Source organism: Musca vetustissima, unplaced genomic scaffold (assembly GCF_032173495.1).
Source record: "Musca vetustissima isolate MV318-11 ecotype Yass unplaced genomic scaffold, APGP_CSIRO_Mvet_v1 utg23053, whole genome shotgun sequence".
Lineage (NCBI taxonomy): Eukaryota > Metazoa > Arthropoda > Insecta > Diptera > Muscidae > Musca > Musca vetustissima.
Window position 1 is genome coordinate 40,065 of NW_026878053.1, and position 144,179 is coordinate 184,243.

The following is a 144,179-nucleotide window of genomic DNA, read 5'->3' on the forward strand; positions in this document are numbered from 1 at the left end:
TGGTCCGATATTTATTGATGACAGGCCAAAAGCGAATCAAACGGATGCTACTGTCGCTGCCACTGATGACGCTTTGGCAAGGACCTTTAATGATATTTAATCCTTAATTAAAAACCGGTTGTTAATGGTTATGTTGCTCTTTTTTCCTGTTATTGTTAACAGAGTCAATTGCATTCAATTGATTGGAGGGTTTTATGAAAGGCAAAAAACACGAATGAATGAAAGAACATGAGAATAAATGAGGGACTATTTTTGTTGTTCGACAAATGAATGAGGGAATATTTCCTTTTAATAATTATTTTTATAATACATCAATAACAACAACAAAGTAGAGGTGATTATTTAAAAAAAATCAGCACTGAATAATGGAAGGAGTACAGAGAGAAATAAAGCTATTGGGAAGAGATCAATTTTATATTTTTTTTTTTAATTTTTGTTTATAGAATATTTGTCTGAGGGCCATAAGAGACGTGGATCTGTAAAGAATATTTTTCCTAGGGCCATATGAGGCGTGGATTTTTAAAAGAATATTTTTTCCGAGGGTCATATGAAACGTGGATTTTTTTAAAGAATATTTTTCCAGGGTCATCTCTTAGGCGTGGATTTGTAAAGAATATTTTTTCCCGGACCATATGAGGCTTGGATTTTTCAAAAAATATTTTTTTCCCGGACCATATGAGGCGTGGATTTTTAAAAAATATTTTTTCCCGGACCATATGAGGCGAGGATTTGTAAAAAATATTTTTTCCCGGACCATATGAGGCATGGATTTTTAAAAAATATTTTTTCCCGGACCATATGAGGCTTGGATTTTTCAAAAATAGTTTTTTCCCGGACCATATGAGGCATGGATTTGTAAGGGCCATCTTCAAATGAGCAATATTGAAATACCCTTACAATTGTTCCAAAAAATTCAATAATCTTTGTTTTACAACCATCTGATCTGAATGGCACTTAAATCCAATTGTCATCAATGCTATCCAAAGAGTTTAACAACTTTTGTAAAATTTGTCCCCATCATTCGAATGCTCCAACTCACAAAAAATTTACAGAACAAAATATTCATAACTTTCTATACAAGCTCTTGGGTTATTACCAGCCAGTAAGTGAACGAACATTTGTTGCAAATAATGTCATAAGCGCCACTTCAAATGAAATTATCGTTCGGAGGAAAGTTTTCTATTTCAGCAGCAACTTTTTATGCGGAAGGGGAAAATATGCAAAAGCGAAAAAGAATGGTTAAAAACATAATGTTGGCAATTTTGTAAAAGAATGAAAAAAAAACAACGAATTTCAAAAATAACATGTAAAACTTTTCTAAAGTGGTTTTCAATGAGATTTAGAAACATAATTTTCTATATTCGCTGCTAATGAGATTTCTTTTTTCATTTCGTTGGTTGGTTAAATCGAAACTGCGTCGTTTAGGGATTTAATTTTTGTTTAAAGAAAGTGCCAAGAAGTAATCTTGACAAATTATATATTTTCTTAATTTAATTTTAGCTTTAATTTTTTATTTTGGGTTTTTTTGTTTCATTAGCCAAAATCTTCTTTGCTAATGGATATTCTTTAATGATAAGTGAACGAGCTTGAGGGAATTTCTGATCTCGTTTTTACGGTAGCCAACCTGCAACACAAAATTTCACCAGCGCCAATTTCAGCGCCAATAGCATTATTTACGAAGGGTAAAAAAAATTACATTGGCGTTCGAAGAAAAACATTTAAAGAACCATATGATGTCTGGATTTTTATAAGGAATATTTTTTCAGGGACCTATTCAGGCGTGTATTTATTAAAGAATATTTTTCAAGGGCCAACTGAGGCGTGGATTTATTAATGAATATTTTTTCAGGGACCAATTCAGGCGTGGATTTATTAAAAAATATTTTTTCAGGGACCAATTCTTTTCTTTCATTTTCTTTTCTTTAGCTGGCTTGTTACAGAACGATTGTTCCATAAGCCGAGCTTAAAAAAGATTTCCAAGCGCGTCTGTCTTGTGCGCAAGTCCTTCAATTTGGAAGACCACGTTCCAAGATGTTGTTTTCTACTTGGTCTTTCCATCTAATTCGTGGCCTTCCCCTTCTACGGGAACCATCAGTAGGCTCATTTTTATATGCCTTTTGAGCTGGGGCATTTTCATTCATCCGCACAACATGGCCTAGCCAACGTAGTCGCTGCAGCTCAATACGACTGCCTATGTCGATGTCCGCGTATAAATTGTAAAGCTCGTGGTTCATTCGACGCCGATATTCACCGTCGACGCAGATCGGCCCGTAGATCTTTCGGAGAATTTTTCTCTCAAACACCCCAAGAGCTGCCTCATCTGCTTGCGCAATTACCCATGCTTTGAATCCATATAATAGCACGGGTAGTATCAGCGTCTTGTAAATTGTGAGTTTGGTCTGGCGGGACGTGGCCTTGTTTCTAAACTGCTTACTTAGACCATAGTAGCATCTGTTGGCCATCACAATCCATCTCCGAATTTCAAAACTGATGTCATTCGTTTTATTTATGGCGGTACCAAGGTATATAAAGTCTTTAACTACCTCGAAGCTGTAGTTCTCAAGTTTCACAGTTGGTCCGAGTCTACTGGACGTCTTGCGCGTTGATACCATCAGCTTGGTATTCTCGCCGTTTACTGCCAGACCCACTTTGGCAGACTCCTTTTCAATTTGTTCAAAGGTGGCTGTTAACGCTTGCAATGTTTGACCCATTATATCGATGTCATCGGCGCAGGCGAGTAACATGTGTTGTTTGGTGTACAGAGTGCCATTTCTGTTCACCTTTGCGTCTCGCATGACCTTTTCCAGCAGGATGTTAAAAAGATCACACGACAAACTGTCACCTTGTCTGAATCCTCGTTCGGTTTTGAAGGGCTCCGACAGGTCCTTTCCTACTTTAACTGCTGACCTTGTGCCACTTAAACTTATCCTGCATAGCCATATTAATTTTGCAGGAATGCCGAACGTAGACATGGCTTTAAATGCGGCTTTATAGTCGACAAATGGGTGGTATGTGTCGATGTGTTTTTCGTGGGTCTTTTCCAGGATTTGGCGCAGAGTGAAAATATGGTCAATGGTGGATTTGCCAGGTCTGTAGCCGCATTGCTATGGTCCAATGATGTCATTGACCATTGGCTTCAGTCTTTCACACAGCACGCTGGATAGGACTTTATATGCGATGGGAAGATGACTTATTCCTCTATAGTTGGCACATATCGTCTTGCCTCCTTTTTGTGCACTGGACACAGGCTGCTGAGGTTCCAATCATCGTACCAATCAGCTGGTGCATGCTTCTGACCAGCATCTGGCCACCAGCCTTGAATAATTCGGCTGGTAACCCATCGGCTCCTGCTGCTTTATTGTTCTTGAGCCGATTAATTGCTTTTAATACCTCATCTTGGCTTAGTGGTATACATTATATACCATCATCTCTTATTGGTTCTGGGGTATCTTCTTCAACGCCACTGTTTGATATCAGAAGCTTTTCAAAGTGCTCCTTCCAGATCCTCAACCTGGTTACAGATACAGACTGCGTATCTGTCACCAGGTTTCCTTTTTCATCTATACAGGAGGATGTGCCTGCACCAAAGCCTTCGGTTTGGTGTTTTACTGTTGGTAAAATTTCCGGACTTCATTCTGACTCCTGTACATCTCGATTTGCTCACGCTGACGTTTTTCTTTTTCTTTCTTCTTTTTTCTGAAAACACGTTTCTCCTCTCTCATGTTTGAATCTGGTGCTGCTAACTACCATGTTTTTTGCTGCCGCGAAGTCAATCGGGAGAGATCCAGGTGGCCTTGTGTATATCGAGATGTTTGAAGTGCTGAATGTTTTTTTCCGAAGTCAATCAACCTCATGCCGTTGTGGGCCAATTTTCAAAGATATTTTCCCTTCCGATTTTTGCATTAAAATCTCCTAGCAGAATTTTAATGTCATGGCCAGGGCAACGGTCATATGCTGTTTCTAGGCGCTCGTAAAATATGTTTTTGGTCTGTTCATCTTTATCTTCGGTCGGATCATGGGCGCAAATGAGACTGATGTAGAATAACTTCGCTTTTATACGGATTATAGCAATTCGCTCATCTACTGGAGTGAATCTGGAGACAAGGTATTTTATTCTCCTGTTAACCATAAATCCGCAGCCAATTTCATATCTCTTTTCATGGCAGCTATGAGACAGGGCGTAATCGTCTGATTTACTTACGCCTGTCCCTTTTCATCGCATTTCATGTAAGGCAATAATATCGGCTTTGTACTTCTTGAGTACATCCGCCAAAGCGAACACTGCGCCTGTTTTGTACAACGTGCGCCCATTCCAAGTGCAGATTCGCAGATCGTGGTCCTTTATATGTTTGCGGGGATCTTCAATATTAGGAGGGTTTGGTTTTCATTTTCTTTGCTTTTTCATAGTAGGGGTTTTCTGAGAGTGGGCAACTAACCCAACGCCTTAACCCATTTTTATATAGTTCTTATGGGTGAACTCGCGGCACATATTAGCTCACTATTTCATCGGGTGATGAAAATAGCTCCCCAGGTGGCACCGCGGGGAGGTCAGTGTCCACAATTGAGATGAAAGAGGGACCAAGATAAACCGGGACTTCGCCGTATCTATCATCCCCTACGCCACCAATTTACAGTTTTCCTACATATAATTTTTTTCTGTAACTACATACCAAAAATTAGATTAATTATGTGTACATAAATATTTATTTGACTAATATTATTGGAGTTTTTATTTATTTTAAAATAATTAACTTTAAATAGTGAACAAAATATTAATTACACAAATCAATTAGTCAAAAATACAAATAAAAATAATTAACACTAACTGAATCTAAATATTAAGTAAATAAAATTACAAAAAGCAATTGATTATTTGCCATTCAATTCCACAAGGCCTAACAAATTATTTTAAAGTAAATAGACAAAATTGTTAATGGATATACAATTATCCTGCACCATTTCCCTATTACTTCAATTCACACGCGCACACACACATAACGACACGCAATTTCAAAACGCCTACACCCACTTCCTTCCTTCCGTTGCGTAGTTTTGTCAGAGATTGCTGGTTTTTTGGGAAAATTGAAAACAAAGCAAGCTCATTTGAAATTTCAATTTCCGTTTTTGGGTGAACCAATAAACATTCGAATTGACTTGAGTGTTTGTCTGTCACGACACAAAAGTGCCAACTACCGCCGCATCTAATAAATTAAGCTCTCACTCAAGCTCTCCTCCCCCTGCCCCGCGAGCTCTCTCTTCCAGTGAAATAAATAATTGCAAGCAATTTACATTTTATTTCCGTTTTACAGCTGTCATTACCTTAGTCCTTGTCGAAACAGCAGAAGCTTTATGGTTTTCTTTAGTTTTGTTGTTTTTATTTTTTCATCTTCTTGCTATTTGTATTAAGACAATCAGCTTGTTTGTTATACATCATTCTATTGTTTTGTTGAGAGGCGTTAAAGTGAAGCGAAAATTTCGTCGGCTTAAATTGTTTTGAGGCTATGGCTTCTTCTGTTTCTTCTTAGCAAAAATGTAATTACGCCTGTTGAGAGGTTCGTAGGCCGGAGGTTCAGTGTTTTTGAAGTGCTCACAATAAAATTTTTCAATTTTGTTTTTTAATAGGAAATGAAAATGGAAATTTCTTTATTTTGCAGCATCTTTACAAGTGTGGCTATTTTGCTAAGAGGATTTTTCTTTGTGTTGCACTACAATAAAATTTGAAAATTTAATAGATTACTTTATTTTTTGTAATATGCGATTTGAAGTATTTAAAAATTAAATAAAGAATGGTGGCTCTTCAAGATCTAGTTATATAAAAATATTAATCCAGGCCTCAGATGGCCCTGAAAAAATATTCTTTAATAAATGCCCGGCTGAATTGGTCCCTGAAAAAATATTCTTTAAAAAATCCCCGTCTGAATTGGTCCCTGAAAAAATATTCTTTAATAATTCCACGCCTTCGTAGAGCCTTGAAAAAATGTTCTTTAATAAATCCACGCCTTCATAGAGCCATGAAAAAATTTTCTTTAATAATTCCACGCCTGAATTGATCCCTGAAAAAATATTTTTTAATAATTCCACGCCTGAATTGATCCCTGAAAAAATATTTTTTAATAAATCCACGGCTGAATTGATCCCTGAAAAAATATTTTTTAATAAATCCACGCCTGAATTGATCCCTGAAAAAATATAATAAATCCACGCCTGAATTGATCCCTGAAAAAAATATTTTTTTAATAAATCCACGCCTGAATTGATCCCTGAAAAAATATTTTTTAATAAATCCACGCCTCAGTTGGCCCTTGAAAAATATTCTTTAATAAATCCACGCCTCAGTTGGCCCTTGAAAAATTATTCTTTAATAAATCCACGCATCAGTTGGCCCTTGAAAATTATTCTTTAATAAATCCACGCCTTGATTAGGTCCTTGAAAAAATATTCTTTAATAAATCCACGCCTTGATTAGGTCCTTGAAAAAATATTCTTTAATAAATCCACGCCTGAATTGGTCCTTGAAAAAAGTATTCTTTAATAAATCCACGCCTTCATAGAGCCTTGAAAAATTATTCTTTAATAAATCCACACCTTGTTTGGTCCTTTTCAAAAATATTCGATAATAAATCCACGCCTGAATGGGTCCTGAAAAAATATTCTTTAAAAAATCCCCGTCTGAATTGGTCCCTGAAAAAATATTCTTCAAAAACTTTACGCCTATTGGTATTCCTTGAAAAATATTCGTCAAAATATCCACGCCTGAGTTGATGGGTCTTTGAAAAAATGTTCTTTAACGCATCCCCGATTTGTTTGGTCCTTGAAAAAATATTTTTAACAACACTAACACTCCTGTGTTAGTCCTCGTCCTCACGTTTTGTTGTCACCATTCCTCATATATATAATTACCACAAAAATAAGCAATTAAATGAAATAGCCAGCCACACTCAATGACCAAACATAAATAATCAATTGGTCTTTATCGTTCTAAAGAGGCATTAAGTGGAACTACCAGAGTATCTCCTATAAGTAATTTATTGTGTAACAACAAAACCAAAATTGTCATAAAAACATTTTTCAAAAAGTTTCGCCAGAGTTTTGTGTCAATTCCGCAAAAACCGCCCATAACTAGAAATGGAAGACCCGCAGATAGAAAAAAAGCGAAATAAATAAAACGAATGAACGAAGCAATTCCATTGTTATGATGTTTATATTTACTTAGAGGAATCGGAATTGTAGCGGAGAGACAACTAAAACTACTAACACACAGACACAATGACATGGTGACAACAACACTGAACACGACATGGGAACTATATTTACACTTCCAACGCTTAGCTAAACTAAACGGAAGCGGAAATGGTTGCTGGTGACAACCAACCACCACCATCGGCAAATGTAGTCACATGTGAGAGGAGCCCTAGTCGCAGAACAATGATTGTGATGATTTTCTATTGGCTTTGTTTTTTATTGCTCGCTCAGCAAAAAAACTGAAACCAAATTGTTACAGTAAACTGGAATTTGTTTAGTTCGAAGCGCTTAACACTACTCAAAGTATTGTGATAAAAATGACACAGTTTGGTTTTTTGTCGCTCGTCAGGATTATCTTCAATCTCTAGCTGTAACGAACTGGGTCTGAAAAAGGGATGAAGCTGCTGCAATTGATGTTATAAATTTGTGGCTTTACTTTTATTTGCTTCGTTAGCAGCCGTTGTCAGATGTTCTTTGCAATATATAAGTAATGGCATAAACGATTATTATAACCATTGTTCGAAAAACTAAAATCAGAACAGATAGAGAGTCGGAACGAATGGAACTAATCTTAGATTAGGCAAATAAATTGTTAGCGTAAAAAAACTAAAGGCAATAAATATTGCTGAATATTAAAAATGGACCACAGAAGAGAGATATACGAAACGAGATAATACCGAACCCAATCCGAATCTAAAAAGTAGAAGAAACCATATGGAAAGTTTTTTTCTTAAAGAAAAAAACCAACGGAGGCTTGGATTTTTTAAAGAATATTTTTTCAAGGCCTAACACAAGGCGTGGATTTTTTAAAGAATATTTTTTCAAGGCCTAACACAAGGCGTGGATTTTTTAAAGAATATTTTTTCAAGGCCTAACACAAGGCGTGGATTTTTTAAAGAATATTTTTTCAAGGCCTAACACAAGGCGTGGATTTTTTAAAGAATATTTTTTCAAGGCCTAACACAAGGCGTGGATTTTTTAAAGAATATTTTTTCAAGGCCTAACACAAGGCGTGGATTTTTTAAAGAATATTTTTTCAAGGCCTAACACAAGGCGTGGATTTTTTAAAGAATATTTTTTCAAGGCCTAACACAAGGCGTGGATTTTTTAAAGAATATTTTTTCAAGGCCTAACACAAGGCGTGGATTTTTTAAAGAATATTTTTTCAAGGCCTAACACAAGGCGTGGATTTTTTAAAGAATATTTTTTCAAGGCCTAACACAAGGCGTGGATTTTTTAAAGAATATTTTTTCAAGGCCTAACACAAGGCGTGGATTTTTTAAAGAATATTTTTTCAAGGCCTAACACAAGGCGTGGATTTTTTAAAGAATATTTTTTCAAGGCCTAACACAAGGCGTGGATTTTTTAAAGAATATTTTTTCAAGGCCTAACACAAGGCGTGGATTTTTTAAAGAATATTTTTTCAAGGCCTAACACAAGGCGTGGATTTTTTAAAGAATATTTTTTCAAGGCCTAACACAAGGCGTGGATTTTTTAAAGAATATTTTTTCAAGGCCTAACACAAGGCGTGGATTTTTTAAAGAATAATTGTTCCAGAATTTCATAGACTTCATAATATTCAAACCCTCTCTTATGCCCCAAAACTCAAATCGGCCTTGTTAAAAATTCTGCTCCTGTTCGGCCTCATTTCATTTCATTCCTTCACTCACTCACACACCTACACTCATTCACTCACTCAGTTATTCATTCATTTTGCATGAAACTTGCCCCTAAAAGTTTTCCTGTACATTTCGTTTTGCTATGAGTTTTCCCAAAAAATTACAATATTCCGCCCAAAGTGGAGCATAGTTTCAACCGGAGGTCCTGCTACTGCTGTTGTTGTTGGCAAAATGCAAATAACACCTTTTTGTGCCGTTTGTCATCGTTTACGGGAGACAAACTTCAATAACATCATTAGCGTTCATTTACTTAACGTTTTATGAAATGTTTCGTTCCGTCCTCTATCATCATCTCTCCGGTTGCCTGGAGTGCCAACGAGTGAGTGCCCATTTACATTTTAAGCCTCGTCGTCGTTGTCGTCCTCATCATCGTCATAATGATATTTTGCCAACCAGAAATAATGTAAATTTTTCGGGCTTGAATAGGAAAATGTAATAATGCTGGGAGACAACAAATTTTTGTGGTAGTGTGTGGACCGGGTGGAGTCGACAATGACATCTCCTAGATGATGGGACTTTTAGAGGGTATTTTTTGGCATGGTAAGATAATACGCTTTTTAAGAGCCTAGAGCTTAGATTTTTCGGAAGTAGTTTTCAAGGACCTGCTGACCTGACCAATAAGCGTGATTTTCTAAGGAATATTATTTCAAGGACCTGACCAATAAGCGTGAATTTCTAAGGAATATTTTTTCAAAGAGCTGCTGACCAATAAGCCTGGATTTTTAAGGAATATTTTTTCAAGGACCTGCTGACCACTAAGCGTGGATTGTTAAGGGATATTTTTCAAGGAACTGCTGACGACTAAGCTTGGATTTTTAAGAAATATTTTTTCAAGGACCTGCTGACCACTAAGCATGGATTTTTAAGGAATATTTTTCAAGGTCCTGCTGACCACTAAGCGTGGATTTCTAAATAATATTTTTTCAGGGACCTGCAGGCTAAACAAGCGTGGATTTCTAAAAAATATTTTTTCCAGGACCTAAAGGCTAAACAATTTTGAATTTTCAGGAATATTTTTTTAAGGACCTACAGACTTAACAATTTTGAATTTTTAAGAATATTTTTCAAGGACCTACAAATAAACGTGAATTTCTAGGGAATATTTTTTCAAGAACCTGTTGACCAATAAGCGTGGATTTCTATAAAATATTTTTCCAAGGACCTGCGGAACAATAAGCGTGGATTTCTATAAAATATTTTTTCAAGGACCTGCTGACCACTAAGCGTGGATCATTAAGGAATATTTTTTCAATGACCTCCGGACCACTAAGCGTGGATTTTTAGGGAATATTTTTTCAAGGACCACTAAGCGTGGATTTTTAAGGAATATTTTTTCAAGGACCACTAAGCGTGGATTTGTAAGGAATATTCTTTCAAGGACCAGCTGACCACTAAGCGTGGATTTTTAAGGAATATTTTTTCAAGGACCTGCTGACCACTAAGCGTGGATTTTTAAGGAATATTTTTTCAAGGACCTGCTGACCACTAAGCGTGGATTTTTAAGGAATATTTTTTCAAGGACCTGCTGACCACTAAGCGTGGATTTTTAAGGAATTTTTGTTCAAGGCCCTGCTGACCAATGACCACAGACCAACAAGCCTGGATTTCTAAATAATATTTTTTCAAGGACCTGTTGACCAATAAGCGTGGATTTACAAATAATATTCTTTCAAGGGCCTCCAGGCCAAACCAGTACGAATTTCTAAATAGTATTTGTTCAAGGACCTGTAGACCAATAAAAATGTATTTTTAAGGAATATTTTCCGATGACTTGCGGGCGAAAATGCGTGGATGTGTAAGCATTATTTTTTCAATTACTTGCTGTCTATTTTTACCTTTGAAGGAACCTTTTCTCAAGGACCTGCAGACCAATAAACTTAGGTCTTTTATTAAGATATTTTCCAGAGACCTGTTGAGCAATTAGCGTGGATTGTTTCTTCTGAAGGAAAAACAAATTCTGTTTTACCAACTAATCACACCTCCTCCATAAACTGTAGGGTATCAGCCCTCCTGCTTTTCCGAAACATAAATATTTGTTAGCTTCATTTTGAAGTCATCTAAAAAATTAGATTTCTCGTTCATATTTATTATGTCCAAAATGAAATCACCAAAGTGTACTTATTTTGAATAATAGCTTCTTGGGGACGACATTACTAGAATAGACGCGAACAAGGGGTTTTCCTAGAATACTTCATTCATTGGACACCTGAAGTTCCTACACCTTCAGAATTACCTCCCACCAAAAATAAGAGAGGATGTCACACTAATAAATAAAGTTTGCCATATTGGTGTTGTTGTTGCTGCTGCTGTTTATAATACAAATTGAAGCTAGCTAGAAATGAATAGATGGATAGATGAATAACTGGAGGAGATACCTGAATGTCTGTCTGTCTTTCTGTCTATTTAGCTTCATTTAAATGTCATCAGCAAAGTTTGTGACACTGTTGAAAAAAAAGATTTTTTCATTTAGAATTCTTTGTGAAGGAGGTGTTACACCTTCCACAAGGTGCTTGTTCTTCTTCGTTGTTGATTAGGATTTTTAGCTTTAAGAGAAGTTGCTGTTGTTGTTGCTTTTATCGTTGGTTCATTATTCTAATATTGTGTGGCAGGAGTGGCACTTGCCACATCATCATCAGCACTCATTTGCTGCCTTGACATTATTGTCTCTGACATAGTGTGGCAGCTTTGAAGGTAATTCAACTTTCTTGAACTTGCCTGGAAGTTTATTAAAATAATCGGAGTGGAAGGAAGTGGGCGGTGATCCAGTTTTATGTTGAAAGGATACATTCTTAAAAATGAAAAAAAAAATATTCTTTAAACATCCTCACATCTATGGTGTTTGAAAAAATGTTCTTTAAACATCCCCGCCTTTGGTAGAGCCTTGAGAAAATATTCTTTTAAAATCCACGCCTTTGGTAGAGCCTTGAGAAAATATTCTTTTAAAATCCACGCCTTGAAAAAAATAATCTTTAGAAATCCACGCCTTGAAAAAATATTCTTTAGAAATCCACGCCTTGAAAAAATATTCCTTAAATATCCACGCCTAGGTGGCGTAGAGGATGATAGATACCAAGCAACGGCTCTGATTGGCTTTAACATGCCGAAGCCCATGCTTATCTTGGTCCCTCTTTCATCTCAATTGTGGACACAGACCTCCCCGCGGTGCCACCTGGGGAGCTATTTTCATCACCCGATGAAATAGTGAGCTAATATGTGCCGCGAGTTCACCCATAAGAACTATAAAAAATGGGTTGAGGCGTCGGGTTAGTTGCCCACTCTCGGAAAATCCAACCTACTATGAAAAGGCAAAGAAAACGAAAATCAAACCCGCCTAATGTTGACGACCCCCGCAAACGTATAAAGGACCACGATGTGCGAATCTGCACTTGGAATGTCCGGATGTACTCAAGAAGTACAAAGCCGATATTATTGCCGTACAGGAAATGCGATGGAAAGGGACGTGCGTAAATCAGAAGATTACGCCCTGTATTATAGCTGCCATGAAACGAGACATGAATTTGGCTGCAGATTTATGGTTAACAGGAGAATAAAAGACCTCGTCTCCAGATTCACTCCAGTAGATGAGCGAATTGCTATAATCCGTATAAAAGCGAAGTTCTGATGTACTGTACTGACGGAGTATCATTTTAGACGTCCGATCGATCTGGGGAGCGAATATCGATTCGGACCACCACCTTGTGGCAGGCAAGTTACGCAGCAAAGGGGCGATCTAATGTAACACGGAAATTTGACGTCGAAAAGCTGCAAACACAAAAGATAGCAAACATTGCGAACAGTAACAGCCACCTTTGAACAAATTGTCTGGCAGTAAACGTCAAGAAAGCCAAGCTGATGGTATCAACGCGCAAGACGTCCAGTAAACTCGGACCAACTGTGGAACTTGAGAACTGCAGCTTCGAGGTAGTCAAAGACTTTATATACCTTGGTACCGCCATAAACAAAACGAATGACATCAATTTTGAAATTCGGAGAAGGATAGTGATGGCCAACAGATGCTACTGTGGTCTGAGTAAGCAACTCAAAAGCAAGGCCACCTCTCGCCAGACCAAACTCACACTCTACAAGACGCTGATACTACCCGCGCTGTTATACGGATCTGAAGCATGGGTACTTATGCAAGCAGATGAGGCAGCTCTTGGAGTGTTTGAGAGAAAAATTCTCCAAAAGATCTATGGATCTGCGTCGAATGAACCATGAGTTGTACCAGCTATTCTCGGACATCGACATTGTTAGACGTATTGAGCTGCAGCGACTACGTTGCTTATGTCATGTTGTGAGAATGGATAAAGATGCCCCAGCCCAGAAGGCATATAAAAGCGAATCAGCTGATGGTTCACGCAGAAGGGGAAGGCCAATAATACGTTGGAAAGATCAAGTCGAAGACAACATCGCCATTAGGAATATTTTTCAAGACCTATAGAAGGCGTGAATTTTTTTATGAATATTTTTTCAAATTGGAAAAACTGCGAAAAGACCGACGCGCCTGGAAATCTTTTCTAGCCTTGAAAAAATATTCTTTAAAAATCCACGCCTTTTGTAGAGCCTTGAACATTTTTTCTTTAATAAACCCACGCTTCAGATGGCCCTTGAAAAAATCTTCTTTAATAAATCCACATTTATTGTCCTAAAATACATTGTGTCACAAAGTTTGCCTATCCTTGCAATCCTCCTAAACATGCCATCTCCTATTAATGACAAACTCACTCACTTTGATTAATTCTGTGACAAACTTAGAATAGGAGCCACCTTCCTCGTCCTGATTCTGCCTGCCATTAGTCATTTAAAATATTTCGAATTTTTAAGACTTAAAACTTTTAGGGGATTTGAAGAAATATTTACTTTTGCAACTTTGTGTGTGTGTGTGCGAGCGCCATAAAAATCTCTATTTGAAACGTTCCTGAATTGACATATATGTCACGTCTAGAATATAGCTACCATTCGTTGAGCACCATCATCATCCCTCCCGAGAGTCACAACTATAAACTCTGTCATTTCACTACTTTCTATTCCAAGAGAAAAATGCCGTTCTTGAAATAAAATTTGTCGTCGGGACAATTAAAAATTGTCATGAAATGAATTGAAGAACGAACGAACGAATGTACGAACCTGGCAAAATATAATTTAATGACTCTAAGAGCTCCTCAGTGAGAGGAGCGGTAGTAAGTGAGCTACTTAGTTTGGCAATAAAATTCTTGTTTTGCTACCAATTCCAAATGAGTGTTGTTGCGATGTTGTTGCTGCTGTTACTGAAATGAATTAAATTGTAAATTGAGTCGTATAGTTTCTGTGGAGCAACAGTGTCTGGCTGGCTGCCTGTCTGTCACACATTGAGAATGAGGTTCAATAAATTTATCACTGTCACTGCTGCAAATGCTGCTCACACACAGATATTGTTGTTACTCGAATTGCTTTCATTTGTGTTAAAAGTTCCTAATTTTATTTTTACAACAACAGCAACGATACTATCATTTATAGTTTTATTTTCATTAAATGTCACTTAAGGAACTTTTCTTCGGATGCATTCGCCTTCTCACTGCACTTTAGTGCCTGCCATCCTGCTCCGAGCATTTCAAACTCCAACCACACAGAACAATTCTTATTCCTTGTGTGTGTTTGTGTACCACACAACAATACTTTAGTAGTTTACTTGTGGGTTGTAATTGGTTGTCTGTGTGTGTCATGTGTTCTCTTTACCACTCTCTCATCATGTTTATGTTTTACAGTTTTGTTAAGTTTTACACTTGAAATAAATTAATTAATGTAATTACTTACCTCATGGCTGTTGTTGTTATTTCAAAGTTCTTCGTTTGTTTATTTTGACGTTTTGTTGTAAAAACGCTTAAATAGCATTTTGTATTGACATTGTCATGTCATGGAGATGTGGTATGAATTCATTGCATACTTTTAGGCGTTTAATTAAATAAGACCACAATGGAAAGAGGGAAATTTTTGCAATAATTGTACTAAAAACTATTAACAATGGGATATTTTATTGATAATTAAAAAAACTATTTAAAGTACAATACACATTGTTTAACATGTATGGTAGCAAAATAAAATATAAAAATAGTTAAAAAAATTGGCGGCTAAAATATATAATAATAATATTAGAAATTCATTATTTTTTCGTCAGATGGCTGTACTGATTTCTCGTAAAGTATCGATTAAACAATTTCCGATTTATGCTCGTTGGAAGGGTGACATTTCGTAGTAAAAAAAACTATTTTGCTGTTTTTTGTTTGGTAATTTCAGTTGTGAAAGTGAAAAAGAGAAAATTAGGTAAATTTTACATTTTTTCTTTGACAAAGGCGAAAATGCCAGCCAAGTAGCTAACATTGTGAATGGTTCCGATACTGTAACAGTAAATTATGTGCTAGGTCACACACATCTACAGTGACTCGCCGGAAACGTCGGGAGCTTGGTTGGTACTTAACACCAAGCGATCATCATATTTTTCTTGCATTGCAAAATTTCTTTAAAGGGGGACCCCCCATTCCCGGGGTCAAAAATTTTTTTGATTTAATTCGAATTTACACTAATTCAAAAATGTCCCTTCAAGTGAAAATCTCAAGAACTCTTGAAGATATATCCGATTTATTTGGTCAGCATCAAGTGACTGCTGAAGGGGTTCCCTTAATAATAAAAATTGGTATCTAGGGAGGATTGAAAAAAATCGACTACTAGACTTCTATGAGAGAGGCATTTTGAAGTTACCTTTAAAATTGAAACAAATGAAAAGGCGTTAAGTTCGGCCGGGCGGAGCTTTGGATACCCTCCACCATAGTTATACTGACAGATACATGCAATGAAAATATAGGGAACATAGCAAAAAGTGGGCATATACCGATAATTCTACAAACCGATTTATGTAAACCATTATGTACACCAAATACAAACTTCAGCCATTTTTAATGGGGATTTTTTCTAAAATCTGTAAGATCCAAAAAGTGGACTGATACTGATAACGCATGGTAGAGTATAAAATCCTCAAACTACTGTAATTTAGATTACAAAGTTATATAAGGCTATGCCTAAAGGGGGACCAATATTGATTACATAGTGTAGGAAATATTGAATATTTGGGGATATCATTATAATTAATGACCGGTATATACCAATTTTGAACCCAATATTTTAATTGTTTATCTCAATTCTTTCCTTCAGTAGGTATCACTATATTGAGGAGATGCCTAAAAGTCTACCGACATATTTCATTATCATCATATTTGAGTTTTTTTTATAAAAAAAAAAATTAATATACCGTCCATACTATGGTGGAGGGTATAAAAATCATATAACAAAACGGTGCATATTTGGCCCAAATCGGACATACCGAACCATGTTAAATAAAGTCCTATATTTCATACAAAAACAATGGATTTCTTTTTCTCAAACATAAAGCGAATAATGAAACACATGTGTAATTCCGAAGGCCGACGTAAACCATTGGCTGAAGCGGGCTTGCCGGAAAAATGTGTATGTAAAAAGAAGAAAAACACCTCTAAGTTCGGACGGGACGAAATTTTTATGGCATCCACCAATAGGTAGACATTAAAAATAAATAAAATCGATAGGAGAAAACGAAATAACAAACACTCTGGTTGGGCTAAGATCTTGAGCATATCAAAAATACTGATTACTTTTGGTGGGAAAATTTAACGACTAATGACCACTACTCGGGGAAGTTATCATTCTATCAGTCTGGTTCCAATACCGAACCTTGGAAGTTCTATTTTGAACCTTTTAAAGCTACACTTTCTAGCGGACGTTGACGGCTCAAGGACACACATACCATCACAAATCGCCTTTTTCCATTGCATTTTCGTCAACAGAAAAAAAATTGATGGAAAAACAATTGGTGGAAAGAAGAACAATTTGTTAGTTGGTGTTGTCGTCAGATATATACCCTCACCGTATGATTTCGGAGGTCTTCGGAATTATACACCGGTATTATTATTCACTTTATATAATTTATATGTTTTTTATCAAAGAGGTTTCGGATTTACTGTTCATGTTATTCAATTCGCTTCAAATTAAATTTAAAAGGTTATCAAATATTGACCATTTGTAGGAGATGTTTCAGAAGGAGTGCACCAGCTTCGGACATGATCTAGGCTTTGCAAAGACAATAGGTTGTAAAATCCGATAATCCGTTCGCATGATATTATTTATACCCCGTCTTCGAACTTCAACTAAGTTTGGAAGATATATAATGAAATGCAAAGTTTGGTGTAAATCGATTACTCTATACGAGAATTATCGTGCGCACCAGCCGGCTAGGCAGATAGACGGACGGACATTCGTAAATCGACACCAAATTGTCAGAAACGGATTTGGTACAAAGAAACGTGGGGTCTAAAACCAATATTTCGGAGCACATTATATACCCTCATTAGCCACAAGCATGAAGGTATCCCACATTAAAAAACCATATCTACCCCAAAGGTACTTTCTATAGTTTCTTTTTAATTTTCTTCTATCTATTTATACACCCTTCAATTTTGAAAATTTTATACAAATTTTACGAAATTGAATGGAAACATTACAAAGACAAATGTAAAAAAAAAACACTGCAACTAAAAAGGTTATTAGCTAGAGATTTCGACCTTTGCGGCAGTTATTTATTCCGATATTTCTCATTGTGCATCACCAGAGCTTCATATCGAAAACATTATTGTCTAAGGTATCGCAATGCTAGCGTTGTCTGTGCAATTGCAAAGCTCTATGTTATATATAGGATATCCGACGATTATCTCGGGACAAGGCAAATTTTATATACACTCATTCGTATGGTGGAGGGTATAAAATATCATGCATACCATTTATATTTATAGTCAATATTTAAAAGATCTTTCAAGGACTGGGAAAATTTTCAGGCTTATCCAATATGGATTTTAAATCTATAGAAATTTTGTCTCTAAATAACTTTCTTGATTAACTGAAAACTTCCTAAGATATCATTGGAAATACTACTAAAATTGTTTATAAAATACTGCTGCTAAACTTCTATAATAACTTCCATGTTATATTTTTTCTTGCAGATTAACCAGTGGAACCCTACAAACCGGGATGGATATATTTTCAATGCAAAATTAACTCCAAATGCCAGAAAAATAGGTTGGTGTGGTGACTACACCATTATTAGAAATAATCGGCAGGTAAGTCGTACGAAATGTTGAAAATAAATTAAAAAATAACACTGTGCGACAAATTGAATGAGTTTTCAATTACTTCTGGAAAAGGGGACCTGGAAGACCCCTTCAGTGAGTCGGTTGAGGGTAAAAGTTTTATACCAATATATTCTTCGATATTTTATCAGTAATATTGCCGAAGACACTATATACCTAAAATACAAAAATTTTAAGAAATCATAATTCGAAAATTATCAAAATTCTTGAAAAGGCGGAATATTGTCCCTCCTTTTTTAGGTTATCCCCGATGTAAACTTTCAAAGCGCCGATACACGTGTATTCTTTTTTTATCCCATTTTTCATAATCTGTTGGCATTTCCAGGTAATTATTTTTTGTGTTGATCAATGTGATCAAATTAATACTAATTTTATTCATCATGTCGGTCTAGCGTATTTTTATACCTATGGGACCTCTATGGTATCTTATCTTAAAATAAAATTCACTGTCATACTCCAGGTTAGCTTAGAATATTCGGATAAGACCTTCAATATATCAAACAAGGGAAAATTAATATTGAAACATCACTATACTTAATTTTAGGGCGATGTCAAGACTTACACCTAATTATAATTGGAACATGATATATAGGGATTAAGAAGTTGTTGGCCACATGACACCGAAAATTTCAAATTTCATCCACTACGATTGGAAAAAGAGCAAAATAGAATTTCTAAAATAGGGCGAATTCATATATTGTGTTTATGGCAAAACCTTGAAGAACCAGGCATATCAAATTACAGCTCGTTTTGTTGGAAAATGTGGCTAAAACAAATCAAACCAGTAAGGAAAGTAGTAAAGTCGGACTAGGCCGACTATATCATACCCTTCACCACTTTGGGTATATTCTATATATGTATCCGAAAAGACGTCGCCTTTTTGAAGGAATTTTGACATGAAATTGAACGAACTTAAATATGTGATTTGTATGTCTTTCTGGAACCTATGTTAAATTTCATTTCATTTGGGCAAGTTTAGAGTCGTTTGGGCACTGTGTAAATCGATTTAAGGGGACCCCCCCATTCTCGGGGTCAAAACTTTTGTTGATATAATTCGAATCTACACTGATTAAAGAATGTCTCTACAAAATTTCAAGTGAAAATCTCAAGAACTCTTGAAGATATAGCTGATTTATTGTGTCGGCATCAAGTGACGGCTGAAGGACTTTTCAAACTTTAAACGCGTTTTTCTCTAAACATTTTTTTTGCGTATGGCGGGCACGATAACTCAAAAACTAATAATCCAATCGGTTCCAAATTTTGCAACGTTTCTCTGGGAGTGTATAGCTATCGTATGAACTAGGATAAAGCCAATCGGTAAAGATCTTCTTTATTTTTTAACTTGGTTTTTGGTAAAAAATCGGCGATTTTCTAAAAATATTTTTTCAAAGGCCCATCATTTTGTTAATTTTAGAGCGAAGTCAATAATCCTAGTTCATACGAGAGACAGACATGTACTCTTTCTAACACCGTTGGAATTTTCGGATTCCGATGTTCCAGTGAGGAGTTATCATGCCCGCCATCAAAAATAAGGACTTTTCTTTAATTACAAAAAACAACAACAAAACAATAACAAAATTTTTTTGTAAATTATTTTTCTTCTCTTTTAAATCTTCAATTATATATGTTCAAAGTTACAAACCTTAACAGGCATTGGTATTGTTTTACCAGCCCATTGAAAATATTGAAAAATTGAAATCGAGAATGGGTGGGGTTCCTTTAAATCAAACTTGGCACACGCTGTTCGGTATGTTGCACTGTTTAAAATTTAATTTCAATCAGACACCTATTGATTATTTGGTGTACAATTAACATATATAAGTCGAATTTATATATATGGAAGCTACGATATATCTATATCTGAACCGATTTGAAGCAAACTTGCCAGAGATTAATTTATATTAACTATGAAACTATGTAAGGAAGCCATAACTAAATCTGAACCGATTTTCACGAAACTTAGCACACATCATTCTAGACTTAATTTAGTACGCTATGCCAAAATTCATGCCAATCAAAAGATTACCAGGAACTGTGGTGCACCATTTACCTAAAATCGGGTGAAAATATATATATGAAAGCTATTTGTAAATCTAAACCGATTTTCACGAAACTTAGCACACATAATTATAGACCTAATTCAATAGGCTATACCAAATAAAATCGGGCGAAACTATATATGGGAGCTATATCTAAATCTTAACCGATTTTCACGAAACTTAGCACACATCATTCTAGACCGAATTCAGTAAGCTATACCAATTTTCGTGCAACTCGAAAGATATATAGGGACTTTGGTACACTATTTCCCTTAAATCGGGCGAAACTATATACGGGAGCTATATCTAAATCTAAACCGATTTTCCCGAAATTTAACATACGTCATTCTAGACATAATTCAATACGCTATGCAAAAATTCGTGCACATCAAATGATTTTCAGGCACTTTGGTACACCATTTACATTAAATCGGGCGAAACTCCATATGGGAGCTATATCTAAATCTGAACCGATTTTCACAAAACTTAGCACACATCATTCTAGACTTAATTCAATACGTTATGCCAAATTTCCTGCAAATCGAAAGAAATATAGGGACTTTGGTGCACCATTTACCTAAAATAGGGCGAAACTATGTATGGGAGCTATATCTAAATCTGAACCGATTTTCACGAAACTTAGCACACATCATTCTAGACTTAATTCAATACGAAGATTCGTACAAATCTAATGATTTTCAGGGACTTTGGTGCACAATTTACCTAAAATCGGGCGAAACTATATATGGGAGCTATATCTAAATCTGAACCGATTTTCCCGAAATTTAGCACACGTCATTGTCGACTTAATTTAGTAAGCTATGCGAAAATTCGTGCAAATCTAATGATTTTCAGGGACTTTGGTGACCCTTTTACCTAAAATCGGACGAAAATATATATGGGAGCTGTATCTAAATCTGAACCGATTTTCTCCAGTTTCAATAGGGTTCGTCCTTGGGCCAAACCAATGGGCTGTGCACAATTTCATCCAATTCGGATCATAAATGCGACCTGTACTTTGCTCACAAAAATACACGGACGGACAGACAGACGGACATGCATAAATCGACTCTGAATGTGATTCTATGCATATTCTCAAAAGGAACCTTGTGTCTATCTCGATTCCTTTTGCCTGTTACAAACATATGCACAACGACATACCTTGTACCACAGTGTGGTGAAGGGTATTAATATGTAAAAACGGCCGGGTCCGACATATGGAGGATATACCAAAAGGTGGACATATTTTGAAAACGTGTATGTTCTTCAGCATAAGGGGTAGGACATATACAATTTGTCCTTTCGCTAGCAATACCGTGAAATATTCATTAAAGACCCTATATAGTATCTTATTGATTCTATATCGAATTAGCAATTCTCGTCTTTCTGTTTGTTTATTGAAATATTCGGATTTTTGGAACTTGGTGAACACTATTCAGCCGAATTCGATGTGCAGGTTCTCATTCGGTAGGAAATCTTCCTACCTTAAAAAAGTTTGGGTAATTGTGGAGAGTATACAAATTAGATACTGAGCTTTACAGCGATTTTATCACAAAAATATTTTTTAAAATACATATATATATATATATATAAAATGACCCTGGAATAACATATAATTTTTTTTTTATTTTTTTAAGACGTTACCCATTCCTCACTGGGAACATAATTAATCAATCAAAAATATTTGCTTATTTGTTTTATTGAATAAAAATACACTACATACAGTTTAACAAAACAATATTTTTGTCAACTAAATCTAAGATTTACAAACTAAGACAAAGCTTTGCTGATTTTGTCGAATTAACAAAATCGTCTTATATTTTACAAACTACAAATACACAACTTAAACAAATAGTTACTTTTTGTACATTAAACAAATATATATAAATAAATGAAAATACATAAAAGAAAACAGAAATAGAAGCACAACGAAAGGAAATCAGTAATAAAGAATATAAATATGTGTTAGAACTGAAATATGCAGTTTCGGAATCTATTCACAGTATCTGCATAAAACGATAAATTCATAGTCGAAAGAGACAAAAGCGAAAAACAGTTGGACAGCAGCAGCATCATAGATCATAGAAGTTGGTCATCACAGTCAATATGTTTTTTTTTTTTTTAACAACTCAAAATTCCAAAAAAATAACAATGTCTCAAAAAATATTGCAGCTACTGGGCAATATTATTTTTAATTCTTTCCAGAGCCATCGGTGCACTTATTTTTTTAGTTTGGTTTTTGTTTTTTGTTCATGGTTTTTTCTCTTCACTTCCTTATCCGGCATTTCACACATTGGTCTTGACAGTTGGCGCTGCTGGCACGACGGGCAACTTTTTTACACCCTGGTGAAATGGCATTGCCTCAGTCGGAGGCGGCATATGCATCGGAGGTCGGGTAACACCCATCATATTATTACCAATTATAACGGGCATGGGTACTGCCGTCGCTGCTATTACTGGCACTGCTGCTGGCGCAGCCCCACCAACATTACCGCTCGGCAACGGCATTGTATGCTGATTGTGAGCCAACTCTTGTCGCTGCTGTTGTTGTTGTTGCTGCAATTGCTGCAGCTGAATATTGACCAAATTTTGAGCATGTTTCAATTTGTAATTCTCGACACGTCGCAAATTCCTCACCAACCGATTGTAGACGAGTGTCTTGACATCTATGGCCCATAGGAAATCTAAATGGTTGAATTTTTCCATTGGCACTAAATATTTGTCAATAACATGCGGCAGTTCACGTGCCAAACGATCAACGCCCGTTGTCGACACCAACATATCGTTCATCGAATAGTAGAGGGCCACTGGCACTTTGACCTTGGATAAATCGTAATCGGGTGGTGTCATACGATTATATTCCAATTGGTTACGTAAATAGCCGCGATCGAATTTGCTGAAGTGGCCAGACTTCATGAGTTGGCCGAAATGTTCCAATTGTTTGATGGACGCACCAGAGGGTGTGTGACTTAACATAACGGGCAGCATGGTCTGTAATATAAACAAAGGAGAGGAAATTGGTTATATACTTAGTAAATAATATACTAAAAAAGTAAAATAAAAAATAACACAATTAAAAATAATAACCCAATAAATTCGCCTCTGATGGCTTTTGAAAAAATATTCTTTAAAAATCTACGCCTTGGTGGAGCCTTGAAAAAATATTCTTTAAAAATCTACGCCTTGGTGGACCCTTGAAAAAATATTCTTTAAAAATCTACGCCTTGGTGGAGCCTTGAAAAAATATTCTTTAAAAATCTACGCCTTGGTGGAGCCTTGAAAAAATATTCTTTAAAAATCTACGCCTTGGTGGAGCCTTGAAAAAATATTCTTTAAAAATCTACGCCTTGGTGGAGCCTTGAAAAAATATTCTTTAAAAATCTACGCCTTGGTGGAGCCTTGAAAAAATATTCTTTAAAAATATACGCCTTGGTGGAGCCTTGAAAAAATATTCTTTAAAAATCTACGCCTTGGTGGAGCCTTGAAAAAATATTCTTTTAAAATCTACGCCTTGGTGGAGCCTTGAAAAAATATTCTTTAAAAATCTACGCCTTGGTGGAGCCTTGAAAAAATATTCTTTAAAAATCTACGCCTTGGTGGAGCCTTGAAAAAATATTCTTTAAAAATCTACGCCTTGGTGGAGCCTTGAAAAAATATTCTTTAAAAATCTACGCCTTGGTGGAGCCTTGAAAAAATATTCTTTAAAAATCTACGCCTTGGTGGAGCCTTGAAAAAATATTCTTTAAAAATCTACGCCTTGGTGGAGCCTTGAAAAAATATTCTTTAAAAATCTACGCCTTGGTGGAGCCTTGAAAAAATATTCTTTAAAAATCTACGCCTTGGTGGAGCCTTGAAAAAATATTCTTTAAAAATCTACGCCTTGGTGGAGCCTTGAAAAAATATTCTTTAAAAATCTACGCCTTGGTGGAGCCTTGAAAAAATATTCTTTAAAAATCTACGCCTTGGTGGAGCCTTGAAAAAATATTCTTTAAAAATCTACGCCTTGGTGGAGCCTTGAAAAAATATTCTTTAAAAATCTACGCCTTGGTGGAGCCTTGAACAAATATTCTTTAAAAATCTACGCCTTGGTGGAGCCTTGAAAAATTATTCTTTAAAAATCTACGCCTTGGTGGAGCCTTGAAAAAATATTCTTTAAAAATCTACGCCTTGGTGGAGCCTTGAAAAAATATTCTTTAAAAATCTACGCCTTGGTGGAGCCTTGAAAAAATATTCTTTAAAAATCTACGCCTTGGTGGAGCCTTGAAAAAATATTCTTTAAAAATCTACGCCTTGGTGGAGCCTTGAAAAAATATTCTTTAAAAATCTACGCCTTGGTGGAGCCTTGAAAAAATATTCTTTAAAAATCTACGCCTTGGTGGAGCCTTGAAAAAATATTTTTTAAAAATCTACGCCTTGGTGGAGCCTTGAAAAAATATTTTTTAAAAATCTACGCCTTGGTGGAGCCTTGAAAAAATATTCTTTAAAAATCTACGCCTTGGTGGAGCCTTGAAAAAATATTCTTTAAAAATCTACCCCTTGGTGTAGCCTTGAAAAAATATTCTTCAAAAATCTACGCCTTGGTAGACCCTTGAAGAGCTCTTAAAACATATTCTTTAAAAATCGATGCCTTGGTAGATCCTTGAAAAAATTGTCTTTAAAAATCTACGCCTTGGTAGACCCTTGAAGAGTTCTTAAAACATATTCTTTGAAAATCGATGCCTTGGTAGATCCTTGGAAACATATTCTTTAAAACTCCACGCCTTAGATGGCCCTTGAAAACATATTCTTTAAAAATCCACGCCCTAGATGGCCCTTAAAAATATATTCTTTAAAAATCCACGCCTTAGATGGCCTTTGAAAAAATATTCTTTAATAAATCCAAGCCTCTGAAGGCTGTTAAAAATGTTCTTTCAAAAATCCACGCCTCTGATGGCCGTTGAAAAAATTTTCTTCACGCCAATTCAATCTCATGGCTGTTAAAAAAATATGTTTTTTAAATCCACGTCTCTGCTGGCTTTTGAAGAAATATTCTTTAAGAAATTCAAAATTTATTTTTCAGATTTTTTTTCTCAAGTCCCAATTTTCCAAGTACTTCCGTCAATTAAATTTAGATTATTTGCCCTCATTCTATCCTCGACAATGTTGTTGACTCTCTTATGTCACGATGCCCCTAATTTATAATTGAGACATGTGTGTGATGACGATGATGATGATGTTGATCCCCACTCTAAAACTCCTCCCTTTGTTACAAAATCTGTACCAAATGAAAATTCCCAACAGACCGCACAATTTAGGCAAATGAAGCAATTTTGTCACTTAAATGCCAGCCAGCGGGAATAAAGTGAAGCGATTGTTGTCCTTTTCTTGTCGTCGTTACAGTTGTTGTTGTTGGCAAATAATTAACTGCCTACAAGTTGTCGTTGCATGCACACACACTCACTCCCGCACGCTGGCCAACAAACTATGAAAGCCACAACACAAATTAAAGTCAAAGGAATAGCTGCTTCTGTTGTTGTTGTTTGTCCACTAAATGTCAGCAGAAATTTCCGCTTTTCCGTATGTTTGGAATAAACTTCATATGTATGCTAAGTGTTGGACCATTCTCCCACCACCACCCTCGCCAATACTTGTCGTAACTTCACCATGACTGTTTGACAAAGAAACACTTAATTGTTGTTGCTGCTGTCACTGCTTTTGGGCGATTGTGTGTTTACGCAACATTGTCACTCTAACATGACCCTTGCCGTGGTGTTGACTGACAAAATATTTTCCGACCCATCCTTTCTTCCTTCCGTTTGGCCAGAAATTGCCAACCGGTTTTTGTTGTCGTTGTCATTGTTCGAGACCCAGATTTAGTTTCAAATGAGACGAAACATGACTTATGGAAACCACACACATAAAATGTCATCGCAGAACTGATAGTGTCATTCAGCCCGTCGTCTCGGATGACCGTAAAATGTGTAGCAGCAACCATCAGCGGTTGGAGGAAGTTGTTGGTTAACTTATTAATAATTCTTAATGGGCTTGGACAGGATAAACAATATTCAGTGGACCATCAGATCATACAAAGCGCCAGTAGCGCAGAGTCCAACGATAACAAATGAGTGGATTTTTAAAGACTATTTTGGGGGCCTAACAAAGGCGTGGATTTTTTAACGAATATTTTTTCAGGGCCCATCCACTATATTTTTTTTCAAGGGCCATTATAAGGCGTGGATTTTTAAAGAATATTTTTTCAAGGGCCATTATAAGGCGTGGATTTTTAAAGAATATTTTTTCAAGGGCCATTATAAGGCGTGGATTTTTAAGAATATTTATGAGGGCCTAACGAAGGCGTGGATGCTTAAGAATATTTATGAGGGCCTAACGAAGGCGTGGATGCTTAACAATATTTTTGAGAGCCATTATAAGGCGTGGATGCTTAAGAATATTTATGAGGGCCATTATAAGGCGTGGATGCTTAAGAATATTTATGAGGGCCTAACGAAGGCGTGGATGCTAAAGAATATTTTTGAGGGCCTAACAAAGGCGAGAATTTTTTAAAGAATATTTTTCAGGTCCCAACAAATTCTGGGATTGTTTAAAGTATATTTTTTCAAGAGCCATCCGAAGCGAGGATTTTTTAAAGAACCATCCAAAGCATGAATTTTTAAATTGTTTTCTTGGACATTTATTTTTCATGGGGTGTTTATTTTTTTAGAAATTTTTTCTTAGGATTTTTATAGGAGTGAATTTTTAATTTATATGTTTTAGAAACCTTCTATAGACGTCCGTTTTTAAAGAATATTTTTCTAGGAACCTCATATAGTCGTGGTTTTTTTTAAAGAATATTTTTTCGAAGGCCAATTAAGGCTGGAATTTTTTCAAGGGAACAAAAAAAGTCCTGGGTTTTATCCCTTTGTAGGGCGAAGGATCATTCACGTAAATGGATTCCTGGATTTTTTAAAAATATTTTTTTAATGAAATTAATATGTCCTGGATTTTTAAAAATATTTTTAATGGGAGTAAAGGCCTTTCTAGGCATTTTGATGGTCTTAGGTGTATTTTCCATCCGAAGTGATTGCCACTCCGGGACCCTAGTTGGTAAACCACTTCTTTACAGAACATTTCCTGATAAGTAATTATACCCTAGACAACTATATTGTCAGGGTATTATAGCTTTGTGCAGCCCCAAGAGTTTGTAACGCCGCGAAATATTGGTCCTAGACCCACATTTAAGTATACCGATCATATCCCGACTAGCTAAGTCGTCTGTCCATTATAATTCGTAAACTCGACGCAGGCCACATTTATAGGCCAATCTTCATGAAATTTTTCATGTAGGATGGGTTCGGCCCAATGATGATCCCTATTGTTTTTGGTAAAGATCGGGTAATACTTAGGGGATGAAATATTCCAAATACTTAGTTTTTGTCGTTTTTCTGGTCGCTCCATAGGCCGCGGTAATGGCCCAAACGTCCAAACATCTCTTTTATATGGAGAAAGGGATTGGGCCAAAGAATAAGCATGCCTGTTTTGATAAAGATCGGTCAATATTTAGCGGGTCAAACGACTTTTGTGAGAAAAAGGACAAAATTTGTATTCTATGGCGTACATATTTACTCCTGAAGGACATATACCCGAGAAGTTGATAGCATATCCAAGAGGAGTGGTTGCTCATTAAATTGACATCAATTATATTGTCGTATGTACTAAGATGTAGGAGTTACACGTAAATATTTACAGGTACTTACGTATTCAGATATTATTTAATAAATCATTACTACACTATGGGGCGGAAATATAGCGCTGATCCCTTTGAAAGGTTTCAACAGATTCCAGAGTTGGTCAAGGACAACGCCTTTATTTTACGGTGATGATCTGATAATAGTTTTTGGATGAAGTGGACCGATAACTTCTTTTTTTGTGTTTTTTTTTTCGTATTTTTTGATACAATTATAAGCATAAATATCACAACACAACCCACGGTGAAGGGAACATAGACAAGTAATTAAAAGGGAATCCGCAGAAAGATAGAGTTCTGTGGTAGTTGTGTAGGTCGGCCCCGTCCGACTATACTGCTCCGCTCACTGGTTTTATATAATATTTTTTGTATATAAATAAATATTATCGATACGCACCTTATTAAGTTGTTCTGAATTGTAACCAGCAACCAGGAACAAAATATTCGAACAGACATCCTGTGTCATGGCATTGTCATGACAAACCACCTGGGTTTGTTCGACAAGGAATTTCGTATTTGGCATAAATTCGGTGATGCGTAACATGCGTGTGGCAGCCTAATTATTGAGAAAGAAAAAAACATTATTTTAGATATGTACGCACATACAATGGAAATCAAAATTGACGAACAATAAATCAGAGGTTGTATGAACCATGCCTTCCCTTCAGGCACACCTACCGTTAAAAAGTCCAAAAACAATACCAAAGTGCGGAACAGAGGGCTCTTCATATCAGCAATATAGGCAATGGGAGCCAAGGCATGCATTGACAAAATTTTCTGGGCATATTGTGGCTGTTCCGAACACAGCACCCAAAAGACGGCAGTACCCTGAAATATTCACAAAAATTATTTTTTTTATAAAATTAAAATAATATATAAAAATTAGAATGCATTCACTCAATATTCACCTGAGAATGTCCAATATAATGCAGTTGATCATAACCCGTCTTGGCCAAAATATAATCAATCGATGCAGGTAAATCATATTTACCCATTTCATGGAAGGTGAAATCCCAAAATTCCATATAATCACTGTTGAGGCTGGTGTGATTTTTCGAGTAGCGATTACCACGGGCATTACCCATCCACACATCATAGCCCAAATCGGATAGCATATAACCTAAAATAAGCATTTGTCACATGTGTATATAAAAGTTATTGTTGTAATTAATTTATTCGCTGCTTACCTAACCCAGATTTGGGACCCATTAGCACCCATGTTGCCGACGTATCCAATATGCCGTGCATCAGCAGCACCGGCTGGGCTCCCTTTTTCGGTATTCGATGCATTTCCAGTATGTAACCATCCTTTGTTACCACGGTATGCGTTTCCGAGGGATAGCCATATTTCCGTATTAATTTTGGCTAAAAGAGGAGGAAGAATGAGAAAAATAAAAAAATGGAAATGAAAATTACTGGGCACAAAAAGTTTTACGTGCAACTACGTGAGAAATTGCAAATTTATGACGATTATTTGTAAAAAAAAGTTTTGGTGTTTTTGGCTTGGGTTGGGTCCTTCTTAAATACTTTGGCATTGCCCAGTTAAATTATTTGCATTGGATTTCCAATTAAAATTTTATTTCTGTATTTTGAATAATGGTGTTTGCAATAAAATAATTATTTTGTATCTACTATCAGTTAGCTGTGTAAACAAATATCAATGCTGATTTGTTTAATGTAAAATTAATTATTATTTGTTAATGACGTCTAGTCATGATTTGATAATTAGTATTTTCTCATGACTAGCAATGGGGGGAAATTAAACAATAATTAAACAATAATTCAGAATTCTATAGAAATATTAAATAATATTAGTGGAACTTCTGTACAACATAAAAACTGGGAATTAACAATTTATAGTTTTACAGATGAAAACCATGGAATTCAAACGCGGCATGTGAAACCAAATACGGAAAATATTTTGTTGTTGTATTATTTCCAAAAATAAAAAAACAAAATAAAACCAGTGAGCGGAGCATTATAGTCGGACGGGGCCGATCATACGATACCCTACACAACTACCATGAAAAGCAAAATTTCTGCGGTTCTATATTCTGAGTCTCGGCAATATTTCATGATATTTGCACCCTTTTTGCCGATTATAGATCAAGAACTTCACTTTCTAACCCTGGCATATGTTCCAAAATGTTTTTGCTTGAAGTGGATTTTTACGCCTTAAAATAACTAATTGGTCACCTTAGGTTTTTGTTAATTTGACCCTTGGAATATTGACCGATCATCATCTACACAGCCGCTCTAAGTATTTGGTCAGATCCCCTTCATCTTGTAAAATATGTGATATTCTGCATATAATTATTGCCTCTAGAGCGACTAAAAAATCTGACAAAATTAAAGTCTTCGGTTCATTGCACTCCCTGAATGAAATCTCAACTTCACCGAAAACTATAGGCGTCGTCCTTGAACATAATCGGAAATTCATGTACAATTTTAAAAGTGATCAGCGCGACATTTCCGTCCTCTAATGGAGTAATAGTAATACTAGGCACATAGTCACCTTTACCTAATTACGGATAACTCCCACATCGGAGGTATATGTCCTTCAGGAGCAAGTATATATGCCCCAGAATAAAGATTTTGTAATTTTTCACACAAAAGTCAGGGTCCATTTGACCCGCCAAATATTGGCCGATCTTTTTTAAAACAGGCATGCTTATTCTTTGGTCCGATCCCCTTTTCTATGCAAAAATTCGGGGTGTTTTGCGGCCTCTGGAGCGACCAGAAAAACCGACAACAATAAAGTTTTTGGTCCATTTCATCCCGTAAATATTAATCGATCTTTTCCAAAAACAATTGGCCAGAACCCATCCTACATGCAAAATTTCGTGCAGATTGGTTAATAACTGTGGCATGTATCGTGTTTACAAATTAAAATGAACAGACGAATGGACGGACTGACGAACACACATGTCTAGATCGACTCAGCTAGTCGAGATCGGTATACTTAAAGGTGGATCTAGGACCAATATTTCGCGGCGTTACAAACTTGGGGCTGCACAAAGCTGTAATACCCTGACAACATAGTTGTGTAGGGTATAAACACCGACACAACTATGTTGTCAGTGTATTATAGCTTTGTGCTGCCACAAGAGTTTGTAACGCCGCGAAATATTGGTCCTAGGCCCACCTTTAAGTATACCGATCGTCATATTTCGACTGGCTGAGTCGATCTAGACATGTGTGCCCGTCCGTCCGTCTGTCTATTATAATTTGTAAACACGATACAGGTCAAAATTATGGACCAATCTTCATGAAATGTTGATGGGTTCTGCCCAATGAGGACCCCTATTGTTTTTGGTGAAGATCGGTTAATACTTAATGGACCAAAAACTTTATTTTTGTCTGATTTTCTGGTCGCTCCAGAGGCCGCAATTATGGGCCAAACATCGCGAATTTTTACATGGAGAAGGGGATGGGGCCAAAGAATAAGATCGGTCTTTATTTATCTGGTCAAATGGGCCCTGACTTCTGTGTGAAAAATTACAAAATTTGTATTCTATAGTGTATAAATTTACCTCTGAAGGACATAGACCCGAGAAGTTGGTGGTATATTCAACAGGTGTGTTTGACCTTTAAATTGATACCAATTATATTGTCGTATGTACTAGGATGAGGGACTTACGCATAAATATTTACAGGTGTATTCTGATATTATTTAGTAACCCATTACCACACTAGAGGGCGGAAATATAGCGCTGATCGCTTTGAAATTTTCCATGAGGTTTAAGTTATGGTCACCGACAACGTCTATAATTTTCGGTGATGATTAGATAATACTTTTGGTAAGAAGTGGACCGAAAACTTATTTTTTTTCGAGTCGATCTATAGGCCAAAATTGAAAGCCGAACATCACAACACAACCCACGGTGAAGGTAATCTGGACAAGTGATTAGAAGGGCTGTACTGAATATCTGTAATATTTGTTGACCAATAGTCGGTTAAGAGTGTGCAAATATCGCGAAATATTGCCCAAGCTCAGAATATAGAACCACAGAAAGTTATAGTTTCGTGGAAGTTGTGTAGGGTATCATATGGTCGGCCCCATCCGACTCATTGGTTTATTAATAAAGTAATTTTTCAAAGCAAGACAAATATGATAATCGCTTGGTGCCAAGTTCGGACTGTTTGGCGGATGCATTAGAACTTCCCAACCAAGCTCCCAAAGCTTCTGGCGAGTCACTTGAGACAGCAACGCACACAGGACTTCATTTCGGGGGGCCCGGTAGTACAAAATGAAAAAATTCGCTGTTGCAAACAAAAATTTACTGTGAAAAAATTCCTGACTTGAGATGTGTGTGGCCTAGCGTTGTCCCGGTGGAACATCTTCTATCTTCAAACGGTCCAGTTGTTGACAGTAGAGATCAAAGTTTAGCGTTTGGCCATTTGGAAGCAACTCATAATAAATAATCCCCTTCCAGTCCCACAAAATACATAACAGAGCCTTCATGGTCGTTAGTCCTCGTTTTCTTCCGTTTGAGGTGCTTTATCGCTCTTTGAATCCAGCTTTGTGTAAATGGTTTAAAACAGTTTTATGGTCGATAATTTCTACGATTTTATCGACATTTTCATAATGGATTTCTTTTTCCCCAACATAATAAAAGCGAATGCTAAATTCAGTGTGGTCTAAACTTGGGAGAGCCAAATATTTACACGAAGGGTTTAGTGCAACTATCGGTAATATTGGTCCATCATCTAAGGTACTTTCTTATAAACCGTCACAATTTTTGAAAAGTATCTATTTTTCATCAACGCCAAGACGAAACGGCTGATCTTAAAATTTGAGATGAGGCTGATCTTAAAAATTGAGGTGAGACACCTTCGAGTGTCAGATAAAGCTCGGTTTTTGGAAATTCGTACTACAATGGTACAAAAAGTACAATATGTGGTACCATTTGTATTTGCCGAACCGCTAAAGCTATATTAAATTTGGAACGAGGGTCACTGATGGAGTGTAGGATAGATACCAAATGGTTTTTGAAAACTAGAAGGATACTTTTAGTTTCCAAACGTACTAAAAGGTACTAAATTTTAAAGGATAGAGCTGTAAACATTGGAATGCGAATTAAGGTTGATAAGTCGGGCCAATATAAGGTGGTGGTTTTGGAAGTGTGTATACGAAAAGTATTAAATTTAATACAATTTGAATGTGGAGGAACGGATGGAGCTGGAATCCTGCTGTCGTTTTGGAAATTTTTACATATGTGTACAAATGTACTAAAAGATACTATATTTTGTACAATTTGGATTTGGATGAAAATTAGATTACTTCTACTTTGTACAATTAAAGTATGTAGTTAGTTATGGAAATTCGTACATATGTGGACTAAATTGTACTAATTTTGTTACAATTAAAATTTTATGCTGGAATCCTGAAATTTGGAATTAAGACTACTATTGGAGTCTAGGATTGAGTTCTGTACTGATTGAGTACTATGGGTATTAAATGTACTAAATTTGAATTTAGGTGAACCGATAAAGCTGGAATCCTTAAATGTGGAATTAAGATTACTGGAGTATGTAGGAAGTTTTGCAAATTAAAATAAGTAACATTATACTAAATGGGTGATAATTGGATGGTATCCTGGAATTGGAAAATATGAAATGGGATATATGATTTCTGTAATTGGATCTGATTTGGATTTAGGATAACCGAAAGCAATTTGAAATAATGTGGGGAACCATTATATTTGGGCTATCCTTAAAAGTGGACCAATAGAACCCAAATTCAATCCAACATAGTTGAAACTCGTTCCTAAAATACCGAATATTTGGTTGTCATGATATGTGGGAACTCACCCACTTCTATTTTCCTATTTTCAATACCAAAAATCCTAGGATTTTTGGTATTGAAAGCTCTATTTAACATCTTGCTGTATTCTAATTTCGTCTGAGGTCTGAGTACATATATTTCAAAACAAGTAAGAATATGCATATGAGCCCCATTAATAAAACATATGTAATTTGAACACTGGGGGGCCTTGAAAAATTCAACAAAAGTTTTAAAACAAAATTGATAATTTAGTGGTTCTAAGCGCATTTGCAATCGTGAAAATTGATCATATAGCGATTGTTCCGCTTGAACAGCGTATGAGGTCAATTTGCTGAAAGTTTGTTATAGATCCAGTTTTGATATAGACCTTATCCCTCCCGTCCCGTCCGTCCCGTCCTTTATCGGTATTGTGATTGTGATTTGGAATTGTCGGTTCTATGAGGACTTATTAAATTTGACAGGCTTTTCAGGGCGTCGACTTATTTTTTTTTTTGCTTTGACTTTAACTTCGCTGCCCCGTGTTGCGCTATTAAATGCTCTTTTATTATTTTCAAATGAAATTCTTTGCTGGGTTATTGACGACTAAATTATGCCATTACCTTCCGTTTGCAAATGCATTTATTATTGACTTACGTTTTTCTTTAATTCGTTTAGTTTTTTCTTCATTTCTATTCTTTTGCTATGTTCACTTTCTATTTGACTTTCATTTACTCTGATTACTTTGCTTTAATTAGAATTGCATTTGAAGTGAGTTTGTATGTGCTGCAAGCATGTTCGTTTTTTGCCCTGAATTTGCAAAATGTATTATTGTTAACTATTCTTTGAATTTTAGTTCTACTTGCGAATTAACCCTTGGAAGGCAACGTAAATTATTTTTAAAGCAAATGGAAACATTATAGACATAAATTATTTATGTATTTTTTATGGCTTTTTAGGCGTATTTTAAAAAATCAAAGCCTATGTGCGAGGCTAATTTCTGAGGATGTTGGGCTTGGATTTTTTAAAACTATATTTGACGAGTGGATAAAAATAATTGGAGAATCCACATTAGGATTGGATTCTTAAAAATATTATTGAGGGCTCACAGATAGACGTGGATAGGCGAGAATATTTTGAGGACCCACACATAGACGTGGATAGTTGTGGATTTTTAAAAAAGCCTTGGTTAAAAAAAAATGAGGCGTGGAATTTAAGGTCATACAGATAGTCGTGGATTCTTTTTTAAACAAGCAAATTCCTCAAGACCCCTAAGGACTTTGCTTCCTATAGAAACAAATTTTCAGATTTACTATGTCTTTTTTCCTATAGTAAAAATTTCCGTAGGTCCGACTGAGGACTCTTTTGCTATAAAAAAATCCTCTGATAGGCTTGGATTGTTTAAAAATATTTATTGATGAGCTACATAAAGGCGGGGAATTTGAGAGCATACACCAAGGACTTTGCTTTCTATAGAAACACATGTTCAGATTTACTAGGTCTCTTTTTCCTATAGGAAAAATTCCTCAGGCCCGACTGAGAACACTGTTTTTCTATAAAAAAAACACCTCAGGCCCGACTGAGGACTATTTTCTATAGAAAAAATTCCTCAGGTCCACTGACGACTCCTGTCGAAATAAATTACTCGGGCTCACTGATGACTTTTTTTGAGGAGTCTTTTTAACCGAATATATTGACTGTATATGTTTAATAATAATATTCGGTTATGGGTTAAACATGTAAATTTCACAATTCTGATTTGTTTTAGAAAACATATAATAGATGGCTGTTGGTTTTAATCCTCCAGTGAACACCCTTTACGGGTATTATTTAAAGTTATTTGAAATTATAATAATTCTAGGTTTTTATGTACCTAATATAATTGTGTCAATTTTTGGGCACTTCTTTGCCAAGTAAATTTATGTATAGAAAATGGCAAAAATCCACTCAAATTGCAAATAATTGTTTGCAGAATAAAATTTCTTAAATTACATTAAAACCTTCATACACAAATATATTTATAAATTTTTATAATGAAACGTCACTGATAGCGTCTTATCAATTTTGCTCAAAGACATTTGTTATGTTATTTTTTATTTTTGCTCGAACACTGTCAAAGTCACAACAATGACTATATCCATGCCGCACACGATGATGATTGACGATAATTATTATTTCGATACCACCCGCTTAACATGCCTTTGGCATTGTCATGGAGAAAACAATAAATTTTAATTGAACAGGTTACCACTTGCTGCTTGCCTGCGGGTGGGTGGGTGCATGGAGTTCAATGAAAGCTCCATGAGAAAATATGCCATATGTGATATGCTGCCACGGCTCGCCGTGTCAACGATTTATTATAATTATAATGCAAATAACAATAATTGATTTATGTAAAAATATCTTTAATTACCCAACCAAAATGATAAGTGGAGAGATTGTATAATAACATGCTTGCATGTATGTGTGTGCTCAGTTGATTTTACTTCATTTAAGATCACTATACGCCAGATTTTTTTTTCAATTGCTCGGGATATTTATAAAATACAGCAAGTGGAGGCATACGATTTTTTACTTTTTTTAATCAAAATTTCTTAAAATGTTGCCATGCTCGAAGTATTTATAAACTACAGAAAGGGAGACATACGATGTGTCTGTAATGGAACCTTTAAAGCTTACTGAAAGGACAGCAAATTGAATTGGTTTTAAATATTTAAAAATCTATCTACAACAACCAAAAATCCACGCCTTATGGCCTACCAAGAGACTATACATAATTTTTAATTCAGGGCTTAGGGACAACCAAGAGACTGTAATTTTTTTATCCACACCTTAGGGCCTACAATCCACGCTTTAGGGCTACCAAGAGGCTATAAAATTGTTTAAACCCCCAATCCTCGTATAGCCCTTAAAACTATTTTTTTATAAATGCATGGCGCTAGAAAAATATTCTTCACAAATTTTTGCTTCAGATGATCCTTAAAAAATATTATTTAAAACTTCATGCATTCAGGGTTTAAGGAGTAATATATCTTGACATAGACTTATAAAAATTTCGGTCGTTTTAAACATTTTAAATACGTAGACTTTTCCCTTTACAACAACAAAAAATCTACGCCTTATGGCCTACCAAGAGGCTACACATATATATTTTTAAATTCAGGGCTTAGGGCCAACCAAGAAACTGTAATTTTTTATCCACACCTTAAGGCCTACAATCCACGCTTTAGGGCTACCAAGAGGCTATAAAATTGTTTAAACCCCCTATCCTCGTATAGCCCTTAAAACTATTTTTTTGTATAAATGCATGGCCCTAGAAAAATATTCTTCACAAATTCTTGCCTCAGATGGTCCTTAAAAAATATTATTTAAAAATCCACGCATTCAGGGTTTAAGGAGTAATATATCTTGACATAGACTTATAAAAATTCCGCTCGTTTTAAACATTTTAAATACATAGACTTTTCCCTTTTCCATTCAAATGGATTTTACAGTGGAGAGTTCATTCTTTTTGAAATGTAGATATAAATTCATTGATTGATTCCATTACATATTTTGAGATCAACTTTGTTTTAATTTAAATTAAATTTAATAAATTTATAATAATTTATATTATTGCCGAAAGTTATAAATATTTTGTATGGGCTTTCATCACCAAAATTAAACAAAACCCGTAGTGCATATTTATCCATTATTATGGACTGGCAATTATTTGTTGAAGATTTCAAAAAATATAATTTTTGTTAATACAAAAATAATTGTACAAAAATAATAATAATGTAGAATACTTTGTTCTAATCGAATTTTAATTATATGAAATAAATAAATGTTTTCTTTACCACGTTTTAAAAATAGTTCTAGAGTATACAATTTTGTCCACATTAGAGTAATGGGAAACAATTTTTAAAATATGTCTATGATTTTTTTTCTCAACCACATATAGCTCTCGAAAAAAATATATTTTAAATGTATATAAATATATTTCAAATAACATTATTTAAAAAAATCCACGCCTCATATGAACCTGGACAACATATTCTTTAAAAAAAAATCCAAGCCTCATATGAACCTGGACAACATATTCTTTAAAAAAAATCCACGCCTCATATGCCCCTCCAGCAAATATTCTTTAAAAAAAAATCCACGCCTCATATGCCCCTCCAACAAATATTCTTTAAAAAAATCCACGCCTCCTGTGGCCCTCCAACAAATATTCTTTAAAAAAATCCACGCCTCATATGCTCCTCCAACAAATATTCATTAAAATGTATACGCCTCTTGTGGCCCTCCAACAAATATTCATTAAAATTTATACGCCTCTTGTGGCCCTCCAACAAATATTCATTAAAATTTATACGCCTCTTGTGGCCCTCCAACAAATATTCATTAAAATTTATACGCCTCTTGTGGCCCTCCAACAAATATTCATTAAAATTTATACGCCTCTTCTGGCCCTCCAACAAATATTAGTTAAACAAATATTACTTAAATATTACATAAAATTTATACGCCTCTTTTGGCCCTCCAACAAATATTCTTTAAAAAATCCACGCCTCTTGTGGCCCTCCAACAAATATTCTTTAAAAAATTCACGCCTCTTGTAGCCCTCCAACAAATATTCTTTAAAAAATCCACGCCTCTTGTGGCCCTCCAACAAATATTCTTTAAAAAATCCACGCCTCTTGTAGCCCTCCAACAAATATTCTTTAAAAAATCCACGCCTCCTGTGACCCTCCAACAAATATTCTTTAAAAAATGCACGTCTCTGATTGCTCTCGAAATTTTTTTTTAATTATTTTTTAAAAAATTGTCCCCTCTCGAAAAAAAGTTCTTTAGAAACTCCTAGCCTCAGATGGCTATCGAAAAAAATATACTTTAAAAAATCCACCCTTGGTGGCCCTCCAACAAATATTCTTTAAAAAATCCACCCTTGGTGGCCCTCCAACAAATATTCTTTAAAAAAAATCCACGCCTCATATGCCCCCCCCAACAAATATTCTTTAAAAAAATCCACGCCTCCTGTGGCCCTCCAACAAATATTCTTTAAAAAAAATCCACGCCTCATATGCAACTGGAAAACATATTCTTTAAAAAATCCACGCCTCATATGCAACTGGAAAACATATTCTTTAAAAAAAATCCACGCCTCATATGCAACTGGAAAATATGTTCTTTAAAAAAATCCACGCCTCATATGCAACTGGAAAATATGTTCTTTAAAAAAAATCCACGCCTCATATGCAACTGGAAAATATGTTCTTTAAAAAATCCACGCCTCATATGCCCCTCCAACAAATATTCTTTAAAAAATCCACGCCTCCTGTGGACCCCTGAAAAAATATTCTTTAAAAAATCCACGCCTCCTGTGGACCCCTGAAAAAATATTCTTTAAAAAATCCACGCCTCCTGTGGCCCTCCAACAAATATTCTTAAAAAATCCACGCCTCCTGTGGCCATCCAACATATATTCTTTAAAAAATCCACGCCTCCTGTGGCCATCCAACATATATTCTTTAAAAAATCCACGCCTCCTGTGGCCCTCCAACAAATATTCTTAAAAAATCCACGCCTCCTGTGGCCATCCAACATATATTCTTTAAAAAATCCACGCCTCCTGTGGCCATCCAACATATATTCTTTAAAAAATCCACGCCTCCTGTAGCCTTCCAACCACCATTCTTTAAAAAATTCACGCCTGCTGTGACCCTCCAACAAATATTCTTTAAAAAATTCACGCCTGCTGTGACCTTCCAACAAATATTATTTAAAAAATCCACGCCTCCTGTGGCCCTCCAACAAATATTATTTAAAAAATCCAACCCTCCTGCAGCCATATAACAAATAATCTTTAAAAAATCCAAGCCTCCTGTGGCCCTCCAACAAATATTCATTGAAATGTATACGCCTCTTGTTGGAGGGCCACAAGTATTCATTAAACTTTATACGCCTCTTCTGGCCCTCCAACAAATATTAGTTAAACAAATATTACTTAAAATTTATACGCCTCTTTTGGCCCTCGAGTAAATATTCTTTAAAAATCCACGCCTCTTGTGGCCCTCCAACAAATATTCTTTAAAAAATTCACGCCTCTTGTAGCCCTCCAACAAATATTCTTTAAAAAATCCACGCCTCCTGTGACCCTCCAACAAATATTCTTTAAAAAATGCACGTCTCTGATAGCTCTCGAAATTGTTTATTTTAGAAATTATTTTTTAAAAAATTGTCCCCTCTCGAAAAAATTTTCTTTAAAAACTCCTAGCCTCAGATGGCTATCGAAAAAAAATATACTTTAAAAAATCCACCTTTGGTGGCCCTTGATAAAATATTACTTAAAAGTCTACAGCTTCGTGGAACCTTGAACAAATATTCTTCAAAAACTACGCCTCCAAATGATACTTGAAAAATGGTTGCAAATCGACTTTAAATTGTCCGAATGGGATGTGATCCAAAGATATCACATATTTGCCGTAACAAAGTGTATTAACTCTGAACCGATTCTGTTTGCTGCAAAATATAATCTGAATTGGAAAAGCCTTATTGGTGCACAGTTGAGAAAAAGTACAATAAAACTTAACAAGCTTTCATCCTAATCAGATAAGCTTTGGCACTTTGGTTGGTGCATTATTGTAAAGTCGGACGAAACATATGTAGGAATATATCTAAAATCAAACCGATTTATAACTGGTCATGTAGCGACTGATCCGCTTGGGAATATGAACAAGAGAAGACGAAACGTTTTTTCAAACCAGCTCATGCAACTTTGACGACAACCGAACTCAACAAAAAATTTTGAGTTTTTCGTGCTTCAAATCTGATAGTTTTGCTTGTTGGCCTAGCTGCCGAAAATGACAATCGGCCACATTAGTCAAAATGTTTTTATTTTAGAATTCCGGTGAATTTTAAAAAATTTACAATTTTTTAATTAAACTTTTTTCAGGATTTAGATACCGTCCCTCAAAATTAGGCTGACTTTATCCCTATTTATCATTTGAGAATAATTTTTTTCAAACATTTAAATATATTGTTTTAATTTTTTTTTATATTGTGTTTCTTTGCAGATTTTTTTGTCACTTTATTAATTGCTAACGAGTGAGTAATTTAATAATGTAATTAAACATTTTAAATTTGTCGAAGTAATTAGATTTTTAGTTGTTAATATATCTCTATAAATATACAAACTGGTTTTCTATAACCCAACCATATTTCATTTCATTCTAAGCAAATGTTTTAACACTTCTATGATAGTATCGACTGCTTTCCCATTTTTGGTAATAAAACAAATTACACTGTCGGCTAGATATTTTATTGGTGACTGTATAGAATAGGCAATTTAAGATAATTTGCTTACAGGTGTTAATGATGTGGCACATCTATTTGTAGTCACTTAGAAATTGAAGTAAAAAACAAATTTCAAATATAAAACGGAAAATATTTTTTTTGAAGTATAAATCTACCTCCTGGAAAAAATCTGATTGGTTAAGAACTCCCGAACAAAATAAGGACCACAATTTTTAGCTGTTCCATTATGGTACCAGGCTACACTGACAGATACTTGTCGATGATGATATGAAGGACTCTCAGTTACTCTCACACACTTATATTTCAAGGGATCCGCACAAATGTTATTCTCCTATTATTTTACATCCCTACCAATACTTCCTCAACGAATTGCATATTCGACAATATCGTGTTAATAATTTTTATTGAATTTTATTATCGATAACTTCAATTATATCATCTTTGGTAGTATTACGTGTAAATAACATTTGTAAAATAGAAAAAATAAATAATTTCACTGTAGTCAATGGATCTCCTTCGTTACTTAGTGAAATGTGTAATCAAATGAAAAATAATCGGTACAACAAAAACTGCATAACCACACACGAGACACAACCAACAACTGTGACTAAATATCAACTGCAACACCTCCGTAGCCTGTTTAGGGGTCTATGTGTGGCTGCCAAATATTTCCACTAAACTTCATAATTTTGCAACACATCCAGCACTCCTCCCGTTTCCAATTCTATCAATTAAATTAAAAACCAAAAATAAATAATTTCGATTTTTTTGCTGTTCATCGTGTCTGCCAGCTTGCAAAGTTTGATGTGTTTGTGTGACGGTGTGGGGGTACAAATTATGTACAAACATGTACATTTGGGGCATACTTTATAGAGTGCGGCTTTTCGTTACATTTATACTTGACAACTTTAATAGATTTAATTTTTTTGTTGAAAGTAATTGTGAAAAAATCTAAAATTTGTATTCAAGTAAAAAATGTGTTTATGAGGGTAGGTTATTAATTGAAGGCAAGCAAACACATACGAAGCAGAACGGCAATGAATTGTCCACTCCCTACAAACTGCAGTAAAAGCAACACTTGCGCACCAAAAACCACCATTAAGAAACCCATGGTACGAGTGTCATAATGCTACTGATGTGAAAAACGCAGCATATATGGCAACCCTGCAGACAACAGCAACACATAATGCGATGGAGAATTATCGGGAGAGAGGAGAAACATATTTTCAGAAGAAAAACAGGAGTGTGAGCAAATCGAGATGTACAGGAATTAGAATGAGGTCCGGAAATTTTAACAACGGGTAAAACACCAAACCGAAGGCTTTGGTGCGGGCACATCTTCCTGCAGAGACGAAGAAGGAAACCTGGTGAAAGATGCAGACAGCGCGTTGAGGTTCTGAGGATCTGGAAGGAAAAGCTTCTGATATCAAATAGTGGCAGTGAAGAAGATACCCCAGAACCAATAATAGATGACGGTATAGAGAGTATACCACCTAGTGATGTGAAAAACGCAGCGTATAGGGCAACCCTGCAGACAGTAGCAACACGTAATGCGATGGAGGATTATCGGGAGATAAGGAGAGAGGATAAACGCATTTTCAGAAAAAGAATTAAGAACAAGAAAAACGTGAGCGTGAGCCAATCGAGACGTACAGGAGTCAGAATGAAGTCCGACAATTTTACAAACGAGTAAAATACCAAACCGAAAGTTTTGGTGCAGGCGCATCCTCCTTTAGAGATTAAGGAGGAAATCTGGTGACAGATGCAGACAGCGTGTTGAGGATCTGGAAGGAGCATTTTGGTATCAAATAGTGGCAGTGAAGATGGTATACCACCTAGCCACAACAAGAGGTCCGAATAGCAATCAATCGGCTGAATAGTTATAAAGTAGCAGGAGCCGATGGTTTACCAGCCGAACTATTCAAGACTGGTGGTCAGATGCAGGTTAGGAGCACGCACCAGCTGATTAGTAAAATTTGGCTAGAGGAATGCTGAAACATCAGCATCCTGTGTCCCGTGCACAAAATAGGAGACAAGACGATATGTGCCAACTATAGAGGAATTAGTCTTCTTACCATCGCCTATAAAGCCAATGATCAATGACATTATTGGATCATACCAGGGCGGCTTCAAATCCACCATTGACCAGATTTTGACTCTGCACCAACTCCTGGAAAAGACCCACGAAAAACACAACGACACATACCACCTAGTCGTCGACTATAAAGCAGCATTCGACAGAACGGATATGTTCAGAGGTGTTTAAAGCCATGTCTGCGTTCGGCATTCCTGCAAAATTAATACGGCTATGCAGGATAACTTTAACTGGCACAAGGTCAGCAATTTAAGTCGGAAAGAACCTCTCGGAACCCTTCTATGTCGTGCAAGAATTCAAACAAGGTGACATTTTGTCCTGTGTCCAGTTTGACATCCTCCCTAAAAAGGTCATACAAGATGCAGATTGTACTGAAATGGCACTCTGTACACCAAACAGCATATGTTACTCACATATGCCGACAACATAATCACCCATCTGCGCTGACGACATATCGAACATTGCGATCCGCAACAGCCAAGCAAGGCCACCTCTCGCCAAACTCACACTCTACAAAACGCTAATATTACCCGTGCTGTTGTATGGATCTGAAGCATGGGTACTAGCGCAAGCAGAAGTGTCAGCTCTTGGAGTGTGTGAGAGAAAAATTCTCCGGAAGATCTATGGGCCGATCTGCGTCGATGGTGACTATAGTAGACTGCGACCATTTCGACTTAAAAACCAGTAAGGAAAGTAGTAAAGTCGGACGGGGACGACTATATGATACCATTCGCCACTTTGGGTATATTCAACAGATGAATCCTAACAGACGTCGCATTTTTAATGGGCCAGTAAAATGAAATTCGATACATAGACATGTCATTCTGCAGCCGATACTAAATTTTTCATTTGGTCAGATAAAGAAGCTATATCTAAATCTGAACCGATTTCAGGAAACTTAACACACATCATTCTAGATCTAATTCATTACGCTGTGTCAAATTTCGTACAAATCGAGATATATATAGGGACTTTGGTGCACCATTTACCTTAAATCGGAAGAAACTATATATGGGAGCAATATCTAAATCTGACCCGATTTTCTCGAAACTTGGCACACATCAATCTGGACCCAATTCAGTACTCTGTGCCAAAGTTCGTGCAACTCGAAAGATATATAGGGACTTTGGTGCACCATTTACCTTAAATCTGACGAAACTATATATGGGTGCTATATCTAAATCTGACCCGATTTTCCCGAAACTTGGCACACATCATTCTGGACCTAATTAAGTACTCTATACCAAATTTCGTGCAAATCGAAAGATATATAGTGGCTTTGGTGCATCATTTACCTTAAATCGGAAGAATCTATATATGGGAGCTATATCTAAATCTGAACCGATTTTTCCCATTTTCGATAGGGTTCGTCCTTGGGCCAATTAAGTGACCTGCGCCAAATTTCAACCAAATCGGATCATAAATGCGACTTGTACTTTGTTAACAAAAATATTTGAACGGACGGACGGAAGGACGGACATGCATAAATCGACTCAGAAAGTGATTCTATGCATATTCTCAAAAGGAACCATGGGTCTATCTCAATTGTTTTTGCCTGATACAAACATATGCACAAAGACATAATACCCTGTACCACAATGTGGTGAAGGGTATAAAAACCCCAGAACCATGTCGTAGTCTGTGAAATAGAAAATCCCATAGCTATCACAAACTTAAGAACCACCTCGCAATTGTTTTAGTCATATATATAGTGAGTTCGTGTGGCACACACGTTGTATAGAGCTTCCTAATACTTGAATATTCGTGAATGATACAAAATACACGATATTTATATTTACGACCTCCTCCAGGTTACACAAAAATGTGTCTCTTTTTTGTATTTGCCAACTTCAACGGGATATCAGACTTCCATCAACAGCGGACCTCAATCTCTAGAATATGTTCATGAGATTTTAATTTTGTAGAAGACTTAAAAAAATTATTCCCTCTATGGTCAGTTTTTTCTACCTACTGTATATATATACGAGGCCTTCTACACATAGAAGATCTTTGCAGAATAATCTTGATATAAGGGAAGGGCATAAATACTCTGTATAATTTTTTCCAAATGGGTTCTATATAAAGAAGTCCTCTCAACATTCTTCTATATATAGAATTCCTCTATAATGTGATGCCTTTATACCAACGTTCACCAAACAGGCGCCCACGGGCGCTTTGTGAGAGTACCAATACACAGTTCTGTGTTCGAACTCAACATTATTCTCAGCATCGAACATGTCGTATGCTTTGCAATGCTTTAACATATACGATCTGTGCCGAGAGAGCGAAAATTACTCTCCCAACGGATCTATGTGTGTGCCCAACACAATCATATATTGTTGGTGAACCCTGCTTTATACAATACCTACATATAGAAGAATTCTAATAGGTATTCTGCCTACAGATATCTCTAAATTGTATTCCCGCAAAAAATCAGATGCATACAAAAGACATCTAAAATTGAGATTCCTTATAGAGATCCTATAAGGGCCATCTGACTATAGAAGATATTTAGAGATTGCCTGCTTTTGCGATACTCTCTTCAGGTCCTCTAAGATAGAAGGTATCTTTAATGTTTTCCATATAAATTAATCTGCAAATAATCTCTAAAACGTCTGTATCTTTAGAAGACCGTTTTATCTTCTTTTCCAAAAAGGTAATTTAATCAATATAACCCTTGGAATAATTGACCCTTTTAGAACATGTCCAATGTCTTAAATTTGTATTATAATTTCCAAAAGTCACTTATCACACCACACCTCGATTTGTAATCTGAAAAAACCACCAACTATTTCAAACATAAAAAAGAACTCAAACATTTATTCTGAAATGCCACCAACATCATCACTGCAGAGAGTAATAGACATAGACCGGCATTCAGTCTGACAAATACAGTCAAGTTTAATAGTTATTTCTGTTGTTTTGCCGCCACACATAGTTTTGTAATGCTCTCTGTTGTTGTTGTTGCTATTGTTTTCCAAAATACATACTTTTTTTGCATGTTTGCGGCGGATATATAGACACTGACATTGCCACCATTCCAGTGCCGACCGACTGCCGGTTACCGGCTATAGACCACAACTATTGGTGGTCGACTGGTTGGCCGTCTGTTCGGTGCGGTTGGCTGCCTGCCTCCCTGCCTTATGTTTATTGCCATTTTTGCGCCCATTTCGAAGTCTATTAAAAACAATAATAGACACAGTAGCAGAAAACCACAACAATATGGCAACGCAAACACACACTTCAACACTAATATTATGGATTAAAACATATTTTCCGATAGATAACCTTGACAACGAAACAAACATAGGAAAAACTTCGAGCTGACACACACTACGACTTACTACCGCATAAAACACAAAGCATTATTAAATTGGCGCCATTGGCCAAGTGTTTGGTATTGGGCTTTTGTTTTTTCTTGGTCATCATGGATTTTTTTATGATTTACAATAAATAGTTGTTGGAGGGTAGACCAAGCTCTTTGTTTAATAAGGAAGTTATGGACATTAATGGATCAGTAGTGGTGAGCTGTATTTTTTTAACAAAAAGGTTTATTACTTAGTTTTGCTAGTATTTTAAGTTTTTTCCTCTTCGATAATAATTTCAACTGGGGAAGTAGTCGATAGGAGCATAGGAAGTAAGCTGATATAATTATATCGAATTTTCTGTTAAAATTGATCTATTGACTTATATTTTTTATATAAAAATTTTTAGATATTGTAACTAAAGAAATTGAAAAACAAAAACTACCAGATCACTTTCAGAAAACTATTGATTTATATTTCTTTTAATATTTATTTTCAGTTTAATAAACTAAACGATTAATAAGTTTTTATTTTATTTATAAACAACCCGTACCTACAAACCTACTACAAAAGTTCTCAATCTACACGACAACTTGAAAAATGGATTATTCTATTTATTAAAAGCACGTACCTACAGATCTACTATAGAAGTCCTCAATATATGCGGCATGTCAACAAATGGCCAACATCAAAACAAAAAATACTTTGAATGGTTATAAATAAACTAAACAACAACTCAAAAATTTTGTAACTATAGTTTTATTCCATAGATTCCAAAAATCCAAAATAAGGTCCACGGCGATGGTGATTATAAAAAGTATATAGATGACTTTTCACCCAAAAAATAACATCCCCATAGAAGAACATCCTTAAAAAATTAATGTAAGGTATTCATTGTATTAAAATCTTTATACAACTTCAAGTCAGGGTTTCTCTAGAATTAATAACCAGTGAGCGGAGCAGTGCAGTCGGAAGAGGTCGATCATAGGATAACCTACACAATTCCTAGTACACTTAAATTTTCTGCCGAGCTAAATCCCTATATTATATTAAAGGTCGATCATCCCGCTTTCAATAACTGTTAAATTTTTCCGCGATATTTTTTCCCAAAGTGAACAAGAATTACACAAGAATTTTGGTCAATTTGGCATGCTTGACGAGTTTCATCAATTTTGAGATGTTATGATCGTAATTGTGATGACCACAGAATAATAAACATTTCGTCCTTGGCCATAGCTTTATTATTCCTCAGCCATCAATGAGACCTAGTTTGGTAATGATTATTTTGGAGATATATGCAGATACTTCGCTATCCATATCCTGTATCTGTTGAAAGATTACTGAAAGGTATTCCTATTTACCACAAGTAAAAGATCGGATTCAGATTTTAACATGTTTCTCTCTTGAGATTTTCTGTATATCTGAGACCATCTCATATTACCTATTATACAAGAATCTGGTCACAGTACAATTTTTTTGAGTATTGAATTGGATTGTGTTTTCATAGCTAAGCGCTCTACACATTAATTCTAATATTATATCGAATAAACATCATTTATTTTGTTGCCGGAAACTGGGAGCATTTCTCGTAGTTCTAGAAAGGAGTTCCTGGCTCGGGTAATACAATTTTAATAATGAATTATTCTATGGTACTGTATGAAGCACTTCAAATTACTACGAAATCATTTCCTTCTTCGAGGTGCTCCGAATCGCTCTACTGTTTTTATACCCTCAGCCTTATGGCTAATGAAGGTATATACACTTTGATGCGGCGAAAATGTGCCTAATCGAAATATTAGATTTCTTTCGATCAAATCCGTTTCAGACAATCTGGAATCGATTTGCAAATGTCTTTCACAAAATTGCCAAATTGTGCTAAAAGTTAATTTCATAATATCATGCGAACTGATTATCCAATTTAAACTAGACTAGAATGGATTGTACTATTGTATTTACCAAGCCTAGATCAAGTCCGAAGATGGGACCCATTGGTCTACTCCTTCCGGAATCTCTCCACAGAGTGTCAAAATTTTCAATATTTATAAATTCAATGTTAGTGTCCGATTCGAACCAAACTTTGCATAAACTATTATCTTTACCAAGCCTAGATCAAGTCCGAAATTTATTTAAATTTAAACCAAACGTTACGCAATATATTATCTTTTCCAAGTCTATATCAATTTTGAATATGGGACCTACGGGTCTACTCCTTCTTTACTTTTTCTGCAAATCTTAGGCTGATGGTATATATCTGTCGGCAATACCGATTGATATTTTTTTACTTGTCATACACTACACAATACTTTGCAAAGCCGCGAAATATTGATCCTCGACCCACCTTTAAGTATATCTATAGTCTTATCTCGAGTCAATCTAGACATGTCCGTCCGTTCGTCTATCATAAAAATTACAACATTTGTATTCTTGGGCGTACATATTTACTATTTACTTTTAAAGGGCATATACCCGAGATGTTTATAGTATATCAAAGAGGTGTGGTTCAGCTTTAAATTGATACCAATTAAATTGTTGTATCTACTCGAATGTGGGAGTTATACTTAAATATTGTTTAATATAACTTTTATATAACCCCACTAGGGCGCTTTGGAATTGTACGTGAAGTTCCGGTTATGGTCAAGAACGACGCCTATAATTTTCGGTGATGTTGAGAAGATATTTAGAGGGTGCCATGAGCCGAAAACTATATTTTTGTCAGATTTTCTAGTCGCTCTAGAGACCATTATTATATTTTACACGGTGAAGGGGATTTGACCAAATACTTAGAACGGCTGTTTAGATGATCATCCGTCAATATTCCGTGGGTCAAATTAACCAAAACCTTAATTCACAAAATTTAAATTTTATGGCGTAAATATTCCCCTCGGGAAAAGAAGATTTAGAAAATATTCCATGGTTAAAATGTTGAGCTGTTGATTTATAATCAGGGTGAGGGTGCAAATATGGCGAAATATTGCCCAGGCTTAGAAAATAGAACTGCAGACAGTTAGATTTTCGTGGTAGTTGTGTAGGGTTTCATATGTTCAGCCCTGTCCGACTATACTGCTCCGCTTACAGGTTTGCTGTTTTATTACTACTAAACATACCTGCTAAAATTAGTGATGATGCAAATATTGAGAATACAGATCCTGAGATGTATCAAAATTCTATTCAGAGTTAATGTCTTTTACCTTGAAAGAAAATGTTGTAGAAGTACTGTGAAATAATTTTAGAAATTTGTGCTTGTATACCACTAACTTGCCTAGATATCTATATCCTTTGTGTTTAATCCTCTGAGATGTCCATAACCAATGATCATGTCTCGTTGAACAATGATATTTTCTTTCCTATTCGCTGGAACAGAAGGGAATGCTTATCCACGCCTCGATAGACCTATCAAAGGAATTATTCCGAAGAATACACGGATAAGTACTTCTAGTCTGGTCCAGCATAATTTCTAAAAAAAGGTTTCCTAAAAAAAGGTATTCCGAAGAATACACGGATAAGTACTTCTAGTCTGGTCTTCTTCTTCTTCTCTCTCAAGAAAACATTTTGCTCTTTGAAGACATTTGTAGTTATATATTATTATTTTCGCATTACACTTGTTTGGGTTCCCATTGTCTGGATCTTTGTATCCATCATGTTTAATCCCCTGAAGTGGTCATTCAGTCCGTAACCCTGAGTTGTATGTAATCCTTGTAACATATTCAATTTGAGAATTTTCTCTGCACTTCTTCTAAGAGTCTCATTCGCCTGGCTCGGATTGTAGAAGAGAGTATTGTATCTTTCCTACGCTCTCTCTCCTAAAAGTCACATTCGCTAAGTTCGAATGCAAATGGGACTTTCCTGGGCTGTTGTCGACGATGTTAATCTCGACCCCATGCCCTCTCTAATAAGAAATATTCCCTTGAAACATAAATTTCTGTCACCAACGACTGTGTTCTGTCAATTGACACATTTTTGTGCTTATTTACTTCTTTAACGTAAATATAAATGTCTTTGAACAACATAAATGTAAATGCCTTATTTGGAAACCCATTCCTCTTTGTCTGATTGCTGCAAGTGGTGTATAAGAAATGAAAATTTTTGCACTTTTCTGGAAAACTTTTTTTTCAGTGGGTATTGCAAAAAAACTTGCAGCAGTTGCGCTTCGTTGCAAAACTTCACAGCGATTGCAAGACAATACGTGAGATTTTCATTACACACGGCAGACCATGTCCAAGTAACTAACTTGTAGTTCCAGAAGATTCCAAAAAAGTGTTTACTTAACATAATCAGCGAACAAAATAATCGCGCACATAATATGTATTTTTTCTGCTTCTGCTTGTCTAAGTTTTGACACACTTTTGTAGTTTTTTTTCTTGTACGTTTCTTTTGCATCATTTTTGTTGGCACTTGCCACAAGTGCCGTAACGAATTTTCGAATTTATCGAAAATTTACAATGTACACAATTTTGATGCTGCTGCCTGTCGGAGCATTACCATTATCATCGATTCTAATACATTATTTATTATTATTGTACATTTTGTTTCCATAGGTTGTTCGAGGTAAACTCCACAAACTGCTGTGACCAACTGCCACTGTATCAACCAAGAGTCGGAGTGCGCTTTGGGTGTCCAAGGGTGTCACTGTAATCTCCAACAAACTTGACCACAATGTTTATATTGCAATTTTACAATTATTCGCATTTTCCAACACCACCGACAGCAGCAGTGCTGCTGGTCAGCTTTGGGCAGTTGTTGCTGTTGGTGTGGTGTCATTATTGTTATTATTATTAATGGGAATGTTGGTTGGATACATGTTGTTGTTGTTGCTGCTACTATTGTTGTAGGTATTATTGTTAGTTGTGGTTTTCATGGTTTTGTGGTAGAAATATTTTTCATAATTTTTATCCTTTTATATTTGCTGGTTGTCTGTCATTTTTATTTGTCCTTTTGCTTTGATTTGAAATGTGAAATGAAGTTATTTGTTTAAATATTTTTTATATTATTTTTCGAAATGAGTTTTGAATAAAAAAATAAATTTGAATTTTTAAAAAATGTGGATATTTAAAGAATATTTTTTTAGGGATCATGTGGTGGTTTTTAACATAATATTATTTCAAGGACCATCAATATATGTTAATTTTTTAAAGAATATTTTCTTGAAGGATATTTGAGGCGTGGATTTTTTAAGGAGTATTTTCTGAGGGACATAAAAGGCGTAGATTTTTTAAAGAATATTTTCTTGAGGGACATAGGAGGCGTGGATTTTTTAAGAATTTTTTCTTGAGGGATATTGGAGGGGTGGATTTTTAAAGAATATTTTCTTGAGGGACATATGAGGAGTGAATTTTTAAAGAATATTTTCTTGAGGGACATAGGAGGCGTGGATTTTTTAAAGAATATTTTCTTGAGGGACATAAGAGGCGTGGGTTTTTTTAAGGATATTTTCTTGAGGGTCATAAGAGACGCACATTTTTAAAGAATATTTTCTTGAGGGCCATAAGAGACGCACATTTTTAAAGAATATTTTCTTGAGGGCCATAAGAGGCGTGGATTTTTTTAAGGATATTTTCTTGAGGGCCATAAAGATGCACATTTTTAAAGAATATTTTCTTGAGGGCCATAAGAGGCATGGATTTTTTAAGGATATTTTCTTGAGTGCCGTAAGAGGATTTCTTAAAGGATTTTTCTTGAGGGCCAAAAGAGGATTTGTAAAGAATATTTTCTTGAGGACCAAAAGAGGATTTTTAAAGAATGTTTGCTTGAGGGCCAAAAGAGGATTTTTAAGGAATACTTTCCTAAGGGCTATATGGCAAAGATTTTTTAAAACCTATTTTCTTGAAGGCCATAAGAGGTGTGTAAGAGAATTCTTTAAAAATATTTTCTTGAGAGCCATAAGAGGATTTTTTAAGGAATATTTTCTTACCATAGGAGGCAAATATTTTTTATAAAATATTTTCTTGAAGGCCATAAGAGACGTGTATTTTTTAATGACATTTTCTGGAGGGTCATTAGAGGAATTTTTGAAGAATATTTTCTTGGGGTCCATAAGAGGGTTATTTAAGGAATACTTTCTGAAGGGTCATAAGAGGATTTTTTGAAGAATATTTTCTTGGGGGCCATAAGAGGATTTTTAAGGAATACCTTCTTAAGGGCTAAATGGCAAAGATTTTTTAAAACCTATTTTCTTGAAGGCCATAAGAGGCGTGTAAGAGAATTCTTTAAAAATATTTTCTTGAGAGCCATAAGAGGATTTTTTAAGGAATATTTTCTTACCATAGGAGGCAAATATTTTTTATAAAATATTTTCTTGAAGGCCATAAGAGACGTGGATTTTTTAATGACATTTTCTGGAGGGTCATTAGAGGAATTTTTGAAGAATATTTTCTTGGGGTCCATAAGAGGGTTATTTAAGGAATACTTTCTGAAGGGTCATAAGAGGATTTTTTTAAGAATATTTTCTTGGGGGCCATAAGAGGAATATTTAACGAACACATTCTTAAGGGCCATAAAAGGCAACGATCTTTTAAAAAATATTTTATTGAAGGCCATAAAAGGTGTGGATTTTTTAAAGAATATTTTGCTAGGATCAGTTGATGACTACATTTCATAATTAATATTTTTCGAGGACCTATAGGCCATAAGTGGTCTTTTTTTAACATTTTCTTGAGAGCCATAAGAGGTGTGGATTATTTTAAGAAATATATTTTTGAGGGCCATATAATTTGGATTTGGATTTGTTTAAGAGAAATTTTCCCTTAACTAGCTAGGGCCTGAATTTAATAAAGATAATTTTTCCAGTAGAGGCCTAAATTTCTTAAAGCAGAGACCAGCATGGCCCTTAATTTCTAAAAGAGAAATTTTCTTAGGACCAGGAGAAGCCTAAATTTCTTAAAGATAATTTTTCCTAGGACCAACATAGACCTCATTTTTTAAACAACATTTGTCCTTGATCTAATGATCCAGCAGTGGCCTACAATTCAAAGGCCTAAATTTCGTAAAGGACCAGCAAAATTTCTAAAAAAAGGTTTCTTATATGTCCTTCTTGAATGTCCTAAAGAAAAAAATTTCCTAGGACCAGCGGAGGCCTACATTTTTTAAAGAAAAAATGTGCTACAACCAGCATAGGCCTAAAGTTTTTAAAGAACATTTTTTCCTAAGACCAGCAGAGATCTAAATTTCTTAAATAATTTTTTTCCTAGAATCAGCAGAGACAAACAATTTTTAAAGAAAAAAATTCCCTACCACCAACATAGACCTAAATTTCTTAAAGAAAATGTCTCCTACGACCAGCAGTGCCCTATTTTTATTACAGAAAAATATCATAGGACCAGCAGAGGCTTAAATTTTTTAATAAAAAAATTCCCTACGACCTGCGGAGGCCTAAATTTCTAGAACAACAAAGGCCTAAATTTCGTACAGAAAATTTCCATAGGACCAGCAGATGCCTACTAAATAAATAAAATATTTTTTGCAAACGATAAAGGACCATTTCAAGTGGCGTAGATTTTATTGAAGAATATTTTTTTTCAAATAGCATCAACAGGCGCAGATTTTTTTAAATAACATTTTTTCAAGTAGCAATACAATGCTTTGATTTTTTAAGAACCAACACAAAAAAAGTATATTTTCCAAATACCAACATAGGCATGAGTTTAAAAATAATTAAAAAGTACAAGAGCCATAGCTCCATTTTACTATACTATTACTATTTTGGTTCTAATTTGCTCGGTCTTTGTTTCGGTGTAGCCCGGTTACAACAGTACACCCCAAAATTCGTTATTTCGGGATATTTTTTCAAATACATGTCTTAAACTTGACAATCATGTTTTAAACTTGACAATCATGGTTATTTGAAGTACCAAATCGCCCTACTAGAAATTATAAATCTTTCTACCAACAAGTATACATGCCGACCGATTTTTAGGTATAGTTCCCATATAAATGTATATATGGGAAATTACAAAAATCTTTTTAATTCCTTGAAGCTGAGGTTTGCAGGTTATATATCGCGAAATATGAACATATTGCATATAATTTAAATTAATTTCTATAAAATGAACTGTTATTGTCAAAATCTTAAAATATTGGTAATAAATAATAAGTTTGGTGGAAGCTGTGATGGTGGTAATGTAAAAAAATGGGTGAAAATGTGTTGAAGCTAACGTATTTTTTGTGTTCGTTTCTGATTTGTGGCTAAACTACACAACGCACGCACATGTGATCAGTGACTGAGTTGCAGAATACCCCATGGACAATATGGTTCTAATGTATGATTTTTCGATCTAATCACTGCATCTACCCAAAATGGATGCTGACATTTTGAAGCCGGATTTTCGGTGTTTTTGAATTTTTCTTATAATTAGGATGCGCATCCAAACTAAACTAAACTACACAACGCACGCACATGTGACCAGTGACTAAGTTGCAGAATACCCCATGGACAATATGGTTCTAATGTATGATTTTTCGATATAATCACTGCATCTACCCAAAATGGATGCTGACATTTTGAAGCCGGATTTTCGGTGTTTTTGAATTTTTCTTATAATTAGGATGCGCATCCAGATAATGGACTAAACTAATTATAGGATTGTAGAACTCGTTTAGTGTATATCTCATGAATGTGCTCATCGTAGCTTCTTTGCAATTGGGTTCCAAAGACGAAAATTTGGTGCGTAAATTTTTATAAAAAACATATTTTTGAGTCTAAATATAAGAAAGTCCATTCAAATTCCGTGGAACCCCGCGTGATTTTAGTTTTTTTTACTTGCCGGATCTAATGAGCTCATCCATGTTCAATTCCGCCCAATAAAACGGCGGATATAGGTACCTTGAATGTGGGAAAAACTGCAAAAACTTATTTTGACAAATTCGCGTAAATAATCGCGGTTTTCTTCGAATTAATTTTACATGCATTTATGCTTGTATTGTCAAATTCGCGAATCTGTGTGGAAATAGGTCAAAAATACATCGATACGCGAATAATATGCGTATTTTATCCAAAATTGATTGTGGAGGCACACCCGCGGTTCTTAACCGATCCTTTTAAAATAGGTATCCTTTTGTGTATTTTCATAGGAGATTACTGAAATCGGATGCGCATAAAAATCGTATGCACGTTGCGTGATTTTTAGCCATTTTTAGGGTTTTTGCATAGTAAAGTGCATCGAGTGGCACACTTTGACTGCTATATTAAACATCGAAAAATTCATAATTATTGAAAGACATTGATTCGGTTTATACGAAAATCGCATGCGCATCAACTGATTTCAACTAATTCGCGAATTGCAAGCTTTTCAATATTGATCATTTTTATGTATTGTAAGTGCAATATATTTAGCCATTAATGACTTCGAAACTCTTATCAGATGAATCTACCGATATTTAACAATCATCTAAAAGAATTTGCAGAAGAAAGCGTCGTATATTCTAAAAGATTAAGGCAAAACCGTATCCTCTTAACAATACTAAAAAAATCGAAAATTCAAAAAAAAAAAATTTGTTTTAATTCAAAAATTAATTTATTTTCCGATATCATCATGTTTCTATTTGTTTTTCGCGACTATTAAACCGTATTTCAGTGTGATTTGACTAGTATGCAAAGAAACCAATGGTGTTTAAGCATGTGTGAAGAAATTCGGGAATTACAACGAATAGGAATCCATTTAATTTATATTTGAAATACAAGATTTAAAACCGCTATAACTTTTGTGCGCAGCATCCGAATTTGTGAACGCGAACAGATTTCGAATCAGCATATTTTCCTTAACCTATGTACCAAAAACCATAAATGTGCTCGCAAAAAATTTTTCAAAATTTTTTTAATGGAATTTTAAAAGAATTTTGTAATTTCCCATATGTCTTGTGGACAGAAGGGCGGATATTAATATAAATCTATTAAATTAAAAAAAAACACACACACACACAAAAATCATATCAAAAAGTCATGTTAGATATCGAATACATTTAACAAAGGCATTGAAAATTTATTCAGCCACTATAAATTCCAACGTGAGAAGATTTTAACACTAATAGAGGTTCGCAAAAAATTTGCATTAAAATAGGGGTCTAAAAATATTTTTATTTCTTCCGTTGGAGGTTAAGTTTGATGTGATGATGAGTTTTGATTTATTTTTCCTAAGTTACCCTAAAATGAAACATGTTTACATCTATTTAGCTAATTCATCATTAGTTTCATTTGCACACACTCACACACATTTTACCCCTAGGGATAACAGGGTCATTGCCACTTTTGCTGAAGGCTTGGTTGGTTGGCGTTAAGCAGTATTTACTTAATCAACTAGCAGCAGATTAATGGGACATGTTGATAGGATGGGAATTTTATTTTCTGCCAAATAACTGCACATTTATCTTCAATGTGATTTTATTAATATTTTTATACAATTTTTTGCTTTGGGGTTTTGTCAAAAACAAAATTATGAAAAATGAGCTTTAAATTCCATTGCCACTTTTCATTGAGTCTTTAGTCTTGTGAATTTACTACAAAATGTAGGTCAAGAGACAAAAAACAGCAACAACAATAATGATGACAATGGTAAAGAGGGACAAAGCAAAAAAAAAATCACTTAAACTTAATGATAATCTTCAGGGCTTAGTTGTGCTTAATTAAATAATGGTGGGATAGGTAAATGTGTCACCTTAACTTAATGAAGTTATCAGCCATAAACTATATAAAGAAGTGGCATATTTTTAATAATTAATAAATAAAATATATATCTTGTAAGACCTTCATGGTGTATGGTGTAGGGTATGAATATGTTATACCCCTGGGTATGTAAAATATCCTATAGTAATCTAAATGGTTATTATTTGTTTTAATATATTCACTTTCTAGATTATCTTTTAGATTCTGTGGTAATTAAGATATGAGAAAGTTCGTATTTAAGGTTGAACATTTGCCCACGAAATAATGTGCTTGTATTTTTGTAAACAAATTTGTAGGATATTTTTTAATGATATATTAGAAAACCAGTGAGCGGAGCATTATAGTCGGACGGGCCGACCATATGATACCTTACACAACTTCGACAAAAATCTAACTTTCTATGGTTCTATATTCAGAGCTTGGACAATATTTCGCGATATTTGCACCCTCTAGACCAGGCATGCTTACCCATATACGCTACCGTAACTGAGGGTCGATGGTTAAACACATGTTCTCTTTATGTCAGTCGTTGTTAATGGTGAATTCTCAGTTACGCTCGCACACACTTGCTCTCAATTTAATTTTGCCCAACACTGCTCTAGACCGACTAGAAGTCAACAAATATTTCTAATATTCAGTATTCTCTCTAATGTCCAGATTCTCTCTACGGTGAATTATGTTGTGGCTTGTAGGTCGACTTGAAAAAAATACACAAAAATTTAAGCTTGCGGTCCACTTCATTCCAATGTTATTATCTGATCATCACCGAAAATTATAGGCATTGTCCTTGACCATAACTAGAACCTCATGGAACATTTCAAAGCGATCAGCGCTATATTTCCGCCCTCTAGTCGGGTAATGGGTTACTAAATAATATCTGAATATGTAAGCACCCGTAAATATTTAAATGTAACTCCCGCATCCGAGTACATACGACAATATAATTGGCATCAATTTAATGGTAAATAACTCCTTTTGGATATACTATCAACTTCTCGACTCTATGTCCTTCAGGAGTAAATATATACGCCACAGAATACAAATTTTGTAATTTTTCACACAAAAGTCAGGGTCCATTTGAACTGCTGAATATTGACCGATCTTTATCAAAATAGGTATGCTAATTCTTTGGTCCAATCCCCTTCTCCATGTTAAAATTCGAGATGTTTGGGCCATAATTGCGTCCTCTGGAGCGACCAGAAAAACCGACAAAAATTAAGTATTTGTCCATTTCATCCCCTTAATATTAACCGATCTTTACCAAAAACAATAGGTTCTTCAGTGGGCCGAACCCATCCTACATGCAAAATTTCGTGAAGATTGGTCCATAACTGTGACCTCTATCGTGTTTACAAATTATAATGGACAGAGGGACGGACGGACACACATGTCAAGATCGACTCAGCTAGTCAAGATATGATGATCGGTATACTATATAATACCCTGACAACATAGTTGTGTAGGGTATAAAAATACAATTTACTATAAAATTTACACAAATAAACTCTATTGAGGATGACCACCAAATATCACAATAATACCGAAAAAAATTGTGTATTCATCAAAACAACATAATTTGTTTTGAATCGTCATGCCATTTGAAGACGAAACAACAGTGTGCTCCGAAAACTCACAACACAAAAAGTGTTGCGGTAGGTCAGTGAATCTGATCATCATTATTATTGTCCGAATGACTGACTGGTAAAGTAACTCGCTTACCACATTAACGGGCGAGAAGTACGTGCATGACAGCGTTAATCGTTTTACCTTTTACTTTGTTTTCTCTTTTATCGCTGGGTTATGAATTTAAAATTGTATTTTGTTAAAAAAAAAATTAACAAAACGTTACCATTTTACCGCGAATTTCCGTGTATTTTTAGACATTACTCTCCCGCTTGTTAGAAATATTTATATATAGAGTAACTTCGGGTAATGTGGACCACCATTTTTTTTTTTTGATATTGTGGGTGTAACAACGGTAAAAAATAAAAACAAATTGTTTTCACAACATAGTAGATTTGTTGGCTAAATATTATTGCATTATATTTCAAAAAACTCTAAACTGCGAATAAAAATAACTTGGCGGGTAATGTGGACCAGTATGTGTGGGTAATGAGGATCACTATGTTAATGGTTGGTTGTGCATTGGTTGTGATAAATTTCCATTTATTGCACTCTTGGGCAACCATGAATGGAAAAATATATGGGTTAATGTTTTGGAATAGCCCCCATTAAAGGGTACCGCCCCATTTGCGGTATTTTAAGGGTCCTTGCTTCATTATCCAACCGAGGCACCTGTAATTTCGCATATCGGGTTTTCAGAGGATAAAATACCACCTCGCATATTAAATGCGCCCATGTTTCGAACTCGTCCTCATGAAAAGGTCCCACTTTTTAAAGTGGTCCACATTACCCGACTTTAAAAATTTTTATTTAAAAATAATTATAGGCTTCAAAAAGGAATAAAAAATAAAAATCGCCGATTATAATTACCGCTAAACGTATATTTTTGTTAAAGAAAACAAGAAAACCACATAACTTCTTTATATTCGAGAAAAACCAAGTGTTCGACTATTTTGCAAAATCACACTTTACACTTTTACAATCAGAGCAAAATTTTCAACATTGCAATATTATATTAAAAACCAAGCTTGGTGTTTATTTTCACTAATTAGGAAAACATTTATCAAGGCGGCATTGACATATTTCAAGCATTTTCTTAGATATGGAGGGGTGGTCCACATTAGACACCTGGTCCACATTACCCAAAGATATATATTCCATTTCACTTACTTTCGTGAAAATCCGCGCATTTTTGTGATAAAAACCCAATTTTTGCGTAGGACGAAATTTCCCTACTTCCACTAAACTGAATCAATGAGCGATAGAGGTTAATTAAATGATCATTTCACGAAAATATATTCCTCCCAGTGGTATCAATTTTGTACACTACCTTCTAACATTTTATAAGCCTTTTCTATAAAAAAATATTCATGGGTCCTCATTCTTTATTGAGGTTCATTCTGACGCTACATTTTCTACGTACCCCAACGGAATGACTTCAAAGTGTTACCAATATATTTTTTAAACATAAAATTGTATTAGTGTCATTTCTCTTCCTCGACCGACCCAACCTGAAAAGATAATTTTACAATGCTTTTCCGACATAAAAATTGGATTATACGTTGGGAGCTATTTCTCTGTTTTTCAGAAACTGCATTAGAGATTTGGAGAAGTATTTCAGTGGAAAGTTTTACAAAGTATTGAATATAGAAACCAAAATTAATGATTGGGCGCCATTTCTATCCTTTTTGGCAATTCCATCAGAGTCTAATAATGTTCCAATCTGTGGGGTATATTTTATGTGTACACTGACTGAAATGCCGCCATAGCATAGAAAAGAATCCTAGATTATAGTTGGGCGCCATTTTTCTCCTTTCGTGATATTGCATTGATGCCCACAATAAGTTATATTCAAATTCAGAATTCCAAATCTTTTTTTCTTCTCCTACAGTTGGGCGCCATTTACATTGGTGGCCATCAGAGACATTCACTAACTAATTCCGTTACATGAATATTAAACATTTTAAATAAAATTATTTGTTGGGCGATATTTCACTTTTCTTGAAACTCCATCAGAGGCTTAGAAAGTTCCGTTTTATCGGATAAATTTTGCATGTATACAAACTAAAAAGCCTTTCATGAAATTTCATTGATGCAACCAAAAAATATTTATTTTTTAAATCTTCTCGAGCAGTTAAGCTGTTTATAATTATTCAAGACCTCCGTGATTAGATAAATTTTCAAACGTGTTTAACCGTCGTTATGTTTGGTCGGACCTAACTTTTTATACCCTGATGATGAAACAAAAACTCTAATTCGAGCTATGTTAAATATCTTGCAACTCCATCACAGAAAGTTCCAATCTATGAGTACATTTTATGTGTACACCCAAATCCCCACTTCTATATAAAATATAGAACCCCATATTATAGTTTGGACGCCATTCAAAGCGTTACAGGAGTATTAAAGATAGAAACCACAATTATAGGTTGGGCGCCACAACCCTTATTTATTAAAACTCCATCAGAGATTTAGAAAATTCCAACCTGTGAGGTGAATTTTGTGTGTACACTAATTGAAGTGCCGGCGAGAAAAATTGGACTATAAAAGTCTATAAAAATATTTTGTTTTTGCAAAATAGTCAGGATGAATCCCAGTTTGTTGTTTTTATAAAAAAACAACTATTTATTAGTGGGGAATGTATGACATTGTTTGCCGAGGGGTAAGGTAGGGAAGACTATAGTTTCGGATCACGCCACTGATCCTCATCAGATCCCTTAGTTTTTTGTTGGGATATTCTCCCCACAAGCTTTTGCTTCTTTACAAAAAAACCTTTCGTACCCAAATGTCTCTTGTAACAAAGCGAAGTACTTAGCTGGCCAACGACATAAACTGCATGAGAATTTCGCTGGTGCCTCACTTCGAGGTTAACAAGGCATTTACAAAAACCAATAAATAGTTGTTTTTTATAAAAACAACAAACTGGGATTCAGCCTGAATATTTTGCAAAAACAAAATACAAATGGTATCCCAAATATGCCGCCAACACTACTGTCTATAAAAATATCTAAAATCGGTTGAAGCTATATAAGAACCTTTGCCTACATTGAACATTTTCCAAGAGGGTTTTTTATCAGCAGAGATAACGATGTCTCAAGCTACAGAATAATCCAGATATGACCTTAAAAATACCTTTAATGGTACAATACCATTATATGTACCATTTTTGAGATCGAAGTCAAAATTACCGCTGAAATCAAAATCAAAATTACAGTCTTTTTTTAAAAAAGGCTGAAATCTTTAAATGATCAAGTATCTTTATATTATTAACAGTTTCTCGAATTTTTTTCCATTTGTTGTAAACTTTATGACAAAGCAAATAATCATTCCTTATAGCGGAGGGCGAACAGAGCATTCAAAATCTTCTCGTACCGTTGGACATCATTTCCGGGCGCCATTTGCCAAATATTTTTAATATTTTACCGCTACCACAGGGATGTTCACTATGAGGAAGCATAACATAGGTTTCCTCATAGTCTTTATTCGTGATGTTATCGATCGTCCTTGTAAAAACAAATTCTGAAAAAAAGGCCACGTCTGGGTTGGTCAATGAAAAAATTAATATTTTTTTTTTTATAAAAATTCCAAGCCTCGATATTATCCACATAATAGAAAATGCAGTCAACTTTTCAAAACATTTCGAATCCCCTCTAACTGCATCAGACAGTTAGGCACAATTGTGCACAATCATTAATACGTAACTATATATTTCCAATCTGAATGAGATTGATTATAGCCTCATGACAAAAACTAGACTAACATGTTTTGCCTCTAAATAAAACCTCCAATAACTTCTTTAATTACGGAATTTAAAAAGATTATCACAAAATAAACAACAACCAGTTAACTGATTAATATTTCAAATTAGTATTTTTATTGCACTCGATCAGCAAACAACGGCTTCTTTTTTCATTGTGAATCAAAGTTAATAACAATATTTGAAATGACAAACGGAATTTGATCAACATTCAATAAATCTCAAAAGCAAAACAAAACTAAAAATAAAGCAAATAAATAAATGACAGTGATCACATAATTTGGGTTACAATGTCAATATCACGGTCATTTACAGCATCAATATTGAATATGGGGTCTCTTCGGTGTATAGCGGAGAGGGAGCTTTAGACTCGTGTGCACTCGTGCAAGATAGACGGTCAAGATTAAAGTTAAAACATAAAACTGGTTAGGACAAGTTTTTTTGTTGGTTTATTTGTTTTATGTTTATGCCGGTTTGCTGCCATACCGGCCCCAATGACAGATGCGCGTTGTAGCTCAGGAATCTCAGCATAACAACGAGAGTTGCAACTGCTGAACTTGACCGTTAAAGAGCTATTGAAAGAAGAATATGCCCAAAACAAACTTGATCGACTTAATTTAAATGCTAATTTTGGGTGTTGGGAATCTTGAAATTAATTTAAATTTTTTTTGAAGATTAATGACCTAAAAGTAGGCCTTAGTGGTAAGTATGGATTTAAAAAATCCGTTTTATCATAAAAAATAAATCATTGAAAAAATGTATGCTCTTTTTAGCTAGCTAAATTAAATACCTTCTCAAGGAACAACAAAAGACCCATAAGCGTGAATTTTTATGAAATATTTTCTCGGGGATCAACAATTTCACAAACGTTGTTAAAAAATATTCTCAGAGGCCAATCAGAGCCACAAACGTTGATAAAAAATATTCTCAGAGGCCAATCAGAGCCATAAGCGTAAATTTTTTAACTATTTTAAGGAGCATCCGACCAATAACTTTGTTTTTTTTTTAATTTCAAAGATCATAGGGTTGGATATTTTAAAAGTTTTTATTTTAAAGACCAATGAGGTTGTTTCTTAATGTATTTTTTCAAGGACCATCAATAGGCGTGAATATTTTTATTTAGCAATATATTTGTTCAAGGAGTATAAGAGGATGGATTTTTTAAGAACATTTTTTCAGAACCAATAAGCGTGGATTTTTTAAAGGACATACTTTTTTCAGGACCAGTGGATTTTTATACCCTACACAACTATGTTGTCAGGGTATTATTGCTTTGTGCAGCCCCAAGAGTTTGCAACGCCGCTAAATATTGGTCCTAGACCCACCTTTAAGTATACCGATCGTCATATCTCGACCAGCTGAGTCGATCTAGAAATGTGTGTTCGTCCGTCTGTCCATTATAATTTGTAAACACGATACAGGCCAATTTTTACGAAATTTTGCATGTAGGGTATGTTCTGGTCAATGAAGACCCCTATTGTTTTTGGAATAGATCGGTTAATATTTAGGGAATGAAATGGACCAAATACTTAATTTTTGTCGGTTTTTCTGGTCGCTACATAGGCCGCAGTTATGATTGGAACATAGTGAAATTTTACATGGAGGAGGGGATCGGCCAAAGAATAAGCATGGCTGTTTTAATAAAGATCGGTCAGTATTCAACGGGTCAAATGGACTCTGACTTTTGTGTAAAAAAATACAAAATTTTTATTCTGGGGCGTATATACTTGCTCCTGAAGGACATATACTCAAGAAATTTTGCATGTAGGATAGGTTCTGGTCAATGAAGACCCCTATTGTTTTTGGAAAAGATCAGTTAATATTTAGGGGATGAAATGGATCAAATACTTAATTTTTGTCGGTTTTTCTGGTCGATCCATAGGTCGCAGTTATGATTGGAACATCGTGAAATTTCACATGGAGAAGGGGATCGGGCTTAAGAATAAGCATGCCTGTTTTGATAAAGATCGGTCAATATTTAGCGGGTCAAGTGGACTCTGACTTTTGTGTGAAAAATTACAAAATTTTTATTCTGGGGCGTATATACTTGCTCCTGAAGGACATATACTCAAGATGTTGGTAGTATATCCAAGAGGAGTTGTTGACCTTCAAATTGATACCAATTATATGGCTGTATATACTCTTATGTGGGAGTTATACGTACTCAGGTAAAGGTGATTATGGTAAAGGCAAAATGTCGCGCTGATCGCTTTGAAATTGTACATGAAGTTCTGATTATGGTCAAGGACGACGACTATAGTTTCCGGTAAAGTTGAGATTTCATTCAGGGGGTGCAATGAATCGAAAAATTAAATTTTGTCAGATTTTCTAGTCTCTCTAGAGGCAATTATTATATGGGGAACATAACATATTTTACAAGGTGAAGGGGATGTGACTAAATACTTAGAGCGGCTGTTTAGATGATGATCAGTCAATATTCCGAGGGTCAAATCTACCAAAACATAAAGTGACCGATTTTTAATTTTATGGCGTAAAAATTAACTTCAAGAAAAAAAAATTGGAAACTATGCCAGGTTTAGAAAGTGGAGTTGTTGATCTTTAATTGGTAAAAAGGGTGTAAAAAACTCGTGGATCGTCCGATTTGATTTTTTAAAATATTTTTTTATATTTCCATATAGCTTAATTATTGGACATCTTAAATAGTCAACATAACAAATTCCAAATTCCGAAAAGTAGATAAAGTTAGTAGATTGGTCAGATATAAAGTTTTTACTATTGGTGATTATACATTTTGAACCCTACTATCTTCTTCGACTTTAAACCTGGTCTTCAATCCCAAAACCAATTTTATGGGATTTACACGTTTCTTTATAATAACGACAAGTTATGCTCGTCCATAGTTCCCAAAATTTTTATTTGTTTTTTTATTACATTAAATTAAATAATTATCTTTAATAATTAACATGGGTTTTATTTGACAAAATAACAATAAAAACTTTAAATACTGAAACCATGAGACACATCATCAAACATTAGTACACTGTCACTACATTCTCTCACAACTTCAATTGAAGGGTAGCTACCGTTTATGGCTAGTTATGCTGAGTGCCAACACGAAGGTTTTATTTACAAACGTATACGTCTGCAACTGTAAAAACCCAGTGCTAGGGTGATCTTGAAAGTAATTAGTACCTTGAATTTGCAAAATATTCCCAGAATCTAATTATTTTTTTAAATATTGTGGATTAAGTGTTCAGATCAAAGAACACATAACTAAAATAAGTTAAATGAGATATAGCCTACGGAGTCTTAAAAGTAATTTGACCTTAAATTCCAATTAATATATCGGGGAAATTGCAAAAACCCCATAGTCGATGGAAATCACAAGCCATGAAGAGAATACAAAGGTTTCTAGTTAGAAAGACATATTTATTTTGAAAAATTTTGTTTTTAAAAATTGTTTTTAGCCTTTGTTAATGTTTGAAAACTTTATTATATACAATTTTTATTGTAAATTTTAAATGATATATTTTTTAAATGTTAAATAATAAATTAAATGCGATACAAAGTAAAATTGTTAATGGGATTCAACGTAATTTTTAAATACTAAGTTAAATACAATACCAAGTAATAAACCTTTCAGAACTATGGATAGACAGTATTTGCAATTGGAATTTGAAATCGACCCTAGCCCTTAACCATTTGTGGCCCACAGGCAACAAAATGTTTTAGATTTATATTTAATATGCAACTAGTAGATATATATTATTTGGATTTCATATGTCAAGAAGTGATTATGGACGACATATATCAAAAAAAAAAAAAAAAATCAAAACATTCAAAATGTTGGTAAAGTTATGAGCTTTTCAATATAGAGAGTGTATACAGACCAAATTATTTAAATCGCTTCGTATTCAAATTGCACGAATTCTGCCATCAGAATTATTTTTGATTCTTGTAAAAATTAATATAGAAAATAATTTAACCCTTTGTGGCCCAATGTTGCCCACAGGCAACAAAATGTTTTAGAGCTTATATTAAATATGTAGCTAGTAGATATACTTTCTTTGGATTTCATACGTCAAGACCTAATTATGGACGACACATAGCAAAAGAAAAATCTAAAAAATTCAAATTTTTGTTAAAGTTATGAGTTTCTCAATATAGAGAAGAGGGCAAAAATGTGTACAGTACTAATTTGTGTATACAGTCCAAATTATTTAAATCGCTTCGTATTCGAAATGTACGAATTCTGCCTTAAGAATTATTTTTGATTCTTGTAAAACGTAATATAGAGAATAATTTAAAATGATTTTTTCGTCGATTTTTCATTTGGGTTTCTTGATATTGGGCTTTTATTTTTCAGAAATAATGTACTGTATCTCCCGAATGCAAGGATGTAGCGATGTAAAATTTTGTCCATATCCTATCTAGGATAGTTGCATTAAATCTGTGAACAGAAAATTGTTCTATGATTACGGAAAAAAATTCGGGGCTCAAAGGGTTAAAATGATTTTTCTGTCGATTTTGCATTTGGTTTTCTTGATATTGGACTTTAATTTTTTCGAAAGAATGTACTTTATCTCCCGAATGCTAGGATGTAGCGATATCAAATTTTGTGCATATCCTATTTAGGATAGTTGCATTAAATTTGTGTTGAAAGATTGCGGAAAAAATCGGGGCTCAAAGGGTTAAAATTGATATTTAATACCGATGACCATGATTTCAAATAGTCCCGTAGCAGTGTTGTAATGTCTATGTAAACCTAAAGTATTTATTAAATGTCTACATCTCAGTTCGGTCTATGAATTTGGAATTTACATTTTGATCTGTTATATGAATGTTATTCGTTGCAAAATGTCGGACGCGACCTACTCTTCGTAACTAATATTTATATTTTGCGGAACAATATGAGAAAAACAGATATTGGAAATATTTTACAATATTTAGTGATAACCCAATGCCTAACAAATCCTTCTTCCTAAATTTGGAAGACGTCTATTCCAACTATTCATTCAAAAGTCATTAATTATTGCTTTACGAGCAATCGATGCTTTGTAGTATAAACAGATTTCTCAATTTCTTGTAGTTGGGTTATTTAAATAAACCCTATTTTTAGTCGTTAATACACAACAGATCATTCATTAATTCTTAATGCAAATTATTTTTGAGAAAAAAGGCAAAAAGTCATAACTCTAGTGGACATGCGAAATATAATATCCTAGGGTATATAATACCCTATACCTTTATATAGGGGCTATGTCGTGGTAAAATTTTGGTAATAAGATTTGACACCAATGCCGAGAAATATTGTTCCTTGAACCACCATTCAGTATACCGATCTTCATATATTGGCTATCTGTGTCCACTTATACAAATCACTGACCGCCGATATGATCCAATCGTCAAGACACTTTTACATGTAGATTGAGTTCAATATTTAGCGAGTCACATTATCTTATACTTTTATTTAAAATATAGCAAAATTTGCACATTATAGCGTACATATTTAGCCCGGAAAGTTCCCAGTGATGGGAATAGTAATAGCATGAACATTTTATAAGAAAGGTAGATATGACGAAACTTTCACGAAAATTTGCAAAGAATCGAAGAAGTAAAGGATCGGCACGTCCGACTTTACTGTTTTTCTTGTTTTGATTTTTTGGTTCGGACGAATTTTTTAAGTAATGTGATAAAAAGTATTTATAAACCAGTGAACGGAGCGGTATAGTAAGCTAAGAGCCGCATTCACAAATCATTATCAACAAATCCATCGTTTTTCATTGGCTAGTTCCCCGTTCCCCTGTAACATTTGTGATTTTCGGCTTATAATTGTGGCCTCTAGAGCTACTAGAAAAGCAGACAAAAATAATGTTTACGGTCCATTTCATCCCTAAAATTTTCGTCTGATCCCTACTGAAAACTATAAGCGTCGTATTTTATAATAACCGGTACTTCATGTAAAATTTCACGGCGATTAACCCAAAATTTACGCCATTTTGTGTGGTAATGGTAATACTACAAAATATCAGAATATGTTGACCTTGTACATATTTACGTATAACTCCTACATCCTAGTACATACATCATTGTAATTAATTTCAATTTAAAGGGCAGCCACTTCTCGCGGATATATTGTCAACTTCCCCGGTCTAACTCCTTCAGGAGTAAATATATATGCCATAAAATACAAATTTTACCATTACCAAATTTCGTGACGATTGGCCTCAGACAGTCGAGCAATGACCGGTATACCAAAAAGGTAGGTCTATGACCTATATTTCGGGGCGTTACAAACTTCTGGGGCCACACAAGGCAATAATACCCTTACAACATATTTGTAAGTTAAGTTCGATGAACTTCTATAGATCTTACTGGCAAATAATCTGTCTATTGAATCATATATTTTCAGTAGGTTTCCAATGTATGTATATATAATAATGTCTATTGGTTCTCCAGATGTCCAGTTTTTCAAAAGATCGAACATGCGAGCTACTAATGAAAGGCAAGTTGTGCATTTTTCCGGATTGTTTCTTTTTCGGTACCCATTCAAAATTATCGTTATTAAAGAAGTCACTTAAAATTTTTGCGTGATTAAACCAGTTAATTGTAAAAAAGTCAGAGTGATTTTTTGCCTATATTTTTGGGGCCATTTACAAATCATTGATATAAAAAGACAATCGTATGATCCCTTTACTTTGAAATTTGTTAAAAAATAGCTATTTTTTGTTCGTTTTTTTCTGTTCATTATATATTTTCATGAAAGTTTTCTCCAATAGGAAAAAGAATGGATTTGCAGTCTTTTATAGGTGTAGGCCCTATACCTATAAAAGACTGCAAATATGTTATATGTATATTAATCTTACCCTTTATACACGACAATACTTCTAAATATTTATGATTCTTACCTGTAAAAGAGAAGAAAACATTAATTAGCATAATCATGTTAAAAATTCAGCATGAAAAGTTTAATCTAAATTAGTTTCATAATACTAAATTTAAAAAGCTGTTTTTTTACGATCGTTAGCTTTGTATGTAAATTTTGATTAAGGTAGACGACCAATATACGATACAAAGAGTATCATTTGAACGGATAGATATGAGACCTCCTACAGGTCATATGTAGACAGAATATCCTATTAAAATTATCTATAGGAAGAATATATTCCATGGAAGACTTTTTACATATCTACTCTTGCCACAAAACCCTTCCAAGGGACTTCAGTATGAAGAAGACTTTATAAAAGTCTTCTAGAGACAGAAGACTATCTGCAGGTGTTTTAAAGTCAATCGACATCTAGAGACAGAAAATATTCTACAGGTCTTCTAGATACAGACGGCATACCACAGGTCTTCTGATATTAAACATTCAATATAAAAATTATCTGAATTTATTCAAAAATCCTAAATTTAATGTTTAAGGTCTTTATATTAATATGGTCATTTTATAAAGGCCCGAAAAGTAAATGACTATTAATGGTACTACTTTTTCTCCTCCATACAAAATGTCGGTTGTGGTACATTTTTCTCCAGAACTTTACCTACCTTTTATGTTTAAATTAATTGCCGATCAATGTAACCTTCTCAACCAACTAAATACAAAAATTCACCCTATCAAACCCTAACTTAAATAATATACCCTGAATTAGTCGTTCTGGCCAACAATTCATATCGACACCTTTTTATTGTTTTATTGCATGTCATCGGGTTATTTTTACTGAGATTTAATTTCTTACTATTGTGTAGCTTTATTCTAATTACCACTAAATACTTTTGAGAACAATTTCTGCCAATGATTGTTATCATACACACACACACACACCACAGACCTAACAACACAATTTCACATTCACAGGAAATGATTACTCTTAAAAAGAAAATAAAACCCACCCACGTGCTCCATACCAAATCAGCTAGGTGTTTTGGGTGTTAATATCAGCAATTACGACGGGCATGCAATAAGGAACTGGCTTCAGCAAAAACGATAACAACAAAAATAAATAAAAAATTGAATAATACATTTAATGGCTCAATTCGCACCCATATCAAATACGAAATGTGCGTTTGGCATAAAACCCACTGACCAAGTTTCGTTAATTTTTTTTCTGTTCCAGCCGCCAAATCAAGCTTCAGGCATATTTCTCTCAATATATATTTACATTTGTATGCGATTATATATTTGGTGGGATTGTTTGTATTTTTGGGTATAATGGGCGGGTATATGCTCGTCATTTATTATGGCGCTCATAAATCACATTGCTGTGTGTATTGGTTACACTTCTACTAACATTTCGTACAATGAATTGTTAAAATAAAACCAAAAAACACAACAAATGAATAAATATTCATATATTTCCGCGAAATTATGTAATTTAACAAATCAAAATAAATAAACAAAAAAATAAAAAAGAGTGTAACTACAACTAAAGAAACAAAAAGTGCTACTATGACGCTTACATTTACTGAACGCCAAAACTCAAAGCCGTATTACATTAACCTCATACGAAATTTCGAGTATATCGCTCAGCGGAGCAACCTAATCGGGTATGCACGCCGCTGTGCCTATATGTGGGTGCCCACGTCGGGCAACCATCGCCAACACCATTGTGAGTACAAACACCCCAAACCAACAATTGGGCCAAAAACCACTTTGGCCATAATCATCATAACATGGCAGCACATCATCACTAAACCCAATCACGCAACCGGCAATACTATATAAAACATTTAAAACGCACTCATACATACACACGTACATAAAATAGTAATAACAATTAAATTGATTGCCAAAAATTTTTCTGAGGGATGGGTGTGAACAACGAGCTATGGATACATTGTACTAAGTCAGGGACTCCAGACGAATTTCCGGGTACTGTGGGTCATAGGAGGCCTAGAAGGCCATCTATAGACAGAATATCTTCTATAGAAGAAGACATTCTAACGATCTTCTGGGTGGCCTTCTATAGACGGAATATCTCCTAGAGGTCCTCTATAGGCTGAAGACCTTATAGAAGTCTTCTATAGACCGAAGATCTTTTGGAGGTCTTATATAGACAGAATACCCTCTATAGGTGTTCCATAGGCAGACGACCTTTTAGAGATCCTTTACAGGTCAAAGACCTTCTATTAGTCTGAAAAGATCCTTTCAGAGGTACTCTAAGGACAGAATACCATTTTCAGGTCTTCTGTAGATTTTTAAAGAAAATTTTCTAAGGGCCACAAGAAGCATGGAATTAAAAAAAACGGGTTACAAAAGGCGTGGATTTTTTAAAAGTATAATTTTCTAAGGACAACAAGGGGAGTGGGTTTTTTAAAGAATATTTTTCTAAGGCGTAGTTTTTTTTAAAGAGTATTTAGGTAATGGCTACAAGAGGCGTGGATTTTTTAAAGAATATTTTGGTAATGGCTACAAGGGGCGTGGAATTTTTAAAGAATATTTGGGTAATGGCTACAAGAGGCGTGGATTTTTAAAAGAATAGTTATCTAAGAGCTACATGAGGCATGAAGTTTGAAAGAATATTGGAAAAGGCGTGGATTTGTTAAATAATATTTTCAGGGGGATTGAAAAAGGCGTGGATTTGTTAAATAATATTTTTAGGAGGATTGGAAAAGGCGTGGATTTGTTAAAGAATATTTGTAAGAGGATTGGAAAAGGCGTGGATTTGTTAAATAATATTTCCAGGGGGATTGGAAAAGGCGTGGATTTTGTAAAGAATATTTTTAGGAGGATTGGAAAAGGCGTGGTTTTGTTAAATAATATTTTTAGGAGGATTGGAAAAGGCGTGGTTTTGTTAAAGAATATTTTTCAAGGGCCAACTGAGGCGTGGTTTTGTTAAAGAATATTTTTCAAGGGCCAACTGAGGCGTGGTTTTGTTAAAGAATATTTTTAGGAGGATTGGAAAAGGCGTGGTTTTGTTAAATAATATTTTTAGGAGGATTGGAAAAGGCGTGGTTTTGTTAAATAATATTTTTAGGAGGATTGGAAAAGGCGTGGTTTTGTTAAATAATATTTTTAGGAGAATTGGAAAAGGCGTGGATTTGTTAAAGAAAATTTTTAGGAGAATTGGAAAAGGCGTGGATTTGTTAAAGAATATTTTTAGGAGGATTGGAAAAGGCGTGGTTTTGTTAAAGAATATTTTTCAAGGGCCAACTGAGGCGTGGTTTTGTTAAAGAATATTTTTCAAGGGCCAACTGAGGCGTGGTTTTGTTAAAGAATATTTTTAGGAGGATTGGAAAAGTCGTGGTTTTGTTAAATAATATTTTTAGGAGGATTGGAAAAGGCGTGGTTTTGTTAAATAATATTTTTAGGAGGATTGGAAAAGGCGTGGTTTTGTTAAATAATATTTTTAGGAGGATTGGAAAAGGCGTGGTTTTGTTAAATAATATTTTTAGGAGGATTGGAAAAGGCGTGGTTTTGTTAAATAATATTTTTATGAGGATTAGAAAAGGCGTGGTTTTGTTAAAGAAAATTTTTAGGAGGATTGGAAAAGGCGTGGTTTTGTTAAAGAATATTTTTAAGAGTATTGGAAAAGGCGTGGATTTTTTTAAAGAATATTTTTAAGAGTATTGGAAAAGGCGTGGATTTATTTAAAGAATCTTTTAAAGAGAGTTAGAGGGCTGTCAAAAAATATTTTTAAGAGTATTGGAAAAGGCGTGGATATTTAAAAAATAGTTTTTGGAGGAGATATACAAGAGGATACGCAAAGGCGTGGATTTTTGAAGAATAGTGTTAGGAGGAGATATACAAGAGGATACGCAAAGGCGTGGAATTTTTGAAGAATAGTTTCAGGAGGAAATATACCAGAGGATACACAAAGGCGTATATTTGTTAAAGAATAGTTTTAGGAGGAGATATATAAGAGGATACAAAACGGCGTGAATTTTTTAAAGAATAGTTTTAGGAGGAGATATACAAGAGGATGCAGAAAGGCGTGGATTTTTTGAAGAATAGTTTTAGGAGGAAATATACAAGAGTATGCAGAAAGGCGTTGATTTTTCGAAGAATAGTTTTAGGAGGAAATATACAAGAGTATGCAGAAAGGCGTGGATTTTTCGAAGAATAGTTTTAAAAGGAGATAAATAAAATGGAGCTATAAAGGAGGGTATACAAAGGCGTGGATTTTTTTCAAGCCTTTTTAAAGATTATTTGCAGGAGAGGATTTTTAATGAAATTTTTATGACGATTCTTAAATGGCGAGAATACTTTAAGGTTAGGATTTTTAGAATAAAATTTTTATTCGTGGATTTAAGCGCGATATTCTTTAAAGAATATTTTAGGGCGTGGATTTTTTAAGATTTTTTTATGGGGAGGATTTTATGGAGAATATTTTGAGACGAGGGCTTTTTTAAATACCATTTCAAGGCGCGAATTTCATAAAGAATATTTTTCGTTCCGATGATTTTGTGCGAATAGTTTAGACGTCGATTTTTAAAGAATGTAAATAATTATAGGCGTAATATTTTATATACGCAAGAGTCTTAACATGGTTTTGTTCAACAGACCTCTCTCTCTCTGATCTTATACTGACAGAAGACTTCTTTGAGCAATTAAAATATTTATGTTTCAATATTCTCCCTCAATATTCTCTCTCAATAACTTCCAATTAAGGTCCTATTTAGTTCGTCTATAGAAAAACTTCCTGTCCTTAGGCCACTATATAGCTCCATAAAACTTTTAGGTTTTTCTTGACCTCCAGTTCTTTTATAAATACTTTCAGGCCGTTTATAGAAACACTCCTGTCAGGCTATTCTGTCTATTCTCGTTTATAAGTTTTCTCATGCCTCTTACTTGTCTTCATATACATCCTTTATATATGTTCTGTTCGACTATATTCGTCTATGTTCGTCTATAAAGGCTCGTCTTGAGAGATTTTATTCAGCTCGTCTATCAAGACAGAGAGTCGCGAGTCAATATAAGTTCTCTAGATCTTCCGATTATCTAAGACATTTATGTTTTGGGTGTAACGCCTCACTGCCTGTCTGGCGGTCTGTTTTTCTGTTTTAGCCTAAAATTTAAACAATTTTGTAATCTTGGCTATAATAAATTTGTGATGAAACCCATAAACATCGCAATAATGTTTTTGGCTTATCAACTTGCAAAGATTTAAGATATGGCAGGTGATTTGAAGCTCTACAACGTAGTTCACGTCTTTCCTGTGAATATTGTAAACAACAAAGACAAGACAATACAACAACATCAGCAACTACAACAACAACTGACAGCAATTAATAAACATGTAAAGCATGTTAATTTATTTCTTAATTTGTTGCTGTGTTGTTGTTGCTGTCACATTTCATAATTATTACCCAAAACAAAAACAATCACGATTACTGATATAAAAATATAAATCATATGAAAAATATTGTAAATTTATGTTGTTGTAATGTGTTTTGCTGTTGTTATTGTTTTTGTATTTCTTAAGCTACTTCAAATGAATAATGGGGCGGTAGCTCAAAAAATCAGCCATAACTTTAAATTTAATTTTGTTGGGGAGTGAATGATATAATAGTTATATAGTTTTTTTTTTGAAATAATCGTTTTTTTTTTTATTACACAAAAAATAAAATTTAAATGTCCCTTAGCCTCCTTTAGGGTTGATTTATACGTATCAAACCTATTCGGGGTTTCTATATAGGAAAGGATATTGAGAATTAAATACCATCAATAGGCGGGGATTCTTTAAAGAATATTTTATCAATAAGAATATTTCTTCAAGGCTTATAAAACTCGTAGATTTTTTAAAGAATATTTTTTTCAGGACCAATACAGGGCGTGGATTTTCAAGATTATATAAAAGGCGTAAATTTTTTAAAGAATATTTTTTCAAGGCTGTATAAAAGGCGTGGATTTTTTAAAGATTTTTTTTCAAATCTCTATAAAAGGCGTAGATTTTTTAAAGATTTTTTTTCAAATCTCTATAAAAGGCGTAGATTTGTTAAAGAATGCTTTTTTTCAAGCATCTATAAAAGGCGTGGATTTTTTCAAGAATAGTTTTTCAAGTCTCTGTAAAAGTAGCGGATTTTTTTAAGAATATTTTTTCAAGGCTCTATAAAAAGCGTGGATTTTTTAAATAAAAATTTTCAAGGCCTTATACAAGGCGTGGATTTTTTAAAGAATATTTTTTCAAGGCTCTATACAAGGCGTGGATTTTTTAAAGAATATTTTTTCAAGGCTCTATACAAGGCGTGGATTTTTTAAAAAATATTTTTTCAAGGCTCTATACAAGGCGTGGATTTTTTAAAGAATATTTTTTCAAGGCTCTATACAAGGCGTGGATTTTTTAAAGAATATTTGTTCAAGGGTCATCATACAAGGCGTGGATTTTTTAAAGAATATTTTTTCAAGGCTCTATAAAAGTCGTTTAAAAAATAGTTTTTGAAGTCTCTATAAAAGACATTGAATATTAGATTTAGATTTTTTTAAAGAATAATTTTTCAAGGATCTATAACAGGTGTTATGTTTTTAAATATTTCTTCAATGATCTATGACCATAAATAGACATGGATTTTTCAAAGAATTTTTTTCCAAGGACCATCAATGAGCGTCGATTTTTGTAAATATTTTGAGGCTATTAAAGTCTTTAAGTATTTAAAGAATATGTTTTTCAGAACTATTAAAGACGAGGGGGAGTTTACAAATATATTCTTGGGACATGGTAAACTATATAAGGCTTATTATGTTTGTTTATACTTTTAAAACTACATGAGAACCCTAATTCATATCAAATATCGTATTTCATGTCGTTGTTTGTAAACATGTACTGCACCTTTTGTTTTGTTAATACACCACACACAAAATTTACATAACCCCATTTGAAACCCATACTCACTGACATAACAGTGACAAGTGGGCAAATCACCAAAACCGAAAAAAACACTTAACCGCGAGATGGACTTGAATGCCGCTACCGCTGACATTAACAACTTTCTTCGTTTACATCTTAAGCGGCGGTGGCGGCGGCTCATCGAAACGCCAGACAAGTACTTGACGCTGGAAAGGTGCCCATACACAATGAGCACTACACTACGTACATAATCATGTCAGACGTGACACTTTATGTACCGAACTGAGTTTTTTTGCACACAGCTCCAATTGAGATACTACGTAAGATATGCTTGACATAGGTTATGTGTGATTGTGAAGTTGAACACAAAAACAACAACTTAAATGCATTATTTAAATTTATAAGATAATTTAAATTATTAATTAATTCCCTCTCTTCCAATTTTTGTGTAAAATACCAGACATCTTTTTCTCAAACTCTGCAAGTTAATTTTCTTCAAATCATACCCCGAAATTAGAAGTTAAGTTACATTAAATTACAATGATATCTCCGCAGGGTGTGGAGTTCGGCGGAAACCTGTCTTATATTTAGCAATTAATTTAATTACTCTGTCATGCAAACAAAGCAATTCTGGTATATCATCATACCCAGAGAACAACAAAGAGAAAATGACGAATAAAGCGGACCTACATAGGAGGGCTTCTGCTAATATTTTTTATAGAAAGAAGCATTCTTTGTTCAGCTCAGACAGAAGGCTTTTCTACGCAGATAGAATAGAAAGTTTTCATCGATAGATATTTCGGAGCTAAGTACCTAATACAGTAGACCACGGATATAAGAACATCATATATAAGAAAAACACGGATATAAGAAAATGTTTCATCCATATAAGAAAACAGTTTATTATATAAAATATATTGTTATAAAAAAACCCCCGCTTATAAGAACAATCTTCTCGATTTTTTGCATGTTCTTATATCCGTGGTCTACTGTATAAGACTTTTATGCAGTGAATACCTATTATTGGCTCAGAATGAAAAAAAAAAACAAAAGATCAATCCATGAATCCAAATCAATTTTCCGACTTTCTGATGATTCTCTAAATGTAGATTTTTTCTTTGGAATATATCTTCTATAGATAGAAGACTTTCTAGAGGTCTATAGACAGAAGACCTTCTACAGATCTTCTAAGGACAGAATACCTTCAACAGCACCTCAATAGACAGTAGCCGTCGATTTGTTCTAGAGGATTTTTTTAAGCGTCGATTTCGTAGAGAATATTTTTTGACCTATTTGAGTTTTTAAGCGTATCTTTCTTAGAGAATATTTCTAGGCGTGGATTTTTTAAAGAATATTTTTAGGCGTCGATTTTCTGATGAATATTTTTAGACTTGGATTTTCTGAAGAATATGTTTAGACTTGGATTTTCTGAAGAATATGTTTAGAATTGGATTTTCTGAAGAATATGTTTAGACTTGGTTTGTCTAAAGAATAATTTTAGGGGTGGATTTATTTTATATGATATTTGTAGGCGTAGATTTTTTAAAGAATATTTTAGGCGTGGATTTTTTAAAAAATATTTTTAGGCGTGGATTTTTTAAAGAATATTTTTAGGCGTGGATGTTTTAAAGAATATTTTTAGGCGTGAAGTTTCTGAAGAATATTTTTAGGCGTAAATTTTATAAAGAATATTTTTAGGCGTGGATTTTTTAAAGAATATTTTTAGGCGTGAAGTTTCTGAAGAATATTTTTAGGCGTGGATTTTTTTTAAAGAATATTTTAGGCGTGAAGTTTCTGAAGAATATTTTTAGGCGTAAATTTTTTAAAGAATATTTTTAGGCGTGGATTTTTTAAAGAATTTTTTAGGCTTGGATTTTTTAAAGAATATTTTTAGGCGTGAAGTTTCTGAAGAATACTTTTAGGCGTGGTTTTTTTAAAGAATATTTTTAGGCGTGGTTTTTTAAAGAATATTTTTAGGCGTGGTTTTTTAAAGAATATTTTTAGGCGTGGTTTTTTAAAGAATATTTTTAGGCGTGGTTTTTTAAAGAATATTTTTAGGCGTGAAGTTTCTGAAGAATATTTTTAGGCGTGAAGTTTCTGAAGAATACGTTTAGGCCTGAATTTTTTAAGGAATATTTTTAGGCGTGAATTTTTTAAAGAAAATTTTTAGGCGTGAATTTTTTAAAGAATATTTTTAGGCGTGCATTTTTTAAAGAATATTTTTAGGCGTGAGTTTCAGCTCAATTATAATATATCGTGGTCTCATCTTTAAAATTTTTTCCTTCGCGGCTCTTCATTTCGTTAGAAACTTCATAGCCTTTATCCACCTACAGAACTACTCCCTGGTATACAGGTCGTCTTTAAATACTACCTGTCAATCACCTTAGCTATATAACTTTTTCACCTTATATACAGAGAAACATTCTGGTTTCCAATCCTGACGTTCTGCTGGTCTATAACGACAGTCTGAACTTCTGTTCATCTTAAAGGCCTTCTGTCAGACTATAAGGATTCCATGGCCCTTAAATCATTTACTCATGTATGAGGACTGAAGTTAGACTATAAACAGACTCTATGGCCTTCAGGTCGTTTATTAGGACTACCAGGTTTTCGTATGAAAAGACTCATAAACCTTTCGTTCGTCTGTAAAGACCCCCTCATCTAATAACGTTCCCTAAACTTTGGGTCGTTGTCTATTGAGCTTCTGCTCGTAAATAGATACTCATTGAGCTTCTGCTAGTCTATTAAAACCCGCTGAGGCTGAGCTCGTCTATAAAGACCTCCTGAGTTTCAGTTCATCGATGGAAACTGAATGAGTTTAAATTGATCTATAGAGGCTATCTATGCTTTAGATCGCCTATAGAGACTGTCTGAGCTTTAGATCGCCTATAGGGACTCCTTGAGCTACAGTTAGTCTATAGAGACACTTAAACTGACAGAGCTTCAGTTCGTCTATAACACGAATGCATAAAATAGTACGAAAGCTGTAATGGCTAAAAACGTTTTGTCTTTTGGTCAGTGATATTTGATTATGTTCTCTCACTTCAGCGCTCACACACTTAATCTTGATTTATTTTTGTAGTGTTGGCGTTTTATTTGGGATACCATTTGTATTTTGTTTTTGCAAAATAATCAGGCTGAATCCCAGTTTTTTGTTTTTATAAAAAAACAACTAATTATTAGTGGGTAATGTATGGAATATAAGGCAGGGAAGACTATAGTTTTGGATCACGCCCCTGATCATCATCAGTTCTCCTAGTTTTTTGTTTGGATATTCTCCCCAGAAACTATTTATTGCTTCTATACAAAAAACCTTTTATACCCAAATATCTCTTGTAACAAAGCGAAGTACTTAGCTGACCAACGAAATAAACTGCAGGAGAATTTCGCTGGTGCCTCACTTCGAGGTTAACAAGGCATTTACAAAAAATACCATACTTTTCCCACTATTGTGTGTTGTCACATCGCGATGAATGCACACAACGATTTTATTGGTATTGCAAGTATACAGCAACAAACCAAAAAGTTTAACCGTGCCTGCGTCTACAACTTCAGTAGTGTTCCTGTTTATTTCGGTTCAACACTGGTCTATAGAAACTCTGTAATCCTAAGCTCGCCTATTCTTCAACTCGTCTATGGAGACTACATAATATTCAACTCGTTTTAAAGACTCCCGCAGCATCAATTCGTCTATAATGTCTCACTGAGCTTATAAAGGCTTTCGGAGCTTTCGCTCCTATATAAAAATCCCCGAGCTTTAGCTCGTCTATAAAGACATCTTCAGCGTCAACTCATTTATAAAGACTTATTCAGAGAGATTCTTTAATCTTCAGCTCGTCTTACACGAGCTTCACATCGCCTATAAAGACATTCTGGGCTCCAGCACGTCTATTAAGATCCCCGGCTTATCTATAGACCCATATAAAGACTTTCCTCCAATAACATTTTTTGCATACTTTCTCCCAAATTGTTCACTGGGTTATCTGCGCCACGCATTTATTAACAGTCATAGTCACTTGATTTAAGTGTAATCTAAACATTTGTTTGTAAATTTATTTTTTTGGCAATCATCTAATTTGGCATTCATTGTGGGCTAAGATATTTGCACAAGAAGAAGTGGAAGAAGAAGCAGCGGCAGTGACAGAGGGGGGGTTTAAATGGTTTTGGGTTTTCTGTTCAGTCATTTTTTGATGGCGTTGGCGATGATGATGGCAATTTTTGTGTGTTCACTTGACAATTAATCAAAACATTAATCAACACATACATAGACACACACACATGGCATATAGTAATACACCAAAGTACGTGGTAGCAACAGCGGTATGTAATTGTGTGTTGGTTGGTAGTATAAAAACAATAACAATGACATTTACAAAAAAAAAAAGAAAAAAAAATACAACAAGAAAAATAAACAATTTGAACAAAAATAAATAAATAAATCTGTTGCTATTGTTTACCGAATGACATAGAGGATGGATAGCCAAGCAGTCTGTCTGGCTGGCTATCAGTCAACCAAGCAAGCCACCATAGTTACATACATATACATAAAAAATCATATTATTTATTTATTATAAGCAAATGACTAGAGGGCAATATTAACAAATTAATAAAAACAGATAATACTCAATTAAATTAATAATTGTGAAATTTTCCACATTGGAAACGGAATAAGCCATTGCAGAAACCATACCAATTTCTACAACACAAAATTATTTTATTCAGAAATAAAATAATTTTAATTATTTTCCATTACAAATATCGGTTCTTCGAGTGTCATCTGTACTTCATAATTTTTTATATAAGTACCCAAGTCATGTACATTTATTTGTAATACTGTCATCAAGTTTAATATCAAAGAAAACCAATCTTTCGGTGCCCCTACCATAACCTTCCTGAATTTGGAAAAAAATTAAAACACAATGACCAAAGCAACCTATCTTTCATTCGTATCACAGATTTTTGATTTTGGCAAATTCACAATTACACGAAAATGCAAGCAATTGGCCATATGTCATTTGGTGGTTTTTACTTACCCCCCGGGCAGAGACCATCGGTGGTACTTAATATGTATCTGATTTGGTCTGATGACATGAATGACTTTGAAATATGGGTTACCATACCATCATCTAAGTAAATGAATGGGGGCACAGATGCAATTATGGCAGTCATGCAGATAGGCACACTAATTTCTACTGCGACGTTGTTTTTTCAAGGAAGTAAACTTGGGGTTTATTTGAACTCTGAATGGGAAAAATGTAGACTTCATGGACGTGCTAAAGGGAGTCTTCTGTAGAAGAGCTAAAAATAAGTTTAAGAGAGTCTTTACATACGAACTGATTGTAGAGGGGTCTATATATACGAGCTGAAGTTTGGGAGTCTTCAAAGTATGAATCAAGAGAGATTAAGGCCAGTTAGACAAACCGAAGGCCAGGAGTTTTTTAGGCGAGTTGATGAGCACAGGTTCTTAATACAATCTTCATAAATGAAATGAAGGCTTAGGTCAGAACGTCAGGGACTATTCACTGGGCACGGTGGAGAGACTTTCATTCGCTAGTGAAAGTTCATATGTTATATTCGAGCAGCGGCGATATCGCACCGAAAATCAGAAGGCCAGACATTCTTGATAGAAAGGTTGGAGGCAAGAGAGTCTCAATCGACTAGCTGAAAACAATGATTCTTTACAGTCGAATTCTCAGAGTCCTCATGTTAAAATTTAGAAATTATTTATTGTAGAGGCAAATTTATAAAGTCGAGCAAGTATAAGAAATTTCGATTTAATGATTATTTACAGATAAATTGATGGTCCTTATTGGTAAGTTAAATTTTAAAGATTATTTATAGAGAAATTGAAGGATCCCTCATAGGCGGAGAAGGTGTATATTTTAAAGTGGGGCAGATAGAAGAAATTATACAGGCCAGTAAGACTTCTTAGAGTTGCGTTCAGAGAGTTTTTTTTAGAAAAGTTGAAGTTCAGGATCTTTTGAAAACGAGTTGAAGACCAGGAATCTTTTCTATAATCAAGGAGGTGAGGGCTAGGGTAAAATGAGTCTTGATTCGGATGAGCTGCAGGCCCGGGCCATTGATAGTCTTATTATTGTAGACTAGATGCTGGCCTGGGTCATTGACCCCTTTTGTAGAGGAGAGGGCAGTCGTGTCCGAGCTTCTGACTTAATCTAAGCTTGGTAATGATAATAGGTTGTGCAAAATTTGGTTCAAATCGGACATTTCATTCGCCTAATATTGGATTTATAAATATTGAAAATGTAGACCCTTGTGTGGGAGGTCGCAGAAGGAGAGGACCAATGGGTCCCATCTTCAAATTTGATCTATTATTGTTATGATAATAGGTTGTGCAAAGTTTGGTTCTAATCGGACATTCCATTCGCCTAATATATTCATAAATGTATTGATAAATATAATTTTTTTACCATTTGTGGGAGAGGTACAGGTAATAGGTTGTGCAAATTTTGGCTCAACTCGGCTCCAATAGTACGTTCCCATGAACGGGCGGAGGTACCAGAAGGAGCCGATAATCATCTTCGGTATTAAAATCTACGCCCTTGGTAGTTTCAAAAAAGGTCCTTGACAAATTTACGCCTTTGGTAGTTTCAAAAAAAAAAAAAGATCCTTGAAAAATCTACGCCTTTGGTAGTCTCTAAAAAAAGATCCTTTAAAAATCTACGCCTTTGGTAGTCTCTAAAAAAAGATCCTTTAAAAATCTACGCCTTTGGTAGTCTCTAAAAAAAGATCCTTTAAAAATCTACGCCTTTGGTTGTCTCTAAAAACAGATACTTTAAAAATCTACGCCTTTGGTAGTCTCTAAAAAAAGATCCTTTAAAAATCTAAAAAAAGATCCTTTAAAAATCTACGCCTTTGGTGGATTTTTAAAGAATATTTTTTTTTAAGTGCCATACAAGGCGTGATTTTTTTAAAGAATATTTTTTTTCAAGTGTCTTGTGTGCACTGGATTTTTAAAGATTTTTGTCAAGGCTCATAAAGGCGTGGATTTTGTAAATAACATTTTTTGAAGGCTCATAAAGGCGTGGTGTTTTTAAATAACATGTTTTTGAAGGCTCATAAATACGTGAATTTTGTAAGAACATTTTTTTGAAGGCTTCTAAAGGTGTGGATTTTTTAAAGAACATTTTTTGAGATCCTTTAAAAATCTACGTTTTTGGTAGTCTCTAAAAAAAGATCCTTTAAAAATCTACGTTTTTGGTAGTCTCTAAAAAAAGATCCTTTAAAAATCTACGCCTTTGGTAGTCTCTAAAAAAAGATCCTTGAAAAATCTACGCCTTTGGTAGTCTCTAGAAAATTTTAATAAAAAATCTACGCCTTTGGTAGTCTTTAGAAAATATTATTAAAATAATCGACGCTTTTGGTTGTCTCTAAAAAAATATCCTCCAAAAAAATCTACGCCTTTGGTAGTCTCTAAAAAGTATTCTTTAAAAATCTACGCCTTTGGTAGACTCTAAAAAATATGCTTTATTAACTCTTCGTCTTTGGTAGTAGTCTCTTTGGTTGTCTCCAAAAATATTATTTAAAAAAATCGAATCCTGCGATAGATCCTCGAAAAAATATTGCTAAAAAAGTCAACGCCTTTGGCATGCACTTTAAAAAAGAAAATTCTTTAAAACATTCTCGCTTGTGGTAGTCTCTAAAAATATTCTTTAAAGAATCCACGTCTGATAGGGTCATATAAAATATTCTTTAAAATATCGACACATAGAGTCTTAGAAAAATATTCTTAGAAACTGTATGCCTTTGCTAGACTCTTGAAAAAGTATCCTCCAAGCCTTATATGTCACTTGAAAAAATATTCTTAAAAACATACACGCCGTACATATCCACGTCTTTGTCAGAACCTCAAAACCTCTTCATTAAAAATCCACTCCTTTGTTAGAACCTTAAAAAAATATTAATTAAAAATCTACTTTTGAACGTTTAAAAAATATCTTTTAATGTTCTTGAAGAAATGTTATAAGAAGGCATTTGAAAAATATTCTTAAAAATCTCCGCTTTTGATGGAACCTTGAAAAAATATTTGTTAAAAAGACACGCCTTGTGTGATCATTGAAAAAACCATGCCTATTGATGAACCTTAACAAAATACTGTTTAAAAAATCCACGCCTGTTAGTGACCCTTAAAAAATATTCTTAATAAAATCTACGTTCTTTTATGGAAATTCAAAATATACATTAAAAATCCTTTAAAGGTATTATAACAATAACTTTCAGAGCAGAAATTTTAAAAAAAAAAAATTTCTCACCATGCTTAGCATGGCAAACCAAATATAAAATCCAATTTCGTTTTGTAATTGAAATATCAAAAATTTCCATAATCCCGGAATAGAAAATGTTCCCCAAATAAATGGTCTTATTATCATCATCAGCATTCACACAGTAATTATCTCCACGGATAAAAGTGTGACAAATAAGTTCCCTGTAGCTGAGAAAAACTAAATTTCCTACATTTTATGCATGCATAATCATGGATAATTTCCCACATCATCCAGCTGTTGTTTGGTAATTGCAAACATAATAATTTTCCCCCCAAAAGTGGAAAATAAAAATCGGCTGGAAATCACCTTAAGCCATAGCCATGCCGAGTACTAATTGTAGAAAATTAACTTTAATTGTCATTGGGTTACTAATGTAACCCACAATAAAAACGATTTGCAGCAAAAACAACAACAACAAAAACAAGAAAATCCCGAGAAAATAAAAACAACAACAACGATTGCAACTGCAAACTAAGACAGCAGTCACAATACAAAAATGCGGAATTGATTTCATAATATTTGCATTCAAAATTTGAAAGAAAACACCGAAAAAAAAACAAAAAATACAGAAAAAACTGCAGAAAAACTAGCGCCAAATCCATTTTTTACCCCCTATGTTTGTTTTTGTTGATTTTTTCAGTTTTTTCTTCGATTTTTCTTTCATGTCGTCTTTATTTCATGTACATTTCATTTCTTTGGCCCACTGAAACTGAAACAGGTGTATGTATGTGTGTGTGTATGATATGTATGTTACTGTTTTTTGTGTGACTGCAAAAAAACTGTTTTTCTGTTTTCTTTTTTAGGATTTTTTTTTCCAAGTTTTCAAGCTGATGGAAATGTGTTAAGTAGAGAAACATGAAAATCGAAAAAGCCTCACAGATTATAAGCCAAGAAAAAGCTTTGAAATTGTTTCCTTAATTTTAACACAAGACCCCTGCTGCAGCTTAAGTCTGGGATAATTTGTAGATGTTGTCATCGCCACAGAGGTTACATACTTAGAATAATTTTTGGAATGTTGCAATATATTTAAACATCTAGAAAATACCCCAAAACAAACGTTCACTGGTCGATAGGACTTTCATAAGCTCGGCTTAGCTGTTCGTAAGTATCCCTTCCCTATCCATATAAAAAAATCATTCTTCCTTGTTCCAATATAGGGTAGGGATTTATTAAGAAATATTTATTAAGTCCAAATATTTATAGGGTCCAATATAAGGCTTGTATTTTTCCAAAAGCCATCAGAGGAGTATGGGTTTTAAAGCAATAGTTTTTCAACAGTCACCAGAGATGTGGATTTTTTAAAGGAATTGTTTCAAGGTCCTTATAAGGTGTGGATTATTTTAAAGAATTTTTTTCAAGGCGTGGATTTTTAAAGATTTGTTTTTCAAGGCGAGGATTTATAAAGAATTTTTTTTCAAAGGGTGGATTTTTAAAGAGTTTTTTTTCAAGGCTTGTAGTTTTAAATATTTGTTTGTGTTGTTTTTTAAAGATTATTTTTTGAAGGCCCATAAAGGCGTGGATTTTTTTAAGAACATTTTTTGAAGGCTCATAAAGGCGTGGATTTTTTAAATAAAAAATTTTATTAAGGCGAGAATTTTTCAAAGAAAATTTTGTTGAGGGCTTGGATTTTTTAAAGAAAAATTTTGTGAAGGCTTGGATTTTTTTAAACATTTTTTGAAAAAAAAAAATTTTTTTTTAAAGGCGTGGATTTTTTTAAGAACATTTTTTGAAGGCCCATAAAGGCGTGGATTTTTTAAGAACATTTTTTGAAGGCGTAAATTTTTTAAAGAAAAAAATTTTATTAACGCGAGGATTTTTCAAAGAAAATTTTGTTGAGGGCTTGGATTTTTTAAAGAAAATTTTTTTGAAGGTTTAGATTTTTAAAGAAAATTTTGGATTTTAAAAAAAATTTTTTTTGAATCTTTTTAAGAAATTTTCTTTAAAGGCTTGGATTTCTTAAAAAAAAAATTTGAAGGCTTGGGTTTTTTAAAGAAAAAAAATTTGAAGGCTTGGATTTTTTGAAGGCTTTGGTTTTTAAAAGAAACATCTTTTGAAGGCTTGGATTTTTTAAAGAAAATTTTTTTGAAGGCATGGATTTTTTAAAGAAAACTTTTTTGAAGGCTTAGATTTTTTTAAAGAAAATTTTGGATTTTTTAAAAAAACATTTTAAATTTTTTAAGAAAATTTTTTTAAAGGCTTGGATTTCTTAAAAAAATTTTTTGAAGGCTTGGATTTTTTTAAAGATTTTTTTTAAAGAAATTTTTTTTGAAGGCTTTGATTTTTTAAAGAATTTTTCTTTGAAGACTTGGATTTTTTAAAGAAAATGTTTTGAATGCTTTGATTTTTTAAAGAGAACTTTTTTGAAGACTTGGATTTTTTAAAGAAAAATGTTTTGAATGCTTGGAATTTTTAAAGAAATTAAAAAAAATTTTTTTTGAAGGCTTTGATTTTTTTAAAGAAATCTTTTTTGAAGGCTTGGATTTTTTAAAGAAAACTTTTTTGAAGGCTTGGATTTTTTAAAGAAAAATTTTTTGAAGGCTTGGATTTTTTAAAGAAAATGTTTTGAAGGCTTTGATTTTTTAAAGTAATTTTTTTAAGAAAATTTTTTTGAAGGCTTGGATTTCTTAAAAAAATTTTTTGAAGGCTTAGGTTTTTTAAGGAAAAAATTTTGAAGGCTTGAATTTTTTAAAGAAAATTTTTGAAGGCTTGGATTTTTTAAAGAAAAAATGTTTTGTTTTGAAGGCTTTGATTTTTTAAAGTAATTTTTTTAAGAAAATTTTTTTGAAGTCTTGGATTTCTTAATTTTTTTTGAAGGCTGGGATTTTTTAAAAAAATACTTTTGGAAGGCTTGGATTTTTTAAAGAAAACTTTTTCTTGGATTTTTTAAAGAACATTTTTTTGAAGGCTTGGATTGTTTAAAGCAGTTTTTTTGAAATCTTGGATTTTTTAAAAAGAAAAATTTTGAAGGCTTGGATTATGAAGGCTTGGGTTTTTTTTAAAGAAAAAATTTTGAAGGCTTTGATTTTTTAAAGAAGTCTTTTTTGAAGGCTTGGATTTTTTAAAACAATTTTTTTTGAAGGCTTTGATTTTTTAAAGAAAAAATTTTTGAAGGCTTGGATTTTTTAAAGAAAATGTTTTGTAGGCTTTGATTTTTTAAAGTAATTTTTTTAAGAAAATTTTTTAAAAACTTGGATTTTTTAATTTTTTTTTTTTTTTTTTGAAGGCTTGGATTTTTTAAAGAAAATTTTTTGAAGGCTTGGTTTTCTTAAAATTTTTTTGAAGGCTTGGATTTTTTAAAGAACTTTTTTTGAAGGCCTGGATTTCTTAAAATTTTTTTAAGGCTTGAATTTTTTAAAGAACATTTTTTTGAAAGCTTGGATTTTTTAAAGAAAAATTTTTTTGAAGGCTTGGATTTCTTAAAGAAAATTGAATGCTTGGATTTTTGAAAGAATACTTTTTTTAGTTCTTGGATTTTTTAAAGAACACTTTTTTGGAGGCTTGGATTGGAGTGGATTTTTTAAAGAAATCGTTGAGTTTTAATAAAAAAAATGTTTTTTCAAGGTTTATGAAGGGCGCCAGGCTATGTGACAAAGCCTATTTTTTAAAGTCTATTTTTAGGGTTCATGACAATTTAAAACAAATATTTCCGGGTCTTTATAAAATAATGTTTTATGTATATTTTTTTCAACTTCCATAAACCTGAAGTTTTTTTAGAAATTTTGTTTTTAGATTTATTTTGTGTTAATTAATTTAACACATTTCTCTTAAATTTTTACTAACATTTATTATAACCTATTTTTCTATTTCTTCTCTATATAATTTACAGCCCCTTGGGTGGTATGAATGTGTATTTCGCTGTTCTACAAACACCATTGGTTTATTATGGCCCCACCGAACACCACAAATATTCGATGAGTTAATAGATCAACAGCCATGGCTACAGATGCGGTCGTTTTCCGAAGAGTTCATTGACCAGTTTATTATTACAACAACAAAAAACATAGAAAAAACTTCAATGAAATAAATGAGTTTATGGCTTTGTAATGCAGCAGCAGCTCCACCACCAGCAAAAGAAACAACAAAAGAACACATTCATTGATGTTTATGGCGAAAAAAGGTAGAATTTCTATTGGGAAGTGCGGTGCAGTGCTGGCTGCCTGGCCCAGCAATGGTGAGGGTTAAGTTGAACTTAACACGCGATTTCATTCTCACAGGTAAGCCAACAGCGTACAAGTGTAGTTTTTGTTGTATATAACTGTTGATTTGTTGTTGTTATTGAAGTTTTTGTTAGTTATTTTTCCACCTATAACATAAACATTTTCATTATTTTTCATTTCTAAAGAAAAAGAAGAAAAAAAAATTAAAAACAACAGTCATGGAATAATAAAGTTTTTTTTTACCAATGCTACCAAGAGAAATAAAAATTATAAAGGCAACAACCCCACAAGTTCGTAAATGTTTATAACATAATTAGTTACGATTTTATATAGATCTTGAGCTCGAAAAGAATTATCTGTAATAAAAAATATTGTCATTATTTTTCATGTTGGAGGTCAATATACCAACATCGAAAACTTCCGAAACTTCGAAAGGGGGTTCACTACACTCGAAACATGTTTACAACACCAGCCAACTCAATCAAAATCAGTTGACAATCTTATAGCTCTTCTTGGTTAATAATTTTTAACAACAATTTTTGATCGCAATCTTTTTTTTTTTTGTAATTGCTCTTGCTTTTCGTTGGCGTTGCTGTTGATGTTGTTCTTTACAACATAAAAAGACATTGTACTAATTTTGATTGTCTCAAATTTGTTACGTTCCAATTAATTTTCTGTTTGTTGTGGTTTGTGGTATTCTCTCACCCCCCTTACCGCGATCACCACCATAACCAACCTCTTCATAAATATTCGTTTTCTTTTTCAATGACAATAAATCCAGACAGACGCGCATAGAACTAGAAGCAAAAGTCACGAATAGTAATAATGCTAATAATAACAAAACTCTCACTTTAACGCAGCGAATTTTCTATTTCAAAAACTGAAAATGATTATAGAAACTATGGGGAGTAGCAGATAGTCAGAAGAACTGAAAGAAAAATAATTTTTCTTTCTATAGAAAAAAATGAAAAGAAAATTGTAAATTTTCTAATTTGATAGGTAATTATTTTTCCAGTACGTTCTTGTGAGTCTTTTCTTTACATTTCGGTTCATGAGAGTACACTGAGAGAATTTATTTGGTATTGGGGAAATTATTTTTGGTATTAGTAACGTTTATATATAGAGGTGTCAGGTGAATTAAACTGAGCAAACATAAAAAAAATATTTTTTTATGTGGGTATATTCCTGAACTCATAATAAGAAACACCCCATTGCAGATAACATTTTAAAGTCTTTAAAAGGGGCTCTTTCTCACATATTTTAGAAGTAGCAGATATCTTTCATGCATTCGTTCTATAAATTCAAGGACTTTTCCAAACGAAATATATAACCCCTTTAAATACTAACCTTATATATTAGGTTGGGTAAAAAGAAATCCATTAGGTCGAAAATGTCGATGAAAACGGAGAAATTATCGAAGTTGGCCGGCATATTAGTAACATCGCCCAGGAGCTAAAAGTTTACCATAAAACAGTTTTAAACCATTTACACAAAGCTAGAAGCCCGATGTCTGGGTGGATCGAATTTCCATCTGCGAAGCATTGGCCAAACGGAATGAGATAGACCCATTTATTATACGGATGGTGACTGAAGATGAGAAATGGATCGCATGCGATAACTCTGTGCGAAAATGATCGTGGTCAAAGAGCGAAGAAGTACCTCAAACGGTGGCCAATCCAGGACTAACAGCCAGGAAGGTTCTGCTAAGCATTTGGTGGGACTGAATGGGGATTATTTATTATGAGTTGCTTCTATATGGTCAAACGCTAAATTCGGATCACTACTGTCAACAAATTCTGATTACTACTGAAACGGCCAGAATAGGCTAACAGGAGATGTGTCGCGTTCCTCCAGGACAGCGCTAGACCACACACATCTACAGTTACTCGCCAGAAACTTCGGGAGCTTGGTTGGGAAGTTTTAATGCATCCGCCATAAAGTCGGAACTTGGCACCAAGCGATTATCATCTTTTTCTTGCATTGCAACATTTCTTTAATGATAAAATATTGGAATCTATGGAGGATAGTGAAAATCGACTAATAGAGTTGTTTGCAAATAGAGAGCAGGCCACAAAACGGTGCATATTTGGCCCACATCGAACATTCCGAAACATGTTAAATAAAGTCCTATAGTTCATATAAAAATAATAGATTTCAGCAACATAATATATTGGTTGTTAAGACTCCCCCAAAATATGATGATCTTCTAATGGTCTTACATTCTATAGAGATTTGATTTTCTTCATATAACTTTGAAGGGGTCTGCAATAGATTGAAATCCGTGTATAGATCTTATGAAAAAAAAAAATTGGTTGGTCTTCTATAAAGAATCGATCTACAAAGATCGATTGAATCCCTGTTATATGTCCATGTTTTATGAGAAAAAAATTTCCGTAGATATAGGTTTCTTTAGATTTAGAAGATATCTTTTATCGATAAAAAATAGTTTATACCATTATTCAAAATACCAGAAATGGGACGATACCAAAACGTGAAACGGTATATCCCATCTGCAATACCATGCATATGATATGCCGGAATTTACATTGAATTATATACCGATGTTAAGGGGTCTTCGGCGAAAATTTCGAGGTGTTACAAACAGAATGAACAATTTTATAAACACTTCACCTCATGTTGGGGAGTATTAAAATATTTCGAAGATATTGAAAAATATAACTTTTATATACCTTACTCGGGCGCCTTATAGGAATTAGACCCTTTACGAGTAATCTGTAAATAAATATCCTATACAGAAATCCTACAAAAATAGAAGTTCACTACCTCTTTGAAATGAAAGGTCCAATATGGGTGCCTCCTATATTAGAATACCTTTATCTCTAATAGATGAAAGGGGATTGGATGTTTATATGGGTTCTAATAAATATAACAAACATCTGTGGGTATCCTAATAATAGGTTATGCAAAGTTTGGTTAAAATCGGATAGTCCCTTCGTATTAATTTTAATTTTTAGGAGCATTTTTAATTAATTTTAAGGTACCAGATGCAGTGGCCCGATATTCCTTATTTTCGAACATTAACTATGTTTGTAAGAAATATTACGATGTGCAAAGCTTGGATGAAATCGATTACTCCCTTCCAAAGTTATCATGCGCACCAGCCGGCCAAACGGACGGACATGTGAAAATCGATTCTAAACTGTCTCTAAAGAGACATGGGGTCTTAAACCAAATTTTTTCGATGAAACACTTTTTTACCGTATCAAAGTGTGTATAGCCTCATAAGCCATAAGGCTGAGGGTATAAAGAATCTCTATTCTGACAATAAAGTATCCAATAGACAAATTGAAACGAATTCATATTAGGGAGACTCCATAAAGCTGAAGTCAAGAGTCTTCTAAAGAAGTTAACGCCTGGATGTTTTTATAAAGATGAGCTGATTACCGCGGTTCAAGAGAATTTTTTTTTATAGATGAATCTGAAATTCTTGTTACAAGTTAAAGACCATAACAGAAGAGAAAAATTTTTTAGACGAACTGAAGGCCACGGCTTAAAGACATTTTTCTATAGATGAGCTGAAGGCCAGGGTTAAGAAAGTTTTTCTACAAACGAAATGCTTGTTTCATTCTTTCGATAGAGAAGCTGAAGGCCATAGAGGTGAGACACCTGAGGGTGTCTTTCTATGAACAAACAGTAGGCCAAGAGAGAAGGGTGTCTTTCAGTGAATGACCTGTTTACCACGCCGCAAATAGGGATTCCCATAGAAAAGCTGAAACCCAACGCGAAATAGAGTCTTCTTGTAGTTGAGATGAATCCCAGATAATAATTCCTCAAATATTTCACAATTCGAATGTTATGAAGGAAACGTACGTGCTGAAATCAAGGGTTGAACCGAGTCTTTTTGTAGAGCTGCTGAAATATGCAATCTTTCTATACACGAGGTGAATGTAATGGCAGTATGGAGTCTTGCAATTCGAATTGAACAAAGAATAATTTCGATAGATAATATGAATGTCAGAGCAGACTAGTGCCTTTCGATGGCGAGATGGAAACAATGAAAGAAGGAAGACTTTTTATGAGCGAACTTTAGGCCAGGTCGAAACTAATTATTTATCCGACCTTGCCAGAATTATTATTTTTCTAAAGGTCAGAAAATAATTCCATAGATATTTCACTAGATGAACATTATGGAGGTAAACAATATACCGGCTAATGTCTAAGGTAGAAGTGAATCTTCCATAGACTAGCTAAATTCTAAGAAAATATAGCGTTTTTCTATAGTTGTGCTTAAGAAGGAATTTTTCTGTGTGCAATCTGAAGAATAGCGGTAAAAAACCTTTCCATCGACGAGCCATGATGGAGTTCACGACTAGGAACTCTTTCTATAGATGAGCTAAAGGCCAGTGCCCAAGGGAGTCTTTGTATGAATGAGCTAAAAATCAGACAATTATTCCATATATCGCTCATTTGCTGTAAGACAGGCATAAATCAAAAAAAGCGATGGGATAGAGGAACTTCTACAGCTTCACAATTAGAGTGTGTAAGAGATATGCATAAGCAATTTTTACACAACATGAAGTCTATTATAGCGAACTCGAAAATCACTTTTTTGAGTTATTCCTCTCTTTCAGCAAATGAGCGGCGATATGTTCTACGAGATCAATGCTATGATGGCAATAGACAAGATAAAGTCCGGAAGGGAGTCTTCTACCAACTTTTTCAAATTTGATAAGGAGAAATTCTTTAAGAAAACATAAGTATTTTAAGATAATGTTTCGTTGATATTCATTGAAAATTATTTCTGTTAAATTTTGACTGATTCCGATTGCAAAAAATTTGTAAACCTTACCATTTATCGAACTGACTCTCATTTCTGTACGATAACAATGAGGTTAGTCGGCTAATTGAGGTTAGTCAGCTAATTGTGGTTTATTCTGCCTAAATGAACTTTCAAAATAATTCATTTCGAAAATTAATAACAATGATTATGTTGTTAATGGATTTGAATGGGCACAGCGGCGGAAGTTCTCATTAATGAAGTTATCTTAATGGTGTAGGCTAGGTGATAAAAAATTACTCTCAATCAGGAGTGCAATGGCCAATTTCATTTACATATTAATTAATGTATTTATTATTAATTTATATGAATAATCACATGGGATCCGAAATTTGCTAAGGCCGCTAAACTCCAGATCTTCATATGAGATAAGAAGTTTATTCATTCATGTCGGGGTTTCAATGGATCAGACACCACCTCACAAGGTTGTTGATATAGGTATAAGGTACTAACTTATACCTATTGGCACCATATGACGGTGCAGTCTAATATTCGGCTTTAAAGGGTTTTTAGAGCTGTATGAAATTTAAAAAGCACATACAATTCAGAGAAATGCATAAAATCTTTATTTAAATTGATCGTACGATTCATAATATTTAAGGTTTTAAGAATATTCCATGCAAATGTTAACCCCGACTACGCCTCAATTTATTCATCCGCTTATACCAATTTTGGCATGATTTTTTTCATAACTCCAGCCGTTAGCGCAACATGTGTTGTTAAAAAAATCACCCTTTATAAAAGCCCCAGCCAAATTTGTTAACTAAATTTTCAGTCGAGATTTTAGTGTCCGAGGAATCTCCTTACAAAATATTTTGTTTTTATAGGTCCACGTATTGATATAGCCCACTATAGCTTTCGATTTTATGTATTTTGAGTTGTATTATTTTTGTAATTTGTTCTTATTGTAGACGGTATAAAACCTCACTCTGGCCACACATAATGACATGTTCACTTCTTGGTGTTAAATTCATATTTTAAATACCAACATATTTACTTTTGCTTGAAAAATCCCCAAGGCCTTCAACAAACCTGAGAATTTTCTAATGACAATGAAGTTATTTCCTCTTAGCTATTTTGAAAATTATTTAACACTACTGCTGTTTGGCACTCGGGTTTCCTTTACTAATTTGAAAGTGATTGTTAAAGTAAACTAACATTTTTTTCTTCAAAAACTTTACATATCAACAGTTGAGGAGTGAGCTGTGTATGTATGTATGTTTTTGTAATAGACAATCTCCCATATTATATCATAATGACTGCATTTAGGTTTTTAGGTAAACACACTACAACTCTAAGCAATGAATGAGCAATGAACGTACTATGTACATAGATGTATAAGAAATATGTACCGTAAAAGTTGTTAATTAGATGCATAAACATGTAGTTTGGAATACACTACACTACATACACATTACGGCGTCGAGTACATCTGTTAACCCTTTTGACTCCGGATTATTTTCGTTTATTTGTTTGTTTGTTGTTTTCGCTAGGTAATAGAAAGAGTTTTGAGTTGAAGATTGTTATCATCACAAAACATAAAGCAGATAAACCAAACTTATTCACAGAAAACAGCATCTAATAGGAATATATAGGTGGGAAGGTATCAAAGGTAATAATATATGCACTGAACTTCTAATATACTGAAACATATTCAATTCAGTACAATGTCTGAATTATGGTGGGAAAATATTTTGGATGTAGCCCTCATGTTTTGATGTAGCCCTCATGTATCACTTAACATTCATTTCGGATGTTTGGAGGCAGAACATTTTGGTATTGAAATTTTAAATTAATTTCCAACCAAAGTTGTTGTGATTTGTCATTTAGGCTAATTGGTTTAAATATTTATAAAAAATTGGCAGAATGGGTTGATGGTTAGATATGACCACCTTTTGAATGTTCAGCCCCCATTTTCAGTATCTAGAAGAGGTATGAAAAAATCCACGATTTCTTGAAGGTTTTTAAGACCACGAATTCTTTATTTTTCTTAAAAAACAAGTAAAATACTGTCAGTCGGTGTTGCCGGCAGATATATTCTCCTAGGCTATGATTTGCGGAGGTCTTCGGAATTACACATATTATATTATTAGCTTTATATAAGAAATATGTTCTTATCAAAGAGGTTTCGGATTTAATGCTGATAAAATTTTATAAAATATTGACCATTTGTAAGGGAGGTAGCGGAAGGACTATTGGGTCCCATCTTCGGAATTGATATAGGTTTGGTAAAGACAATAGGTTGTGCAAGGTTTGGTTGTATTATGACATTCCATTCGCCTGATATTGCATTTATAAATATTGAAAATTTTTACCATTCGTGGGGGAGGTACCAGAAGGAGCGGACCAATGGGTCCCATCATTAAACTTGATTTATTCTTGGTAAAGATAACAGGTTGTGCAAAGTTTGGTTCAAATCGGACATTCCATTCGCCTGATATTGGATTTATAATATTGAAAATTTTGACCATGGGTAGTGCAAAGTTTGGTTCACGTCGGACTTTCCATTCGCCTGATATTGGATTTACAAATATTGAAAATTTTTACGATTTGTGGGGGAGATACTAGAAGGAGTGGACCAATGGGTCCGATCTTCCTACTTGATCTAGATTTGGTAGACATAATAGTCTGTACAAATTTTCATTAAAATCGGATAGTCCGTTTGCATGTTATTACAAAATAATTTTTATCTCAATTTTGACCATTTTGTGGAGGAGATACAACAAAGAGTGGACTAATGGGTCCCATCTTCCAACTTGATCTAGAATTGGCAAAGATAAAAGGTTGTACAAAGTTTTGTTCAAATCGGAGATTCCATTCGCCTGATATTGGATTTATAAATATTTTATATGTTGAGCCTCTCTGGGGGAGGTACCAGAAGGAGTGGACCAATGGGTACCATCTTGATCTAGGGTTGGTAAAGATAATAGGTTGTACAAAGTTTCATTAAAATCGGATAGTCCGTTTGTATGTTATTATAAAATTAAATTTTTGCCCAATTTTTACCGTTTTTTGGGAGATGTACCAGAAGGAGTGGACCGATGTTCCCCAACTTCCAATTTGAACTATGTTTGGAAAAAAATATTAAGATGTGCAAAGTTTGGATGAAATCGATTATACCCTTCGAGAGTTATCGTACACAACAGCCAGTCAGACAGACGGGCAACGCACGGACGGATGGACATGGCTAAATGGGGTCTAAAACCAATATTTCGATTAGGCACATTTACACCGTATCAAATTGTATATATCCTCTTTTTTTAAATCTCTTGAAAAAATATAAATTTTTTTATTTTTGCATGTATGATGGGTTCTGTCCAATGAAGACCCTTATTGTTTTTGGTAATGATATGTTAAACCTTATGGGATGAAATGGACCAAAAACTTTATTTTTGTTTGATTATCTGATCCCTCCAGAGACCGCAATTATGGCCCGAACATCGCGAATTGTTACATGGTGAAGAGGATTGAGCTAAGGAATAAGCATGCATGTATTGATAAAGATCGGTCAGTATATAGCGGGTCAAATGAACCCTGACTTTTGTGTGAAAAATGACAAAATTTGTATTCTATAGCGTATATATTTATCCCTGAAGCACATAGACCCTAGACGTTGATAGTATATCCAAGAGGAGTGGTTGGTCTTTAAATTTATTATAATAATTAATTATAGTGTAGTTTACTCGGATGTGGGAGTTACACATGGTGATGATCAGAGAATAATATTGGATGCTCCGCTTACGGGTTAACATTTTGAAAAGTTGGATTATTTTTAATATTTTTTTCAGAAAATATTTGTTTTATTAAAGTACTATTTAAAAAATCCCTTGAAAAAAATAATTGAAAAATATTACAATTTTTGAAAATATTAATTTGTTAATAGTATTTTTTTATAACAAATATTTTTAGATTCAGTGATTTTAGATGTTTAATAAAAATGTAGATCTTAAAAAATATCATCTCAAAATATAAATTTTTAAAACATGTTTTTCAAGACATTGTGGATTTAAAAAAATGATTTTTTTAAGAAAAAATAAATACTTCAAGAAATCGTGTTAAAGTTAATTAATTAATAAATATGGCAGAGGGTATAAAAAATTTGGTTCGGGGTGAACTGAAATATTTTTCAAGCCGAGTTTTTATTTAAAATTTCTTTAATTAAAAAAATCGCAATTACTTTTTTTTAAATTCAGATCTTCCTTTAAAAAGGATACAAAAAATCCACGATTTTTTAAGACATTAATTTGTATATTTTTTTTCTTAAATAATTTTTTTTTTACATTCACGATGTCCTAAAAATAGGTTTTAAAACTTTTTTAAATTCTACATTAAAAAATATATATTTGTTATTAAAAACATTTTAAAAATCTTTTGAAAAATATTTTAAAAAAAAATTTTTTATCACCATAAAAAATATTTTCATAAAAATCCACGATCAGTTCATTTATTTTGAAATTAATGATATTGTTTTTTCAATACAAGATTTCTAGATTTTTTTTTAAATTACCATTTCTTCAACAATATTTTCATCATTAAAATTTTTTTTTTAATAAATATTTCGTTTTATAAATCCAACATTTATAACATTTAATAAAAAATGTTTAAAAATATTTTAAATTATTTTTTATATATATTTCCGATGTGTTATTTTGTTATATTATTGAATATTCAACAATTTCTTTAAAAAAAGTTTTTTCAAAATCTCCATTTTGAAGTCCACATTTTCATAATTTTCCACTGAGTTTTTTTTTCTTATATATAACAAAAATTATTGAAAATAATATTATAAAGACACCTAAGATTTTTGATAGTTTATTAATATCTGCAAAAAATGTTCATTCTTCACTAGTTGTTGTTTTGAAATTTGTTTAAAACATAATTTTTAATTTCTACTGAATTTTCTTTGAAAAATTATTTACTAAAAAATTATTGCTTAGAAATTCTGCAATATCATCGTTCTTGAAAATATTTTTTTATCTATCAAACCTTTATTGCTATCTGAAAAAAATAATACAAAAAACAAGCAATTTTACCCCATGAAAAAACATATTTCCACGCTTTGTTAAAACTTATATTTTTTTAGAAACAGTCACTTGAAGAAATAATTTATATAATAGTCCACGCTTTGTTTTAAAACAATTGACAAAAAAATAAACTTTCTTTACAAATTATGGAAGAGAATTTTCACAAACAATTATTTTTCACAATAATTGTCATAATTTTAAATTTAAACACAATTATTATTTAGTACACAAAGAAGTAATATACAGTCAACAGCCATGTCACACAAACTGTTTGTATTTTTTTTTTGTGGTAATTTTTGTTATAATTTAAAAACTGCTAATTATTTTTTCACTTTCTTCGAACTTATAGTTATTCAATTTTTTTATTCACTTCAACCTTTAATTTAATTCTTTTCAATATATGCTTTATTTTTTTGTAATTTCCCATCTCTTACCGTTATCAATGATGCATCCTCCAGTACATCCGATTTAAGGTTACGACCGCCACCGGCCAAATTGCCATTACTCGACAGCAGGACACTATTCAAAAGATTCTTAAAACTCAGCGATGTGTATGAGCTGAAGGGCGAAAGTATGGTAAAAGCCATTGAACTTCCGACTAGCTGTAACACAAGTAACGCGTACAAGATAATGGCAATTGGCCAGAGGCCACTACGGCCAGCAACACCACGAACACTGCGACGACGACCACCATCACCACAACCAAATAGCCGATATATAATTTCACTTTTTTTCAATGATTTTCCAGAGTAACGTTGGCGGTCATGATTATTATTGATGATGGTGGTAGTAGTTGATACTGCTGTTGTTGTTGTAGTATTGTTGAGGTTTTTCATCATCATTGTTGTTGTTTGCTTCTTCTTTTTTTGTTTTTCCACCTCTTTCCTTTCTTTGTGATTTTTTATCTTCCTTTCTTCAATTTGAACAAAAAATAAACTTTTCTTTTAACGGCAAAAGAAAAGAAAAACTTTTTTTTCGAAAACACAACACAATATTATCTATGACAGTGTAACAGATATATCTTCTCGTTACGATATTCGAAAATACAACAAAAACAACTTTTATTTTGGCAAATTATGCCTTTGGGTCAAATACAAAAAAAAAAAATCACTGGGGGAAAACTTTATCTTCAATCAATGAAAAATTTATAATTTAAATTTTCTTTTCGGTTTTTCACAATTCAAAATTTAGTAACGGTCATTGAGGGGTAATATTTTTTTTAGATTTTCTTTTCACCATATAGTTATTGCTTTTTTGTTTTCATACGATTTTTCATAAACAATTTTTCAATTTTCTTTTTCCTTGTGTTTTTCTCGCTTTCATCCACAACGCTTTTCAAACGTTTGTTTCAGACACTTTTCTTGGGGTTTCTTTGAATCGCTTCGAATAAACTTTGTGCACCGTTTCGACTGCTCCTCTTGAGCTCTCAGCGTTGACTGTTGTTTGTTGCGGTCCGGGTTTAAGCCAAGCTTTGGTTTTATTTACACCTGTTTGTTTTGTTATTGTAGACTTTGTGGTTTTTGCTTTTTTGTTTTTTCTTTTTTGTCAAACAAACCGCATAGCTTGCTTGGCCAACTGACTAGCTAGACACTGCTGATCCAAGCCAAAAAAAAGATCTTCACAACATGTTGTACGGGCGCTTCGTTGCATGAAATAAATCCATACCCGAGCAAAAGGTTTGATTCGAACTCCAACATGAATAATGTTGTAATGCTGGTCGTCGTATTTTTTGGTTATTCTGATGATCTGAATTACCGCACTATCGTCGTCGTTGTCGATCGTGTGGTATTGGTGCTGCTGCTGCCTGATGTTTGTTTGGTTCGGTTGTATTGTTTGTTGATATGATTTCCGGTTTTCCGAACTTCTTAATATGGAGTAACACACTGCATTGTATTCAAGCGGACACTGACCTTGACCTCATTTCTTCGAATACTGGCCAAAACAAAGCGGCTAATGGAATTTTTATTGCTGAAGAATATACGAACACATGGACAGGATATTTCAGATAATGGGTGGCGTATGTATGTATATACGTACAATAGATTACTATTTTGGAGGGTATTTTTTTATTTGACCCAGAATTATGTGACCTTTGCTAATAGCCATCTTAAACTGCAAATTTTATTTGAGGAAAGTATAAAAGAGTTATCTTCGGTTTGGACAACGTGTTTGTATAATCCCTATTTTTATACCTTGAGCATTATGGCTAATTATCTTATATACACCATGCTACGGTAAAATGAGCTTGGTTCAAATATTGGTTTTAGACCCCATGTTTCTTTGGCCCCAATTCGTTTCAGACAACTTGGAGTCGATTTACAAAAAGTTCGGCCGTTTGCCAGACTGGTGCTCATGATAACTCTCAAAGGGAGCAACCGTTTTCATACCAACTGTGCACATGTTAATATTCCTTCCACCCTTAAATCAAGTTCGAAGATCGTGAATATCGGTTCACTACTTCCTGTACTTCTCCTAAAAAATGATCAACATTTTCCAGAAAATTTATTCTATAATAAATCGTAATATATTTACCTTACCTAGATTATGTCCGATAATTAGACCGCTCCTTCTGGTATTTCCCCCACAAAATCATCAGAATGTGGATAATTTTATTTACACAACTTAATATTTTAACCACCACTGTATAATGTTCAAAGATGGGACTTATCGGATGGGACCTGTGTCAAAATTGTTTATACCTTCAACCTTATGGCTAATAAGGGCATATACACTTTCATACGGTGAAAATGTGCCTGATAGAAATATTGGTTTCAGAAAATTTGGAGTCGATTTACACATATCCGTCCGTCCGTTGTCCGGCTGTCTGGTGCGCACGATAACTCTCGATGGAAATAATCGGTTTCACCCAAACTTTGCACATCTTAATATTTCTTCCACACTTAGTTTACGTTCGAAGATGGGGAATATCGGTCCACTCCTTCTGGTACTTCCCACGCAAAATGGTATCCTATTTAAACCAAATTTTGTACAACATATTATCTTTACGAAGCGTAGAATACACATTGGTCCACCCTTTCATGTACCTCCCACACAAAAGGGTCAAAATTTTCAATGTTTATAAATTCAATATCAGTGAATGGAATGTCCGATTTGAACCCAACTTTCCACAACCTATTTTATTTAAGAAGCCTAAATCAAGTCCGAAGTTGGGAAGGCAGATCTTCTCTTCTGGTACTTCCTCCAAAAAGGGTCAATATGATATAATCTTGTAAGTTTTATTTCAATAACCTAATTGATCGACATTAATTCTGAAACATCATTGATAAAAACATATACCTTATATAAAAAGATTTATAAGACCTGTGTGTAACTCCGAAAAAACAATATCGGTCCAAATTTAGGTATAACCCCATATAACGGTACTCCCAATTTTCAGTCAATTTGGGATTTTCTACCCGTGTTTTCAACCGAATCCGCTGTATTTTGGCATTTTAGATTTCTATTTGATTAACAAATCTCCCTAACAGAAATTATTAATATTCGCCCTCTTTAGGAAGTAGTCTCCATATAATTTTTTTTTATATTAAAATAGTTAACTGATTTATCTCGCGTATTGGGTTTGTACCCATATATATATTCTGTACTCCAAATTAAAAGTTTATACCCCACAATGTACGAAATTCATACTACCTTCCGAGTGTATCGAGATACAAAAATAAAATTCAAGTTTGATAATGTGGTATATCGAGATATGAAACTAAAATGTTAGCTTCGAAAATGAGCCATATCGATCCACTTTCAGACGTCGCATCCCTTATAATTATACCTTCTCATTTTTGGTATTTCCTACCAGAGGTAATCAATATATGCCCCCCTTATGGTATATCCTCATGTAAAAAAGCCTTATAAATTGCAGTATTTGAGGATATTATACACATGTTAGCCCTCCCTTGTGTTTTCAATATCGGACCATGTCTGAGATTTTAGAAAAATCTTAATTAAAAATTGCCGAAATTTGTATTCCGTGGTTTTACAGCATTCTTTTAGAAAAATCGCCATTTTTACGTATCCCCTATATTGTGATACCGCCCATTTTTCATGAACCTTTGTGAGGAAGGTACCAGAAAGTGTGGACCGATGGGTTCCATCTTTTGAAATAATCTAGGTTTAATATTTAAAATATTTCGATGTGCACAGTTTGGGTAAATTTAGATAGCTTCATATAATATTTGGGTGACATCGGGTATGATAGATACAAATCAGCGCCTCTGATTGGCTTAAAATGGCAAAGCCCCGGCTTATCATGGTCCCTTTTTCATCTCAATTGTGGAAAATGTTGCTCACACTCGGAAAACTTCTCCTCCTATGAAAAAGAAAAATCCCGGTCTGTATTGTAGCTGCTATAAAACGAGACATGCATTGGGTGCGGATTTATGGTTATGGTTAGCGAATTGTTAACCTCAAAGTGAGGCACCAGCGAAATTCTCATGCAGTTTATGTCGTTGGTCAGCTAAGTACTTCGCTTTGTTACAAGAGACATTTGGGTTTGAAAGGTTTTTTGTATAGAAGCAATAGCTTCTGGGGAGAATATCCCAACAAAAAACTAAGGGAACTGATGAGGATCAGTGGCGTGATCCGAAACTATAGTCTTCCCTGCAAACAATGCCATACATTCCCCACTAATAAATAGTTGTTTTTATAAAAAAAAAACTGGGATTCAGCCAGACTATTTTGCAAAAACAAGTTAGCGAATTTTTATAATCCGTATAAAATCGAAGTTCTTCTACAGTTCTTCTCATTCGCGCTTATGCTCCGACGGAAGAAAAATTTGAACAGACCAAAGACATGTTTCACGAGCGCCTAGAAACAGCATATGACCGTGTCCTGGCCATGACATTAAAATTCTTCTAGGATATTTGAATGCAAAAATTAGAATGGAAAATATTTTTGGCCCCACCGTCGGAAAATTCAGCCTCCATGAAGAAACATCAGACAAGGGCATGAGGTTGATTGACATAGTAGTAAGCAGACTCCTGGATTTCTCCTGGTCAAGCAACGAGAAATCAAATTAATCATGTTGTGGTATACCAAAGGCATATCGAATACCTTGTGGAAGCCAAGGTTCACGCCCGTCTTAGTGTAGCAGCAAAGGTGCGATCTAATGTAACATGGAAATTCAACGTCGAAAAGCTGCTAACACAACAGATCTTCTGCTATCTACCTACTCCGTTCCCCAATAAGAGATGATGTATACCACCTAGCCAATATGAGGTCAGAGTAGCAATCAGTCGGCTGAAGAATAATAAAGCAGCAGGTGCTGGTGAGTTACCAGCCGATTTATTCAAGCCGGTGTCAGATGGTGGTCAGAGGCATGCACCAGCTGATTAGTACAATTTGACTCGAGGAATACATACCCAATGATTGGAACCTCAGCATCCTGTGTCCCGTGCACAAAAAAGGAGACATGACGATACGTGCCAATTATAGAGGAATAAATCTCCTTCCCATCGCATGTAAAGTGCTATCCAGCGTGCTGTGTGACTGACGCCACAAAAAACCGCATCTGTAATTCCTGTATTTCTTCTATAAATTAATTTATGTTTCTCTTTCCGACATTTGATACTATATAATATGATTATTTTTTAAATTTATACATTTCAATTAAGACGAATTTGTGATTTTAAAATATAAGTTTCATAAAAATAATCCCTAATTTATGTAATATTATCGTTCATGTCTTAGGGCTTATCTCCCCCTTTTCCCTCATCCAGTACATCAAGTAGTCATATTTTTTCTTTACATAAGAAAAGGTACCATTACAATAAACACTTCAGTAATCACTGCTACTGTTTTCTTTCGATTGCAATCTTTAACCGATTTAAATTTCCAACTCTTTTTTTTAATATCCAAACAAACTCATAACTATATAGCTTGTAAATTACCAGCAACAGTTAGACACCAATCATAATCCATATTGAAATTGTCACTTTTAAATGGCCCATTAAAATCGACTGACAAACAGACAGACACACTTGCAATAACAAAACAATGTGTTCGTTAGTGTGTGCCATTGCCTTACATTCATTTTATTATGGGGGAGCTTTGTGCGGTTCAACATTGGCATTACCATAAATTAAATAATTCTCCAAAACGTTATCCCAGCCAGCCAACGCGATTTATGCAAATGTCGTGTTGTCGGCCAAATCGTCGTTTGTATTATTATAAAATATTATAAATGCCGGAATTATTATTGTGCAAATTAACACTAACAACAAAAGCAAAAGCAATAATAACAACCAACAAGCGCCGCACTACAACGAACTGCAAAATAGTCGGTCCGTCCGTCCATCCGGCAAACCAACAGCGCAACAATAGTTTGTCATAAAATTTTAGCCAAATTATATGGTGCATACCCTTGGTATTTGAGATGGAATAAAGAGTGCGGGTGGAGAGGAGGGGGTTTCCCCATAACTAGCGCATTAGTTGTTAGTTTGTTTATTTGGTGGGAAATGACAAATGCAACCGAATAAAGAAAAAACAAAACAAAAACACACATCAATAAATAAATCGAAAAAAAAAACAATAACAAAAAACATGTTTGACCCATTGGCTTGAATATTTCACGAGGACGTCAAGACACAGACCAAAGAGAGATAATGGATGAATAAATGAATGAACGACAATGACAACGGTGATAACTGAAAACGGCATCGACCAAATGTAAAGCCAAAACCGACACAACTAGCCTAGTCAACATGATTATGCGATTTGTAATCTGGTACAACTGGTTCGATGGTATAGGTTTGATGTGAATCAGCCAAAAAATCAGCTGTTCAATTTCATGGTATTGCTGTACCAAAAGACAAATAGTGTAACGGGTCTTCCGTTTATGAAAGTCTTGGACGGGTATTGCTCTGAGATTCCCCAAAAACATTTTTTAAAACATCCCAAAATATCCTTTAAAACATCCACGCCCATAGAAGTGTTCCATATCCCAAAATATTCTTTAAAATATCCACGCCCATAGAAGCGTTCCATATCCCAAAATATTCTTTAAAATATCCACGCCCATAGAAGTGTTCCATATCCCAAAATATTCTTTAAAATATCCACGCCCATAAAAGCGTTCCATATCCCAAAATATTCTTTAAAATATCCACGCCCATAGAAGCTTTCCATATCCCAAAATATTCTTTAAAAAATCCACGCCCATAGAAGCGTTCCATATCCTAAAATATTCTTTAAAAAATCCACGCCCATAGCAGCTTTCCATATCCCAAAATATTCTTTAAAAAATACACGCCTATAGCCTGTGTTCGATCTCTGAAAATATTCTTTAAAAAATCCACGCCTATAGCCTGTGTTCGATCTCTGAAAATATTCTTTAAAAAATCCACGCCTATAGCCTGTGTTCGATCTCTGAAAATATTCTTTAAAAAATCCACGCCTATAGCCTGTGTTCGATCTCTGAAAATATTCTTTAAAAAATCCACGCCTATAGCCTGTGTTCGATCTCTGAAAATATTCTTTAAAAAATCCACGCCTATAGCCTGTGTTCGATCTCTGAACACCTGCACAATTGCTGTGCAGGTCCTTGAACACTTTTAGAAGGCTTGTAGAAGGTTTTCAGCCTACAGAAGACCTACGGATTTTTTTTCTTCCCATCATTATTTCCCCACCCTCTTAAATTGGCATATTTGAACGCGTGCCGAACATGCCTGAATGCATATTTGAATTTTGTTTTCCTCTGAGTAATATTTCAAGAGAGCAATATTTGTTTTGTTTGACTCCTCTTTCTCTTATTTCTTTTTCTTTTCAAATTCGTTTAAATAAAAATTCAAAATTTATGTGTGTGTAATTGTTGGCTACCAGTGTTAACATTTCTATTTGGCCGAGTTAATACAACTTTACTATGTGTGTTTTTGTTGTTGTGTTTTTTATCTTTTTTGTTTTACGATTTACGATTATTACTCCTTTCTTTACATTCATTGCTTTTTGTGGCTTTTATTACTTAAAATTTGTTGTTTATTATTTTCTATTTGTGTTTGAGATGCGGTGGTGGGAAATGGGGGAAGACCATAGATTTTATACCGCTCAAAAGTATTTGCAAATGCTGGAGTAGCGATTGCGTTGTAAAGCCGAACGTTTGAGGTTGTTGTTATTGTCACTGATGTTTGAATGTCTGTTTGTTGGTTTTCTGGCCAATATCAAAGTTGTTGTTGCTGTCATAAGAAAAATGCGGTAATACTTGCACTATGCCAACAACATTGCCAATGCAAACGTCACCATCCAGTTGCCAACAGCAGCAACAACGACTCACAATTTAAACATAAACTGCAACTGGTATTACGTCCAGTAAAAAGGCGAAATATGTTTGTCTATTTTACATCAGAAATTATGATTATGGTGTCAGTAATGTTTGAGGCCTATTTTATCTCCGGTTTGTGTGTGTGTTTGTGCGTGTAGCCTATGGTATTTAATTTGGCGCCTGGTGTATTTCTTCATTGATTGGTGATACCCTATTTTAAAACATTGATAAAGATCTGTCTGTCTCTGACACATCTATTACAAAATAGTGCATTAGGCGGAACTTGAGCATTAATTATGTAAATTCTGATATGTTGAATAGGTCAGGTTTGGTTTGAGATTTAAATAAGCGTGGATTTTATGAGGAATATTTTCAGAGATCGAACACATCAATAGGCGTGGATTTTTTAAAGAATATTTTCAGAGGTCCAACACAGCAATAGGCGTGGATTTTTTAAAGAATATTTTCAGATGTCGAACACAGCTATAGGCTTGGATTTTTTAAAGAATATTTTCAGATGTCGAACACAGCTATAGGCGTGGATTTTTTAAAGAATTTTTTCAGAGGTCGAACACATCAATAGGCGTGGATTTTTTAAAGACTTTTTTCATAGGTCCAACACAGCAATAGGCGTGGATTTTTTAAAGAATATTTTCAGAGATCGAACACAGCAATAGGCGTGGATTTTTTAAAGAATATTTTCAGAGATCGAACACAGCAATAGGCGTGGATTTTTTAAAGAATATTTTCAGAGATCGAACACAGCAATAGGCGTGGATTTTTTAAAGAATATTTTCAGAGATCGAACACAGCAATAGGCGTGGATTTTTTAAAGAATATTTTCAGAGATCGAACACAGCAATAGGCGTGGATTTTTTAAAGAATATTTTCAGAGATCGAACACAGCAATAGGCGTGGATTTTTTAAAGAATATTTTCAGAGATCGAACACAGCAATAGGCGTGGATTTTTTAAAGAATATTTTCAGAGATCGAACACAGCAATAGGCGTGGATTTTTTAAAGAATATTTTCAGAGATCGAACACAGCAATAGGCGTGGATTTTTTAAAGAATATTTTCAGAGATCGAACACAGCAATAGGCGTGGATTTTTTAAAGAATATTTTCAGAGATCGAAACACAGGCGTGGATTTTTTAAAGAATATTTTAGGCGCAATAGGCGTGGATTTTTTAAAGAATATTTTCAGAGATCGAACACAGCAATAGGCGTGGATTTTTTAAAGAATATTTTCAGAGATCGAACACAGCAATAGGCGTGGATTTTTTAAAGAATATTTTCAGAGATCGAACACAGCAATAGGCGTGGATTTTTTAAAGAATATTTTCAGAGATCGAACACAGCAATAGGCGTGGATTTTTTAAAGAATATTTTCAGAGATCGAACACAGCAATAGGCGTGGATTTTTTAAAGAATATTTTCAGAGATCGAACACAGCAATAGGCGTGGATTTTTTAAAGAATATTTTCAGAGATCGAACACAGCAATAGGCGTGGATTTTTTAAAGAATATTTTCAGAGATCGAACACAGCAATAGGCGTGGATTTTTTAAAGAATATTTTCAGAGATCGAACACAGCAATGGATTTTTTTGGATTTTTTAAAGAATATTTTCAGAGGTCGAACACAGCAATAGGCGTGGATTTTTTAAAGAATATTTTCAGAGGTCGAACACAGCAATAGGCGTGGATTTTTTAAAGAATATTTTTAGAGATCGAACACAGCAATAGCCGTGGCTTTTTTTAAAGAATATTTTCAGAGATCGAACACAGCAATAGGCGTGGATTTTTTAAAGAATATTTTCAGAGATCGAACACAGCAATAGGCGTGGATTTTTTAAAGAATATTTTCAGAGATCGAACACAGCAATAGGCGTGGATTTTTTAAAGAATATTTTCAGAGATCGAACACAGGCTATAGGCGTGGATTTTTTAAAGAATATTTTCAGAGATCGAACACAGGCTATAGGCGTGGATTTTTTAAAGAATATTTTCAGAGATCAAACACAGGCTATAGGCGTGGATTTTTTTAAAGAATATTTTCAGAGATCGAACACAGGCTATAGGCGTGGATTTTTTAAAGAATATTTTCAGAGATCGAACACAGGCTATAGGCGTGGATTTTTTAAAGAATATTTTCAGAGATCGAACACAGGCTATAGGCGTGGATTTTTTAAAGAATATTTTCAGAGATGGAATACAGCTATAGGCGTGGATTTTTTAAAGAAAATTTTGGGAGATCGAATACAGCTATAGGCGTGGATTTTTTAAAGAATATTTTCAGAGATGGAATACAGCCATAGGCGTGGATTTTTTTAAGAATATTTTCAACAATCGAACACAGGCTATAGGCTTGATTTTTTTAAAGAATATTTTCAGAAATCGAACACAACTATATGCGTGGATTTTTTAAAGAATATTTTCAGAAATAGAACACAACTATATGCGTGGATTTTTTAAAGAATATTTTCAGAAATCGAACACAGGATATAGGCGTGGATTTTTTAAAGAATATTTTCAGAAATCGAACACAGGATATAGGCGTGGATTTTTTAAAGAATGTATTGAGAGAATCAGCAGAGTTATTTAGAGAGGCAGCAGAGTTCCTGCTTTAAAAACAGTTTTCCGGTTTATGTGCTATTATTTTGCACGATACTATATTTATCTTGATTAGATGCTTAGTGAACGTTTAAACGCCCTTGAGATCTACACTTGCTCATTAATGACAAATTTGCAAATTTTTTCGCACGCTCTCGTACACTATCGTCTTGATTGTTGTCACTTTCGCACAAACCTTTTTGCAAACTTTGCAAAATAAAACAATAAACAATTCTATACTGTAATTCACGTAAATTAACTTTCATACATAATCGCAGCGTTACGATTATACAACTTGATATGTGTGTCATCAACATTTATTTGCTTTTGTTTTTTATTTATTTTTTTCTTTTCTTTTTGCCAAAAAGTAATGCCGCTTTGTTTTTTTTTCTGCACAAAACTTGTGCTGTAATTACATTAAGTTTATACGAACATTAAAAATTTACAATCGTGTTTTGTGAACAGCAAAACTACCACCATACATATTTATAGTGTGCATATGTACTAACATATAACCTAGACTATATATATTTAACAACATATATGTGAACAGCAATTGTATACAAAATAGTTATACATTTCTTATTGTGTGGCATTACGGCTTGATGGCCAAATGAAAATAATATTTGCAAAGAAATTGCAAAGCAAAGCCACATCGGATTGAAAACCTGTCTTTCTATTCGCAAAGAAAAATACATTCCAATGGTGGTCGTTGTCGTCGCCGTCTTCGCTTGGCATTTCACTGCTTAGCAAAACGTAAAGCAAAAAAACAGGAACAATTTTCATTTTCTATCTTTTCGTTTTCATTTATATTTCATTGCTTTCCTTCACCACCATGACACATTTACCAACTTATGCCAAATTTGGCGAAAAAAGAAACCCATTTTTTTGCTTTCATTATGAGCGGGGGATTTCCTTGAGTTTCCCCCCATTACTTGGTCAGTAATGTAAGACACTGAGCAATGCAGCTGATGCCGAGTCGAAAAGTCACTTCCAACTATCCTCATATTCAATGAGTTGTACACACGCATATAGCAAATATCTACTAACCTATATGTGTGTGTCTTCTCTGGGTCGAATAAAAGCTAAATTAGAAAGGGTAACCTGGTTTTGGGATGAGGAAAATATTTGAGAAAATAATCCCCAAAATATTCTTTAAAACACCACGCCTAGGGCAGTTTCCGATCTCCCAAAATATTCTTTAAGAAATTAACGCCTAGGGCCGTTTCCGATCTCCCAAAATATTCTTTAAGAAATTCACCCTAGGGCAGTTTCTGATCTCCCAAAATATTCATTAAAAAATCCACGCCTATGGCAGTATCCGATCTGCCAAAATATTCCTTAAAAAATCCACGCCTATGGCAGTATCCGATCTACCAAAATATACCTTAAAAAATGCACGCCTATAACTGTGTTTGATTTCCCAAGATATTTCTTAAAAAATCCACGCCTATAACAGCGTTCGATCTCTGAAAATATTCCTTATAAAATCCACGCCTATAACAGTGTTCGATCTCAGAAAATATTCCTTATGAAATCCACGCCTATAACAGTGTTCGATCTCAGAAAATATTCCTTTTAAAATCCACGCCTATAGCTGTGTTCGACCTCAGAAAATATTCCTTATGAAATCCACGCCTATAACAGTGTTCGATCTCAGAAAATATTCCTTTTAAAATCCACGCCTATAGCTGTGTTCGACCTCAGAAAATATTCCTTATAAAATCCACGCCTATAGTTGTGTTCAATCTCTGAAAATATTCTTTTAAAAATCCACGCCTATAGTTGTGTTCAATCTCTGAAAATATTTTTTTAAAAAATCCACGCCTAAAGCTGTGTTCGACCTCAAAAATATTCTTTAAAAAATCCACGCCTATTGCTGTGTTCGACCTCTGAAAATATTCTTTAAAAAATCCACGCCTATTGCTGTGTTCGTCCTCCGAAAATATTCTTTAAAAAATCCACGCCTATTGCTGTGCTCGACCTCTGAAAATATTATTTAAAAAATCCACGCCTATTGTTGTGTTCGACCTCTGAAAATATTCTTTGAAAAATCCACGCCTACAGCTGAGTTCGACCTCGGAAAATATTCTTTAAAAAATCCAGGCCAACAGCTGTGTTCGTCCTCCGAAAATATTCTTTAAAAAATCCACGCCTGTGGCTGTGATAGTCCTCTGAAAATATTCTTTAAAAAATGCACGGCTATAGCTGTGTTCGACTTCAGAAAACATTCATTAAAAAATCCGCGCCTACAGCTGTGTTCGACCTCAAAAATATTATTTAAAAAATCCACACCTACAGCTGTGTTCGACCCCCGAAAATATTCTTTAAAAAATCCACGCCTACAACTGTGTTCGACCTCTGAAAATATTCTTTGAAAAATCCACGCCTACAGCTGAGTTCGACCTCGGAAAATATTCCTTGAAAAATCCACGCCTACAGCTTTTTTCAACTTCTGAAAATATTCTTTGAAGAATCCACGCCCACAGCTGAGTTCGACCTCTGAAAGTATTCTTTAAAAAATCCACGCTTACAGCTGAGTTCGACCTCTGTAAATATTCTTTAAAAAATCCACGCCTAAAGCTAAATTTAAAAATCCTTGTTAAAATCAATCTGGCAACCCTTCTTCCTTGTTCCACTCCTTATTAATTTTCATAGCCAGTAGGCAGCCGACAGTTCCAAATGCAGAAATGTTTATGATTCGCAAACATTAAGAAATAGTTGTTGATTTTTGCACAGCACTGCTGCTGGTATTTGAGACGATAATGCTGTGGCAGCAGCAGAAGCAGCTTTGGCATTTGCTTCAGAGCCAATGTTGTAGTGCTGTCGCTGTTGTTGTTCGTACAGCTGATGCCGATACCGAACTGCATTTGACTATGGCAAAAGGAATTTTGCATTAGACCGCAGCATAACAAAAAAAAGCGATAGCAGCCAACAAAAGTTGAGTCACGAAAAAAGTGGTGTTTGCAACAGCGGCACGCTAACTGGAAAAGTGTGTAACATTTTTTCTCATCGAAGTGCAATTTTGTGTTTTTGTTAGCAAGAGAGGAAGGGAAGCAGGTGACGGAGATTGCATAATTTTGGGTATTTTCATCATTTGTGTGCCAAACGCCATTCATTATCCCGTATCTACCTACCTACCTCCCTACCTCTACACCCTCGCAACACGTTTCACTGAATCACTGTCACCAAGCTACTTAGCTGTTTACCACGACGAACACACAATGCTGCTGTTTGCCCCAATTTTTAGGTTTTTCTCCTCCGGTTGTATGGAATGTGCAACGCATGGAAACAAGAAATGGCTGCAGAGAAGAGAAGTGGAATGCTGGATACTATTGAGTATTTGCTAAAATTTATTGCAATAGCTGATGTCGATTTCGTTATTTGAAAACGCACTGAAAATGTCAAACCGATAGCAAGCCTACCTGACCAAAGGTAACAACGACAACAACAATAGCAACTAATCTCCGTGGAATGTCGTTTAGATCCATATATGGAAATATATTGTTATTGTTGGCTGATTTTTTTATGTTCGGTGAAAATAAATAAATTGATCCAGATTTTGGTTTTAGGGGATTTTATTTTTTCTGTTTTGAGAAATAAATGTGAATTTTGAAATGTTGGCATGGGAAAACGTGTCATTTAAAGATTCGGAGATTTTGATGAGATATAAGATCTTCCATTGAATATATACAGATGGCGCCCTAAGTGATGCCAAAATACAAATGAAATTGGAAAATGAGCTCCAATATACCTAAAGTTGGTTTGGGACGCATATATGTGGGATATGTCAAATTTTCCTGTAATGATTTTTTTTTGAAGCTGCAATTAAAAATTATTTACAATTGGAAAATTAGGCTAGATCCTTTAAGACAGCTAAAAAATATTTGCATCCTTATATGAGGGAGAGGCAAAAACATAGCCCTATATTCGAGAATCTCTGCCAGAAGTATCTTACCCACTGATGAATGTGATCCTAAAAGAATGTTAGGACATTCAACCTACCCACAGTCAGTTGGATTTTATAGAATGTTTTTTTGAAAATATGGCCCTACATTAAACATGTTTTGTAAGATTGACTTTTATCCTCTGAAAATCAAAAATACAAATTTTTTTCGGTCAGAAAACCTATTTGAGAGCTAAGTAAAATGCGGCTGGGATTTCCAAAGCAACTAAAATTAATCAGCTCCTTTATTTGAGGATATATCTAAATATGATCCTATACAAAAATGGAGAATGGTTTATGCGAAAATAATGACTCAAGAATCCAAAATATTTATAGTCATTCTAGATGAACAAGGTCCATCAAAGTACCTAAAAGAGTTGTTGCCATTATATATGCCATAGTATGAATATATAATGAAATATTCTAGGAAGAAATATTTTAATATCTATGAACCCGAAATGTCAACTGTGATTTTTAAATGATGGTGGAAAAAACAGATTCAAATTAAACAAGTGCAAAAAGCGTTAAGTTCGGCCGGCCGCACTTTGGATACCATCCACCATACATTGGATACACTCCACCATAGGTATACTGACAAGTACTTGATGTGAAAATATAGGGAACATACCAAAAAGTGGACCTATACCGACAAACCGAATTGTGTAAACCACCTAAAGCGGGAACAATATTGACTACATCGTGGAATTACCGAAAATTTGTAGTTATCATTTTATGACGTGCTATGCCTGCCTAATTGAGGACCGATATAACTCAATTTTGAACCAAACATTTTTGCATCACAATACCTTCCTTTACGCTAAATATTAAAAATACCGAAAATGAATAGGTATCATTATATAAGGGTAGGTCTAAATGAGGGCCGATATATATCATTCTCAAACCTAACGTTCTACTTTTTCTCGATATCCTCCGTAGGTAGAATGATTACAATAGAGTTTTAGAACCATACCCAAAACGAGGAACAAATCAGATAACTATTTTAATATAGAAAGGGGGTTATATGGGGACTATCCCCCAAAAAAGGGGAATAATCATTTCTGGGAGGAAGATGTGTTACCATATACGACTAAAAAAAAAAAAATACTGAAAATTCGGGGGTAGCCTTATATGGGGGCTACCCGAAAAAATGAACCTGTATTTATAATTTTTAGTGGAGAGATTTTCTACCCAATAAGAACTCAAAGTACCTAATTATAGCCAATTCGGTCGATTGTATGGGGGCTACCGGAAAAAGTGGACCCATATTTATAATTTTTAGTGGAGAAATTTGGCACCCAATAGAAACTCAATGTACCAAATTTCAGCAAATTCGGTTGTAAAACGTCAAGGACCCCAAAATGCCGAAAATTGGGGGTACCTTTATATGGGGGCTACCCGAAAAAAATAAACCTATATTTATAATTTTTAGTGGAGAGATTTTTACCCAATAATAATTCAAAGTACTAGATTACAAAAGTAATATAGTAAGCACTAAATTAAAATCATGGGGGCTATGCATAAACGTGGACCGATATACATAGCTCATAATCGAACTTTACCTGTCTGCAGACAGATGTCAATGTGGGCCGATATACATAGCTCATCATCGAACATGACCTGCCTACAGACAAATGTCAACTCTATGCAAACTTCGTTTAGAGGCTAAGAGGCAGACGGAAGAAGAATATTATTCTGATCAAGAATATATATATATACTTCAGAGGATCAGAAGTTATTATTTCGATAAGTTATAAACGGAAACGAAATAAATATACCATCTATGCTATGGTGGAGAGTGTAATGTAATACAAACATTCTGCAAGTAGTTACAAAATATAAACCACGATTTCAAAGCTATCCCATGTCAATTCTGCAGAATGTCTTCTACTAAGAAATGTCTCTGTATAATATTTTGTCAGGTTTATTGAAACATCTTAAAGCCCGTTAAATATCCAGTACGGAATCTTCTATGGGTTTATTTTTTCTATTGGAAACCACAAAAACCCTTTTTTCTATGAAAGACCCCTAAAATTTTGTTGTATCGAAACAAATATGTAAATAAAAGTTAATTTATTTATTATAAAGTTCTTCTTCTTTTCCAGGTCCAAAATTAGATTGGTCAGATCTGCGTGTGAATTTTAATTGGAAACAGGTGAGTGAAAGTTTGATAACCAAATTGTATTATGTTGTTCTTGTCCATAAACATGACATGTTTTAGATAGCCTGCAATTAGATTGGACCCTAAAAACAGTTGTAGTTTTTCTAGACAGCTCTCGTTCTCTTGCTGATATGGGTGGGGATAGTCTCCGTGTGACCATTTACTAAGCCGAATGTCATCATACGTGTTGAAGTGTCCTGACACCGCCTCGGCAGGTGAAGCTCTAATGGGACGCCACGGTAAGCTTTTAGAGCTGTAGTTTCATTTAACTCACTCGCCTCCCATTGTTTAGTGAAGGTAAAATTTGAGGTATATTGTTCTACAAAACGTCCAACTATGAAATTTTATGTATTGATGGCCTTCTAGGCCAGGAGAGAGCTGGTACGCAAACCAGCCCTCTCAACCTGGTAGAAAGTCCTGAAATTCTGTAGGAAGTACGTATAAAGAGTTTTTATTTCACCTTTGATGTGGTGACGTCTATTGTATTAAAATAGAGAAAAAATGCATCGCCTACAACCACTCGATCTTTACATTGGTTAATATGAACGTCCAGAGTTCCTTAACCACCGAATACCAATATCTCGAATATGAAGCCCCGACATTAGTTGAAACTACTCTGCACACCTTAAGCATACTGCATTTCCGATGACATGGGAATAACCTGTCAAACTGCGTTTTAACGGACTCCTTGGCGAAGAAGCTGTCTATCGCTTATGATTTTTTAATTTTTTCTATCGCTTAGGACTTTCTACAAGTAGTTAATAGACAGGAGACAGCCAACAAATTTGTATACTGAAGCCGTTCAGCAATCTTTTGTATATCCTTTGCCTTATGGCTAATGACAATTTGCGACAAATATTTGTCCATCCGTTTGTCTGCATGGCCGGCAGGTGTGCACTATAACTCTCGATGGGATTAACCGATTCCAAACTTTGCACATCGTACTATTCCTTCCAAATCAAGTCCTAATGTTGGGAGTATCGGTCCACTCTTTCCCGTACATCCCCACAAAATGGTCAGAATTTCAATTAAAATTTTATAATATCATGCGAACGGAACCAAACATTGCACATCATTTTACATTTACCAAGCCTATTTTAAGTGGTATCTTCTCTCACAAAGGGTAAACATTTTCAATATATATAAATCCAATATTTGGCTAATCAAAAGACCGATTTTATACAAACTGTGCATATCGTAATACATATTTCTTTTAAACTCAAAACAAGTTGTAAGATGGCACACATCGGTCAACTCAACAATTTGCACATCGTAATATGTTTACCTTACAGAGATCAAGTCCGAAGTCGAAGCTTTCCACATCGTAATTTTTATTTAACTTACATATATCAAGTTCGAAGATGGGACCCGTTGATCGACTCTTTCTAGTAGCTCCCCCCCAAAGCGACAAAGGTCAGTAGATCTCTATGAAGCATTCTCTGAAATTGTCGTAACTGAACATATTGTCATCACTAAGTCTTCGAGACGAATGGTATTCTATTGACAGATGAACAGAACTCTTATATGCAGATAATTTGGAGAAAATATCCTTAGCAAGCTCTCTATAGACTTAAGACTTGGAAACTTGATGTCACAGAAACATGCATGGGCAGGTCTTTTATCGATCAAAGAAACTTGTCCAGGTTGCTGTAGATGATGTAGAAGTATTACAAAATCCTCATGTAAATAGAATACCTCCAGTATGATTTTTATAGGCGAAGGAAGTTCGCCAGGTCTTCTATTGGCAAAAAAAACCTTCGGCGAGACTTCATTCGAAAGAATATTTTAAACAAGTCTTCAATAAGAAGTAGGTCATCTTACACGGAGGACTTCTTCTTTCCTTATTTTCTTCTGCATTGTCACAATAACTCTGCTTGCATTATTTTCATATCTCAACTATAGCATGCAGTCCTTCATACAAATTCGTTTTTGTCTTTTTTTCTTAAATCTTCCAAGAACCTTGGCATCAAGGTGACTGTCAAAAAAAAATCTACAACCAAAACTTGTACTGTGTAACTCCTGTTCTGCTTGAGAAACTTAACTGACTGGTGGACTGACTGCAGTGCCACTGATATCCCATTACAGCACAACAAAATAGTCGAAAACAAAAATTCATTCATTCATTCATCCAAAATATGACAACTCATGGCAACTTAAGCTGTCAGAATGTCATGGAATTGCACACAACGCTCAAACGCAATGCACAGAGACCCAAACACACACACACGCATGGATGACACTTGAAATTTTTGTTGCAATTGTATGTCGTACTACTGACACTCTCTGAGAATAAATTACAAGCAAACACTTAAACCCGATGATTAATGCCAACTTTTAAATGTTCCAAGTTTTGTGTGCAGGCTGCATGATGCATGCAACTTAACAAAGCGGCTACCACCAGTAGCAGCAGCACCAACAACACCAACGATGCCCTGGCACATTGTTGCGTTTCCTGTCAGAGCATAAAGTTGCCAAAAACCATAAACAATCCAGAAGTATTACTTTGCTGGCTACCTCATCCTCCGCACCGCGCTCACATTTGAAGATGGCGGAGTAAAGTGGTGAAGAAGGACAGCGGCTGCAGGAAACTTTAAGGATTTTTGGCAGTGTGTATATAGCGTGAACGAACGTTATGGTTGGTCAGGTCGGTCGGTCATGAACAATTCTGCACATGATAAATTAAATTCAGTTAATTATGAACAGTGCAGGCTAAGAGCAACCAAACACTTGGGCTACATACTTCTTAGCAGTGGCTTCCCTGCCATTTTCTGCGTGTTTGCTCATTCTTTTGAGCGTAGCGTGAATGAAATCACAACCTTGTAATAAAGTGCTCTGTCATTGATTATGTTCGCTGGTTGGATGGCTGGCTGCTGTTGCTTGCTACATGCACTTTGGCATAGCATTTTACACAAGTTTACAGGGTTCTAGGACAGTATTGTTTGAAATTGCAGGTCCCTAAATAATATTATTTTAAGATCTTAGAAAAATATTCATTAAAAAATCCACGCCCTAAAAAAATATTCTTTAAAAAATCCACGCCCTAGAAAAATATTCATTAAAAAATCGACGCCCTAGAAAAATATTCATTAAAAAATCCACGCCCTAGAAAAATATTCTTTAAAAAATCCACGCCCTAGAAAAATATTCTTTAAAAAATCCACGCCCTAGAAAAATATTCTTTAAAAAATCCACGCCATAGGAAAATATTCTTTAAAAAATCCACGTCCCTTGAAAAATATTCCTTTGTGGGTCCCTAGAAAAATATTCTTTAAAAAATCCACGTCCCTTGAAAAATATTCCTTTGTGGGTCCCTAGAAAAATATTCTTTAAAAAATCCACGCCTTTTGTGGGTCCCTTGAAAAATATTCTTTAAAAAATCCACGTCCCTTGAAAAAAATTCCTTTGTGGGTCCCTAGAAAAATATTCTTTAAAAAATCCACGCCTTTTGTGGGTCCCTAGAAAAATTTTCTCCACGCCTCAGTTGTCCCTTGAAAAATATTCTTTAATAAATCCACGCCTCAGTTGTCCCTTGAAAAATATTCTTTAATAAATCCACGCCTCAGTTGTCCCTTGAAAAATATTCTTTAATAAATCCACGCCTCAGTTGTCCCTTGAAAAATAATGCTCGGCTTTCAATTGTGGCCTATAGATCCACTCGAAAAAACACACAAACACTACATCCCAAAATTATTATCTGATCGTCACAGAAAATTATAGGCGTTGCCATTGACCATACCTGGACCCTCATGGAAAATTTCAAATCGACCAGCGCTATATTGTAGCCCTCTAGTGCGGTAATGGGTTACTAAATAATATATCAGTACGTAAGCCCCTGTAAGTGTATTTAAGTGTAACCCCCGCATCCGAATACATTGGACAATATCTCCTCAACCACTCCTCTTGGATATACTATCAACTTCTCGGGTCTATGCCTTTACGGGGTAAATACATACGCTATAGAATACAAATTTTGTAATTTTTCACGCAAAAGTCAGGGTCCATTTGACCCACTAAATATTGACCGATCTTCTTCATATAAAAATTCGCGATGTTTGGACCACAATTGCGGACTCTGGAGCGACCAGAAAATCAGACAAAAATAATGTTTTTGGTCCATTACATCCCCTACACAACATAGTTGTGTATGGTATAAAAATCCACGTATGTTGGAGGTCCCCTAGAAAATATTTGTAAAATATCCACGCCTGTTGGAGGTACTCTAGAAAATATTTTTAAAAAATCCTCGTCTGTGGAATGCGTGGATACAACCTTCATAAAATATTGTAACCTTGTGTAATTATACCTGCCTCTCTACCCACCAGGTCATATAATAAAATTTTTGGCTTCTTTTCTTGACACACACACACACAAAAGAATTTCATTAAATTTTATATTAAATATCTTTAGTAGATATGCTTATTATGTGCCTTTCCAGGGGAGGGAATTTCACTATTAACCTTGTGTGCAGTCAAAAATACTATTTTTGTGTTGGGGTCTCTTTTCGGTGAACTTTATCGGTTACTTCATTTTTGTTGGGCTTACCCATACTTACAAGTGGTGGCATGGTGCAGTGATCATGACATATTTTCTCTGTTGAATCTACAAAATCATCCGCATGGAGTGAAGCGTAAATTGGTGTCTAGGACGGTTGGTGGCAGTGTTAAAAAACACACACACACAAACAGTAGACCCTATAAAGACCAAAAAAACTTTGGGTGACTTTATGTTGGCGCAACACTGTTGTAATGTCAGGCCACACAAGGTCAGGCCAGATGCAACATTGTTGGGTTGAACTTTTAAGATTTCGTGCGAATGTGTGTTGTTGTTGTCATTGGACATTATTGTTGTTGTTATTTATTTGTAATCTTGGCTATTGCCATATAAGATGGTAAAGTAAATTATTTTCGATATGGATTTTAAATAGAGCGTGATACCGAAAAGTTTGGCAAATAAATATTACGAGAGATTTTTTGGAGCATGGTTTGGATATATTTGCCATAGCAATATTTAAATTGCAGTTGTGAAAAAATAGTATTTAATAAATCCACGCCTGTGGCAGTGCCTGAAAAGAAATTTATTTAAAAATCCAAGCCTATGGTAGTTCCTGAAAAGAAAATTATTTAAAAATCCACGCCTATGGTAGTCCCGGAAAAGAATTTTTTTAAAAAATCCACGCCTATGGTAGTCCCTGAAAAAAATATTATTTTAAAATTCACGCCCGTCCATGGTCCATGATTAAACCCTGGTGGTAGTCGGTTTTGTTATTATTGCCTGCAATTGGTTTTAACCTTGGTAAGGATTTAATTTTATTTTATTTTTGATTTTTTTCTATTTTTGGTTTTCTGACATTTTAATCTTTGTTTACATTTGCTGTTCCATTGAGATTTATTTACATAGTGTGATCTGTTTTTCCAGTGATTGGATGTGTAATTTGGGTTGTGTGTGTATGTTTGTTTGTTTATGTTATTTTGTTGTCTTATTGGCCATTGGCTTGATTGTTTTAATTTTCGTGATGTTGGCGTTGTTGGTTTTGTTTGTTGCCCTAAAGTGTCGATATTGTGGTTTTCTGTTCGATGGCGAATTTATTTTGTTTGTTTGTTTTTGTTGTTGTTTTTTTACCATACTGGTCAACTAAAAAATGGGGGAAGCTTTAGAGCCTATGTAAATGTAATCTGCTGGCAGTTCGGTCAATTGCGGTGATGTTCCTTCAAATGGATTAATTGAAATAACAACAAGCTGCAATTTTTTTCAGGTGACCACAGTGGGATTTTTCTTTTAAAAAAAAATATTTTTAAGGGAATATCATAGCCATAGGCTTGAATTTTTTAAACAATATTTTTTCAGGGATTTTTTTTAATTAATGTTTTTCAAGGATCATCAATGGGACCATTATTCTAAAAAAATAAAGTCAGGGACCTTTATAAGGGGTGGAGTTTTTATAAAATATTTTCCAGGGACTATTATAAGGCGTGTAGTTTTTAAAGAATATTTTTCAAGGACCATCAATAGGCATGGATTTTTATACCCTTCACCACACTGTGGTACAGGGTTTTATGTCTTTGTGCATATGTTTGTAACAGGCAAATGGAAACGAGATAGACACATGGTTATTTTGTCTGTATGTCCACATTAAATTGTAAACAAAGTACAGGTCGCATTTATGATTGGAATTGGATGAAATTCACCAAAGATCAACCCTATTTAAATTTAGGAAAAATCGGTTCAAATTCAGATATAGCTCCCATATATATTTTCGTCCGATTTAAGATAAATGGTACACTAGAATGATGTGTGCTAAGTTTCCTGAAAAAAGTCCCATATATATATATCTTTCGTCCCTATATATTTGCACGAAATTTAGTATAGCGTACTGAATTAGGTCTAGAATGATGTGTGTTAAGTTTCGTGAAAATCGGTTCCGATTTAGATATAGCTCCCATATATAGTTTTGTCCGATTTAATGCAAATTGTGTATATAAGTCCTTATATATATTTCGATTTGCACTAAATTTGGTATAACGTACTGAATTAGGTATAGAATGATGTGTGTTAAGTTTCGTGCAAATCCGTTCAGATTTAGATATAGCTCCCATATATATTTTCGTCCGATTTTATGTAAATAATGCACCAAAGACTCCATAGATCTTTCGATTTGATCGAAATTTTGCAGAGCGTACAGAATTGAGTCTAGAATAATGTGTGCTAAGTTTCATGAAGATCCGTTGAAATTTAGATATAGCTCCCATATATATTTTCGTCCGATTATTCATAAATGGTATAATGTTTGTCCGATTAACACGAAATTTTGCACCACGTATCAAATTGAGACTTGAATGACGTTATTGGGCTTTGTTGAAATTGATGCAGATGCAGTCATAGCTTCCATATATATTTCGAACGGGTGTTTGATTGAAATTAAATTTTTAACAGTGCGGCGTACCGAATAGCGTGTATCAATTTTGCCATAAATGGTTTTCCATAAATTTGCCCCATGGTACGCAGACGACTCTAAATCGGCCAAAATGACCTACAAAAGGCGTGGATTTTTAAAGAATATTTTTCCAAGACCTACGAAAGGCCTGGATTTTTAAAGAATATTTTTCCAAGACCTACAAAAGGCCCGGATTTTTAAAAATATTTTTCTAGGGACCTACAAAAGGCCTGGATTTTTAAAGGTGAGGACTTTTAAAAATATTTTTCTAGGGACCTACAAAATTGCTATTACTCCACTAGAGGTCGGAAATGTCACGCTGATCCCTTTGAAATAATACCTGAAGTTCCGTTTATGGTCAAGGAAGACGCCTAAAATTTTTGGTGATTTTGGTAGGGGGTGCAATGAAATGAAAACTTTATTTTTGTCCGATCATAACATATTTTACACCGTGAAGGGAATCTGGCCAAATACTTCGAACGGCTGTTTAGATGTTGATCGATCAATATTCCGAGGGTCAAAGTAACCAAAACCTAAAGTGAAATATTCACCACGTGAAAATATGCCAGGGTTACAACGTGGAGCTGTTGACCTAAGCTGTTGACAAAATATCGCGTAATATTGCCCAGCCTCAGAATATAGAAACGCACAAAGTTAGATTTTCGTTGTAGTTGTATAGGGTATCATATGGTAAACCCCGTCCGACTATACTGCTCCGCTTACTGCTTTGAAAAATATTTTTACAGGGAACCCAATAGGCATGGATTTTTAATAAATATGTTTTTAGAATGTAGTCAACAGGTGAGGATTTTTTCTAGGACGATCAAAGGATAAAGGTTTAGAATTTGTAAAGAATATTTTATCTGCGACAATCAAACTATAAAGGCTTAAAATTTTAAAGAATTTTTAACTCGTATTTCTGCTACAATGCCTTTTGTTATTCTCCAGCATCCTACAAATCTCGCTGCACATAAGCTATTCGAATTTTGTTGGGTTTTTTATCCCGCTGTGGTTGTATTATTCAATGTATCTTCTGTTTCTTGGGTGCGGATGTTTCGTTCCATTTTCTCTTGTTTATGTTTGTCTGCATTGTTCATTTATTTATGTGATGCATTTTTACACACACACACGAGCACCATGGTGCAGAGCATTAATGCAAAATGTATTCATCAGTCACATTAGTAGCATCATTTCAACGACTAAACATCCTCTCCTCGACGACGACGACAACATCATTGCAAACATTGGAACAATCGAAAATGCTGCTACAACAACAGCAGCAACAACAACAAAAAATCAACGGTAATGTGTGACAAAATAGAAATTCAGGGCCAAACCTTTTTCCGTACACAGATGGGTGTTGTGATATATGTTGGTGATGGTTTACATTTTACATAGCACTTACATGTAAAATCAACAACAACAACTATGATTTGATGATGCATAATGCATCGTCCTAATTTGAAGTTGGTAAAGGGTTCCAAAATGTTGAAAGGGTTCTATATTTTACTTCCGTAATTTCAAAATTTAATGCTGCTTTTTATGGTAGGCAAATTTTAGATATCATATCCTCTGCTTTTTGGGGTCCTATCATTTTTCCCCGAAAATCGGTATCAAAAGTTTCACTTCTAATTTTATAACCCTCTCCGGCAGATTTGTAATCCGTAAACATTGTCATTTGAAAACAATTCGTAACACATTCACATTCCATTTGCCACAGAGTAGTAGCCCTATTCAATGCATGACTGAGTGAACGAATGAATGAATAGTTTTCTTGTGTATTTGCACTTTACAAACACGCACTTCACACACCCTAATCGTGAATTGGACAAAGAATTCGCATTCTCTAATGCATTTCGAAACCGACAATATACATAGATAAGGAGGTATATATGTACATACCCAGCAAACCAAACCATTAGACTACCGACTGAACTCCGTTTTAAAATTGGATAAAAAACCGATTTCGTGAATATGCCAATCTGAAGCATTATTGGACTATCGCAGAGAACCCTGTTAGAGGTCTGAAGACAACGTCATTATAACATTCTGGTACCATTCGATGTAAAAACATTTTTCTCGCAGAGTATTCAAACCGAACTTTGATATATCATGTAGAATTGAAATAATCGTATAAGGTTTACTGGGTATTTACTTCGTTGGACCATCTTCAACACCCACCTTGGTATGTGTCTATCTGTGTGAGTGTTGTAAACATTTTTCTTCACAGGTTTGCAATGCAATTTTCCAAAAGAGATAGTCGCAAACAAAAACAACCGAACATTAGTGGCAACAAAAGAAAATCGGTTCGTTCATTCATTCTTTCCCTGCTTGTTTTACATCAATTTTAGAACCAAATGTTGTGTTTTTTTGGTTCGTTCGCTTTCATTTGTAAACAAATACTTCTCCTTACAATGGTTATCCGTACCACACAAAGAAAGGGAGGTGGTATGTATTCTCGTTTACAGGAATTATCGTCATTGACCTAGTTGTTTGATAACTTCTTGAGACATGTTTGTTGGAAATTGGAAAATGGTTTTATTAAAAGTACGGACTTTTAAGAAATTTTAAAGACGGAATTTGAAAAAAAAAAATATTAAAAATCATTTTCTGTGTTGCTGGAAGAGGTATAACCTCAACCTATGGCATACTTATACCGACGTTTGTATGTTATTTTCCTTACAATGACTCACGGAGACACTGGCCACAACTAGTACAAAATTTCAAGGCCTGCCATGTTTAGACCAAATATTTATATTTGCTTTATAAAATGTAGTATAGTTTTTACCAAAGAGAAACCAGAAACTGTGTCCCTTCAAGGCCCTGTCTTCGGATATAATGTACTACTCTAAAAATCCACGCCTTGTATAGGTCCTTAAATAATCCACGCTTTGTGTAGGTCCTTAAAAAAATCCACGCCTTGTATAGGTCCTTAAAAAATCCACGCCTTGTAAAGGTTCCTAAAAGATCCACGCCTTGTATAGGTCCTTAAAAAATCCACGCCTTGTATAGGTCCTTAAAAAATCCATGCCTTGTATAGGTCCTTAAAAATCCACGCACAATATAGGACCCTAAAAAATCCACGCCTTGTATAGTTCCTTAAAAATCCATGCCTTTTATAGGTCCTTAAAAAATCTACGCCTTGTATAGATCCTTAAAAAATCTACGCCTTGTATAGATCCTTAAAAAATCTACGCCTTGTATAGATCCTTAAAAAATCTACGCCTTGTATAGATCCTTAAAAAATCCACTCCTTGTATATGTCCTTAAAAAATCCACGCCTTGTATAGATCCTTAACAAATCCACGCCTTACATAGGTGCTTTAAAAATCCTCGCCTTTTATAGGTCCTTAAAAAATCCACGCCTTGTATAGGTCTTTTAAGAAAAATCCACGCCTTGTATAGGTCCTTAAAAAATCCACGCCTTGTATAGGTCCTTAAAAAATCCACGCCTTGTATAGGTCCTTAAAAAATCCACGCTTTGCAAAGGTCCTTAACAAATCCACGCCTTACATAGGTGCTTTAAAAATCCTCGCCTTTTATAGGTCCTTAAAAAATCCACGCCTTGTGTAGGTCCTTAAAAAATCCACGCCTTGTATAGGTCCTTAAAAAATCCACGCCTTGTATAGGTCCTTAAAAAATCCACCCCTTACATAGGTGCTTTAAAAATCCTCGCCTTTTATAGGTCCTTAAAAAATCCACGCCTTGTATGGGTCCCTAATAAAATCACGCCTTGTATAGGTCCTTAAAAAATCTACGCCTTTTATAGATCTTTGAAAAATCCACGCCTTGTATAGTTCCTTAAAAAATCCACGGCTTGTATGGATGGTCCTTAAAAAATCCACGGCTTGTATGGATGGTCCTAAAAAAATCCACGGCGTGTATGGATGGTCCTTAAAAAATCCACGCCTTGTATAGGTCCTTAAAAATCCACGCCTTGTATAGGTCCTTAAAAAATCCACGCCGTGCGTAAGTCCTTAAACAATATTCTTTAAAAAATCCACGCCTTGCGTAAGTTCTTAAAAAATCCTCGCCTTGCGTATGTCCTTAAAAAATATTCTTTAAAAAAGTCACGCCTTGCGTAAGTCCTTAAAAAATATTCTTTAAAAAAATCACGCCTTGCGTAAGTCCTTAAAAAATATTCTTTAAAAAATCACGCCTTGCGTATGTCCTTTAAAAGTATTTTTTAAAAAATCGACGCCTTGCGTAGGTCCTTAAAAAACTATTCTTTAAAAAATCCACGCCTTGCGTAGGTCTTTAAAAACTATTCTTTAATAAATCAACACCTTGTGTAGGTCCTTAAAAATATTCTTTAAAAAATCCACGCCTATATCGGGCCCCTAAAAATATTCTTTAAAAATCCACACTTACTGAGGTACTCCAGTAAAATATTCTTTAACAAATCATTTTTTTTTTGTTTTTTTCCATACTTGACCAAATAATCTATAACCAAGTTAATGTCAATCAATCATTTTGTGTGTGTGTAATCCTTTTACATGTAAACACAAATTGAAAACTTTTCAACAAATTGCATTTCATTATTTTCTTTCCATCAACAAAAAATTTCAAATATTTACATTTTTATTGTACAATAATAAACTCCAAAGCAAAAAATGGCAATCAAAACGTTTTAATAAACAATTAAAAGTCGGGTTTTTGTTAATTTTTATTTTCTTGTCCGCACATCCGAAATATATTACAAATATCTGCAATGATGATGTTACAAATGTTTTTATTATTAGTTTCATTATTATTGTTTTTATTTTATTTTTGTTGTTGTTGCTGTTTTGTTTTTGTGGAATTTTGCAAATTGTTTAACAATTAAATATGTCATTACAATGGCATTACATGTGTCCGTTGCTACATTTAAACATTTATGTGTGGCTGTGTACATCTGTTTGTTTGCATATTCGCTGCGGTATTGTTTTTGGCATAATCATTTTACCAACTCCCCACACACACCCAACTACACACACATACTTACATCAATACTCATACACATCCACGATGGTTGGTTGGCCTCTTAACATATTTGAGTAAATGTTTAACATTTTTATATTTGGCTGTTGTTTTTGTTGTAATTGTTGTTATATGAGAAATGCAAAAATAAGCAGAGAGTTAACATGGTATTGTATGTTTGGTATGTGTACACACACATTTACCCAAAATATGCAAAATTATGTATTTTAACTGGAGTAATAAAATTAACACACAAAAGAGAGACAATTAAATGTATATTTAATTTTTGTTGTTGTAATAAATGTTTCGTTGTTGTTGTTGTTCGGTTTGTTATATTATTACATACGAAGTGAGTGTAATAGAGATAATCGAGGTATGAATTCGTGGAATTTTTAAAGATTATTGTTTTAGGGACTTAAGTAGACATTTTTTTAAGAAAGTGTGGATTTGAATAATTTTTCAAATACCAACACAAGACGTGGTTTTTTTTAATATAAATTTTTTCAAGGACAAGGCGTGGATTTTTTAAAGAATATTTTTTCAAGGACCATTACAGGGCGTGGATTTTTTAAAGAATATTTTTTAAGAACCATTACAGGGCGTGGATTTTTTAAAGAATATTTTTTCAAGGAACATTACAAGGCGTGGATTTCTTAAAGAATATTTTTTCAAAGACCCAACACAAGGCCTGGATTTTTTAAAGAATATTTTTTTCAAGGACCATTACATGGTGTGGATTTTTTAAAGAATATTTTTTCAAGGACCATTACAAGGCGTGGATTTTTTAAAGAATATTTTTTCAAGGACCATTACAAGGGGTGGATTTTTTAAAAAATATTTTTTCAAGGACCATTACAAGGCGTGGATTTTTTAAAGAATATTTTTTCAAGGACCATTACAAGGCGTGGATTTTTTAAAGAATATTTTTTCAAGGACCATTACAAGGCGTGGATTTTTTAAAGAATATTTTTTCAAGGACCATTACAAGGCGTGGATTTTTTAAAGAATATTTTTTCAAGGACCATTACAAGGCGTGGATTTTTTAAAGAATATTTTTTCAAGGACCATTACAAGGCGTGGATTTTTTAAAGAATATTTTTTCAAGGACCATTGCAAGGCGTGGATTTTTTAAAGAATATTTTTTCAAGGACCATTACAAGGCGTGGATTTTTTAAAGAATATTTTTTCAAGGACCATTACATGGCGTGGATTTTTTAAAGAATATTTTTTCAAGGACCATTACAAGGCGTGGATTTTTTAATGAATATTTTTTCAAGGACCATTACAAGGCGTGGATTTTTTAAAGAATATTTTTTCAAGGAACAGTACAATGCGTGGATTTCTTAAAGAATATTTTTTCAAGGACCATTACAAGGCGTGGATTTTTTAAAGAATATTTTTTCAAGGACCATTACAGGGCGTGGATTTTTTAAAGAATATTTTTTCAAGGACCATTACAGGGCGTGGATTTTTTAAAGAATATTTTTTCAAGGAACATTACAAGGCGTGGATTTCTTAAAGAATATTTTTTCAAAGGCCCAACACAAGGCCTGGATTTTTTAAAGAATATTTTTTCAAGGACCATTACAAGGTGTGGATTTTTTAAAGAATATTTTTTCAAGGACCATTACAAGGCGTGGATTTTTTAAAGAATATTTTTTCAAGCAAGAATACAAGGCGTGGATTTTTTAAAGAATATTTTTTCAAGCAATAATACAAGGCGTGGATTTTTTAAAGAATATTTTTTCAAGCAAGAATACAAGGCGTGGATTTTTTAAAGAATATTTTTTCAAGCAAGAATACAAGGCGTGGATTTTTTAAAGAATATTTTTTCAAGCAAGAATACAAGGCGTGGATTTTTTAAAGAATATTTTTTCAAGGACCATCACAAGGCGTGGATTTTTTAAAGAATATTTTTTCAAGGACCATCACAAGGCGTGGATTTTTTAAAGAATATTTTTTCAAGGACCATTACAAGGCGTGGATTTTTTAAAGAATATTTTTTCAAGGACCATTACAAGGCGTGGATTATTTTTATGGACCTACACAAGGTCTGGATTTCTTTAGGACCTACACAAGGCGTGGATTTTTTATGGACCTGCACAAGGTTTGGATTTTTTACAAGGCGTGGATTTTTTAAGGACCTACACAAGGCGTGGATTTTTTAAGGACCTACACAAGGCGTGGATTTTTTAAGGACCTACACAAGGACTTTTTTAAGGACCTACACAAGGCGTGATTTTTAATTGAAATTTTTTAGGGACCTGGTATAGGCGTAGATTTTTTAAGGGATATTTTTTGGGACCTGGTATAGGCGTAGATTTTGTGAAGAATATTTTTAGGGACCTGGTATAGGCGTAGATTTTTTAAATAATATTTTTATGGACCTGGTATAGGCGTAGATTTTTTAAATAATATTTTTATGGACCTGGTATAGGCGTAGATTTTTTAAATAATATTTTTAGGGACCTGGTATAGGTGTAGATTTTTTAAATAATATTTTTAGGGACCTGGTATAGGCGTAGATTTTTTAAATAATATTTTTAGGGACCTGGTATAGGTGTAGATTTTTTAAATAATATTTTTAGGGACCTGGTATAGGTGTAGATTTTTTAAATAATATTTTTAGGGACCTGGTATAGGCGAAAATATTTTAAAGAATAGGCGTAGATTTTTTAAGAATATTTTTAGGGACCTGGTATAGGCGTAGATTTTTTAAAGAATATTTTTAGGGACCTGATATAGGCGTAGATTTTTTAAAGAATATTTTTAGGGACCTGGTATAGGTGCAGATTTTTTAAAGAATATTTTTAGGGACCTGATATAGGCGTAGATTTTTTAAAGAATATTTTTAGGGACCTGATATAGGCGTAGATTTTTTAAAGAATATTTTTAGGGACCTGGTGTAGGCGTAGATTTTTTAAAGAATATTTTTAGGGACCTGGTGTAGGCGTAGATTTTTTAAAGAATATTTTTAGGGACCTGGTGTAGGCGTAGATTTTTTAAAGAATATTTTTAGGGACCTGGTGTAGGCGTAGATTTTTTAAAGACCATTTTTATGGACTTGACGAAGGCAAGGAATTTATGCTTCGGATTTGAAAAGACATTTTTAAAAAGGCGTATGTTTTTTAAGCATATTTTTTGGGGACCTGATAAAACGGGTCAAATGGACCCTGACTTTTGTTTGGAAAATTACAAAATTTGTATTCTATATTTAATCCTGAAGGACATAGAGTCGGGAAGTTGATAGTATATCTAAGGGGAGTGGTTGGGCTTAAAATTGATACCAATTATATTGTCGTATGTACTCGGATGTGGGAGTTACAGGTAAATATCTACAGGTGCTTACGTATTCAGATATTATTTAATAAACCATTACCACACTAGATGGCGGAAATATAGCGCTGCTCGTTTGGAAATGTTACATGAGGTTCCAGTTGTGGTCAAGTACAACGCCTATAATTTTCGGTGTTGATCAGATAATAATTTTGGGATGAAGTGGACCGAAAACGTATTTGTTTGTGTTTTTACGATTTGATCTATAGGCTGCAATTATAAGCCGAACATCGCAACTCAACCCACTGTGAAGGGAATATGGACAAGTAATTAGAAGGGCTGTACTGAATATTGGTAATATTCGGAAAATATGGCAGTGTAAGGAAGAGGTGCTGTTAACCTCTAATCGGGCAAGAGAGAGCAATTATCACGAAATTTTAGCCAAGCTCGGAATAAAAATCCGCAGTTCTGTGGTAGTTATGTAGGGTATTGTATGGTCGGCCGCGTCCGACTATATTGCTCCGCTCACTGATTTTAAATATATTTAGAGACGTCCTTAACAGCATATGCGTGAATTTTGTATGGAATATTTAGAGATGTATTTCACATCATAGGCGTGGAGAGGAATTACACACTTTATGTTTAGAGTATCTTAAAGAATATTTTCAGAGGTCTACCACAGCCATAAATGTGGTTTTTAAGAATATTTTGTAAGGTCTAACACAGATATAAAGGTGGAGTTCTAAGGATTTTTTTGAGAGGTCGAACACAGATATAGGCTCTATTTTTTAAGGAATATTTTGAGAGGTCGAGACACAGATGTAGTCGTGAACTTTTTAGGGAAGGGATTTTTGGCAATATTTTAAATGAATTAGGTTTTTTTTTAATTTCCCTAAATTTCCAAACCTACCTCTTCAACTTATTTTTCGTTGGGTTCATTAATTCAACTGAGAAAAGTTAATTGTTTATTTTGCATAAATTTTGTGTGCCAGCGTATGGGTATACAGCTGTGTGTGTGTTTGTGCTTGAGTTTTCAATTGTGCTGCATTGTTGTAATAACTCAGGGGCGTGTCTGTAAGAGAGATTGACCGTTTAAAGTTCTTTTAATGATAATAAAAATTAAATACACTTTTCAAATTAATTACAAAAGTGGGTTGAAAAGTCAAATGCCACAACATGGACGACTTTAATGTTATTGTCATCGTGGCATCGAAGCTCCGGCGAGCCATGCAGCTATGCTGATGAACTGAATACAATCATGACCATTTGGGCAATCAGTCAGTAAGGCAGTCATTCAGTCAGTGTTTTATTCATTCATTCTGCCACTCATCATTTTGGCCTGCTATTATTTTGGCGGCGCATTTAAAAAATTGTTTGGCCACAAATAACACAGCGGCAAAAAAGTTCGAGCCCAGCTAAAAAATTGTTGATGGTTGTGGTAGATATTTTGCTATGCAAGAGAGTGTGTGTGCGTGTTTTTTTTTGACGGAAGTTATATCAATCCTGCGTTGGAGTAGAAAAAACTCAACATTGCTTGTTCAGAAAAAGGGTTAATTGTTACCGAAGCAGAATTATTTTTTTTTTCATTCATTCATTCTCTCCCTTCAGTTCTCTTGTTTGGTATTTTGTTAAATAAATTAAAACTTTTGTTAATTGTTTTTTCGGTGTGTATATGTGTGTGTGTTGTGAATTTATGTAATTATTTTGCATTCAAATGGAATCACTGAATGATGCGGGAAGTGCTGTTGTTGTTTTTTCCTCAGTGTTTTTTTTTTTTTGCAAAGTAATTGTTTTTTTTAATGTCCGAATCAAGTTAAATTAAATTGTATTGTTTGATGCTGGCACGTTGTAACTTGTCAAATTTTTAAATGTTTTAACAAACAAACAGTAAAACAGAACAACAATTGCATTTAAATTTATGAAAAATATTGACATATTTATGTATGTGTGCCACGTGTGGGAAAAGTTAAAATTAAATTATTAATTAATTTACAATTGTTTATTAATTAGATGTGAAATGATGAAAAAAGTAATAAAAATTTGATTTCCAAACAGGACAGGATTTTTATAAATATTACACAAATTAATGAAATGTGAATCTTAAAAAGTAAATATGCTATATGAATTTGATAAAAACTCCTGTCTATTGTGACTTATAATTGGAGATGACAAATTCTAGCAATCTGAAGCATGGGTACTTGCGCAAGCAGATGAGGCAGCTCTTGGGGTGTTTGAAAGAAAATTTCTCCGAAAGATCACGTGATCTGCCTCGACGGTGAATATCGGCGTCGAATGAACCACGAGCTTTAAAATTTATACGCGTATTGAACTGGTGCGACTACGGTAGCAAGGCAATGTTGTGCGAATGAATGAGAATGCCCCATCTCAAGAGGCATATAAAAGCGAGCCTACTGATGGTGCCCGTAGAAGGGGAAGGCCACGAAGGCCAAGTAGGAAACAACTTCTTAGAACGTCGTCTTTCAAATTGGAGGAGATTCGCACAAGACCGACGCGCTTGGAAATCTTTTTTAAGCTTATGGAACAACCGTTGTGTAACACGCCAGCTAAGAACGGAAGGAAATTCCAGCGATAAAAAATAAATTACTTATTAAATTATGGTCATTTCGAAAGATCCTTAAAGGTATAGTCTTGGATTTAAAACTCTTTTCAGCCACAACTTTAGGCTTGGAATTATCGATATTTTTCAATCACATGCATAGCTCTATTAAAAAGTGTTTCCCAGTAAAATTGTTTACAACTGAGTGTGATTTTTTTTCAGAAAATGTTTTTTAGACACTCTTCATGAAAAGCTATAGGCTTGCATTTTTGTAAGGTCAAATAAGCTATAAGCGTAAATTTGTTAAATAATATTGTAGTAGGTATATTAGGGTTCAAAATATTAACTTACTGTATTTTGTGATTTCATGTTTACAAAATTCTGTCGATAATTGTGTTATAATTCTTGCAATGAAAATTACTTTTTTATAAACAAAGCTTTCTATCAAATTAAGACACTAAAAATAAAAACAAAACAGACGTCAACAATATTTGCTTCTTTTTTCGTCTGAAATTTTCAAACCAATGTCGAGGTATATGTATGACCAAGCATTTTCATTTCATTTCCTTATTTAAAATATTGGTATATGACAAATTAGTTCCGAATTTGCTGGAATAGAACTCTCATGGACATTGGATCATATTTACAAACATTTGGTCCATGTTTAAGAGTTTATGAGTCTCGCTTTTTTACTAGAGTGATTTTTGGTGTGAATAATCTAAATTACTATTTTAACGTTCTGAAACCTTTGTTCAATAGTTTGGGTTAGCATTGGATAGTAGATGTTGGTAAACCTATCGTGCTAGCCACAATTTAAATTAGTGGAATATTTTTAGCGGCCTGATATAGGCGTGGATTTTTTAAAGAATATTTTTAGGTGCCTGATATAGGCGTGGATTTCTTAAAGAATATTTTGATAGTTGCCTGATATAGGCGTGATTTTCTTAAAGAATATTTTTAGTTTCCTGATATAGGCGTGGATTTCTTAAAGAATATTTTTAGTTTTCTGATATAGGCGTCGATTTCTTAAAGATTTTTTTTAGTTTCGTGATATAGGTGTGGATTTCTTAAAGAATATTTTTCTAGGGACGAGATATTAGCGTGGATTTCTTAAAGAATATTTTTAGTTGCCTGATATAGGCGTGGATTTCTTAAAGAATACTTCTAGGGGCATAATATAAGCATGGATTCCTTAAAGAATGCTTCTAGGGGTATAATATAAGCGTGGATTTCTGAAATAATATTTTTAGTTTCCTGATATAGGCGTGGATTTCTTAAAGAATATTTTCAGTTTCCTGATACAGGCGTGGATTTCTTAAAGAATATTTTTAGTTTCCTGATATGGGCGTGGATTTGTTTAAGAATACTTCTAGGGGTATAATATAAGCGTGCATTTCTTAAGGAAAATATTTCTAGGGACGAGATATTAGCCTGGATTTCTTAAAGAATACATTTCTAGGGACGTGATATTAGCGTGGATTTCTTAAAGAATAATTTTCTAGGGATGAGATATTAGCGTGGATTTCTTAAAGAATACTTTTAGTGGTATAATATAAGCGTGAATTTTTTGAATTTTATGAATAAAATTTTTCATCCGGAAACCATTGCCTGAGGGTATACTTATCTGTCGACAACTCCGACTGACATTTGTTTACGTTTTTACAATGTCCATTTCCAAAAACGACGATGATGATGGGGGTTTTCTTGAACACTTTGGACTTCAGAAGCAATACTCGTATTCTTAATTGTTGTAATTGGTGTTGTTTCCATAGAAAACCAGTTAGCAGTACAGTCAGGCGGTTCGATCTTTTGATACTGTACACAACTGCCACACAACGTGAACTTTGTGCGGATCTATATTCAGAAGTTTATGGCGATCAATATTTCGAAATATTACGTTGTGGAAAAATAAATCCATTATTTTTATATGAACTGTAGGACTTTATTTAACATGCTTCGGAATGTCCAATGTGGGACAAATATGCACCGTTTTGTTGGATAATTTATTCCCCTTTTGAAAGGTAATGTCATAATGCCTCTCTCATTGAAGTCCTGTTCTCTATTTGCAAACAACTCTAGCAGTCGATTTTCACAATCCTTCCAAGATACCAATTTATTTTCCTTAAAGAAAAATATGGTAATCGCTTGGTGCCAAGTCCGAACTGAATGCATTAAACCTTCCCAACCAAGCTCCCGAAGTTTATGGCGAGTCACTGTAGATATGTGTGCCCTAGCGTTGTCCTGATGGAACACGACACCTCTCCTGTTGGCCAATTCTGGCCGTTTCTGATCAATTGCTTCTTCAAACAGTCCAGTTGTTGAGGGTTGAGATTATAATTTAACGTTTGACCATATGGAAGCAACTCAAAATATTCCAGTCCCACCAAATGCATAGCAGAACCTTCCTGGCCGTTAGCCCTGCGTTGGTCACCGTTTGAGGTGTTTCACCGCTCTTTGACTACGACCGTACAGTGTTATCGTATGTGATCCATCTCCAGTCACAATCCGTTTAAGAAATGGGTCTATCTCAATCCGTTTGGCAGAGGCATCGCAGATGGAAATGCGATCAATTCTATTTTTTCCTGTTAATTGGTGTAGCACCCAAAACATCGAGCTTCTTTTTGAATCCAACTTTTTGTAAATGATTTAAAACAGTTTTATGGTCGATTTTTAGCTCCTGGGCGATGTTACGACTGCTAACATGCCGGTCAACTTTGATCACTTCTTCGATTTTATCGACATTTTCGACGACCAGCCTAATGCATTTATTTTTCCTCATCCTAATATTTACCCCCTTTGACCTTATTTCCCGTTCAGTGTCAACGCCTTTCCATAAACAATTGCACAGATCTCTACTTTCACAGAGGTGAATAATTTGCTATTGTGTCAATTTTTGCTATTCCAATGCTTAACAGATTTGTTTGTGAAAAAAAATACAAATTTTAGTCTATATAAAAAATTCGCAAAGGACTTAGTTTTCCCTGAGAAGTAAAAAATATACCGACCTCAGTTCTCACTGCGGGACAAGTCAAATCGCATATACTTCTATCACATACCTCAATAGAAAGAAACTGACAGTCCTCAGTTCCTTCTGAGGACCAATTTTGTCTATAGAAAAATTTCGTTCATACCTAATTTCCGTACATATCTCAGTTCCAACAGAGAGCGAAGTTAATTTTCACAAATTTCACCACTGTGCCACTTTCAGTATTTTATTTAATCTCTGATTATAAAATAGCATTTATTAAGGCTTTTGTGAAATAAATCTTAAGCTATTAGACAATCAGACAAACATTACCTTTTTATCTCTCTTGTCGTTATTGTTCAGACCATATCCGTAGCATATGAATGCAGGATCTCACACCCAGAAGATGAGCGCGCTACCTTTTGTGTGTGTGAAGCATGTTCTGCTGCTGTTCCTGCTAGTATGTTTTAGTTAATTATCATTAATTTTATGCATCAACACGTTGTAAATTTCTCACAAGCAGACTCCAGAACACAAACACACACCAATACATACACATATACACATTAAAATGAGGAGCACTGCAGATGACCCATGGAGTTTATCCCAAAAGATGTTATTAGAATACATACAAACCCGCACACCTATTCCACGATACATTGATAGAACAACCCGGTTATTGTCGTTTGGCGACAAACAACAAGGTTGCTCGTGTATTGTCCTTGGTGACTCAGACTTGGACTCATTATAAATGCATGGAATATAATCATCATCAGCATTGTGGTGATGGTGTTGAAATACTGATACTGCACAGAACACAGCCAGTCATTACATTTTTGGGTGTCAGTTCGAAAACTTCTTACTCCTACCTATATCCCGATGATAATGCTGTAGCTAACCCATTAGCGTTGGCGTTAGACTCTTTGCAGGGATATTAAAGTCCCCCTAAGTCGTCTCCTTCACACATGCATTGCCAACAAAACAACAAACCCATTGTCATTATTCTATGACCATAAGAATTTATCTAGATTATTCGTATTTCCCAGATACACTGCATCGTCTGTCAGGATCATATGTTGTTTAGCCAAGTGAAGGTGGTGGCAATCAATCCTCCATCCCAACCATGCAACAATTGCTACTACTGGTGGAGTCCAGAACAACACGCCATGCCTTATGTTTATGGTTGCAGACAACGATGACAATGTCTCGCCGTTAATGGCCAAAAAGTCCACAAAAAGTAACCACATTTCTCCCAACACATTTTGCAACACTCCGCCAGAGTCAGATTCAGTCCAGCGATGATGACAACAGCGACTGATGTGAAGAAATTCTATTGCTGTCTGTCTGTCGTCCGTCTATGATTTGGTGTGAAAAACGCTGGAATTATCATTTGGCAAAAGTCTAGACAAAACAATGACATGCCGATATAAAAATAAAATGCACATCATTGGCATTTCACAGCATCCAAACATCCGACCTCTGGCCCTTGCACCCTCGATGAGACTTTCATGGTCGTCGTCGTCATCGTCGGGGAATGAGGGTGATGGCCACCTACCACTTTACTGTGATTGTGTGACTTGCTGCAATGTTGTAAATATATTTTGATAAGGTTGTTCCCCTCTTTTTGTTGTTGTTTTTTTGTTGTTAAAATTTAACCAATAAAACAAGAAATGTTCAGTTCCGAGGTTCAATGCAAACAAAAACACAATATCGACGAAATTTGTTTTTATTTAAACAATTTGGTTATTTGGAGGGACACAAAAATCAGGGATGGAAATATACCAAACGGTCTTTTGAATTATATTTTTTAGAAAAATCACCGAGCAGAGGTCTCGCGAATTTTTTTTTCTATAGGAAAAAATTCGTGAGACCTCTGGTCCAAGTTTTTTCTATAGAAAAAAAATTCGCGAGACCTCTGTTCCAAGTTTTTTCTATAGAAAAAAAATCGTGAGACCTCTGGTCCAAGTTTCTTCTATAGAAAAAAAAATCGTGAGACCTCTGGTCCAAGTTTCTTCTATAGAAAAAAAATTCGTGAGAACTCTGGTCCAAGTTTTTTCTATAGAAAAACAATTCTTGAGACCTCTGGTCCAAGTTTTTTCTATAGAAAAAAAATTCGTGAGACCTCTGGTCCAAGTTTTTTCTATAGAAAAAAATTCGTGACACCTCTGGTCCAAGTTTTTTATATAGAAATAAATTCGTCAGACCTCTGGTCCAAGTTTTTTCTATAGAAAAAAATTCGTCAGACCTCTGGTCCAAGTTTTTTCTATAGAAAAAAATTCGTGAGACCTCTGGTCTAAAATTCGTGAGACCTCTGGTCTAAGTTTTTTTCTATAGAAAAAAATTCGTGAGACCTCTGGTCTAAGTTTTTTTCTATAAAAAAAAATCGTGAGACCTCGGGTCTATGTTTTTTTCTATAGAAAAAAATTCATGATACCTCTGGTCCAAGTTTTTTCTATAGAAAAAAATTCATGATACCTCTGGTCCAAGTTTTTTCTATAGAAAAAAATTCATGATACCTCTGGTCCAAGTTTTTTCTCTAGAAAAAAAAATTCGTGAGATCTCTGGTTTCAATTTGATGCTTTTTATTTTTTTTTTTAAGAATTTTATTCTTTACAAAAAGGCTAAGGTCTCACGATTTTTTTCGTTAGAAAAAATAGAGATCATATTTTTCGACCTTAGCTTCTATATTCTATAGAAAAGTATCCTACTTTTTTCTATAGAATAAAATTCACAGTCTATTCCCAGCTCTGCATTACACTTAGCCGTATGGTCAACTATCCTGCAACATTGGTACATTTGTAACAATCGGCAATGAAACGGAAATTGGTTGTGTTTTGTTGGTTTTGATATTCTTTTTGTTGTTTCCATTGTGACATCATTGTCATGATGTAACAAACCGCTTGTATTGACTTCTTGTTAAAATAACAGCAAATTTACCGCAATTTATTCCATTCGAATATTGATGGTGTTGTTACACTCACACCCCTCCCTTGGATAACAAATAAACAACATTTTCTCCCACTACCCAACAACTGCAGTCAAAACAACAATCTGTTTTTTGTTGTAAAATATATTCACCACACAAAAAAGTGAACTCTACTGCTGTCTAGAAATAAAATGAGAGTAATAAGTATCACAGCAGCAAGCAAGGATCTGCTGGAGAACATTGTTTATATTTTGATTTCGTTGTAGTTGTTGTTTGTTGCGCGCTGTCATTTTTGTGGCGGCGAAATGCACAACGAATAAAAATTTGCCAGCATACAAAACATCGTGTTTACGCATAAATTAAAGTTCTTATCATTTGCTTTGCAGCGGTAAAACAAATAAATTCTCGGTGAAAAAGACAATATATTTTTTTGTGCTGCCGGACAGATAGGCAGACGGATGGCGACGGCTGGTAGACTTTTTGAAATATGTATTTACTTTGCGGGTGAGGAGAACAAAATATTGATGTGTAGAGCTATGCGATGGTAATATTTGTAGAATAACAAATAATTATTTAACAAATATAGAAGACAATTTTTTTCAGTTTCAGTTTGTTACATTCACACCCATTTTTTATAAATAAATGCTTTGTTAAATTATACTCCAATGTTTATATACATGTTGCTAGGCAAATAAATACCCGCCTAAAATTATGCTTCATTTTTAGATTTTAATTCTCAACTTAGATAATACTAACGCAAAACGTTATAACGATTTCAGAACTGCATTTCAAAAAGTGTAATTAAAAATAGTTTCACTCAAGATATCTTTAAAAATCTTGGACTAGGTCCACCCATATATATTTCTTAAACAAAAAATATCTTCAAAAACAATTAGGTCCCCAACAGTCCATTTATGTAGCTTTAAAAATCCACAATAGAGACAATTTAAATGATAGAAATCCATTACCTTTTCGGCAGATGGCTGTACTGATAGATTTTTTATAAGGTATCGATCAAACAATTTCAGATTTATGCTCGTCGGAAGGGTGACATTTCGCAGTAAAAAAAAAACTATTTTACTGTTTTTGTTTGATGCATTCAGTTGTGAGTTAAAGGAAGTGAACAAAGAGAAAATTCGGTACATTTTACAGTTTTCTTCGAGAAAGGCGAAAATGCAAGCCAAGCGGCTAAAATTGTGAATGGTGTTTATGGTTCCGATATTGTAACATCCAATTATGTGCAATATTTCGTAGATTCCGTTCAGCACTTTTTGATATTAAAGATGCACCTCGCACAGTAGGCCGGTCGTCGAAAATGTTGATAAAAGCGGAGAAATGATCGAAGTAGATCGGCATGTTAGAAAAAATCGAAATATTAAGCGATTATTAATATTTTGTCCACAATCGAAAATATACTGGGGCTATTTTTCAACGGTACCGATTTTCTCCAATTACAATAGGGTTCGTCTTTTCGTAATCATTAATGCGACTTGTACTTTGTTTACAACTTTCAACGGATCTAAATTCCGAGCCGGTGCAGAATATCACGATATTCTACATTTCGGAAAACCTCATTCTTTAAAAAACAACGAAAAAGAAAACTAAACCCTCCATTATTGACGACCCCCGCAAACGTATAAAGGACCACGTTCTACACAAGGCCACCTGGATTTATCCTGATCAAGCAACAATAAATCAAATTGACACATGTTGTGATAGACGGAAGGCATTCATCCAGTGTTTTAGACGTTCGATCGATACGAGGTGCGAATATCGATTCGGGCCCGTCTTAATGTAGCAGCAAAGGTGCGAAACTCGACGTCGAAAAGCTGCAAACACAGCATTCTGTGTCCCGTGCACAAAAAAGGAGACAAGACGATATGTGCCAACTATGGAGGAATAAGTCTCCTCTCCATCGCATATAAAGTGCTATCCAGCGTGATGTGTGAACGACTGAAGCCAATGGTCAATGGTATTATTGGACCATACCAATGCGGCTTCAGACCTGGCAAATCCACCATTGACCAGATTTTCAGTCTGCGCCAAATCCTGGAAAAGATCCACGAAAAACACATCGACACATTCCACCTATTCGTCGACTATAAAGTCGCATTCGACAGCTCTATCCGTTCAGAGGTGTTTAAAGTCATGTGTGCGTTTGGCATTCCTGCAAAATTAATACTACTATACAGGATACCTTTAACTGGCACAATGTCAGCAGTAAAATTCGGAAAGGACCTCTCGGAGCCCTTCAATACAGAACGAGAATTCAGACAAGGTGACAATTTGTCGTGTGACCTGTTTAACATCCTGCTGGAAAAGGTACTACGAGACGCAAAGACGGGCATGATAACTCCTCACTGGAACATCGGAATCCGAAAATTCCAACGGTGTTAGAAAAAGTACATGTCTGGCTCTCGTATGATTTTTTTTTAAATCACCTTTGTTTGACCAAAAACTATGTTAAAAAATAGTGAAGATCTTCACCGATTGACTCTATCCTAGTTCATAGGAGAGCTATACACTCCCAGAGAAACGTGTCAAAATTTGGAACCGATTGGATTATTAGTTTTTGAGTTTCGTGCCGCCATTCCTAAAACACTGCTTCGAGAAAAATGCGTTTAAAGTTTGAGAATCACTCTTGCCGTCACAAATTAAATCGGCTATATCTTCGAGAGTTCTTGAGATTTTCACTTGGAATTTTGTACGGACATTCTAGAATTAGAGTAGATTCAATTGAAATCAAAAAAAGGACTCTACCAAAGTGGGTCTGGCATTATATGGCGAGAAGATCAAGCTGATAGTATTAACGCGCAAGACGTCCAGTAGACTCGGACCAACTGTGGAACTTGAGAACTACAGCTTCGAGGTAATGAACGATTTCATATTCCTCGGTACCGCCATAAACAAAACTAATAACATCACCTTTGAAATCCAACAGATGCTACTATGGTAAGCAACTCAAATGCAAGGCCAACTCTCGCCAGGCCAAACTCACACTCTACAAGACGCTGATATTACCCGTGTTGTTTTTTGGATCGGAAGTATGTGTACTTGTGCAAGCAAATGAGGCAGCTCTTGGAATGTTTGAGAGAAAAATTATCCGGAAGATATATAAGCCGACATATGAGTCAACGGTTAATACCGCCGTCGAATGAACCATGAGTTGTACCATCTATTCTTGGACATCGACATAGTCAGACGTATTGAGCTGCAGCGACTACGTTGCTTAGGCCATGTCGTGAGAATGGATGAAGATGACCGAGCTCAAAAGGCATATAAAAGCGAACCAGCTAATGGTTCACGCAGAAAGGGAAGGCCACGAATCCGAATCCACGAAAAGATCAAGTGAACGGCAACATTGCCGAACATGATCTTTCAAATTGGATGAGATGCACACAAAACCGACGCGCTTGAAAATCTTTTTTAAGCTGGGCTTATTTTTATTCTATGGCAAGATCACCTTTCCATGTAAAATTTCATAAAATGTCATGATGTTCGATTTATAATTGCGGCCAACAGACAAAAACGTTTTTGGTCCATTTTATCCCTTTATTAATAACGGATCGCTAACAAACACAATTGGGGTTTTTTGGCCATAAGCGTTAAATTAAGTTAAATTTCGTGACATGTTTACATATTATAATGTACAGACGGACGGACACACATGTATACTTCGCCTCATTTAGTCGACATATGACCAACTAAAAGGTCTAGAACCAATATTTCGCGGATTTATATTGCAATTTTTGACATATTTTAAAAGAGTTGAAACATGGAGTTTGAAACTTTTACACAACAAATTTCTGGGGCTACAAAGTTTTAAAATCCATGTTTCGATTCTTTTAAAACACTTAAATATTTGAAAAATTAACATTTGAGTCATCTCTAAAAATACGCTTCAAACCACTTTTCGTCTACTCTTAAAAACCTTCAAATTCAATTCTTGGCTCTTATAAATATAAACAAATATTCTGCGACTCTGAGTTTACCTCCTCCAGAAATGTCTAGTAATCTAGGTTTGGCTCCTCTAAAATGGCGTTAAAAATCATGTGGTTTATAAGATTAAAGTGTTTATAAAAATTTAATATTTGTCATAATATGGTATTTAATATTTACCGAACATTTGTCATATTCCATCTGTTACTTCTGCATTGCCATTTAGAACTCCGAGTCACGTATTTCACCAAAGAACATATTTACACAATTTTTAGTTTGGTTTTCATACCATTCTCAAAATCAAACTTTTATAGAAAAAGGCGATTGTCAAGAAAAAAACTTCAAATTCTTCTCTCTCTCTCTCTATTATTTTTTGCACTTCATGTGACTTTTGAACATGTCGATGTCGTTGTTTAACACCCCCGTGGCCATAAATGATGTAAAATCATTGTCACCACCGCAATGCTCCTTCGAATCTGTGTAACATTGCATTGACAAAAATCTGAAAATTTTTTTTCCTGCTCGTACTCGTACTAATATTAGTTGTGATTTCTTTTTCCCCTGACTATTTGTCGTGTGTTATTTTTCGTTTGTGTGTTTTTTTTTTTCATCATCATCATCACATAAATTGTTCACGTGTGTGACACAATTTTCAGTAATGTACGTAACGTGGCCACAATGCCTGGCATCTCACGTCCTACAAACAACTAAAAGTTTTTTTTTCATGTGTAGTGTTACGGTTAAAGTAGAAAAATGCCTTAAGGAATATGAGATCCAATTCAATTCATTTTTCGTTCAGTTTTTTTTTCTTGTCGAACACTGAAATCTACTATTTTTAACAAAATGGAAGGAAGAAAGAGAGGGAGGGAGAGGGTGCAACATCGACACGTGATGTTTCTTTAACTCACTCTCCCCCGTTCCAACACTCTCCTTTCGCTTTATTTAAATTTGAAGTAAAAATTCACCAGCTGTGTCGTCACTCACAACAGAACCCAGTTGGCTGCGTAAACCATCCGGGCAACATTAAATCGCACACAGCGTAGAAAAAATTGTTGTACACTTTTCCGAATTGGAACCATTTTCCATATTAAATTAAATACACGAAACTACAAGTGCTCAACTTGTGCCCTCCGGTGGGATATAGATTTTCATCTAGTTGAGCGCACTTGTAGCATCCATACGCACATATAACTACACACGCACACACTTTTAATGGGGCACCCCAAAAAACATTTAAACATTTACAGT

The 144,179-nt window shown here is 34.4% G+C and overlaps 1 protein-coding gene across 1 annotated transcript; it reads right to left on the minus strand.

The window, feature by feature from the left end:
• Nucleotides 1–22,455: 22,455 nt before the first annotated feature.
• LOC133322827 (lipase 3) lies at nt 22,456–99,065 on the minus strand. The gene is made up of 6 exons (XM_061531781.1): nt 98,827–99,065; nt 29,080–29,257; nt 28,801–29,012; nt 28,571–28,720; nt 28,290–28,448; nt 22,456–23,160 (listed from the first exon to the last, which is right to left on the minus strand). Exons 1-6 carry the CDS (start codon nt 98,977–98,979, stop codon nt 22,456–22,458), a joined length of 1,557 nt encoding a protein of 518 aa, XP_061387765.1. The 5' UTR covers nt 98,980–99,065.
• Nucleotides 99,066–144,179: the final 45,114 nt, after the last annotated feature.

Excerpts from the sequence above, each read along its gene's own strand:
- LOC133322827 (XM_061531781.1), bottom strand. The coding sequence starts at position 98,979 with ATGGCTTTTACCATACTTTCGCCCTTCAGCTCATACACATCGCTGAGT. Across the intron at positions 29,013-29,079 it reads GGGTCCCAAATCTGGGTTAG|GTTATATGCTATCCGATTTG; the intron begins GTAAGCAGCGAA and ends TGCTTATTTTAG. Across the intron at positions 28,449-28,570 it reads TGTTTTTGGACTTTTTAACG|GCTGCCACACGCATGTTACG; the intron begins GTAGGTGTGCCT and ends CTCAATAATTAG.